The sequence below is a fragment of the Corvus hawaiiensis genome, chromosome 12, assembly GCF_020740725.1.
Source record: "Corvus hawaiiensis isolate bCorHaw1 chromosome 12, bCorHaw1.pri.cur, whole genome shotgun sequence".
In the NCBI taxonomy this organism is placed as follows: Eukaryota; Metazoa; Chordata; class Aves; order Passeriformes; family Corvidae; genus Corvus; species Corvus hawaiiensis.
The window spans coordinates 8,789,761-8,902,994 of record NC_063224.1 but is presented as its reverse complement, the minus strand read 5'-3'; the positions used below and the strand labels follow the sequence as shown (position 1 = coordinate 8,902,994).

General features: G+C 42.2%; 2 protein-coding genes across 6 annotated transcripts; both read right to left on the bottom strand.

Moving 5' to 3' along the window:
- Positions 1–212: 212 nt before the first annotated feature.
- PHAF1 (phagosome assembly factor 1) lies at positions 213–37,757 on the bottom strand. Of its 3 annotated transcripts, none has more exons than XR_007206315.1 (18): positions 37,684–37,757; positions 37,178–37,305; positions 32,309–32,391; positions 28,418–28,501; positions 23,732–23,775; positions 23,359–23,438; positions 18,760–18,854; positions 16,177–16,274; positions 14,464–14,576; positions 12,331–12,464; positions 11,634–11,717; positions 10,851–10,933; positions 10,039–10,082; positions 8,095–8,138; positions 6,683–6,741; positions 5,061–5,133; positions 4,147–4,612; positions 213–635 (listed from the first exon to the last, which is right to left on the bottom strand). XR_007206315.1 is itself a non-coding variant. In XM_048316455.1 (17 exons), the coding sequence occupies exons 2-17, from the start codon at positions 37,239–37,241 to the stop codon at positions 4,523–4,525; spliced, it is 1,272 nt and encodes a 423-aa protein (XP_048172412.1). In that variant the 5' UTR covers positions 37,242–37,305; positions 37,684–37,757; the 3' UTR covers positions 2,582–4,522. The 3 variants fall into 3 exon arrangements, 1 of the variants encoding a protein (XP_048172412.1); XR_007206314.1 differs by lacking the exon at positions 213–635 and adding an exon at positions 2,582–2,822; XM_048316455.1 differs by lacking the exon at positions 213–635 and having other exon boundaries at positions 2,582–4,612.
- Positions 37,758–48,212: 10,455 nt separating this feature from the next.
- Positions 48,213–87,840, bottom strand: CBFB (core-binding factor subunit beta). 3 transcript variants are annotated; one of them, XM_048316679.1, is made up of 6 exons: positions 87,719–87,840; positions 87,399–87,485; positions 82,850–82,966; positions 67,755–67,871; positions 62,989–63,115; positions 48,213–50,512 (listed from the first exon to the last, which is right to left on the bottom strand). In XM_048316679.1, exons 1-6 carry the CDS (start codon positions 87,794–87,796, stop codon positions 50,490–50,492), a joined length of 549 nt encoding a protein of 182 aa, XP_048172636.1. In that variant the 5' UTR covers positions 87,797–87,840; the 3' UTR covers positions 48,213–50,489. The 3 variants fall into 3 exon arrangements, with proteins under 3 accessions (XP_048172636.1, XP_048172635.1, XP_048172638.1); XM_048316678.1 differs by having other exon boundaries at positions 63,020–63,115; XM_048316681.1 differs by lacking the exon at positions 87,399–87,485 and having other exon boundaries at positions 63,020–63,115.
- Between the last annotated feature and the right edge of the window lie 25,394 nt (positions 87,841–113,234).

The following is a 113,234-nucleotide window of genomic DNA, read 5'->3' as shown; positions in this document are numbered from 1 at the left end:
AGAGAAAAGATTACATTAAACCATTATAGCTAGTCCAGAATAAAAGTCACTGTAATAATGGTATCTTACACGACAGTGAGTGACCTACTCTGCAAGCTCCAGCTTACCTTTCCTGCTGTTTCAAGTACTCGTTTTTTTGAGATCATGAGGAGAAATTATTTTACCTGCTGGAAAAATAAACATCCCCACAAACACCACAAGAGCTTGGGATGTAAGCTTTGGCAGATAAACATTTTAAGTGACTTTATTAGTTACAGCAAAAATTCACATAGACAAAAAACATGGTATTTAGGTTGCACCTGAGCCCTCCAAGCAACACATACACTCCCCACACTTTTCCCTGTGAACTGGTTTATATCCTGGCCTGTAACAAAGCCCTCTGCTTCACTGAGCCTATTTTAATGCTGAAGAGTTACATATCTCCATTAAGCTCCATCTTTCATTTCCCCCCATTTTGCTTCAGCCTTACCTTCTCTCTGAAACATCCTGGTCCACAGCTTACATGAAACAAACCACCCAGAATTAACTCCTCAGACACACACAGCGAGGTATTTCTTTGGCTACAGGGGCTGGGTCAGATTATGCCTGACAGTGTCAGGCAGAGAAGAGGGGGCTTTGCATTGGGGTCATCAAGGCTTAAAAAAAAAAAGGTTATTGGGCAAAAGTTGACATAGAACAATTGTAACTAGCATGGAATAATGTTTCCTGCATCACGACACCAAAAATTCTTCTGAACACAACCAGCTCATGTGAAATTGTCCCAAATAAGAGAACTTGGTCCTTGCCCAAATACTCTGGAGAAAGCAAGCAGAGAGGACTTTGACATAACATTTTTTTCAAAGTAAGAGCCACACTGACTCACACATGCAGATTTACTCTCAACACACATTTTGGGCACCAAACACAAAACCTAACAGAAGTTCTGGCTTAGCAGAGTAGTTCAGTGACTAACAGGTTCTAACAGCAGGTAGAAAGTCAGTGTGAAGGGGGCAACACCCTTGATTTCCCTCTGGAAAACAGCAGCTGGCCCTTAACCTCCAGCCAGCCCCAAAGCAACAATGAATCACCATCTTCTTGTAGCGCTGAAAGATTTTGTTTTAAACAGGTTGGATGTGAGCACTGGAATATGAATGATCATGATCACATGAATCAGTTCTCACACACCATGTGATTACTATTTCAGAAAAAAAACCTGTTTAGAATTAGAAATATGACAGTTCCTGGCAACAGAAGATTGCTTTTTCTTGACAGGAACTGCATTTTGGGGAACAGAGGGTTCTAGTATTACACAGCAGCACTGATCTACACAGCACTACCTGGAGCCCTCATAGGAGCCCAGGGACTGCTTGAAGGCCTGAAGAATACAGGAAGAAATGTCAGCTTCACCTCTATAAAGAAGGGAACAACCATAGTTTTATTAAGTGTAAACAAATGAAATACTGTGGACAATACTGCAACATTCAAGTTAAGCAGACACACACACAAACTCCTCTCTTCTTTACAAAGGAAAAAGGAACACATCAGAAGGGGATCATATGCACTACATGTTTTATTAAAAATGCAATTGTATTTCACTTTATATCAAAGTTTTATCACATGAAACCAAAATGATGGACCAACACACATGTTGCCAACATGCAGGATCTGTATCAAACCACACAGAACTATTACAAGGAACAGGGGCACCTGGCAAGATGGGAGCTGATGCAGCCCAAATCCCTCATTTCCTTTTGGAGGGGGAGGCATGCTACAGGGTTCATGCTACAGCAGCAGGCCTGACCTCACTCTTCTGAAGAAATTCAACTCAATACGCTCAAGAGCGGGATACTGGTGGCATCTACATAGCCACTATTCAAATCATCTTACCAAGGATTTATCTCCTCTTGCAGCTTATTTGGAGCTTTTATTAGAAAAGGATGAACTAAAATTAATTGAAGTTAGCATCAGGATTGGTTCAGAGACCATAAAATTCTGCAAGAGCACCCTGAGCCAAGCAGCAAGCAAGGTCAGTTTGCATTCCAGCCCTGAGGGATGCTGCAGGAGGAGGGCCAAGTGCCCTGCCTGCCTCACACAGCCAGTGCAGGAGAAACGCGAACGGAACCGAGGCCCATTCCTTATGCCCTGCATTAACCTTTGAGCTCCTTCAGGGCAGGGAAACTTCCAAAACTTTTCTGTGGAGTCCCTTGGGGCACACAAATGCACTACAAGAGTTGACATTTGCTGCTTTCACTGCAGGCATTTCCTCCCTTTTGCTGTGCAATATTCCCCTCTTTGAAGCTCGATCGATTTCCACGATCCCCAAGGGCCGACAGCAGCGTAACAATCCCCTCTTTCTGAACCCAGTGGAGAACCCACAGCGCATCGACCACAGCTCAGAGACTTTGCTTCTCCACTGCAGCACAAAACCTTACCAAACGCTCTAACCTATCTACCAAGTTATGTTAGCCACTGTTTCTTTGGAGAACATACTGAACTGGCTATAAAGTCCCTATACACTAGTCAGGTACTGCAAGTATGCCTGAAAACCAGGAAAATAAAAAGAACTAATTGATAAGAAAAAAAAAGGCAAGAATATCCGTGATTTTATTACAAAAACACCCAGTAACTGTATTTAACACAAAAACAGTAACTGAGAGTCTCTTTTTATTTTTCTTTCAGTGTACATGCTCATTATTATTCCATTTAATTTACAGAAGGGCTATGTAAAATGAAATTAAAATTAGAGAGGAAATAAAAAGGAAGATTGAGGCATAGAATTTTCTTAGCAAGCAACGATCACAGGAGACAGCACAGATTGAACAGGGATTCAACAGGAGTGACACCTAGGGATAAAGGTAAACAGTAACTTTTTCCTTATCCATTAGATTCTCCATGGGGCTTTTTCGTTTGTTTTAGCAAAACAGTTTAGAGTATCACAGTATACAGGAAGACTAAATGGCAAAGAACGTCTCACACACACACACATTTATCCCTGCTACTGGTCCAGGATCCAAAACTTCAGTTAACATTCTATTTCCTATCTCTCATTCATTGATAAACTATACAGGATTACACTGTACATGGAGTTAAAATTACAAAAATGTCATATTTACAAAAATCTGTACACACATAGTAAAACTCACAAAATTGTCATCTATGTATCACAAGTTGCGACACCAAAATATTAAAAATGGGATAAAATTATACATTTCTCTTGTCCATTTTTAAAAAGGGTTCATTATTTCAAAGACAGACCACCTATTTCTCCCAAATAAGACTGGTAAGAGAACTAGAAACCTAAAGTATCCTCCTGGGATAAAATGTCGCGAGCAGCATCTCCCAACTAGAAAGAAGCCTATATCCTGTCTGCTGGGGTGGGGTGTGCAGTTAGCGTATATGTACAGAAACGGTGAAACTACAACAAGGATGTCTTTGGCTAAACCTTTGGCATAAATTAAAATCATACATCAAAAGTTACAGAAAAGGTTATCTTGGTGATGGCGGAATTCCAGAATTTCTTTCTGAGATACCATTATATACAGCTTTTCTTTCTCTGAGGAAATAGAGTAGGAATCCAGGATTTTGGAATAGAGGCAAATGAGGCAACATTATCTCTTCGTTAAATTTTTCACTAGTATGAAAAATTGTATCAAATCTTTTCACTAAAACATAATTCAATCATAGAAATAACCCCTTCCAGAATTTTTCTTTTCTTTTAAAATTGCATATGAAAAAAATTAGTAAACCAGCCATGACAGAAAAAAAATTGTATCAGCATATCAAGTACATATTAGTGCAGGAAGGTGGACAAATCTGATCCACTGTATAAATAAGCTTTATGCGCAGTGTACATTAAATAACCACCACACCCCACTCACACCCAGTACACAGATGCTCCTCAGTGAAGATAAACGTTTATCAAGTAATTAAAGTGTATGTAGTGCAAATGTTACAACCAAGTATTATGCACATGCTACTTGCTTGGTTTAAAGTTACAAGATGTGGTGCCTGAAATCATGGACATATATACATCCTTGTCACACTTGGTACAATGTCCTAAGCCACAGAAATACCGAGGTGTTTATATCTATATATATATACACACACGTTTTCTTAAAATGTGACCACCACATCAATACAGTAACACAAACAGACTAAAATCAATACCTGCTTCCAGATGCTCCAAGGCTCAGAAAGTTTGTGCTTCTAATTCTTGCAGTCATTACGTGCCCCTCTTCCATTTCCCCCTTCTGCCAGCTGAGAAGGAGGGACAGTCTCTTCAGGTCTGTGCTGCATAGGATGAGGGCAACGGAGAGGAATAAACGACGGCACAGGCACCTAAGCTGCTTTCCTCCATCAACAGTTCCATGCCCCATGATGAAGGGTTGAGAGAATTTCCTCTCCACACCGCTCTTGGGTGGAAAGGCTTATTGAAAAAAAAAACCAAAATCATAACGTGCTTTCCATATTATAAGTGGCAGCAAATCAAGGCACGCTGTACTAATTCTGTAGCATTGAGATTAGCTGACTTTGCAGGGGATGCTCACTGGGGAAGGTCCGACGTTCTCAACTGGCTGCTGGGCCGTGTGGGGCCATACAGAGTAACAGAAGCTATGTGATTATTCTGCATCACCTGCAAAAGCACAGCAGGGAAACAGGAAATTAAAAGAAGTGGTACACTAAACAGAAACTCAGAAGTATTAAAAAGGTGAATACAGAAGTGATCTGCCTGAAGAAAGAAATCCCAACAACAAACAACAGCAACAAGCTCTTGGCTAGTTCCTAAAAATGGTCTCTTAGACTTCCATGACACAACACCAGCATGCTCCAACCAGCCACGTGCACGTATCTCCTGCTAGCATGAGTTCCAGGTGACAAACTTGAAGATTCAGCTTTAACATGCAAATGTACAGCCTCAGAGAAAAGGTTGCACAGTTGCCTCTTTCTGCCAACAGGCACTAAAATTATACCACTGCCAAGCACTGGCTTTTATTGCAATAGGAAGTAAGAAGCCACTCATAGTAATAGCAAACTCCTCATCTTCCCATGCTCAGACAAAAATAAAAGGTTTTTTTCCTAACCTCGAAGATCATTCGCTGCAGTCCAAAGCAAAAGGTTGACCCAAATGGGTTAGTGTTGTTTGGAGATGATGACCTGAACAGAAAAGAGGGGGAAAAAATTTTAAAATGGACAGGTGAGGATCAGGAACTTCTCAGGAAGGAATAAGTACTCAGTAACATAAGGTAAATTACAGCATCTTTATCATGGCTTTCATCAAAAGGAAGTACATCTACATTATGCAACACCATTGCTAGACTCTAAATGAGCCAGAGGAAACTCTGCTTGACGCCACAGAGCCATTAATAAAACTTGGGGATAAAGTAATCAAAAAGCCAGTAGTGACCTCTACAGGGAAACTCTCCTGCACTTAACTTGAACAGGAAGAACTCTAAAAACCCCAGATACACAGGAAGAGAGAAGCACCATGTTACTTATTACACATTATTTTTGGGAAAGATCCTTCCCTTTGTGTCTCAACCTCTACCTGATGTATTTACTATATATAGTCTATTATTTATATTTACTATGTACTGTCTATTAATCAACTGGATTTAGCATGTTAAGACGATTAACCTATAAGATGCCAAAATAGAATAATCCAAGTTTTATTAAACAGTGTTTTTCAAGATCTATGTATCACTTGTCTTCCAGTTATATCTGATATTTTTGGATTGTACATTGGCAACTTCTGTTGACTGCAATGAATTTTAGATTACAGCCAAAAAAATCCCCTAGTGAATATTTACCTTTTGTCCTTTCTTGTAAACTGGTCAATTTTTCATATTGCATGTCTGAGCCATTTGAGATGTGCTCAGTAAAGTGCTCTCTAGTTGAACTACTCTACAACACAGATGGAAAAAATAGAAGGGCTCTACGACATCACTATTCACCTTAGCTTTACTTCATTCACATGGCTTCTGCTCTAATCATCTCACTGGCATAACACAGGAGTAAAGGGGAACAAAGGGCACAATGATTAAGGAGGGAAAAAAGAAAAAAAAAAAATCAAAGTCAAAATCATGTGAAAGTCTGATAAAAATACATTAAATTTATCTGAAATTGCTGTAGTATGCACAGTACCCATCACTTACTCTTGTCCTGAGACAAAAATCATGGTTTCACATCATAAAATGATAACTCTGCAAACAGGTAATGCCCATTTAACCCAACATCCACCTCAATGCCTGCAGAAACACAGCAAATTTAAGGGCTATTCTATCTTCAGTCAGCCTAAAAGAACTATAGAACCATTTATGTTCATAAAAGACAAGCTCCTTCAGACAGACTGCTGTTACATATATTATCATATACATATATACTGTGTTGTATAATGGCATGTTATTGAAATGCATATAAAAAGTATAAAACCTCTAAACTATTTATTACTCATCAAGAAAGACTTTTTTAAGGCACTGTTCATTCTTCTCTGAGATCTTCTCTGGATTTTGCAGTTCAAGGAATTTTGGAAATGCTTTCACTCAGCTGCTCTCAGAGCTGCTATGCTATCTCATCTTGTTAGTGGCCAAAAAACCCTGAAACTTTAAGCAGCAAAGCATTACAAAAGTAACTAGTGCCATGAAGACTCTTCCTCATCCTGTTTTCAGCCCAATCCTTGCCAAGCAAAATAGAGAGAGATTTTTACCTGTGAAGTACCACTGGCTTCTCTACAGGATGCCCCAGTAGATCCTGAATACTGTCCCACTGTAAATACATCAACGAATTTGTGTTAAAATGAGGCATAAGAAAACTCTTTATCTAGGAAGAGTGTCAAGTACATTTGTTTGTGACAAACCTAATTGTCAAATAAACTTATGGTTCTGTTTACAAAAGTATTTTGTGACTGGAGCCATACTCAGTAATGGAACTATCCATTGCTAGGGCTAGTAAATTCTCTTAAGATATATTCTCACTTTTGTCTAAAAATAGTTTGGAAATAGAATTATTAATATAAAAATGTCTATGGGTCTTATGGATAAAACATAGCTGGAAAAGTCTTGTAGCATTTTAGGGGCACCTCAGAGACCAAAGCAGCTTTGGGAAACTTCAACAAAATATCCTCTTACATACCTTTAGAGAGAGGAATAATATCCCCATTGCTACCTCTCCCAAAAGTCTTTCCTTGATTTAAGCAACAAGATTGGAGAACAGGAAGGCTGCACTATCTAATGATTGGGAAGTGTCCAACAGTTTTCCTCACTAACCAGACTCCAAGAAGCTGCAGCTTCTTCACACACAAGACTGAAATAAGTCAAAGCACTGAAGGGAATAAATAATTCAAATCAAAAAGCATAGAATGGCAGCTTCCAGATTGCTGACTCCAATTTTTCTTCCCAGTATGGTAATCAAAATTCACCAAGGAAAGCCTTCATTTGGCACCCTAGGAGCCAAGAGAGCAGCACTGAGCTTGGCTGAATGTTGACTGCAGAGGCACTGATGAACACAGTTTTTGAGAAGTTTTTCAACTTAATGCAGCTGTGAAATATGCAGCAGCAACTTCCCAGTTGGGAAGTTTATTTAGGTGGCACAGCTGTAGAGTCTTCTGCTGTCATCAGGAGGTGTCACACTGGCAGTGACATTTTTGAAAGGCTGCTGCCTAAGGAACATCCCATTACTGGCACCCCTCAGAAGAAAGTGGAAGGGCACTGGGCTCTCTTGTTGAATAGTACATGTCTTCAAGAGCTGTGTTTAGTACAATAGCTCTGTAAGAATTTTGTTTAGGAACATGCCTCCAGCTAACATTTAGCCACCACTGCTGCTGTTTCCCCTTATCACTTATTTCACTATTTCTACCTGCAGCTGTGTTGAAATGCAAGCCATGTCACAATGCAGTAATTCAGTTTACTTTAAGTGTGCTATTACAATTGAATTCAATCTTTTAACACACCAAAATATTTAAACCATGAGATATATACAAACTTGTGGCCTTCTACTATTCCACTTTAAAACACCATGATACCACTGCTGTAATTTCTTTAAAGTATATTGTAAAGTTGGCATGAATCATTTAGGTGGTTAAAGAAAATTAGGAAAACACTCAGTTCTACACAGGCTTACCTTGCTGTATGTTGTACATGTTTCTGTCTGTGAATCAGCGCTATCTATGAAACAAAAACAGAAAAGCTTTTATAGCTTAAGCTTGAACAGTCCCCTACATAGTACTTTATTTTGGAATGTTAATTCAGATAGCAGGAGACACGGGAGCATTAGATCAGTTCATATACAAATTTACCAACATTCACTAGCAATCAAAACTGTCAGTAACACTGACTAAATGCCAGTTAAGGTGATAAAGCAAACCTCCCTATTTACAGCAAGTCCCAGCTTTAAGATTATAATGCTTAAGCTTTAATCTTAGATGGCACAACACCACTGTAAAAGAAACTCCACCTCTTTGCACTTGAGGAGGTAACATGATGTGCCACTCATTAAGTCCAAAACACCCCACTGCACTTGGAAAGAAAGCTGGCTAAAACTGACATCTGGAGACTCAGGAGCTGGCAGGTCTGAAATCAGTAAAACACTGCTCTTCCAAAACAAAGACGGCAGAGGGCTTGGGAATTGCAGCCTACCTATTAAATAACAAAAAGACAGCATTGCATTTACAATTACAGCCTTAAACAGAAGCTGTTTGCTGGTGGTTTCAAGTACCTTTATACATAAGTTACATACATATATTTGGGTACTCCTAAATACTGAAAGCACGTTCCCAAAGCAGTGGGAATGGACCTAGACACTGAACATGTCCAACACAGGTTTCAGTCAAGATAAAGACCACTTGCTTCTCTGTGTTTTCTCCTCTCTAAACATGCTCTCTTTGTACTGTGAGTTCAGTGTCTGCAACTTGAACTCTGGTTCTTAATTTATAATCTGAATTTGAACTACAAAAGAGAACTAATAAAACTGCATCAGGCACTGCCACCAGAGGGAAGAAGACAGGCTCTTCAAAACTGTTACAACATCTGTTCACAACTTTTTACATGTCCTGGACATAAGCTAGAGGCCAGAAAAGCTGGTTAAAAATGCCAAATAAACAAAAAAACAGACACATTAAGAATAAATTCATAATGCTACTTGAAGTAAACAAAATTAATCACAAATTAATGCTTTGAAGTAAAATAACCTAAGGGAAATAATCTTTCAAGTGAGAAATTTCATGCTCATTCTCTTGGCTGAAGTACAAATCAACTTTCATATAAGCCTGTATACACAAACATTATTTTTCCAGGTTTTTAATCCTCCATATGCTCAAACTGCTGCGACAGCCACAGGAGGATTGCACTTCACACAGCAAAGTGCTTGCAGTGAATACCAATCAGAATGAGGAAAACATCTCTGGTCAAAACCTAGCCAGCATCTGGCATTCCCAGTATAATCCAAATACCTTCCCAGAACACATGTATTCTTACTTTGAAGAAGTCTACTTCAATCACGGTGATCTTCAGACAGGGCTCCCCTACTTTGCTGAGATTAGTTACGTGCACAGAGCTGGGAACATCTTAGTACCTTGCCAAATCAGCACTACTAATTATAGATGTATTTTTTCAAGTAGAGATTTTCAGATGAACACAAACATACTTTTTCTGTAGCACATAGAGCCAATATATTCTGGATGTTTCTTTTCATTCCCAGATAAACCAGATTATATTAAATATCAGTGGACTGGACAGATGAGCTCAGACCAACACTATTTTACAAATTTTGAGCCTCCAGGTACAAGGTAACTGATTTTAGCAGAGCATTACGGGATGTTGTAGCCAAATATTTGTGTGATCCAAATAAGTAAAGAGTTAGTGTAAGTACAATCCGAGAACTGCTACCTTGCCCTGAAGTGTCCTTTCCACTTAAATAGAAACCTAACCCCAAAATTTCTTCTCTGTCTCAGTGACTGTCACTGTTAGCATCCTCTGATAATGAAGGACCATTATAGATGAGAATTGATCCCAGCTCCCCTTGGAGCATTCTGTGCCCCCTGAAGAAGGACAGCAGTGAAATGCTCACCTCTCTTAATGACGAGTGGAATCTTGAATTCACAGCGATGGTAACTAGAAAGTGCAAATCGTAAAGCTATTAGAAAACAGAGAAGCCAAGATAAACTGCACAGCCACAGACTTACAGCTCTTAATAATCCCTTTAATGAAAGTCACATGAATAATAAAATGAAAGTGAGAAATCTATGATAGCAGATTAAGTTCTCGCTTAGATTTCTACACCAAAAAAGGCAGCAGCCTGGGAATGTTCTAATATGATTTCCTAGAGGACGCAAGAAGTCCTTCAGCACAAATTACTCTCTTGTTACACAGAGTGTGTGGAGAAATAATTAGCTATTAAACAGCACTATAGATTTCTCTATCACTAACTGCTTTAATCAGACATCCAATCACTAACTCATACTCCTCCTCTAAAAACTTTACATTTAGAAAGTATTGAAAAAATGTTCAGAAGCATGAGATTTTTTAATCACCAACTGAAATCATGTTAGGAAAAAACCAGCAACATAGCTACCAGTAAAAGGACACTCTTGCTAATACAAAGTCTGCCTCTATCAAGAATTTGCACAACATACCTGGACCAAGAACTACCTTACCTCATTCACTGCTTTAAGACATACTTGCCAATATATATAAAGGCATTTAAAAGTAAAAAGAAAATACTACTAAAACAATGTTACTAATGACATCTGAAACCTCCACAGGTTACTAGATACACCAAAGAGACTTATGAAAAAATACTGGAATTCTCTAAAGGGAACATAAGATTTCCTTTTCAGTTGTTTCAGTGTACTCTTTAATAGATGAGTTCTGTACACTCACATGTTAAAGTTGTAATGACCAGGATAATTTGTATGCAGGACAAATTTCTTCACCTTGTGAGTGTTTGCATCAAAGAGAATATCCTGTTGAAGACAAAAAAGACAGATGAAGCAATATGGATAGAGGAAGGTGGCCTTTCCCAAACTAACCTGAGATTACTTAAAATAGCACCTGTATAGAGTGACATGTATTTATCTCACTGAAACTGAATTAAATTATGAAAAGTAGTATTTGAAAATAAGACTATTTGTAAATTCAAATAACACACATTTCCTCCAGCACACAATCACAACTGCAGCTTCATTTGCTAATGTTGGCAAGTTTTCCAAGGAGATCTTGTTTTTCTGCATATTATTTACAGAACGTAGACTAAAGCAAAACAGCTGCAAGGAGGAACATGAAGATTTAACAACACCCCACAGCTCAGCAAACTTTCACAACTGCTGCTATGGCACACCTGTCTCAGTTCTGTGGGACAGGGGAATGGACCTCAGGAACAAGAACTCGTTACCTATGTATCAGGCACAACAGAAAAACGAGAAAACCTAAGAGACTGCAGAAGTGCAAAGAGCCCTCCATCCACTGGTGGAGATAAAACACTGCTGATTGAATTTGTAAGTGTTAAAGGAAAGTCAGTGTAGCTTTTCATATCCAGAGATATGAAATGCAGAAATCAAGAGTTTTGAAGTCTCTCATTTCCCACAGCCTTTAGCCTTCTGAAAGAATTGCTGTGTAACTAAATCAGAAGTTTATATGAATTGTTTAGGGAAGCTTTCCACTCACCACTCCAAGTGTGAAATAATTGAAGAAGTAGTCATTGCACTTTGATGGGACCTGCTTATGGGGTGAGGGTGAATGGATTTTCATCTGCAAGAAACACACTTTTCAGATGCATTCAATAATGCTCAAAGATGAATGCTTTAATAACATCTCTACATCCAAACAAATTGCTATAATCTCATTTGAAGCCTCTGCTCAACTATGCAAGAACTGTGCTTCATGACAGGACCATCACCTGCTTGCAGCAGCACAGTGGCACATCAGCTTTTTCAGTTATTGTAATTAAAAGGTTTACTTACATTGTGCTGTGGAAAACCATTAGGAAAATGTCAAAGTATATACTGAGGTTATTTTATATAAACTAGAATTTAAAAAAAAATAGGCAGCACACACTTGCTAAGGCACATTTGGATACAGAAGTGTTCCCATTTGTAACAATTCTTAAACCAGTTAACATGATGCAATTTGATTTTTTTAAAAATAAATTTTAAACATATTTGCTTCAATTTAGATTTTAAAAAAGCTTCTTAAAACCTATTCTATAATGGTTCAGCATGGTCTGTTATTACCAAGCAATATGTCAAGCACTTGTAATTTGTGCTACTTGGCAGTTCAACTCCACTGACCTTGCCGAACACAAGCACTACGATGAGACTGAGGCACCACTGAACAAAGCCTGTGCCTGAAAGAATTCCCTCACCTTGTCTTCAGACTTGTAGAAGACTTTGTGTGGAGAGCCCAAGGTGCTGAGCACATCCTGGCAGGAATCACCGAAGTACACACAGCGCTCAAATACCCGCATCTTGGCATCAGCTAAAACACCTGGGCCACAGCCTGAGGAATGGAAAACAACTCTACAAGCATCCTTCCTGATCACAGAATACATCAGTAAATCAACACCAAAAGGTTAGCATTCCTCTATTTATCACAAACCAAACAGCTGCATTCCTCAGACAACAGTGCCAAACTAAATTTAACCATTTACTTTGCAACAGTGTAAATATTTGTTATCAGAGTGGGGCATGTGCTGACTGTTGCATGGTTCCCCACTTTAACCTCCAACTTCAGCCACACTACCTTCACTTCCTTGCCACTCACATGAACATGACTTGGTTCCCAGCCTATCTCAATTTGATCAGCTGGCTATTAGCAGTAAATGCCAGGAATTATTTCTATCCCTTGAATATTCTACTTTAGCAGCTAGAGATTTATCTCCAGCTAAAAACGTCAAGAGCATAAAGCAAAATCCCTCGTCCATATTAACTGTATCACAAAACAGACATTTACTCAAGATTCCCACAACTGACTAAATCAATAGCAACTATGTCCCTGTGCAAACAAGGTTAAAAACAGATCTTATTGAATAGCCATTACACAGATGAATTGCTGACATATGTTACCAGATGTTAGGAAATAGAAAGATGTTGCAGTTCGTGAGCCCATTTGCTTACAAGAATGCAGCATCTTACATTTACGAGAATGCAAGTACACATATGCAGCAGTTACTGCAGAACACAGGATGTGCCCTAATTACACATTTAGCTTTCCTCATTATGCATTATTTATGTAGCTAGTTACCCACTAAAATAAATCAGAAAAATCCAATTAGTAATCCTTGATTTCTTAAGCAACAGTAAGTTAATACATGGGCAGAGAAACTTGTGACAGAACAGGTATGTAATACATTCTACAAGAGTTTCTACAAACTTTGCAAGATAAGAACAGCACATATCCAGACTGCCTCTCTGCAAGTTTGTCTGAACATCAGTGATATTTTAGTAATTATTTTACTCATTGACAACATTTCCTTTAAGCTGCATGCATATACATTTTTAACAAAACTTGACACTATCTTAAAAGTGTCCAATTTCTCAAAATCATTTACATAATTATAATGCTATAGCTAACTCCTTCCCCAGTACAAGGGGATATATGTGCTCTGCACTAGACAGCTCTACCTTATCTTCCTCTGCAATGAGAAAAGCAAAGTAGCTTGAAAATATCTGCTCCAGTTTTATTCATAATTTTTTATTCTTCATCTATAATTTTCTCTTTTTCAACTTTTGCATATTGTGAATGTATTCCAAGTGTTTCATCAATATACATAGAGCTAGCAATCAGAACAGGTCAAAAGCTGAGCCTTCTAATGAAAATTGTTAAAAACATCTCAATACTTTTTCTTAAAAACATTGTCAAGTCTCAAGTTATGGTGACTGGACAAGACTCCTGCGCAGTTGTTATGTCTTTCCCCATCTCTGAAAGCACATACAAGGAGAAAGACTCATCAGCCTCTCTTCACTTCCACCACTGTCTCCTACAGTAAATGAAAACAGAACTGAATTGGAAGTGTAGTTTAAGGCCGCAGCATTAATGTAGTCACTTGTGGCATTTTTTAAAGCCTTCCAAATTTAATCACAAAAATATCAACATCATAAAGCTCCCTGGAATATCAGAAAATGCACATACACAAGGTTTCTAGGTTTGTCATGGGGGTTTTCTAGTGATGTACTGAGAACAGTGATCTGTTTTCTTCTACACATACACCTGGAGACAAATTCCATTTCTGCAAACAGATTCTAAGGACTTGGAACATGTAAAGACGGGGCTCCAGTTTTCAGTGATTTCTCCAGGGTCAGGAAAATGCAGCAGCAGGCAGATTCATCTTCACAAAGATTTAACTGGGTTTTGCTTCCAATAGTTCAAAATAAGGTAGTTAGAACACTTTGAGACCACCTATTATATCATCACAAATAACCTGTGCTCAGTTTATACAGGTTTATCCCTCCTCTCCTGAGGAGAACAACCAGTGCAATGTTCTGAGTGTCTCCAATACCTGCAGTGAGTAGGCGAAGCCGTAAACCTGAGGGTCCAGTTCCATCTCGCAGAACGTCGACGTTCTCGGTGTACACATTCCCGAGGAAACAGCTGAGAGGCATCAAGGGAGCCCTGAAACCAATCACACAAAATGTGCATAGGATTTGCTTCATCTTCAAATTTTCCTGTAACAAGCTGGTACCAGTTCACTGGAACAGAGCACATTAATTTTGACAAAGCTGCGTGTAACTGAGACTGCAGATTAAAAGCTGTATTATACAGAAGGATCAGAAAGCATGGGGGGAAAAAAAAGAGGAACAAAACAGCACTCAAATGCAAGATCTTTATTATTAATGAAGAAAACAGCAAGTTTCAAAGACTACAGGAATTAAGGAATTACAGAAACTGTACCTAGCCTTTGGATATCTCCTATGAGGAAATGTCAGCTCAGATTTCTCTTGGGGAAAATGGAAGTGGTGGAGTTTTTAAAGCTAACTAAATCCTTGAACTAGGCGTATCATCCAAATGCAGCAGAAGAACTTTCTCCATGATGCTCTCACTGCTCTTGAGAAGGTACTTCATAGCCCAGAACATGAAATCGGCTTGTGCCAGTACACCAAAGGCAACTGTGCTGCTTTACTGGGAAAGTTCTCAATTTAATTCAGCAACAATATTATTTTAGAAAACAGTAACAGCCCCAAGTAAGATAGCTTTAATGGAAAGGCCTGTGTATTAGCTTGTATATGCTCCCTAAAATTCACTGTTCTTACGTCAGTTCCTCCTCTGGGTGAATGACAAGCTTAAAGCTGGGCTTTGAGCTCTCTCTCACACACACAACAGAGCCCCATGCAACAATCAGTGCTTTCACTAAAGCTCACCATGTCACAGACGGGCACAGACAACAGCATTTTTCTCAAGTGCACTTATTTCTAATTAGGAGACAATGTCTGCATAAACAAGGCTCCCTCCCTTCTGAGCAGTAATCCAAGGATGTGTTTATCTCCCGCCCTTAAAACTCAACTGTCTCTGCAAAAAATACCACTTTATCAGTTTGGGTATTTCTAAGATTAGGTATCTCAGAATCTTGGAATGGTTTGGGTTGGAAGGGGCCTTAAAAATCACCTAATTCCAGCCCCTCTGCCATGGGCAGGGACTCCCTTCCACTAGGCCAGGCTGCTCAAAGCCCCATCCAGCCTGGCCTTTATGACAGTAAGCTCAGTCAGGTACCTGACATACATTGAATATATGGTAGATTATGCACATGGCATATTTTATTATTTTTGTTAGCAAGAGAGTTTAAGACCCTTGATAGGGCCCTGCCATGACATACATATTATCAATATGCTACAAACTTTGAGTGCCTCCACCAAGTTTGATTTGCTTAGGGAGAGGTCATTAGCACACAAACAAAATGTAGAGTAAGAATAGCCTAAACATATCTTATTAAATTCACAATATTTCCTACTTTAATTAATTCATTTTCAGGTCAATTGAACTTACCTACTACAGCTGAACCAAGCTGATTTTACAGCAACGTAAATCAAACCAACATTTGATTACAAGGTCTGAGGACAACACCCACAGAAATTTGACTGAGGTTGATATCTTAAGGCATTCCACACGTTACCAAATAAACAGAAGACCCAAACTGAACTAAAATAATATACAATTATATTTAGCAATGGCAAAACACTAAATAAATGATCAGAAGAGCACGAGCAGCTGCACGTACTTGGTATCCTGCAGGCTGTTTCCGTTGTAGATGTACATACGTTTCACAGTCGCGCCATGTGGAATTTGCAGAGAGGCCAGACCATGGGCAAAGTTAGGCTGTGGAAACACAAAATCATTCTTGTTATACAACACAGCAGACACTTCAGCTCAAGGTCAGAAATTGCTTTAGAGATGCATTTTATGCTTACCAATTCAAGTAAGTCTCCAGCCAAAGACAAAGGGGCAAAATAACAGAAAAATCTAACCTTCTAGGTGGTGTTTCTTTGTATTTCACCACTAATGGATTCCTGAGCTGGGGTGAAACACTCACTATGTTTATTCATCAAAAGATGCCATTAGTCTGACAATTAGCCACTGTGTGTACTGAGAATTCAAGTTTTTCCTTGGTTTGATCACCGGCAGCTAGAAATTTCCAAGTATTTGTGCTGATACACTGTATTTAAGGTCTAAGAAATCATCTGTCTTAAAGGAAAACTTCCCTTTTTTGTCTCCCACTGCAAGTATTTCAGCCTTTTAACATTTTTGCTGGTTTGCAAGATGCCCTTATCTGATGAACAGAAACTTGTTCATTAAATAGATTTTCCACTCTCCTTATCACCACATTCTTATACATACTGTTTTGACAGGGGTTTGAGTGCTCTCATCAAGTAGAAAGCAGGCTAAGGAAGTCAGACTGACTCTTACTGCACTAGAAGAAGGAATTTCTTTCCATTCTGAATGTGACAGGACATTCAAGACCAATAATATACTTTGCTGACATCATAAAGAAAAAAAACCTATCTTTGTCACAAGTAGTCAACAAAAACAAGATGCACAATATGCAAACTGTTACCTGGTCTACTTTAGCAGGACATCACATAAGGTAACACACACACATGAAAAATTCTTAGGAAAAAAACTAACCCAGAACAATGACTTTCACTGCTGTAGGTATTAAGAAGGGAACCTCCACTACTTAGTAAATCTAGAGATGTCCCGATTTCAATTCTCTTCCTGAATTTGCCTAGAACATTAATACCTTTTGCTTTTTACAGTAGTCAGACTTCAAATCACTGAAGTGAGAAAAGGTTTTCACATTCTCCTCACTTGCAGCTTGTTTCCAGCTATACAATAAACTCTAAACTTTTCTTCAGTTTTTCCATTTCCATAAGCAGAAGATTACACTGCTTTGCTAAGTAGCTTAGCATTCCTATACAATCTTCCCTGAACTTGACAGATTTCGACATACTCAAATTTGACTTCACTCTGCAATCTTTTCTAATGTTTGTCTCTCAAAATCTCCACAAATACTTGTCTTTCCTAGGGACTGTTTCATACTACTCTGTTTCCTAAACAATCCTACTGCTGCCTATTCCTGGGGAGACTTTGGCATTACACTCTGCAAACAATATTTTACTAATCTGACCAGAACACTGAATGAGACACTTAGAGAATGCAAAATTATTTTCTCCACTGTTCTAGCAGTTTTGTTTTAATATTTTGTACTTTCAGGTAGTCCTGCAAGGAGCAGGGAGTTGGACTCAATGATCCCTACAGGTCCCTTCCAACTTGAGATATTTTATGATCTTTTCAAATCTTTGGTGTAACAATTGACTTTCTCAGTAGCTTGGCCATTTCATTCATCAATGCCCTGGGAACTCCTGCATGAAAAGAAACTACTCTTTGTTGGGTCATTCTTTTTGTTTGGTTTACTAGGTTTCTATTCACCTTCCAATCTAAAACCCAACTGACCTTCCCCTACTGCTAAACAATAACTTCCCCTGGTTACCCCTGTGACATGTCAACCACAACCACTAAAGCACTAGGCTGTGACAAAGAACATGTGTCATCATGTTGGTTAATTTCTTCCCCTTTGTTTTGGCTCTTTATATGCTCCTTTATTTTAATACCATGCTTTTTAACTGATAAACCCAGATTATACAACTGAGAGCTTTTCCATCCTCACACAAAACAAGTTATACATACATTTTTGTTAGTACAGAAGAAAACTACACAGGACCTGATCTTGTTTCCATTTTAGACAGTGATTTACAAAGATTTCAGAGAATGCAGTAATGCATTTAATTATTCAGTAACTCATCCAAACATTTGGTGAATATGCAAACAGGCATTACAAAAAAACCTCACTCATTTGGCTTGCTAAAAGCACTCATACTGAAGGACACTTAAGATGAAAATGTATTTTATGAAGTCTATCCTACTTTAGTTGCATAATCACTTTGATGAGATTCAAAAACATCTGATAAAAGAACAGCCTCCCAGTAGATTGCTTAATATTTATGTATTTGCATAGAGAGCACTCATATTTTTAGAAAACTCCCTTCACCAACAGAATTGTTAGTCCCAGTTCATGATGCAAGCAAAACCCCTAAGCACATGCCTTTTGCCAACAGGAAGTAAATTTTTAACTTTGAGATGGTTACATAGCATTAATAAGAACACAACTGAGGGGTTCAATTCCTTCCAAATTACTGGTTCCTTTTGCTTGCAAAAGACAGCAAGACACAATTAGGTGATACTTTGCAAGTACCATAGAGGTACTTGCAAAAAGACCATCCATTAACTAAGAATGATTGCTCACCTCGTACTTCGGGGTTTCAGTCCAGGAGTCTAACTGAAAAGAAAATGACAGTCCTCTGAAATTGAGGTGAAAGAGTTGCTCAGCTGAGTTATACACTAAAAGGGAAAAGAAAGAAAAAACAGAGTTACCAAAATAATCTAAGAATTCTCCAGTTGATATCTAACAGCACCTTCATCACCTCAATGAATTTGTTACATCTGAGAATGCAGGAGGAACACAAATTACACAGGACAGTAACAGCTTTACTTTTAATTTGATGCAGTAAAAGCACAGCAATAAGAGAAACCATAAATTCATTACAGTTGCCTCTGCAAGCCTGCAGGCACTACCTTATCCCTAACAACACAATTATACAGTATGACACAATCAATTATACCTTAATATCTCTAAAGTAGTTTAAATAGCCACTACTAGTACAAAACAATTCTGTTCAGTGTTATGTAAAACATTGTACAGTATTAACCAGAAAGTCTTTGAGAGAGATGTGCACAGAATACTGATAATTTCCTCTTTCACACCACGGGGCAGCACAAAAAGGGAGTTCAAAGGAGAGCTCACCCCGCGACCTGCACTTCCACCTCTCCTCCCAAGAGGAGCTCCCATGCCCCAATCAGCTCCATGCATTCCCAGGTAACAGCACAAGGAGGAAATGCTTCAGACACACAGGTCCTGGGCCATTTACAATGCTAATTAAAAATAGCATCACCAGAAACAGCAGCCAACCAGTCAGCTCTGACAAAGAGCACTAATAAATTAGAGCACACACAGACTTCCAGCTGTCACCACATCACGAGATGTCCTGATTCATTGCAATCAATTGCACAACATCAACTACAAACAACAATAAATGTCGTCACAGCACTTACTCTAACAAGACATACTGTTTTCTGAGACTGTGGAAAGATTAAAAAACAATCCCGAAGACTGAGAACTTGGGAACTGTTTTGGGATTGATTTTACAAATTTCAACCTGTGCCCTGTAGCCACTGGGGGAACAGACTGTTCTCATAACACACAGGAGCTGACAGCTTGAAAACACCAGGGGCTAAAAACAATAAAGAAACTCTCTAACAAGAGAAGCTGCTTTCTTCCATTTTACCAAAGGAATACCAAAGGTTCAACATTCCCTTTTTTCTTAAAATGTTATATTTAAAATGACATAGCATAGAGAGAAAATGCATACAAAGAAATATTTTATTCTCTCCCTCCCACAGTGTCTTCCAAATATTCAACTTGAAAGACATATCACAAGGTATCTGGACAGTGCCAGGCCACCCAGGATAGAAAAATAATAGTTGAGCAATAAGCATTAAGCTTTCAAAAGTCATCGTTTGCCTTTTCTGCAGAATGTGCTGGCTAAGAGTCTTTTCCACGCTTGTCACTGAAAGGAAAACGTGTGGAGAGAGGGAAATGTTTTGATCGGCAGGAAAATTACACAAATCACTGTCATGTGATAAATTATGATACATCTTTTCCAAAGGCCACAGCCAGCTGAAGAATTATTTTTCCCCTAGTCATGCCAAGCGTGATATCTGATTATACAAATCGCATCAGTTCCCATCCCCTGCAATGTTTGTTGATGCTTAGGTTTAAAGGGCAAGGAATTTTTTTATTCTTGGGAAGTTCTCTCATGTCTCCCTCAAAACCATAGATCACAACCACATGACTGAACAAGTAAGGCTTTTTTTAATTATTACTTTTAACATTTTTTTACCGAACAGGTACCCTGCTAATTCCATTCAAAATTGCTGATAGAAGCAAAAAGACTGCTTCTTTGCTGCTGCACTCTGAGTGGGGGAAAGGGAGGAGGTTTGCCTTCCAGGAAGGCAGCAGAGTATGACCAGCTGGGAAATATTTCTCTAGAGCTGGAAGGACAAAGCCACCAACAGCAGCAAGGCTGCAAAATGGACACAGCTTTAGTAAAAGCAGAGGCAGATCCAAAAGTCAGTTCTTACGGGAATCAAGCACAAGACTTTTCTGGCACCTTAGGGGAGCGTGGGCCACTGCTGAAGTCGAGTTAGAGAGCTAGAGCACAGGAACCCCCTCCAGCTTTGCAAGGCCCCTGTGGTAGGAGGGAAGGAGGTCTTCTTCTTCTTCTACCGTATGACTTGAGTTGAACCCTACAGCCCTGATCCTTGCTGAACGGCACTTCGGCACAAAGCCACATCCATGAGGACTCAGGACAGGATGTGGTTTCAATAGAGCCACTGGCAAAAGCAAGCACTTCCCAGCAGGAGGTCAGGTCAGAGAATCATGGAAATGTGGGATAAAAATCTTGGCTTTGATGAAGCTGTTGACCTCCAAAGTGGTTGTATTTCAGTAAGCCCCATGACAAAGATACTGCAATGTTTCAAACTAATGTTAGCCAAAAAGTAATGAAGCTGGTTGATTTTTCTGATGACGCTTCTTTTTTAAAACCACTGATCTGGCAAAACCAAAAATGCTCACTGAAGGTCGGTTTCAACACAAAACTGTTGCTAACCTTTTGAAATTTATTTTGAAACTACCACTGTATCCTGTTGCAGGAAAGTTCTGCTGCAACCACCTTGGTTTTAAGTGAAAGACAACATTTTGAGTGAAATTCTAGTGGAGGTTAACAGATAAACAACAAAATACTTTTGAAGTGCTTGGGGGTTTGGAGGAATACTAGCACAGAGAAGTAAAGGGATGGTTATGTTCCCTTCATTCATGAAAACATTTGGTACTTTGGTCACATGAGGAAGAAGGTTTCTCCTCCCACCCCACCTCCAATTTTTGTGGAACATGAAAACACAATCACCATCACTCCCACATGCTGAAAACCATTCCGGTTTTTTGCCTTTTCTGTTTCAGAAAACACAAAGGAAAAAAAAAAGAGTTATCAAAAACTTGTGTTGCATAATACAGTTCAAACTGGTTGTGACAGGCAGCTTAATACAGAGCATTTACTTCTGCTAAGTAGGCTGTTAATGCAAGAAGTATTTTTCCAATGAGGAAACTTGAATAAGCAAATGCACTAGTGAAATGGTAATAGAGGCCAACATTTTAATAAATACATTTTCTTATCTACATGTCACTAGATGAAAAGATGTTATGAAAAACTATCACCAGATGAAGCAAGCATGCAAGTTTTCTTAATTGAATATGACAGGTGCACAAGATCTGCAAATTCAGCACAAGGACACATGGTGCCAAACTATGTTTTTAAGTGCTTGCATACTATTTTATGCAGTAATAAAACATGCTATCACTACCACAGGCAATGCTTATGGCTAGATATGTATTTTTAAAGCTCATAATATCACAATTTTGGAAGTGCTCCACCTCTAAATATTTGCAAATAAACTATCATCATGGAACAAATAAAAATTATAAGCCACCCAGGACATGGAAGCACTTTTACCCTTCTTAACTTCTACAGTCTCTTGTATATACCATTTCCATAATCAATTTAACCATACATTTCAGAGTTTCTGTCTAAGAGGAACTGTTAATGTCAGGACCAAAATTTAAAAAGGCTAATTCTGGTCCTTGGGGTATTACAGCTAGAAATGCTCCAAGCTTCATTTATCTCAATCTGATATTCATGTACTACTAGAGGCTTTTATGCAATGACACTGATCTACCCACATGGCCCTCCCCAGTTAATAAATCCTGTTCTGTAATGTGCAAGAGATTGTCTGCAGAGAGCGGAGACAAAGGCTGGGTATGCAATCACCATCCATCACAAAGAACACTCGCCTGTTTGGGATCAGCCTGACTACTGCAAATGGGCAGACTTAAGCTAAAAATAGAAAATGAGGCTCTGAAAATGATATCTTGACTATATGGAGTTAATGTTCTTCCTTGCTGTGCCAGTTTGTGGCTCCATTTCTTGAAAGTTCCCCGGCAGTTTAATTATAAATATCCTCTTCAAAGTTTCACCACTGGCTTATTTTCATAGCCTAACAACCCCCTGAAATACACTCTTCATTTTCACATATAAACAAGGAGCTTAAAGATAGTCTTTCTCCTGCTGCAGAGGTGGTGAACAGCCAAGTGGCTGTGCAAGAGTCAGCGTGGGTTCAGCCAGGTTAAACAAACTTATTCTGGTTCTGCTCATGCTGCACATAGACTGACTTCACACCTCCCCAGCTCAGATTTGATCCTGCCTAGCAGGGGTATAACCACGTTCACAGAGCATGGAGACTGAGCAAACAGCCCTGGGTGACTCTGCACAGAGATCAACTCAAATGTCTGTGCTCATGGGATACACAAGGCCTAAGGCTGCTTGAGAGCTGACCATGCTTAAGGATGTGTAACAACAACAGCATCAACAACAAAGCTCACAGTTTTCTGGTACTGGCAGTTCAAAACAGATCATTACTGACATCTGAATACACCACTCTGTGCCAGTGACTCTCTGCCTCACCATTCCACTTTTAAAAGAGAGTCACAATTGAACTGACAGTACATTTTACATGATCTCCCAGCTATAAGAATACGACCATTCTGGAACACAGCTTCACATCCTATGACAACAGAACTGCCTACACATTGCTCTAGGCAGACATACTGGAAAGGTTTCCTAGAAAGAAGTCTGTCAGGCTAGGTGTGCTTCTCAGAATTTTTTTGGCTTACCTCCTGGATGTGTTGCTCCAAATGACTGATCAATTTGTTCTATGGTTGGAGCAATTGCCTGAGAGTTAAAATGGACACCACTGAAAAAGAAAACAAAATTAATCTGCCTGAAGGAAACCAAACAGATGCTACAAACATTTACTAATGGCAATACCACATTTAAATTGTAAGAAGTCTCCAAGACTGAAGAGTAAACTGGTAATTTAACTGAGTGCTATGTTCAAGAAAGAATGATTATGCACATTACTTTATAACAGCTATTTTTGATTTTTAAAAAGAATAATTGAAAAAATGAATTCAGGATTTAAAAAAAAAGGAATAAAACCAGCCACTCTAACCAAGAGTAAATCATGGGAGGTCTTAAATCACTTACCAATATTTTAACTTCACCTTAGTCAAGTCATAAACTTCAATCACCTGAAACACAGGAAACAGAAACATTGCCATAGTTCAGACATTTGCAAATCATTAGAGGCAAATCCTTGTCAAACGGCAAGAGTAGCTAGTGCTGTTTCCTCCCCTTCTTATAGAACTCTGTCAAGATAAACCTCAGTGTCAAAGATCAAACTTCAAAAACTGACTCAGCAACTGCACATCTGAAATAAGGACTGAACAACTCTGGGTTCAGGAGAGAACCCCCATATCCCATGTACATCAGCACTGCCTGCAGGAAGAAATATTTTCACTGACACATCAGTATTTTGATTTCTACAAAGTTTACTCTTAAATTCAAAGAAAAGCAATAGCAAGGATTAGCTAATTAGGGAATCCTCTGATGAATGTCAAACAATGGGCCATTCCTTGGGTTGCTCCTATTACCCTGAAGAATGCCTGTGCAAGGCACCAAGTTCTAACACTGACTGCACTGCTGTAACTTCCCAGCTCTTCTAAAGTAAAAGATGAACACAGCAAGACTTAGTAATGGTATTCAATTTCAATTATACATAAGGTATCTTGCAACCTCGCCAAGCATTAGAGAGGACAATCAGAAGAGCAGGCCACAAAGAATCAGGGCAAGCCATCATACCCAGTTCTGATAGTTACTAAATCTTGTAGACCTTACTGAATATTCCAAGGAGCCTTCCTCTCTGCAGAAAATATTAGATACGGATCCTTTGTTCTGAATACATCACTGCAAACATGCATCTGTGACTGATGTCATATGATTTTTATGACTGTCACTGGATTTTGAGGCTACACTGGGCTTTAAGCAGATGATTTTTGGCAAGTAGCCATGGACAAATGCAAGCTTCTTCCACCCTACATACATGTTCCAGTGTCAGCAGAAAAAGAAAATACGTACAGCTCACAACCACTCTAAAGAAAAGGTAAAACACAATTTTGTTTTGTAAAATCCTCCAACAAATCATTGGCAAATTCAGACAGGACTCACTCTTCAGTGAGAGAATAAAGCAGAACTTCCCAGGGAGCTTGCTACCAAGTGTGGCTTTAAAGCCTAAAAATATCACCAGCTGAGAAGGAAGTCTTGGTTTTGGGAGATGCCCAGCAAATAACCCTAAATAAAACAACTTGCAATGTTTAAACCACTACCTCTATATATATATTTAGAAAAAAAAAGTCAACATTTAATTGCATTTCAGAATATAAGCAACAAGTAGGGCACAACAAACTAAAATTTGGCAGAACCAACATAAGAGAACAAATACATTTTTCTTCTTAATGAAATACACTTGGAATTATGCTTCTTGGAAAAACCTGGTTATCTAGTATTTTAAATCAAGTGCAGCTGACATGTCCAGATTTCCTTCATTGTTAAAGCCTATTAAAAAACAAAGGCTACTTTCATGAAAAGCTAGGACTGATTTTACTTTTTTTTTTAGTGATCTTGCACATCTTTTCCCTCCACAAAATTTTTTCTGAAAATAGAGAGGACCAGCCCCACCCCAGATCTTGTTTTGCAGCCACTACTGAAGTGCACTGGGCACCCTCCTGAAGTTCTACTGAACAAACTGCACAGCAGAAGACAAAAGGATGAGCTGAACAACCAGGAGCAGTGCACAAGGAATTGCAGTGGCACAAATGTGGTTCCCCCCAAGAGAAACACCCTGACAGCAGCCAACAGGCACCAGTTTGCCAACAGTCCTGTTCCCATGATTCAGATCAACTCAGGTCAACATTTCTTTTTACCAACATCAGAGGAATGAACAAGTGCAACTTAGCAAAAATTAATGGCAAAGGATCTCGTAAGTCATGAGAGTCATAATGAAGAATAGGCCAGAGCACTAGAAAAAAATTTATTTTCTAAATCACAGCAGCTACGCTGACAAAAGGATCAGTGTGATTCTATGTGCAGAGAACATAAACTGAGAAGACCAAGGACTGTTCAGTGATGGGTTTACTACACAGTCAGAAGACAGTTGCCCTAAATGAGGAACAGCTGATGTTTCCTAATATTCCCTGTTTTGATAATTACTACTAAGACTTATAAAAATGTTCATATGTGTATTACCAGCAATAACAGACCAATGCTGTGAAACCCAACTCTTTCTCCACCTCAGAGGGAGCACACATGAGAGACCTTGATGCTAAAATTCCTTCCAGAACCTGGTCCTGGATCTACCAATTCACATTAGCAACACCTCCTGCAATGCTTTGGCTACTGAAGGCAAGTCTTTCCCCCTTCTTCCTGAAAAAAGGGAGGAAACTTCTTAGGAATATTGCTGAGTTTATTCCTGCACCAGCTTCCTTAGAATTGTCAGGACTTTCCATCTTAGTAGCCTGTACTTCAATCTCTTTCACAGCCAAATTTACTAGCAAGTGTGTTTTAAAAAAACAACACACTAAGACAAGAAAGCCCGCCTGATTTTTCCAGTTTTGCGCTGCTGAGCAACACTGAAAACACAGAGTCACACCATCTTAAAAACAGGCATTACTTACTTTACAGCTACAGTATCCTTTAACAAGTCCTGTTGCTCACTTCTGAACTGATCCCATCGAATTTCTTCTAGAAAGCTTTCTGAACACTTTTACAAGTATAAGTTTTCATAGCACTGTATGCATTTACACAGCTTGACTATTCATATTTCAAACAAACAGAAGTGTCACTAGACCACTGAACCACAACATAACAGAAGAGATTGTTTTTCCTGTATTTTTTTATTTTTGAAACAAACCTAGAAACACACACCAGAAGAGTTTGGGGTTTCTATTTTTTCTTTTAAACTAGTTTTTAAACACATTATGGAGAAAGGTGAGAAAAGCTCTTGCTTAGTTCTTAGCACGCTGGGTGTGACAAAATCAGACCCTCAGAAACTGGAGGTGAAGAGACAAGGTATACACTACTTACAGCACCTCAAAAACACTGCAGGATTGCAACATTTCCCAAAGAAGTCAGTAAGGAAGCCATGTACTAGAAATGATTATGCCAGTTTTGAGTTCAGTCTCCTTCAGAATTACATACAGTTGGAAAGATTTCATACAGCTGACAAAGAATTTTCAAGATACTCTCTTAAAAATTGTAAATGCACATACACAGTCTGAATAAATAAATTCAAAAACATGTCAAAACCAAGAATACCATTATTACAGAATGACTTCATGAACAGAAACTACCATAAGGCAATTACAAACAGAAATCTGGGAAAAGAAGTCTTCAGTTGTCCCACAGCTGAGCTCAATTTGAACTGAAAATTTTCCTCAAAATGTGTATTTTTATAATTAATATTAAAAAATTTTAGAAAAATACAAGCATACCATGGTGTTACAGGCTATTCTTAGAGAAATAAGTACTTCCAACAACTAATCTGGGTTGCTATTCAACAATTTCATATGTATGAAGTACACAAAGAGCTTAAGTTTCAGCTGATAGCACATGCTACTCTCCTACGGTAATTTTGGGGATAAAGCAATGGCTGAACTCTGGAGACTGATATTTTTCTTCTGGTTTTATTTTAGATGTGAGTAAAGGGCAGAGGGCTCCACCTACCACTCTTCCAAACCCTGGAAGTATGGATGTGAGCACCATATTCCAGACTTAACTAAACGATAAGCATTCAATTTTTTTAGTATCACATTTAACTCCACACTTCCGCTCTCAAGTGTTATGCAACACAGCAGTTAGAGCAGTTCACTCTCACCCAATTAGCCAATCAACACCTAAACACTTCTGTCACAGTGAAATTTACACCCACCAGGTGAGAACCAGTGACAACTGTTCAGCACAGCTGGTCTGGCTGAAAGGATCACCCTGAATAACTAAGAAGTTACACACAGATATTTTAAAGGCTTCAGTTAAGAGGTTTTCAAAATTTTGTACTCATGTAGTCATACTTCTACAGTCCCACAGCTGCCCATTTTGTATGAATAAAAAATACCACTTCCATTACAAGATACCTTGCAAGGATAAATGCCACGGGAAGGTAGTGACCAGCCTGCCTTTTATTTTGCATCTTAACTACACTAAGCATCCTTGAGAGATGGAGATCAACTCCTGGTCACCTAAAAGCATAAAAGCAGAATTGAAGACATCAATTGCAGGAACCAAAACTCATCCAGAACAAACTGAAATCAGTGCAGGAGGCAGCTGCTCACAAGATGCATGGACGTGGCTTTCTGGGGGGAATCACACACTCACAGCCACAAAAGTACTCTGCAAAGCTAACTTAAATGAAAACTATGAATAGGAGGGAGTTCAACTCCATAAATAAAATGGCAGCCCACATAAAGGAACAACCTGGGCATAAAACAACACTGTCTGGTTTCCATTAATGATGATCTGATTTCAAATCCAAGGCCTAGCTCTAGTAAGGGCCTCGTGCAGCTCCTGTGCACCTTGAGACAAGATGGGCAAGCAAGACCACACTGCACCATCGCACTCCTGTGGCACTTGTACAGTCCCCAGAACAAAGGTAAGGTGTCTTACTTCCATAAACAAAGACTTAAATCCCACAGAAGAACTGCAGTTCAAAATCACAAGAGAGCACTTTATGTAAGACTAATTAAATGTCTAAATGGGCCACATACTTATGCTCTGTTAAGTGTCAATACATCCCAGGGTTTTGGTTTGCAATGTCTGTTTGCAAGAGGGATGTTTTATTACCTTAAGTCTCTGATTGAAAGCATCAAACAGCAGTTTGATTCCATCCTGAGTCAGGTTAAGGATGAGGTCATGGCTAAGAGGTGACTGTAAAACAAAAAAAAGCTGTTAGGCTTTTAATTTCAAGACTTCTTTGTAAAGCTAGGTAACACTGTAAAAGTATAAATTGGTTACTTTGGAAAAACAAAAGTGTCTCAGAAAACAATCATTTGTTCAATTAATAAGTATAACTAAAATATGTTTGGCCAAACCTCTCAACCCCTTCAGTTTCCTTATGAAAAAAAACAGAAGTGCCTGTGTAATATCTGTGCCCTGCAAGAACTCCTACAAGGGTACTTTGTCCATTACTGTAAGTGGGGGAAAGAACAAAAAAACAAAACCAAAAACCTCGAAACAATGTAACTCCCAATCCCATTAAAAACAAACAAACCAACCAGAAACCAACAAAACCCCACCCCGAAAATTAACACTCCCAGTTTAGCATCAGAGACATCATCTAGGGACAGCCTCTGTTGCATTCTTGGTGCACAAAAATACCAAGTCTCACATCAGAACCAGGCATGTGCTTGACAAAAAGATGGTTTTCCACTTCAAAACTCAAACTGTCACAGTCTTTTTCAGGCCTCAAAAGGAAGGCTTCAGACTCTTATGTTGTGAATTTAGGTTTCCTTAGTTACTGTGAATCATAACAACTAAAGGCTTAATTTGCAGTCTGCTGGAGTCAATAGGAGACATTCCACTGGCTTTCCTGGTGTCTGCATAGGCTCTGCGCCCTCTCAGTCTGCTGGGTCACTGGGGAAGCTGCTCTCTGCTCAACCAGTGCAATTCACACAGACACAGTCACTTGGCCCCAGTTCAGCTTTTTGATCATGTACCATCGAAAGCACATTTGCTTCAAAATGCTCTATCCCCCACAGCTGTCTCCTCAGAGGAGAAAAAAGGCTGAATGGCAGGCAGGCAGCAAGATTCATGGCCTAGAACTGCACCAGGCAGTTTCCTAGCAAAAGACAGAATAGGGATGGACAACTGGGGCAAAAAAAGGCTTCTGAAGTGGGCAGCCACACCATACAAGCCCTTTCATGAATTAAGCATAAGCCACCTTACTTTGCTCTACTGGGAGAAGCTCTGGGGTTTGACTGTCAGAAGTCCAATTCTCATCCTCAATTTTCTCACATCAGCACTGTCTTCTAGCCTTGACACTTTCTGAGCATTTTCACGTGCATGTCCCACCCCTTCCCAAACCATATACTGAAGTAATCAGATCCTAGACTTCACAACACTAGGTGAAAACAAGCCATGGGGCTTTCCATTCCCTGTGATGCAGATTTCCTGTTCCTCTGGATCACTGCAATAGCTTTTCCTGAAGCTGGTTCAGTTTGAGCTCATCTTTCCTGAACACCAGTGATCTAGTGGGTAAACTGTCTCCTAAATGAAACTTTCACAACATTTCACACAGTGGCATCAATACCTCACTCTTGCTGACAAATTTTATGGTTCTGTATAGAACTGAAGCAGCACTGCAACAGAACTATAAGCTTGAGATAAAAAGATCTAATGTTGATCCTGACAGTCTTTTTCTAATCCCTTATAAATCTCATTTAGAAAGGCTACAGATAGAGCAAAAAAAACTTGTAATCTTGCATTCAAACACACCAGCAGAGCTGTTCTGCTATGGGATATGCTCTGCATTTGGTTTCTAAACAAAGTTTTCATGAGGTTATTCCAAAATTAATGAGAGCATTACAAGTACTTTTGAGTGGGTGGAAAAAAACCCCCAAACATCTGAGGAAAAGCCTGATAATTAGTACAGCAAATAACTTCTGGTTTATGCTAGCTTATTTTCTAATACATGGAAAGATTCAAGGGCACAAATTTAGTTCATGTGACTTTTAATACACAAAATAGAACCTCAAGTATGAAAGATGATGCCAAGAAGCAACAGGAGAGTTCTTCCTGAAGGAAGCACCACAGATGTGCAGTTATATTGCTAATCTACATAAAGATGCAGGAAAAACTGTTATCACTGAACAATCCCATCAACCAAAATCCAGAGAAAGAAGCTTAGGAAAACAAAGGCAATTAGTATCCCACTTAAACTGACCAAAAAGGAGTTAAAATTCTTTTATTCACAGAAAAGATTCATCAAGCTTTTTTTGGCACAGTTTAGGCATCCCATTTATGTCAAGTTAAAGAGAGCACCGTGGGCAGATCTAATTGCATTTAATTGCCATATAAATTTTTGAAAGGAAATACTCACTGCTGGAGTTCCAGGATCAGAAATTCAGTGCTTTAGACGCAACAGCTTTAAATAACATTTGATCACTGTGCTCAAAGGCATTCTTTTACAAGGCAAAGAGGAAAAACATGAAGGCTGTTCAGGTACAGTTTAGCTAGATAGAAGTTGTGCATGGCAAAGTAAATTTTAAAGCTTTGAATCTTCTAAGAGCTGAGTTCTTTGTGCTCAGCTGCTAATGAAATGCATGGCACTCTGCATGAGGGTGAGGACAGAGCCAGACAGTCAAATGCAGGCCCTGAGCGGTGTGTGAAAAAGAATATCAGGCACTGAATTGCAATAATATACAGAAAAAAAATATAACCAGTAGAACTATTCCAGAAAGTTGAGAACTATTATTTTGTTACACTATGCAGATGCTAAAACATCTTTATATTTATTACATTTTGGGAAAACAAAAAACCCAAACCACTAAACCTGTCTTTGGCAGACAGAAGTTCAGTGTACACAGTCAAGAACAATGCAACTTCCCAAGAGGTGTAAGAAACCACCTCTGCTTGCTAGCACTGAACCATTAATCCTTCCATAATTCTACAATCTGACTGGAACAGGAATCTCATCATTTATCTAAACAACCCTAGAAATAATTCAAATGCACTGTGGTGCACTAAAAACCTCCAAAGAATACAAAAACAAGGAATATGTTCACTGCCAGACGGATGCTCCCATGCATTAATCACATGGAGCCAGATTTGCAATTCAGTCATCACAAAACCCATAAATCCACATAAAGTGAAACAAAAAAAAGGATAATTCATTTAATAACATGAAATATGTATCCAGCACTGAACACCAGAGTCAAGGTTGTTCTTAGCCATTCAGTATTCACTGCAAATGCACAAGGCCTGAATCCTTGTTTTGATACAAACTGACATTGTACAGACTATGCCTTTTTCCTGAAGGAGAGAGCTGTAATTTGCAACATATGAATATCATCCTCTTATTAACATGCATTGCACATAAAACATCTGGAAAGTCAAAATCCTCCTTCGTCCTACCTCCCCTTACATTTCCATCAGAATAACACATTTTACTTGATCTAGCAGAAGGGTTTTGCTTCTAGTCCCCTTCTTGATGGAAGTCAAACATCAGGAACATAACGCTGCTTTATGAAGAATTATTAAAACATCTACAGCTGGTTTAAATCACTGCATCTACTTTCTGCAGACAATATTGCAGATGCAGAGAAAAGGTATGGAAGGTTTTTCATGGGATTCATCACCACTGGACCAAACACAAAAGCAGAAAGTAATGAGTGATTCAGTTCTTTAAACTGCAGCAACACTTCAAAATTATGAAGTAAATAGACTAGAATTAAATTGTCCAGCTAATTACATAACATTTCACTTCTTAAAGGAAAAACTATGCCACTCCTCCACTGCATATACAAAACTGACAGCTGTTAAATCACTGCACTGCTGTGCTGAGGATTATTACATCTGACATGAAATTTATAAAAGCTACATCTCTGATGTGGTGGCAATAATTTGGTGTAATTCAATTTCAAATAGCCCTGCAACTCATACAATACGTACATTAGCACAAAGCATGTCTTAATTCACCATGAGGTGCACTTCCTGCCCAGCCAATGCACTACTCACCTGCTCACTGTAGAGAACCTGGACGTTTTTGATAATGCGACAGTGTTTCTGAAGAATTGCTACAGCCTGAGCCAACGGCATTCCTGGAAATAAAAACAGGTGCATTTCTTCAGTGCAGAGAGCAACTAACGGAGATTTTTAACAGCAAGGTTACACATGAGGTAACCAAACCACCATCAGCAAACACTGAGTTACAACAGAAAGGTATGTGGTCAACAAACAAGCCGACTTAACTCATGGTATCAGCACAGACCTGGTGTTTGGAAACAGAACAGTCATTGTTTGTCTACTAGTTGTTAGGCACAGATGAAAAAAGTATCTCTAGACACAAAATTAAACAGCAAAGTTCAGGCAGAAAAAGCAAAGAGCTTGCCAGAGCCTGGGCACAAAATTTTCTGCTTTTTGGGGTCTACAATCCAATAACTGATAACACAGCCCATATCAAACTCCACTAGAGCTGGCTAGAGCACTCCTCTACACATTCAATAGGCTCCTGAAATACTTTTTATGGCACACACTTTTATTAACCTTGATAAAGTACTGGGTATCCATACCAGACAGATACAAATAATAACATAGAGCAATGATTCTCCTTAGACCTAACAGGCCACATTAACTGCTGATATGGCTGTATTTATGTCAAGGAAGAAATTTTATCTTCTCAGTTTACAGACAAGATATACATACTAAAAAATTTGGTTCAATTGAGGCAACACACTTACAGCCATTCAGCCTCTCATACAATTTCAAGGGCTTTTTTTTTCTTTCCTCAATGTATATCTTATCTTTACAACTATAAATTTTTGAAAGCAGAATGGAACAGCTGATTCTGCAGAAAAAATAGCACCACACCATCCCATCATTTATCACACTAAAAACCTTCGTTGCCTTTCCAAGTGAAATGTGATCACATTCCTGGATTCAAAGCACGCATTTACAAAGCAGGGTTATGAGCTCATAATTGTGAAGTTTTATTTTCATACTAATTGCTGCAAGTCAATTTAGATCAGTTATCTGACACTTTATTTCCATTCCTTGCCCTGTCCTTTTCTATTTCTAGTTTTTAAATGTTAAGAAAGTTGCCTTGATTAGGGAAAATTTACCTCTACACTTTTAATACATTCAAAACTTTTACTTACTAGCTACACCTCTCAAACTCAGACAGTATGTCATGTTTCAAAGCACCTTTTAGACATTATCTACAGTATCAAAGTGAGAAAACTCTCTCCCTTTCCATTTATAACTATTTATAACATACACATCTAGCTCACCATGGGTACTGCTTTAAAGTAATACTACCATAACACTAAAAAAAAACCCCAAAACCATCATTCTCTTTGTCGTGTCCATATAGTGCAGCTTTGCTGAAATGATGAAATTAAGTTTTGGTGAAACAGATGTACAGATTAGAACTACAATGATTCAATTTGCAAATACCATATACAAGTGTCTGCAAAACTGGTTTTCACCTCATCCCACAATCTTGGGGACAATTTGGTTTGCAGCTAGAAATTATACATCAGTAGATGATATTAAGTCAAAAAGAAGAATTATTATTTTAATAACAGTAATGAAATTAAAATGCAGAGCCACATAATAAAGCAGCACTGTTTCCTATTATCTAGGAAGTAGCAGTTGCCTTGTAGTCCAGGCAGCTGAGTTTGAAGATGACAGTTATTATGTATTAATATTTTCAAAATGGAACAGAAACATAAATGGCAGCAAGGAGCTATGATCAAAGATGCTGCTGTAAAAATTCCACATTTCTTAACCTAGTAAAAGGTATGAATCCAGAAAAAGAAGTAAGGTTGACTGAAGAGTATAAAACCCATGTCGTCAGTCAGCATTCATAAAAGACTTGCAGAGCTAAGACCATGAGCTCATTTAAAAAATAAACCAGTGGCACAGGCTGAAGCCCAGCCAGCACCGCTGACAGGGTCCATACTGACGGTGCCAGCAGCCCGTGAGGATTCAGTAAAAAAGCACCCGGTTCAAGTAGTGCAGAAACACCGAGTTCAGGCTGTAGTTCGATGCAAACTGATGCAATCTCGAGCTGGTAAGTGTGCAAACAGATGGCTCATGTGACTCTCTTACTCACAGCTTTCTCAGGCTGCAAGCAAATGGACATGGACTGACTTGGTCCAGTTTTCAGCAACTGAGAATCAAGCAGATTTGGCCATGCAGCTGCTTAGCAAAGCTACAGTGAGCAACTCAAATTCTCCAAGAACAGTTTACAGGACCCAAAATGTGTTGAACAGCCAGTATCCTCCCTTTGCCTCCATTTGCAGAAAGTCAAAGGAGGAATAAAAAAATTGATTCTTTTTCTTCAGTCTTCTCACACACAACATCCCCTTTTTCCTCAACATTCGTCAGCCTTTGCAGTCAAAGAGGAAAACAAAGAATTCTTTTTCCTTTGCTCATCAGTCAGGGGGAATGGGGAAGCAAACATGGTTTCCAGCACATCAGACAGTCAACCAAACTGAGCCATGGCAGTAATGCCCACAAAGACCAGTGCTAGGGCTCTTCTATCACAGATCTTTCCCTTTTCTAAATGCTGGATTGATACAAGCGGCACAAGACAGTTAGTTCTCTCACATACACTGGTCAGGAACATCATGGCTTGAAGCATCAGCCTATGCTAAGACTGTGTGTCTTGAAGGGATGAGGGTAGAGCAGTGAATAAAGATTAAGAGAAAAATACAAGAAAAATCTAAGATGAATCATAACGCATTAAATAAAGATAAGTGAAACTCAGTAGGAAAAGAAAGTATAAAGTGCCAGAGAAATGCAAGTGTGCCTTAGAAATTATACATCTCAAGCACTAACAATACAGCTATAGGCACTACAGAACAAGTATTTAATTGTTCTCCTTTAAAACAGCAGGAATGTAGCCCAAGAGGTGCAGTGGCACAGGTATCTAAACTCAGTCTCGGTTAAATTTTTTTTGCTCTAGTCACACAGTGAGTCAACACTGGAGCCAGAAACAGAATCCAAAAAGTCATGTACAAAATTTTCCTGGCATTTCCCCTCAGTCATCTCCATTGTGGGCACAGTACTGGAAGCCAGAGTCAGCAGCAGTTCAGGAATACTGCCATTAGTTCTGCTAAGAGCAGAGCTAAACAAATAATGAGTAGAACACTGCTGGCAGCGAGAGTCCCATTTACACCAGCACTACCAGCCCCGCTGCCACGAACACAGCTGAACCAGCTTTGTCAGCAGGGACAATCTTCACACAACATCGCTGGTGCAGGACAAAGTTAAGTATCCTAATACCTAGTCAGCCTCTCTGCACCAGCAGGTCATGCTAATTATATATTAGACACATCACATGATGGCTATGTTTACTCCAAGAAATACAGCTGAGTTTCCTCCCTCTCACATCTATGCGTGTGTGTGCGTGCACATAGACAGAGACACTAAAATTTTAACCATGAGACTGCATTAACAGGCTTTCCTTGGGAAAAGGAAAAACATTTTCTCTTTCCTTTTTTTGTTTTGATAAGGAGAATGGAGGGAAGCCAGTTCTCTGTATTTATGAAGACTGTCAGGATATGCAGTTGGAGATTGATTTTCCCCAGGTAACACAGGCACTAAAGGATGGCAGAAGGTCACACAAAGCCGAGAGCACAGAACATTTAGGGTACAAGGATTTCACCAAGATTTCAAACGGTTGGACCTGAGGTGCTATAATTAGCCTCCAAAAGCCATTTAGCCTTGTCTGTAACCACCAAGTTGTACTTGACTGAAGTCACAGCAGCATAAACAGCCCTTTGTGTTTGATTGGTTTCATATTAATTACTCCACAGCACAGCACCACTCCTTTGGTCCAACCCTAGTTCAGGGCAACTGTGTAACAGTGTCTTCAAGAAACAGTCTGTCCCCTCTGTTCCCTTTAAGGAACAGTCTGTCTTGTCACAGGTGACAAGAGCAGCAGCCCAAGTGTAACTCAAGTTCAGGCAGACACAGCTGACACACAGTGCCTTGTTTACATTTGCCCAACTCCTATGACCATTAACTTTACACAGAGCTACAGCAATGATGGGATAGGGAGATAAAAGAGTCCAACACTTATATGTCACACAGCCACTCAGAAAAGCTGACACCTACGGTATTTTCTGAAAGTTTTAAGGACTACCAATATCTGCTTGAAAATACAGGTCACCCAAAGAATCCACACCATCTCATTTCAACTGCACATTTAAGTGTCCTGCTGGAGCACCAGCCAAATTTGCATCAGCTGGGGGAAAGTTCTCGCTCATCACAGTAAGCAGAGCAATAACTGGTGGGGAAGGACTACTCAGCAAGATGAAAAATACAAATGATTAGGGGGAAAAACACTTGTTATCTAACCCTGAGAAGGTATCTCCAAAGTTAACTTTCTCCACTATTTCACAGCCCAACAGCAACAAAAAGAACTTGTGAAACTCGATTCATGTTTATGAAGGGTTTGTACAGAAAAGCACAGCATTTATGGTAAGTATCAGTGCATAGCTGAAGCTGCCAATATCACCTGACACACATTCAGGTGACAATCACCACATTCATGCTTCCTCTTTTAGGAGTTATTTAAAAGAATGACTAGTCTTAGGTGGCAAGACAAAAGAAAGCAAACGAGCACATGAAAGCACACAAGCAGATAAAGCACAAGCTAGCACGCAAAAGCTAAAGATGAAACTATAAACTACAAAGGAATCCTTAAAGCTCGTACTTTAGTATTTTTAGCGACAGAGAAGGGTGAGCTTTGGCTCTCGCTCCCTTTCTCTCTCCAACTCCCCGAAAGCGCTGGGAGAATCCTTATGGACGCCGGATGCCGAGAGGACCCGCATCGCCCCACTCACGCACAGGGCCGGGGGGAAGGAACACACTTACCTAAGGTGAACTCCCATTGCTCGTTCCCCAGAGACCGCTCGGGCACCACCTCCAGATCTAGCATTGGCTCAGGTAGCGCGGAGGCCGCGGGCTCGCACGGCGGGTCACCGGGTCGCTGCGCCGGACCCCTGCGGGAGGGACGCGGAGGGAAGCGGGAGGGAAGCTCGCAGCCCGAGCCCGGCCCCGCCACCGCCCCCTGAGGGGACTCGCCGCCCCCAGCCCCCGGGGGCAGCGCCGGGTCACAGCGGGGCCCCCGCACCGGGCTGCGAAGGGGGAGGCGCGGGCTCCGCCGCTACAGCAACCAACCGGCCGCCCCTCCCCGCCCCGCGGCCCCGCCGCCCGCGCCCCCCGCCCGCTCGCCCCGCCCGGTCCCGGAGCGCGGGCGGCCGCGGCCTCGCCGGGGCAGGGGAGCGGCTGCGGCCCCGCCGCTCGTCCCGGCGGCCCCGGCCCGTCCTGAGGGGCCGGGGGGGCTCCGACCCCCCCCGCGCCGCTGGGCCGCGACTCACCTCACTTGCGGCTGCTGAAAAAGTGCTTTGCAGCTGTCGTCAGGCGCCACCGCGCGGGGGCGGGGCAAGGGCGGGGCCGGGGAGGTGCGCCCCGCCCCCCGGCCGCGGGCGAGGGGGGAAGGCGTCGGCTTGGCGAGGGGGAGATCGAGGGTTCGAGTTCCGCCCCGGCCTCGCCGCCAGATGAGCATCCGACCGAGGGCAGCAGCCCCGGTTACATCCGACACGAGTACCTCGGGATTCAGAACAAAATAACCAACCCAAACCACAGCCCAGGTGCATCCAGTTTGTCCAGTTGAAAGGCCAGAGTGCAGGAAAGAGGAGTTAAGGAGAAATTAGTCAGTGGCACGAGCAAAGTTACCGGAATGAACTCGGGAATGACTCAGTAAGGAAGAAAGGAGTAACGAGGTCATTGGCTTTGCAGTGTTGTCTGAGCAAACAGGGGCGCTGCCACCCCAGAGTTCTGACCCTAGGAAAGCCCACATTTCCCTTGGGACAGGGCTCGCCGCGCAGGAACCTGCTTTGGTCACACCCAAAGACCCCGGGTGCCAGAAACACCCACAGAGCTGGGGAGGAAACTGAGCCCTCCCAGTATGCCAGGATGTGCCACCACCTGGGACAACCCACATCAGACCAGCCTTCGTTTTTATGGTGGAAACTTGATCCAAGATGAAAGGCACCAGGTCAAGCATTGCCCAAATAAGCAGAGACCTAAAAGAGGAAAACTAAGGATATGGACCCATGCCATGCTCACACAAAGTGACACCTCCCTGGGGTAGGGCTGCACAAGTGATGGAAATTCAAGAGGGTGCAGACGGTGTGGAAGCAGCTGTAACTCCTTCTGCTGGCAGGTTGAGGCTCCAGGAGGGGCAGAGAGTGGGGGGGAGATGCATTTTTTCCATATTTATTTGAGAGTGGTAGCAGAAAAGTGTCTCCTTGGGTAATACCCATCTTCTGTCTCCTCTCCTCCACTGCATCCCTCCGGGTGGAGACCCCACACCCCATCCCTGTGCCCACCATGTCCCAGCAAGGTCTGCAGCAGGGCAACCCCATCACATGGAATGTCCCACAGCAGGACAGAAAACATCGGTAAAGTACAGATAGCCCAACACAGAAATTTAGGGGTTGAACATTTTTTAAAAAAATAGTCGAACGTAATTTCAGCTAGGTTTGCACTGCAGCTCCTTCCCACAGGCAGAGCAAGCCATCGCTGGCAGGGGGAATCAAAGCATTAAAAAGCATTAAATCCCAGTCACGTTTGGGAGCAGGACCTCGGCCAGGCTCTGCTCTGAACACCACACTTCTCAGCATCTCTCTTCAGGTCACAGAGCTGTCAAAGCAGGTGAGATTTTAATGTATATGGTGTGGAGCAAGCCCCAGGGAAATTAGTTTTCCCTTGAAGTCAGCTGCATGTTGCTCTATTTATTATTCATGCCTTGCTTGCTTTTGTTTTTTTAATCCAAGCATGGTGACATCTTAATATGCTGAAAAGCACAGAGGTGCTGCCAATGTTTCCCCTTCACTCCAGCCCTCTGACATATCTTTATTGGCTCAAAAACAGAAATTAGCCTTTCCTCTCTGGGGAGCAGGGGCTAATCCTTAGGAGCCACTTGGCTCTCTCCAGCTCACTATAGAGGTATGAAATATATATACTTGTATATATACAGTATTTATATATAAATTCATATACTTTTAAGCAGGTCCATGGCACATGCAGCCCTCAGGTTGAGGTCCTGGGTAGAAAACAGGTGGGTGCAGATCAACTGGGCTTTGCAGAAACCCTTCTCCACCTCATTTCTGTGTTTGGTGATGCCCTTGGAATGCTCAGTGCTGCACACTGGGGGATGCAACAGTCTGGGCTTTCATTAAAGAAGATTCAGCATCCTTTGTAAGAGAGTACCACAAGTACAAGCTGAATTCACCAAGGAGAATAAAGGCCAAGTACACTTGCAGAAAAAAAAATTATTTCTGAGTGTGCCTCTCCCCTGCCACCCATTTTCATGCATCAACCCAAATCCCACACTAAGTGGAGAAAGGCTGGGTGCTGCCAGGTCTGGGGGTTTGTTCTTTAAAACACTCACCAGTGCATTGACAAGGGGCTGTCACCTCATCCCCGAGCTTCAAATACAGCCCTGATGTTACCGGGACGGCAGAGCGCAGTTGCCATGGGCAGTAAAGGGCGGTGGCACCCTACAGGGCTGGGTGTTTTCTGGTCAACTGCAGTGACTGTCCAGGGTGAGGAGGGAAGTCCCAGGCAGGAGCACAGATGAACAATAAATCCCAGCTGGCTGAAAATCCCATCATCCCTCCCTGAAGGAGGACAAGTGCAAGCTGAAATGGAGCACCTCCTTGCACCCATGCCCACCACGGAGCTCAAGCCTCCTCCTTTCCTGGGCGCAGGAAATCTCCCCCCATGCACCTAGGGCATTCTGCCTGGATTTCCAGACCAGCTGGTTCCCTTTCAGACCACATTCCTCATTCTATCAGCCAAGACAAGTAAAGAAGAAACCAAATCCCAAGTCACAGAAGGCAGAACCCCCCCCAAGGCTGTGTTCATGGCTGCTGTCTGGCTGTACCACCGAAGGAGAGCAGCTCCAGGGTTGCTTTGAGCCTCTGGTTTCAGTAGCAGTGGGAGTGGGTGGTTTGCACAGGTGATCACCAGCTCCAGAGAGAAGCTAGAAACCCCCAGCCAGGGTCGGCCCCATCTCTGCTGGACACATCCCTCCTGCCTTGCTCCTGTCTCCTGGAGAACCTCTCCCAGCTGGAAATCCAGCTGCAAGCGGGGTTAGGTAATTATTTTTTTGCACAGCTGAGCCAGCAGTTAGAAAATTCCCATTATGAAAATTCCCAGTTATGAAAATTCCCAATTATGAAAATTTCCAGATCCCCCAACACGTCTTCTTCCCCAAACCCATCAAGCACCCGTGAGCTGCTCATGGACACAGGGATGTTTTCCCCCTTGGACACAGGGGCTGGGAGCAGCTGGTATCCACAGGGGTGCTGGGATGGAGGTTCTTTGTGTGTCCCCACCACAGAGCCAGACTGCCAAAGGTCCCAAGTGGGGACCAATGCGGGCAGCTGAAATCACACCCCCCAGAGTGACTGGAGGAGCCCCCTGAGCTCCCCAGTGACTCCAGGCAGGGTGGCACTTTTAAGGCAGATTGGGCAAAGCACCATCATTTTGGCAACTGCTCATGACAGCCAAAATTTAAATTTTGAAAGAATAAAATTACCCTTCTCACTCTCCAGATTATGGAGCACTTCTTGGAAAATTCAGCCCCAGGGCTCAGGAAGCAATGCACAGCTTTCTGAAAATCATAATCAATTTTTAAAGCCTGGCTCAGTTGTTAACCTTTCTGACTGAAAGAATGGCAGTGGGTGCATCCATCGGAGACAACCCAGCTTCCTCTACCAAAGCCTTACAATGCTATCACATTTTGGGGTGAGATCAGCAGCTGTGGGAGATTAATGGATTTTTACCGAAATTTTCTAAAATTTTTCTGATTTTTTTTTTTTTTACTTAATTTTTTTACAAATTCCGCGCATCTGCGGGGAGATGTTCGCTGAGAAGAGCTGGGCTTTTCAATCCAGTCGGTTAAAAGAAAGCGGAAAATTGCAAAAGTCACCAGGAGGGACCAAAACTCCCCGGGGCTCGCAGGCGTGGGATGCAGCCGTGCGCAGAGCGAAGGAGAGCTGCCCTCTCCCGATCGGATTCAAGAGCAGCACAGATCGGGTCTGTAAGGAAATCTGCCCTGTGGCTGCTCGTACAAATGGCTTGGAAGCAGACACCAGCCTTGGCAGCACTGATTCAGTCGGAGGAAAGCTATTTGCTATAAAGCTCTGAAGTTGCTCTGATTTTTTTGGAGGTGCGTTTCCTGCTGCGGGGCTCTGGGTTGGCACTTAGGAATGGATCCAAACAGCGTTGGTAGCTCCAGGAGGGAACCTTGCACTCTGAAAGGGGGGGTTATCCCACCTCTTCAGGGGTTTTTATCCCGCAACCAAGGGTTTCGGGTCCCACCGAGTTGGGCAGTGCCGCATCGGTGCCAGGCTGGGGGTCCCCGGGCGAGCAGGGTCTGGCAGTACCGAACCCGGAGCTTCCCAGGGGAGACCCCTGGCTGCGTTTTTCCCTGGCTCAGCACTTCTCCCCTCCTCGCCTGCGCTGAGCATGTCCTGCCCTGCCCTGCCCTGCCCTGCCCTGCCGGGATGGTTTTCAGTCGCCCTGAAACCCGCTGGAGCGGCGGCCAAGGCTAACACGGGCAGGATGTGCAGCATCAGCACCCCAGCGTGGTGCGAGGAGCTGCCTCGTGGGGCAGTGCCTTTTTCCACCGGCTGGCTGCCTGCACACACAGCCTCCAGCCTGTCCTGAGCCTTGTCCAGAGCTTCCCTGGGCTGGGGTTCACATGCTCCTGGGCAGCATCCTCCTCCCTGCTGGGTGTGCTGGACTGACGGCTGTGCAGCCCATCGAATGTAAAGATTTTGGAGGTGGTTCTGTGCTTGGCCAGGGGTAGGAAGGTGGTGTATGCTTGTTATGGGCTGTGGGGAGCAGGGCAAGGCTACAGCTCGTCCTCAGTCAGAACACGGTGGTCACCAGCATCACTTCTCACATCCCAGATTTGGGCTTCCGGCAGCTGCAAAAGCTCCCCTGCATTTTTTGCACCGTGCTTGGTATCTGGAGATGGGCAGAAACGGGAGGCTCCCAGCGCTCAGCGCGGATGCTGCTGAGATGGTCCCTAAACACTGAGCAGGCAGAGGCACAGCCGGCACAGCCCTGCCCCACCACACAGGGCATTTCACAGGGCTGGGGCGAGGGCAGGGGCTGAGGAGGAGGGCCGGATGGATGGGCATGGAGCATTCCCGGGACGGAAAGGGAGCAGCAGTAAAAGCTGGCCGTGGGAGGGGCTGCTCACCACAAGGCAGCAGCTCCCCTGCATCGCCCCAGGGCAGCGCTCCCCGCCCGGCGGCCGGCACGCTTTAAGCGCATTTCACAGAACTCCAGATATATTTTCAATTCTCTGATTCGTGCAGGGCTAGATCTAAACTGGCTTCGCCTTCATTAGAAACAGATGCGCTGGTTTCTCCTTCTGCCTCGGGGTGGTTTAGCCCGGGAGGCGCTGCCAGGCGTGGGCAGGGTGCGAAGCCCAGCTCGCCGCGGTGCCGGGCAGGGAGCCGGGATGCGGCAGGGCAGGGGCAGCGGCACAGGGGATGGTCACCCGCTCCTTCCCGGATCAGTCAGCACGGAGCCAGCGGCGTCAGCAGCTGGTGCGAGGGACCATCTGTCCTTCCAGGAGCCGCTGGCCACTGCATCCTGCCTTCGGCTGCTGCCCAGCCAGGCACTTGGGGTTTTTAATCGTGTGTTGAAAACTGGTGGGAAAATTCACCCTGGGGGGTGTGTGGGCACAGGGATTCTGTAAAAATAAAGTAATTTAAAACACAGGTTTTATTAAAAAAAAATAGATTTGGGGATTCTGCAGAATCCCCAAAACCCCTGTTGCAAGGGTTTGTGGACCCAGGAGTGCTGCACACATGGCAGGGCTTTCACCTGGGCTCAGTTTCACTTCCAGAGATGTTTCCAAAAGGGACATTTGAGTGTCACAGCTGATGATGAGGAAGGGCCATGGGGCATGGTATGAGAAGGAGGGAGAGGGGTCAGCCCCCTACACCAGCCTGCTCCAGCCCTGGTGCTTGGGGTTTCATCATTTAAAGGGAGATGAGCCAGAGCTGCTGGGGCCTTCTCAGAGCCCCTGAAGATCTCTGCTCATTTTGTCACTGACTTCTGGTGAATGAGCACCTTGGGGGTGACTTGAATCTTACTCATGGGCTGTGGTTAAAATCAGCAACAGAGATGCTCTTTGAGCCTCGCTCCCAATGCAGTGCCCTGTGGTCCTGCTGGCACATCCTGCCCCTGATGTAGAGATCTGGATGTTGAGAGGGTGTGAAGGAGCTGGTGATGGGGCACCTTGTTGGGGTTGGTGGTTTCAGAAAGTCACGCACGCCACGGGACCACCAGCACCAGGTCCCAGCAGTCATACACCAGACATGCTCTGCAGAGAAGAACTGAAAGCAGAACCAAAAAGAGGATCTGTCCTCTCATCTGTGTGGGAGCATTCACCAAGTGGCTCTGGGCTGGGGCTGTTGCTGCCCAGAAAGTGATTGGGGGTTCCTCAGCAGCAGCTCTGACCCGAGCAGAAGGCAATTACTGGGCAGCTTAGTGCAGCCTGTGCACGCAACTCTGCCTATCCCTCCCTTCCCTCCTTGCCCTGGCCCCCAGACCTCAAACACAGCCAGAACAAATGACCTGAAAGGTTCCCTGCCCATAGCAAGGGGGCTGGACTGAATGCTCTCTAAGATTCCTTCCAGCCCTGAGCATTTATGACTCTATGACCTGCAGCTGGATCACAGCAGGTTCTCATGCAGGGCTGACCATCCCCAGCTATCCTCCTACTCCTGGGCTGCTGCAGCTGTGGCCACAGGCTCCTGCTCCATGGACAGGCTACCCAGGCGTCTGCAGGCTGGTGACAAGTCACAGGCAGCAGCCAGAGGGTAGACTGGGGCAACTGGGGAAGGCCAGTGAGGAGCTGGATGGTGCTGGAAGGGGATTGCAGTGTCTCACCTCTAGAGCACTGCAGTGCTGCCCTGTGCAGGGGCCATCGGGGAGCAGGGGCTGGAGTGCTGTGAAGGACAGGACTGCTCAGCTCTTGGTGGGGTGGGAGGGGACCTGGTGCTTCCTCTGGGTAGCCGGCACATTGTTCTGGGAAGTGAGATACTTGGCAGCCTTCCTGGCTCTGAGGTGATGGCCAGTCTGGTGTTTCTGGGTAGAGCTGCCTCTTTACTAAGGATTGCCTTCTGATAAGAATTGTTCCCCCCACGGCTTTGTTTGCAATCCAGCAGCAAACCCACATTCCCTCCACCAACATCTCTGCTCTCCTCCAAGCTTAGAGCTCCCGGGGTTTCATCAGGAGGCCACTCTGCCCATGCAGCTCCATGCATTTAGAAACAGGGGTTGGAGAGAAACCCTTGCCATAGGAGAAGGCTGCAGAAGCAGTGAGGTGTCCATGTTTGAGGGCAGTTTCAACATGCAGATGGGCAGGATTTTAGAAGAGGCATCTCACGTACTGCAGAAGAGAAACCCACAGCTGTACATTGAACTCCACTGACCTCTCCTGCCCCACATCCTCCAAGAGCTGAGAACAGCACCAAGACTGAACAGAACACAACCCACAAGTTGTATTGTAAAGTTATAATGAACGAGTCAACCACAGAAGCCAGGAACAAGCCTGGGCAGTTCACTCAATTCTTCTGCCCACCGACTGCAACCGAAGGCCCAACCCCCTTGAGGAATGTGAGCAGCAAGTGCCTCTGAGCAGGGACGTTGTCCCTGGCTGGCACTGCTCACCCTGGGGTGAGCGCCTCTCACAGCTCAGAGCCACCTCCTGAAAAGCTTGCTTGTTTCTCTATTGATTAGAAGTCGCTGGGTTTTTGTAAGGTATGAATAACAAAAGCTGAAAGAGTTGGGCATGCATGTGGGAAAGGCTCAGAGCAACAGACTCTCTCAGCAAGCCAGTGGATAACAGCTGGAAAAGCCAGGAGCTTTCAGGTGTAAACTTTGTTCCACCTCTAGAAGGTCTTTTCTCTTTTCAAGTTAAACCCAACACCTGCTCCAGGGAAGAAAGAAGATTGAAAAGGGGGAAAGGTGGCAAAGCCACCAGTTCCTATGAAAAGCAGAGAATCATAGCCTGTGGAACAAGAGGAAGTGGAGCACCGGGAAAACCCATGTCCTCCAAGACCCCATCATCAAGTCAACAGGGTGAAAAACAGTGTTACACGTCAGAAGAGTTGTGGGAAGCAACAAAGACTTGGCAGAAATCTCACCAGCTGTGATAAACTGTGGACCAGGCTCAGTAAAGGCACAAAACTGAGCAAGAAGCATTCTGGTTTCCCACTCCTTTCCCCATCTTTCCTCAGCCATCCGCTGTGCCAGGTGACAGCACCAGAGAGGCAGCACTCAGCTCTTCTGTGCCACTTTTCCCCCCTCTCACTCCTGAGCTTTAAGAAATGAGCCCAAGGCAATTCTGAAAATTCACTTATCTCAACCTGTAATTGAGAAACCTATTTAATAGTTACTTAAACCCGGAGTAGCTCTGAGCATGCAGCAGTTGATGAATATGCATAGCCTAGGATTTGCATTTGGTGGCAGTGTGAAGACAGGATGTCAAGCAAATGAGCTATGAGAAATGTTGCCCATGCAAATGTTCACTCTGCTCTAACTTCTCACTGCAATTCCCATCCTTGAAGCCATTTCTGTCATTCTCTTATTTGCATTGGAAATGTAGTAACAAAATAATGCAACTTCATAGAAATTGGTCCTATTTCTGTGCAGACAGGATGGATTCCTTAATACATCTATGACAGAGGGGAGTCCTGAACTAACAGCAAACAAAGGAATATACACAAGTCCTGCCAAGATCATCCCAGGCCATGCAGTTCTAGAGTTCTCTGAAACCACATCTTCATCAAACTTCCCAGCCCTTACCTGAGCAAGGCTTGTTATTAGACAAACCATCATAGATCTGCAGGAACAGAAAAGCTGCTGTTTTCACTCACAGTTCATTTTCTCTGTTTTCTGCTTTCAGAAAGGGGACCATGAGCTCAGGACAGCTGCTGTCTCCCTCAAGAGAAACTAGGAAACCTGCTCATCCAGGTTTTGAGGACTTCAGTAAGGGGACTAAACGTTGAGAACCCCCACCTGCACTGCAATGCTGCATCCAGCTCTGGGGTCCCTAACAACCAAAGGACATGGACCTGCTGGAGCAAGTCCAGAGGAGACCACAAAGAAGCTCTGAGGGCTGGAGCACCTCTCCTATGTAGACAGGAGTTGTTCAGCCTGGAGAAGGCTCCAGGGAGACCTTGGAGCCCTCCCAGTAACCAAAGAGGCTGGAGAGGGACTTTGGACAGGGGCATGGACTGACAGGACAAGGGGAAATGCCTTCAAACTGGAGAGGAGAGCTTTAAATTAGGTATCAGGAAGAAATTCTTCCCTGTGAGGGTGGTGAGGCCCTGGCACAGGTTGCCCAGAGAAGCTGTGGATGCCCCACCCCTGGAAGCATTCAAGACCCAAGTTGGACGGGGCTCTGAGCAACCTGGTCTAGTGGGAGGTTGGAACCAGATGAGCTTTAAGCTCCCTTTCAACCCAAACCATTTCAGAATTCTGAGAAACAGTTAATGCTCTGTATTCTGTTGGCTTAAGAAGAGGTCATGTAAGAGCAGGAGGTTAAAAAACACAGCTGGAAGTGACCATACCTCACCTGCTGTGGTTGGGCTCCAGGTCACCGACATCCTTCTCAATTCCAATAAGCTCCAGTATTTCCAGTGGTCTTTCACTCCCACATCAAGGACAACCATCCCTAAGTCATGCTAGTTAAGGCACTGGATTGTAACACTTAAAATTCTTTTCTGCTGTATGTGCCTCATGCAGGGAGACCTACAGGTTCCCTTTGCTACTCACACACCTGAGAGGTAAATTCCTCTGTCCTTTAAAGCCTTCAGCCAAGAAAAGGCTGTACAAGTACTGTACTCATCCACCTGTGATGTACCTTGGGCAGAAAAGTGAACCCTTCCACAAGCTTGCAGGTAAATGGACAAATTACCTAATGGGTTTATGAACAGCTGTTTACAGACGCCTTTTAAAACTCTGCCTGGACAGCAGAGCCTGCAGCAGCTGACAGACACCATCTACCCTCAGAACAGAAGCAGAGCAACAGTTTGTCATTTATGTCTCTTTTAAAAACTACCTCCCTTCAAACTGAACACCTCCAGGAAAGCCACATGTCACAGCACTGCTGCTTTTCTTAGGTGCTCTCTGGTCTGTTCACAGATTGTAAAAGTCTAAAATAAGGTTACACGTTGTCCTTTTGCATGTAAACATTCCCAAAGCATGCTGCAGCTCTCCAGTTATGAAGCGAGCAGATCTCTGCCTGATTTCAGTACCTAACCACTGTCATTCAGTCAGTGTTAACTATTTGAAGTTATATCACCTAAAATTTTAGCAGCTTCAGAAGGTTTTAGGTGTAGTATATGACATTCATATTTTCCCCACAGAACTTTACCACATTTCCCCATTTCCTGAACTTACACATGCAATTCCCCTGGTTCCCCCCTCGCCCAAAGCAGCACAATTAACAAGGTTTGGCGGCTGCTCTCACAACGTGCCCACAAAGGCTCTGTAACCGCACACAGCTCATTGCTCAGGGCCCCTGGAGCAGATCCATGCTTTCAGAGTAAGCAGGGCATATCAGGTGTAAGAAACACCTGTTTTAGGTGTTTTAGGGCAGCAAAATCCATATTTTCCCCAGTGCAGACCCTTTTATTAAAGGCTCCTTCCAGACAGCGGCTGAACACAGCGAAGGAGAGGGGTCAGTTAGATAAGTGACCACTGGATGTCACCAGTGCTTTAGCCACGGACATCAAGGCAGCCTTGCATCTAAACAAAATATGTCAGCAGGGACTACCAAGGAATCAAATAAACTTACAGCACCTCGTTTTCACTACACAGAAGTTTATTATGAAAGTTAAACATACAACACAAAAAGTAGCAAAAGCAATCCTGTAGCTTAAGGCAACTCTTACAGGAGATGAATTCAAGAAAGATGATGCAACTTCAGTTTAAATAGAAATTATGAAAAATATCAAATTGCATCAATAACTTAAAATGCACTTTAAAAAGTCTGCACTAACCAGCAGAGGGTAAGGGCTGTGATCTTAATGCCAGCATTAAGATATGGAAAGCAGCAGAATGCTAAATGATGATAGGGAAAGTTCAGTATTTACACAGAGATAGCAACGTTAATATCTGATAGCGTCATTTCCCGTGTACTTATGGTTTAAAACTACTGTCTGAAACGTTAGGAAAACATTTTAAAATAAATCTTCAGGCTATTCCATCAAAAATACACAGATGGCAGAGAAGATCCAAGGCTAGGGATGCGTGCGGATGCATGCGTGTGTCCCTTAAATAACTCTTTGCAGAAACACTTTAGAAAAATTATTTCTTTGGGGGAAGAAGAGCAAGAAGAATATGTGGCCACAGAGTGAAAAAGATTATCTTTCAGGTGAATCACATTTAAATTGAAGTATCAAAATATTTCTATTTGATGACATTCTCACAGTTTACAGTTAATGATATTTTTAAGTGAATGTTAAATATTCATATTATTAACATACAAAGATTCTCCTTCACATTGACATCTGCTTACATTTTTGCAAGACCTCTTCTGCATCAATTGTTTTGCCATTAATGAGGAATGTATAATTGTCTTAATTATAGAATTTAATGAAGACTTAGCTGTTCTAACCATATAGAGTTTCTACCTTTCAAATAATTCTTAAAATACTGAATTCAGATCCCATATTTTAAAAAGGTATTTAAGTGACATTTTAATCAATCAGGCTGTACAGGAAGCACCACATTTTAACAAAGCCAAATGACATCACATTCCCAATCAATTTTCTTCAAATATTGGATGCAATGAAAACTTTGGAGCAAGTCCATTCACCATCACTCCAAATAAAACAAGATTAATTCATACATTAATTCATCCCAAATCTTACCCTGTTAGAAAATGCAATATATACTGCAACATAGTCTTAATTTGCATAAGATTTAATAGAAGGGGCCTATGTGCAGTACAAGACTCCTGCACACAAGCTCATCTCAGCTTTTCACCATTCAGCACAACTTTACAAAAAGCCCAAGATATAAAATATACTTAAAGCAGTTATCTTAAACATGATTTAATATATATCACCTTGGCAGCTGATCACTTTTGTTCCCAGTTTAAACACTGTTGAATCTGATTGTGGAGTTGCAGTATCCCTTTGAAGAACTAGTTAAAAAAAAATCCCTGAATAAAACAGAAGCCAGCCTGCGACTTCCTCTGAGTTTCAGTAAAGCACTATATACAGGGTATAACAGCCACCAAACTCACTTGGTACAGAATAAAATCTAAGACAGATAATAGGGCAGAATGCATTAATGCATGAAAATATACATTTTAAGATTTTTATCATTTAAAAAGTGGAACCAATGAATTGTTAGCAGTTAGAAGAATACTGCAACTGTAACATTTACAAACCCACAAAGTTTGAAAACTGATTCCAACAGCTCTGATTCACTGGGTTTAGCTTGGAAATAATGCAAAATAATGTCAGCAGTTTTAAGAAGGTCTTGCAAATTTAGAAAAAAGAAAACTGAAAGAAAGGTAAAAATGCATATCTAAAATAAAGCAGGAGCACAATAAGGACAGTCAAAATTCCAAAAGCCCATATTAAAAAAATTAAGCTTGGAATGCATTGGCTTCCAGCAGTTTACAAAAAAAAAAAAAAAAACCAAAACAAAAAACAAAACAAAGTTGTTCTAAATCTGTAATATCTTGACCTCTTTTTAAGTGACAATTTTTATTACGGTTGAGAAAAATGGTTTTATAGCTGCATAAGTTTCCATTTCACTAAAATAGTGCCAACAAAAATAAGTTTGCATAGAAAAACAAAATTTCAAATTGCCACTGGCTACATGCTTAAAATGGGAAATGCAGGTATTGTAACATAAACATAGTGCAAACCATGGCAGTTCGTGGTGACTTCGACTGCCCCAGGTCAGGAAACAGACCATAATATACCCAGTTATCACAGTTTCTGGTCTTTTATTCAATCCTTTGCCAAGTAGAAGCAATGCATGTGTGCAGACCCGTGGGATGCCTGCTGCCGCTGATTAACGTAGTTTGAGATCATCGCCGCTCCCCAGGTTAGATCCAGGACTAGGGTCTTGCTGTCTTCTTGCCTGCATTAACAAACACACACTGAGGATAAGCAACCAGGAAATTATCAGTTATTTCATTCAGTATGTTAACACGACTAAGACCATAACCAATTTAAGGCAGAAACTTCACAACTCAAGCAGTAAGCAAAGCATTAATTTTTAACATCAAAATCATTCTTTTGCCCTCGATTCGGTTCATTCCCCGTAGCAACTGAGCTCTCAGAGGAGGGCTGTGGGCCTGGCAGCCGAGCACTGCCCTGTCCCTGAGGGGCTCAGAGTCTGCTGTGCCTCCCCACCCAGCCTGGAGCTCCCAGCAGGGACTGTGCTCGTGCCCACACATGTGCACACTCACAGTGCCAGGTTCTAAACATGGCTTTAGCAATCAGCAGGGGACTCCCACAGTAGTTAGGTAACAATTTTGTGTCTTTTCTTCCAAAAATAATGTTCTTTCCTGTGAAATTCCTTTCTGTTAGCCTTTTCTGTCAATTTTAGGGAGAAAGGCTACAATACAAGATAGAGTACATCAGATAATTTCCAAATAATTTTATGAGGGAAAAATTTACTTTAGCTTCTAGAATCAAGAGACTTATAGTAACACATGAGCACAATTTAATCTATAGATGGGCACACATTTTAAGACCTCATAAAAGTGGGGGTTTTAACTACTTTCTTCTTTGGTGCACCTGCAAAGTTAACAAACTGAGAAAACTCTGTGACATATGATTGCATCCCTGTATTAAAAAAAAGTAATGTACGTTTTTCTTTAAATAAACGATTCTATTAAACAGTTTGAGCTAATGACATTGTAAAGAGGGAATTAAGTATGGTCAGTCACACCAAAAGACATGGCTATCTACTTTCTCTACCTGTACACAGGTACAGCACACACAAATGCTGCATGTAAGTACTTAAAAACATTGATTTCCTTAAAATTTTAAAGCCATACTTCAACTCTGAGAACATCTAATGCATGCTAGCTGGTTTTTAAGACATCTTAGTACCACGACTTTTATTTAAGGTTTACAGACTGAACAGCTGGCACCATGGCCCGTAACTGCCACATGACCCAAACAGTCTCAGGCCACATTCTCAGCTGGTGGAAGGTATCATGACACAGGCTTTATTCCATGTGGCTCCATCAGCTTCACCAGCCACAATAACCTGCCACATTCAGGGCTTTAAAAAAATGCAAAGCCAGTGACAACTTCCCTGCTCTGAAAGACATTTCCTATGTTGTTGAAAGACTGGGGAATAGCCTCAATGCAGGCATTGTGCCACTGAAATACCCTTCAAGCAATTACCGTGTTTGCACCATCACACTGAACAACACAAGTACTTCAACAGAACTGTGACTAACAGGGGCACAAGTGCTGCTCTTTGGTGTTCCCTGGGCTCTTCTGAGTCACATTTACTGACAGAGAGGAAGCTTTCCCACCAGCATAGCAGCTGCCCCAGCTCATGGTGTGCTGCTGCTGCTGTGCTCCCATTCCAAAGGGTGAGCAAGCAGAGCCTGCTGACTCTCAGACCCTCTGCCATGCACTACTGACACCACTTTTTCCAATTTAGACTTTTCTTTCTTTGTTCACTTCTTCCTCCCTCATCTACCATTCTTCTTGTCTGCCTAATTGTAGGCTCCCAGTGCACTAGGCTGGCTGCACCCAGAGAACTGCTGCTTCCTTCTCCTATTTAAAAGCCAATTTAAAGTTACATTTTCCTTTCATGTGCAACAGTCCCTTTCTGATGCACATGGAGTTCATTCAATAAATCCCTCTAGTAATCAGCATGTTTTCAGAGGAGACAAGTCCCTCCTGCACTCTCCTTAGTGGTCACATTGCCACTATTGCTTTGGAAACACCTCCACTAACTTAAATATCACAATTGCTACCTACTACGTTTATGTATTCAAGTGTTGGTTGCACTTTAGATAATTAGGAGTGAGCCAATCTTTTTGCTCTGTTTTATCTGCACTAGTTGTACTCTGAAGGAGCAATCTGCTTCTCTCTCCTGCTTGCAGAAGAAATCTGAAGGTGACAATCAACATCACTGCTGGTGCACAAACCCACAGATTTCTCAGTAATCGTTCTGAGGAATCACATTAAAGCAAACTGCTCCAATCACATACAGCACTGATGACTGTAAGTGTTTAAGGGCATATTCCTTTAGGCCCTTGAAACAACTTCTGCAAACTGTCCTCTTTGTAGAGATACAAAGTATTAAAAGATGGCATTTAATTAAGCTTTTTACATTATTTCCAAAAGCCAAATCATTCAGCTTTGACTATCGAAATCACTGAGGGAAAGCCCGCACTTCCTTTTTCCTTCAACAGAAATGTAAACTCTGCTGTAAAGATTTTTCTTAATATGAAATGGTTGTTCATCAAGTCTAAATAGATACTTTCAGGCTAATTTAAGAGTTGTACCAAGATTAACAAAACAGCACCAGTTCTACTTTGCATACCCTTCTATTGAACAGCCTCTAACGAGATTTTTTTCTGGTTTTCCTGCTGCCTCTTTCTTCTAAAAGGAAACAAAGACATGCACTGTCTTTATGAATTACCAAAATCTTACTTCTACCAATTTTGCACTCAATAAACATTTTTACACCTGACTAGAAAAGACCAGCAAGTTAATTGCTGCTATACTACTGCTCTAGAAACAACAGTGTTTCTTCTTCAGAAAACAAATCATATGCACAGCAATTTTATTGTCAAATTTCAGTGAAGGCTGCAAGATATGAGCATATGGTTGCATTTATGCTTTGCTTAAAGTGGCCTTTTCTTTCAAAGCATATGAAAGAATTTGCATGATTCGTGACCTCATTGCTACTTGTAGAGTTTGCAGAAGCCACTAGTGAACAACTACCAGATTTGCCCTTTCAAGTGATATGCAAAAGGCATGACAAATGACCCTCAAATGTACCAAAAGCAGTCATTACAATATCTTACAACAGTGTATGTGGATAAAGGTGTAATTTTGCAATTCAGTAAGTGGGGATTTACACAAGCAACTGCAAAATGTTGGAATGACAGCTCTGACTCAGGCACCCTCCTTTCCTTGTGCTACTACTGTGCAAAAAGACAAGCGTGTGAAGCAGGTTTGTTCTATCAGTCACAACCATCCCGCCAGGGCACAACGTGCACAGTATACAACAACTACAACTGTGCTTCACATGCTGAAAGAAAAATACAAAGAATAAAAGATGCTTGGTAAAGACTAGAAAAATCACCTCGTATGAAGACAGGAAGCACACTGTGGAGCAAACAAGCATTGGGTGCTATTTTTCTCCACTGACAATTGGCAAAATACAACTTCCATAAGAAATGCCACGAGAGCCTTAACACTCTCTTGTAGGAAGAGTGTGACTATCAGTAGGGTATTATCTGCTAGTTCTTCTCAGTCTATTACAGGAAGCTGAAACTTCCCTTTTATAGATGTAAACCAGACTTCTGGAAAACCAATTTCCAGACTTCTCTCAATTGGGGGTTCTATACTCCCCAGCATAGCTAATCAATCCTCTAAATTGCAGTTTTTGCTGTAATTTTTGAAATGCATACCTTTTGCTGCCATGCAAAAGCACCGACATTACTCTCAGTGAATAATGGGCTCAGCTTCTCAAGGATTAAGGAGACTTGCTTCAATTAAGAAAGATGCATCTATCTTTGCCATTGGTAAATGGAATACACTGCTATGAGTCATGCTTAATAAGCCATGAGAAAACAGCAGTTATTCATCTTTTCTCTGTGTATTTCATTTTTTCAGTCAAACGTTGATTTCAAGTTTGAAGGAGCATTACTTCACATGTTCTTCATCTGTTATTTAGTGAAAGGATAACAAATACTTGCTTGTGAAAAACTTGTAATCAGTACACAGATCCCACCAGAACTGCAATTTTCCTAAAAATGAATGCATTTTAACCAACATTGCCAGTATTCCTCCAAGTATCCCGGAACAGAAGAGTTAACACAATGGACACATCAGGAATTTCAACACTGAAAAACACCTTGCACTCAGCTTTCAGCACATGAAGCCATGCAAATCTTCTGCAATACAGAAGGAATTATAACTGGCCACAAGCCATTGAAAACCTCTAACCCTGGAGAGGGTGTGATGACCAACTGAAAGAATTGCAGGAACATATTTGGAAAAAAAAACATTTCAAAGCCTCCTATCACATGCTACTCGAGATTTATTCATGCTGAACTCATAATGCTGGTACCATGGGGATAATGACACATTGACAAAAAAGAGAAGAGTTACTAACAAAAACATTTTGACTTGAGAGTAAACAAACACAGTAAGTGTGCCCTGCAGGACCTCTTACACCTATGCTCTCTTCAACACTCTAATGTCTGAGCTTTTCCCAAGCCTAAACACAGGCTAACTGGTATGGACTGAAAGTCCTATCAAGAGTATGACGCAGTAATAACTGTATTACATTATTTTTCTTTTCAATAAACTTGAAATCATTAAATCAGTAACTTTGATCATTAACTTTTCTGAACAAGAACCACACTGGAGCCTTTAACATCTGTTACTGGGGCACAAAGGAAAAACAAATCAGCAATAAGGAAGGTGGCATGTAAGCAGTTCTTCCAGCAGCCAAGATAGTCAGAACCCCTCCTCCTCCTCCAGCTACTCAATCCTGCCTCATGCTGCAGCCTATTGTGCTTCCAACTGTGCCAACAAAACTCCTTAAACTGACTTTGAGAGAGCATCTCTACCTACCCCCTTCCTGTGCATGTTCTGAGGCCTCAGGCATACCTAAGGAAACCAATTCCTCTTACCACATGAGCTCATCGGGAAAAAGATAATGCAGTTCCACCATGTGGTTTACATGATAGCTCTGAGAAAGCAGAACTGAGAAAGTTGGAAGCAAATTTAGTAAGTATGGACAGGGCTGCCATGAAGATGGCCCTTCCTTTCAATGAATCATTTAAAAAAGCAGCAGGGAAAATTTGGACCTCTGAATACCAGGCAGTGAAATGACAAGTATAACCATATCCACTGCATATACAGCTTGGGACAATGGTGAAGAGGAGGGAAGGAAGAGGGAGCTAAGTTGAAGAAGGGCTGTCACAAAAGGAATAGCCAAAATAAAGTCTCTTCATGGACAACTCCACTGCAATTCTTTAATTGGATTCTGGCAGCTCTATCCTGTTGAAACAGACAGAGCAGATGCATTATGTGCCTTGGCATCTGCCATCTATAATTTACTAAGTAAGTGAAAAATCAGGCTGTGCTATGAAAAACTAAACAGTGAACATTTGGATTCTCTTAGGACGGTCAACCTCCTGAAAAGGGATAAAAAACCCCCAACAAAACAAAACAACCAACCAAACCTGAGAATACTTTGCAGATACTTTTCTAAAAAGTATACAACCGCAGGATAAAAACCACCCAAATGAAAAAACCCTGAAGCAAAGAGAGCAATACTCAGAAAAATGACTAGTTACAATCAAGCACACCTTCCCTTAGTCCTGTTATCTGAGGCAGACCCACAGCAAGAAAAGCAATGAACTGAAAACTCTTTAAGTTGCTGATTAATAACAGCCTCTCCCATACACATTTGAACATGGTTCAAAATGCTGGCCCTGCTTCCTGTCACCTTATTCAATAGAAGGGCAGGAGAAACTCAGCCTTCTCAGAATTAGAATCAGGAAAACTGGGGCCCTACAGCATAATGAGAATGTCAGCTTATATATAATAGAACTTCTTTGGTCACAGCTTGATGAAGCAGCCCATGTGCTTTCTGGTCTCTGGGGGCCTTGCACAGAGACTCTCAATCTTCACTTCCCAGAATGTCAGCCACAGCAGCACCACTACATACTGCATCTATGAGCCACTGGCAGACAGAGGGGATATGATCTTTACCACATTCCTAGCAGGCATAGCTATCAGCATTAGACTTCATGGCCTGGATCCAGTCTCTGGAGTTGCTTTGTTTGCTGCCCATAACATCCATTTTGCTATCAGCTCTCCTTTTCACTGAACCTGGGAAGAAGTAGCCTTGATCTTTCTTAATTATAATGTCAAGCAGCACTTAAATTATGCAAATAATGGAAAACAGTCTCTCAAACTTGGCAAGAGATCTGGCTGCTAGACTGAAGTAACTGTAGCACTATTAATGCCATGAATTCTATACCCAATGCTCTTTTTTATTCCTACTTCCATTCTGATTGTCTTTCAAGCTCACTGAAAGTCAAAATAAAAAATTTTCCTGACAAAGGCCATTGATAAGAGTGACTTAGCACCTGCCTCCATCAGGACTTCAATTTCAAACTCCTATCTACTTCCTAGAAACCGTGTTCTACAGAAAATACACATGAATCGTGTCACCTGCAGAGCCTGCTCTCCCATGGGCTGCAAGAGAGCTCCAGAGCATGACCAGGCCAAGCAGCACATCTGCTTCCTAACCCCCATGCACCCCCTCACCTGAAATCTTTGCAATGGTTGCATCTTTGTTTAAAAGCAATTATGAAGGTAATGATTCTGCTGCCCCAAACTGGTAACTGGATCAAGGTCACCGCAAGCCAAGGAAGGAAAAAGCACAGCAAAAATAGGTAGCTCTGAAGAGCTTTGAGTAGACACTGAAATTTTTACTTTCATATTAAAACTTATTTTCCAAGGGAAAAAAAGCTTGAAGTGCTCCTTTTTAGAAAGTATTGTTTGAAGGCTGGTCTAAAGGTTATAAATTTATAATTAATATTGATTGCCTCCAGACAGTATTCCTCTGTTGCTCAGCCCCTTTCTAACCTTCATTGACTGAAAGAAGACGCTTATATTACAGTATTCCCTGATTTGCAAGATTGATCTTCTCCATCCTACAGTCAGCATTGATTCTGTACAGCACACATTTTTTTTCTGATCTATGCATTCCGTAGCACTTTTGCACAACCACCAACTATTTAAGTTCTTGTGAAGCAAACCAGTCATAACTTAACTGGCCTACTCGTACTGCAGAAGCTTTTGAGGCAATACACTCCCACTCTAATGCCTCTAAGTTATGTTGTATCCATCCTGCACCTAAACAAATTATTTATGGTCATACACAAGCATATATCAAGACTACGCTACCCACTGCACATGAAAAATTAACGGCGTGGGTTTCTTTCATATCCAAAAAGCTGTGTTAAAGGTTATACAATTTTTCTATCATTGTCAGTTTGGAGAGTACATACAATAAGCACTAATTAAATTAATTTCAGATTAATAAGAAAAAAACCACTTAAAATCAGAGTCTGATGAGAAAAAAAAAATTTTAAAAACCCAAGCCAAAATTAAAAACAAAAAAGCTCCCAAACACTTATTGTAATACTATACTTTCTTCTGAAGCCAGTTATACTTGAGAAAATATAATTAGTTAGACCATTTATTTATACTAGGAGTTTCATCTTAGAAAAAATTAAGAAAAGGAGAATAATTTCACTGTCTAGAACCTTGGGAAGAACATGAAAGTCAGTCTTACTACTTTATTTTCTTTCAACTGTAAACTGTTTACATTTGTGTAACAAAATCCTGTTTGTTTTTTAAGAGTTCCCAACTTCAGCACAATTAAATGAAACGTATCTTGCCCCTTTTAACTGGTAATTCCCAACAAACAACGAGAATATGTAAAAACCTAGGGCAGGACACAGTATTTAAAATGTAGGCAAATTTTGACTCCAGCACTTTTTAAAAGGTGGGGTTGGCGGGGGTTTTTGGTGCTTTGTATTGAGAGGGATTGCTTCTGGAAGAAACAAAAGTTCCAAAACAGGGGTTTTTTTTCAGCAAAATGAAGGTTTTTAAAATGGGAATTTCATGCAGTTTCCCAAAATGGCTCTGCTTAGCCATTAATGTAATTTATATTTAGCACAAGACCACAAACAGACAGATTGCTAGACTAGACTGTTTCAGGGAGAGCAAACCACTCTGTCTCTTTACTCATAGTGTTGCTAAAATAAAGAGCATGGCAGTAACATAGGAAATGAACACAAAGTAGAAAAACATGACATTTCAAAAATACTGGTTGAAGAAATTACATTGGAAGACTGAGAACAGATCCAAGCCATCCCCAAGTAAAGCCATTGGGACATCCTTAGCCAAGCTCCAGAGGAACACAGCCGGACAAACTGTGCACTGAAACAGATCACTGCAAGCCTGAAATTACAGTTCATCTGTACAAAACAAACCTTCACAAAATACCCCCACCTGCACACAGCAACACACCAGAGGGCCTCTTCTCTTTACCCAGCCCTTGAAAATCCACCAGTTTGTACCATCTGCTCCAGCAAAGAGCTGGCAGGAGGCACCTGCTTGCGGCTTTTCCACACTGAACACGGGCCATTACTTCCAGTAGGTGCTAATTTCACCAACTAGGGGCTGTTTAAATCTCTCCAAGCCGTTCTGGACAGTGTAACACATTTTTGCATCATGCTACTATGCCAGAAGACTGAAAAACAAGCAAAAGTTTTTACTGGAAATCCACGTCTAGGCAGCAACTTCACAGTCATTTCTGCAGAATGCTTCTTATCCTGACACTGAACTCTGGTCATTCATAGTGAAACCACACCAGAGACACTCGTACTGGCTCTCTCAACCACGACACAAGGAGATAAAGATAGTGAAAATTAAACATCTGCCTCACCAAAACCCCTTTAGTCTCCTCACTCTTCTAGTTTGGCAAAGGGGAACGAATAAATACTTCAAGTTCATACACCTCATTTTTTTTTTAATAATAATCTTTCACTGGGGATAAGGTCTTTCTTCATGTGTATTATAAAACATTCGCTGTCTCAGCATTCCAACATTTTCGTAAAAGCCATGGAATACATTATTAATTTTGAAGGCACTATGAACACTCACTGACTTCAAAAGCATCTTTGAAACAAAAGAATCCTGGACAGTGGGGCTGGATTTGCGGTATCTGATGTAACCGAGCTACACAAGTTGATATAAAAACTCAAAAGCATCTTGTATTCAAAACAAACTATGTTAAAAATGTAACAGAATTCAGTTCAACTCAGAGGTGCTTAAAAACTTCAATGAAAATTCCTAAATCCACTCACACCCTATTTACATCAGAGGAGTGAGTGCTGTAATTGCACAAAAACACAATCATCTTTGAAAATTCAAGCACAACCTTCCTCAGATGCCCTCAGATGCAAAGAATATGTTCATTAAAATAAAGATTTGGTGTACTAAAGTAGAATTGAAGGGATTCTATATGATGAAAATGATGGCAAACAAACCTGACAACACCCTGAAGGGGGGTTTTTGCTCTTTTTTTGTTGATTTTTTTAACTGCTATGGGGTTTTTTAGGATACTTAAAAATGAAAATTAGTAAAGTGATAATTTCTAAATTGTTACTGCACTCTCCATTTTTTTCCCCTTGCAAGGTGTCACCATTCTAAAATCCAACTGCCACACACAAGCCACTTTAACATGTTGTTTTCAACAACTTATCACTGATCACTCCTATGTGAGGAGTTTTAAGTCTACAGACTTTATTTTAAGTCTATAGAAAAACTTAGAATAGGGAATCTTTTTTACCCAGAATGCTATATAAATAAAGAATTGAATCTGATCATTTTCATATGCTGCCAGGCTTTGGATGGATAAATATTTCCAAAGAGCTGGCGCCTCTGTTTTGGGTAGGAGTGGGTGGAATATTGCAGGATTCCCCTTCCCTCCCCCACTGAAGCAGAATCTGGTCCCTATTAAAGGCATTTCAGCTGTAATTCTACTGTCAGAAAAATCCTGATTTTCTACAGTGTTGCAATTCTCAAAACCATCATTAACACTGATGAGATCCTGTTCCACATCTGCCAATTCTGAGTTTTACTGTCCGTGCCAAGCATGGCAGAAAAGAAAAATCTAAAGCTCTAGTAATGATGAAAGCTGTATAGAAATCATATTAAAAAGACCATGAGGAAATATCTTAATTTGTGTGTAGCATAACATACATAATTCACTCAGCACGCTTAGAACTGGCCTTTTCTATAAAAAAGCGTTCAAGTACCATCTCTGTAGTGAAACCAAAGATGCTGTTGGCCCTATTGAAATTACAGAAACAGAACACAAGGCAGCCTGGATTAAGGTTTCTGCAGCTGTCAGCAATGCAATCATCAGAAGGGTGCCACTGACAAACTGTATTTCCAAGCTGACTGAGCATGTCAGCATCGGAAAATTCAATACAGGCCACAAATACAACAAACATGGGAATGCACTTTTATGCATCACTTTCTATTGAGAACTTGCTACAATGATCACAAATACCAAGGGCTCACTGATTAAAGTTCATTTGATTCTGCCCAAATGCTGCATTAGATTGAAAGTAAGGGTGACAATGAATGATTTGGAAACCTGATTCCTCGTTAGGAATGCATTGTAAGTCTATTTCTGCTCTCTTCCATCTCATCCCAAAAGATCCTAATTTTTGTGCAGTCCTAAGATCAAGACTACAAAAGCTTGTCTGTAAACATTCTAGATATATGTTCAGGACATCTTATCCCAAACACAGGAATGAAAACTGAAATGTAAAAACCAATTATAGACCTACAAGTACTGGAGGAAAAAATCTCTTGGTTAGACATATTAAACATACACAGTAAAATAAATAGGAAAGTATGCAAAACAATGTATTGCAATTATTAAAGATTTGTATTTGTCATCACAAATTGAAATAACTTTTGATAATACTTTTTATTCTGCTTAAACATATTTCAAGTCAGTAATTTTTCCTTTTCTTCCTTTCTGTGGGTGATCTACACCAGTGCTTTAGACCTGGGACAACAACTATTGTTGTTTCAAGAGAAAATGGGTACTAGCGGCTAATAAGGACATCACTTAACAGCAACTGCCTTCTGCCTTATTAAAAGCAAGAGTCTTTTCAGAAGTTATTGAATCCAGCTCCTGCAGACAGCCAAGGATGTTGTTTTTTGTGTCTCAGTGTCATGAGTTTTGATGTCTGTCACAAAGCTCCAGATGCTCAATATTACCTCAATCTCACTGTTAATTGAAAGAGTGTTTTTGCACAGTCTAGCTGCAAGTAAGTGTGTTCTACACTTGGTGGAAAAATTAAGTCTCTTAGAGCACCAAAAGTTATTTCAGGAAGCCTCATTCTTTTTTAACCTTCAGCATGCACACAGCTTCTCTGTAATGAGAGGAGTGGGGATGACAGGCACAGTGTAAGGAGAATAAAACAAGAAAAGTTTTAAGTACATTGAAGTCAAACACATAAGGCTGTACCTAAAGTCCTACTGTCTTGTTAAAACTAAAGAAGGCTGGCACATGTCTTCATTAACAGCTTAAAGCTAATTCTACCTTCCTTCTGAACTGAATTTACAAGTAGATTCTAGCTATGCTGTGACAGAATTATTCAGGTAATCTAGCTGTTGCTCCAAGAATACAGTGGTAGCAAGGCCTCCAAGGCAAGGATTTTACCTTTGTTACAGCTGACATCTGACCTGGCTGCAGCAGCGTTTGCAAGGAGACATACTCCAGCCACTTCAAAGTGAGAGATATTATCCTCTGTGCCTATCTGCTCCCTCTCATTCCCATGCTCAGTGTCTTCCAATTGTCGTTGGAAGAGAAGAAAGTCTGTCTGATCATCCCAATTACCAGAAAGCATGCCAAAAGAAAAGTAGCTTAGCAATAACAATAATCAAATTTTCTAAAAACCGTAGAACCAGCAGACTGATCATATTTGATTATACTTAAGTCAGGCTGTACTGCTGAAGCAGGAAGTAAGAAACAGCATTAGTAAGGGAAAGAAATTCAAAGCATTTCTGTGTTCTCTCTATTCTCTCCTGACCTGCAGCCTGCCTTAACTTGCCAACTCCCCTTATGTATTATTACTCGTCCTCTTACAGCTCTTGCCTTTCTGACATCTCAGAGCAGATGGTTTCCATTCCCTTTCCTGGCTCTTCTTTTCTCAATCCCAGTAATTTCTGCTTTCATCAAGAAAGAACAAGATTCAAGACTGTGGGGCCCTGAAGAAGCAAAGAACAAGACGGGGAAACTAAACCAGTGAAAAGAAGGAGTGAGACTTCCCACCTGTAAGAAAAAGGTGAGAAGACAATAAAACTAGCCTGTACAAGAAAGCAGACTGTGGCATCTGATTAAATTGGCTGGTAATTTTTCCCTCAATACAGGATAACAAGCTCCAAAATTGTGCCCCTGCAGCTCCCAAAGCCTTTCCTGTGTTCATGAGAAATGCACGAGGCAAAAGATTCCTCTCTGCTATTAAAGTATCATTTCAGAGAGAAATGGTAACTCTGTGAATAAATATGTCTTTACAGCTTAAGAACTTGCAGAAAAGACCATCTACAGAAAGGAAGAAAATACAGGATCAGAGAATTCTTATCAAAACTTTAAAAACTTGAAATCTGTTTTACAAGAGTAAAAAACAATGCATTTTGCAATTTTTATATAACAGCACTGAACAAACAGAAAATACACAATATTGTACAAACAGACAAATAAACAGAAACAATCTGAAGTTTTGGGAAAGTACTAACCAGTTACTGACAGCAGCTGTGAAACCCTCACCTCCATTTCCTCCCGATGAGACCTGTCTCTATCCTCGAATTCACGAGTTCTTCGTCGAGCCTCTTCAAAGGCTTGTTGTGCCAATGCATCCTCCTGCTACCAAAGCAGATGACACAGAGTGACACAAAAGGTGACCCTCATTTCCACCAAATCACATTTCTTTTGAATATTAAGTATCCCTTGGCAGCAAAGTCAAGTATGTCCTGCAGAACCTGCTAGAACACAGACGAGTTCCAGCAAATGTCAATACAGGTTAATGAAATATTACTCACCTTCACTACAGCAGTAGAGATAACCAAAGCTGGAATGCAGCTACTACTAAAATACATTTTCAAAGGAGAGCTGCTGTTCCAAAGTTTAAATGCTGCTTTTTTTTTTAAGGCTAGGAATTCTCAGAAGTTATATGTAAAAGGGAATATATTTTATTCTCCTTACGAAAGTCATTTTGAAGACAGTATTCACAGGTATAGCTAGACAGAGCCCACTAGCATCACTATACAAACAATGATAATTTAATTCTCTGGCATTTAAAATAAAGCATTATCAAAGTTACAAACCAAATAAATCCTTCATTTTATTAAAAGCTGCTGCAGGTGCATCAGTATGAACATTCTTAATACTTGTGTATCATTTATATTATTTAAATTTAGATGCCTAGGAAGATGCAAAGCAGAAATTATTCCTCCACCAATTTGCACACATTCCCATACAATGGAGCAGAAACCTGCAGGTTTTCAACAGCCCTTTTGCTTATTTGCAACAATGGCTTATGCACAGGAACAGACTTAATAAACTAACACTCAAAAAAAAACCACCTTCAAACCATATTTTCTACTAGAAAATGTTTTAAATTAAGTGTCTTTTAACACATTTTCTGTTCCCTGTCAGAATTTTAAAATTTTCAGAATGGAAGAGTCATGTCTGAAGAGGTTGCACAATCCAGGAAGGGATCAACTATATTGGTTCTCCCTCCTTCTAGCTCTTCAACTATAACTACTACTAACTCTGCTTACAATTCCCACATACATGCAAATGTTATTTTAAAGCTGATGATTTTTAAAAAGCTGACCTTGACTGTTAGAGGACATAAACACATAGAGAGAACAACTAAGTTTTAATATACCTGGGGACTAAGTGCATAAATTTTTCAATTTAAGATAAAGTATCCCCAGCCTGAGAAAATGTTAAATTGCCTTTTTTGCCGAGGGCACAATCGTGGGCCCTGGAGCTGCTCTGTGAAATGATGTGAAGGGGCTCCCTCGTGGCCCAAGGCAGGGAAATACAAACAGCTGCCAATCCCACACTCTGCCTTTTGCCATCGCTTTCTGGGGACGTGTATGCAATGTTTAAAGCTGCCAACAAGATAATATTTTACCACCATCTATTATTTTTAAGAGCAGAATTCGGCCCTTTACAGCCATTTTAATGTTCATACAAGGCATAGAAGCCAGGATCAGAGAGCAGAAAGTAAGTTTGTTCTTAATAATGCAGAAGGTTAAAGAGAAAACAGATAAGCTTGTTTCCCAGATGACTCCAGAAAAGCTGCCTTAGTTCTAGTTTACAAAAGATATGTATGTCTTTATTACCTTTTTTTAAGAAACAAGCTTAAATAGAAGCAGATTCTTTTTTATCAAAGGTTTTTGCATTTTACCATCATTTAGAGTGGTCATGAAATAAAAGGTTGACATACAGCCTCAGACAGAATATTTTAAAGGAATGGTCATAACCAAAAGAAACTAAATTAGAAATTTATGGGAAAAAAAATCAGTGAAAACAGAACAAAAACAAACTTCCCAGTCCAGAAAATAAATTCAAAAAAAACTTTTTAAAAGAGAAGCTTACAAACACCCACACTTATACATGAATCCTCACAGCAGCCCAGTAGGAAAAGACTTGGTGAGATAGCAAAATGCCCTACTATGGAAGGGGTGCAAAAGTACTGAAGACAGAAACAGCCTCTTAAGGACACTCAAATATCAAATCCAAGGAAATTTCAGCCCCAAAGGGGGAAGATATTTAAGCACGTATGTACAGCTTTGTGTGTGCTGGTCCATCAAAGTCGGAGCAAGCAGTGGAATCAAGGCTTTCAGTAACAAAAAGACTGCTTAGTAGCAAGACATGGATAGGCTGTGGATTAAGTAGAAAAACCACTAGCTTAACAGGTACAATTAAAATACTTCAATGTTAGCACATGTGCATTCTCTACCTAAAATATTTGGTTACCTGGTGAAGGGTAGTATATTTTCCAAAGTATGACAGCAAAGAAAAATTTTATCTGATCCCAGCATTAGTACAAATTGGTAAGAGACAGGAAAATGCAAGAGCACTATATTTGCATAAGACAAGCTTCCAAAAGTGAGGGGGGTGTGAAGAGCGGCTGGAGCTCTTACAAAGGACAGTGGGTACACAGGCAATACCGTCTGAGGCACTTAAGCCCCCTCTGACATCAGTGTTATTTTAGGATCAAAGTCAGCAGTTCGGTCAACTGCCACTACCAACATTACAACAGCTTTAAACAAGGAAGCAGAGTGACAGATACAGGAAAAAGGAAACTGATGAGTGTAAAAGATTGCCTGAATGTTTACAATACTAACACATATAAGGGTGCAGCTACTCCTGTGTCTGTACCATTCCTTATGACACTGGGTACCCTTAAGTACTACTACTGTAGCAAATAGAATGACCAATGATGACCTCACAGTCGCCAAGAATCATAAACTATAAACAAGTTATACACCTGTAACTGAGTGCAAACATCTCTGTAGATCCACACAGTGCTATACCTCCAGCTCAGCACCTTGTACTCACAACTCAGGAAAGCACTGACACCTGAGAGCATACACACATCCCCTCACACACAAAAAGGGTAAATCACAACTTCAGTGCACAAACATTTTCTGAAGACAACAGAAGGGAATTGTTAAGTGTTGTTGAGACAGCATACACACATTGGGAAACTAAAATAATCCAAGCACTTGCAAAAACATTTATTGGGAAATTAAGAAGAGAAAAATCAAACCCACAGGTCATCTGACCCCTCTCCTTTTTGGAAGGGTACCCATTTTCTTCAGACACTCTCCAGTTTTGGAGAGAGTGACACTGTCTCCTCTTGAAGGCATGTTCCCATCAGCCTGCTCTCAGTTCAGAAGTCCTGTGACTTAGCATTATGTATCAAACTTAATAACTACAGATAAAGAACCTTGGAATTTATCTTGCACATTCCTCAGGGCTCTACACTTGTCCTGGCCGTGTAAGGCAGTACAGCCTGAAGGCCTCCTAATCCATGGAGTCCACAGCAGTGACTCTGCTGCAGCTGGAACTGAGCTTGTTCAAGTCACTGACACAGTTTTGCAAGTAGCGAATGCACAGCAAAGAGCGGATTTCAAGTAAAAGCTTCGGTCTGTGGCTTTTCTCATGGATTGACAAAGGGTGGCAGGACTTTTCTCTCTTTCTAGGCACCATGATCGAAGTGTGCAGGGCTGTGACTGCTTCAAAGACACTTTGACACAAAGTGTTTCTACTTAATCAAGAACACAGTCACATTAACATCACCTCATTATGTGCAAATTAGTTTCTTAAGTTAGGGAGAGGCAAAGCACAACAGAGTGTGTTCTTGGTACTTTGGAGGAATCAAAGGGTTTCTATTTGTTACATAGTGACCAATGGTGGCTGCAGAAGGACTAAAAGGGAAACTCCAAGGAAGTGAGGGCTCAGAATGAGGCAAACAGTGGAAATAGAAAGTGCCTCCTTCTTTATATCAGTTCCAGTGCACAACTGCCAGGAGCAAACCCTCACAGGGCAAAGGGAATGTCAAGGTACTTTGGTAAAACAGTTTGTGTGAATGTTAAGTTTTTGCAAAAATCACCCAAATGTATGACACACACAGGGTATAACAAAGACAATCACCACTGTCACACAAACCAGTTCAACTATTCACTACAGAAATGAACTGCTGAGTTTGTCACAAAATATAGATTGTAAGTCATAACTCTGGTAACTGATGTTACTACATCCAATTTACTCTCCAGTACAGAGGCAGGTGATCTGCACAGAAGCTCAAACAAACCAGGTGCAGCAGCTTTTAATATTAATTAAGTGGATTTGTTACCAAACTACATCTCAAAAGCAAAGACATATCTCAAGTCTGACTAAATTAAAGAACCCTACAGCTGTGCAAGTGAACCTTTTCTCTGTGATATCCACTTTGAAAGGCATTTCCTTTGTGTTGACTTTGCTCTTGTCCAAAGACTCAGGGGCTGGACAGTAATTTTGCTGGTAGGAAGTAGGTAGATAGGAAGTGAGTTCTTGAAAGCTGCCATACCTTAACAGAGCAGAGTCCATCAGTGCCAAAGGACAAATAAAAAACTCTATTCATTCTCACTCATATGTAATAAAACAAAAAGCTACCAAAAACCCCTCAACCACCCTAAAATAAACAGCTAAAATAGACTTTCCAGTTCTATTGCTACAAGTTACAGGCATAGTTTTTTAAATGCTTTATTATTCTGTAGCATAGTAACAGTGCAAAATCACTCAAAGTTGTAAATTACAAATGATTCCTGCCCCTATATTTTGACCTAATGTAGCTAAACTAGTGTTTAGCTACAAACACGTTTCTGAACTTCTGTACTGTGAGTTTTATTTGGAGTTTATACTCAAAATGAAGGCAAAAACTGTGCTTCCCTCCAGAAGAACAAACATGTATGGCACAGTAGCCAAGGGCAGACTGTCTTACCTGTGCTCTCTCTTCATCAAATTCCAGGCAGCCCATACCATCCAGTCTCTGTAGATCTATCCAGCCTTTCCAGATTACACAGACACCATTGAGAATCATAGGTGCCTTCAAGTACACCTGGAATAAAAGCAAAACACATGCTATGAATTTGCAAGCTCTTACACATGTGCCTGCACAATGAAAATACTGATCCAGGAAGTTTCTATATGTATTCTTAGAAGAACATCCAAACCAGCTGGTAACATAAGACTCCATTTAACAGCTTCTACTGCTTCCTTTCCAAGAATTCATTTTAATCAAGTGAGTGCTTTAACTTTTGCCTACTGTACTGGATGGAATAAATTTAAGCTGTGTTCTCATTTTATAAACTGGCGTGCACCAGGATTTAGTTAGAATTCTTACTGCTTGCAGTTAAACTAGGGGTCTTTCTAGTCAGCTTACCTTTGTATCACAAAGGAAGTGGCATGCTGCCAGACAGGGAGGATCTTACAGCACATTTCAATTAGTTAAATGAGCACACACCTTCCTACTCCTGAGAAACACTATATTTTATCCCAATAAATGAGCGACTTCAACAAAGAGCAAGCACTGGTTTCAGTCCTCCTCATATTTACCAACTACTCAGAGTTCAGTAAAATACACCACATACACATTGTGCTAAAAATAAGGAAGTCTTCCTGTGTCAATTCTAGCATGTGTGAAAGGCTTTTAAAAAGAAGCAACATCAGCTGATGAAACCCAAGTACAGTACCAATGTGCACCGTGCCTTGTGCTGCAGCACAGAATAATGCATGATCCTAAGGCCCTACATCTAGATAACAGTAGACAATACAGTGATGTCACAAGGGAACCTAAAAAAAAGCAAATACAGCCCTAAATGAGTTTGGCATGTTAAACTTAATGACATCAGGCTTAAATAAAATAAAGAGTCACAGCAAAATTACCTGAATTGTACAGAAAAGAAAAAAAAAATTAAAAAATAAAATCAACCTTCAGTAGTTATTTCAGCCTACTTGGCAATTCAAAACCTCTCATGGAACAGGAGTTTGTCCATGTTGAATCACTAGAGAGGCAAACCTGCACCCACTTCAGAGTGAAGGACTGCTTAGACATTCGAACTCCATTTGAGTTTTTTCAGCCTTCAGGAGCAGCTCAGGCTCAGCTAGGTAGGGGAACTTTCACACAGTGCCTCCTCTAACAGCTCTAAATTAATCCTCTGGCAAATCCTCATCAAAGCGTAATTGATGTTTAGCACTATAACGCATTTCAAAGCGCCCCCACAGTGCCTACTTGCTCAGTTCCACACTTACCAACTAAGGCCACTCAAGCAAAAAAAGAAAGGGATCAAGAAGCAGGCGGCACAGAGGAAGGCAAGCCCCCCTTATGCAAAGGCTGTGATGGCAGAATTAAGCACTCAACAACATGAAAGGCAACCCATGGGTGGAAGAAAAGGAACAAATAACATGAATCAAAGTGACAAACAATGTAATGTTATTTGCCAAAGAAAACAAACATTTGATCTCCAAGCCTGATTTTTACAACTTATTACACTTCGGTATGAAGTGATGTACTCTAGACCTTTTAATTAGTACAGCATGCAGCAGCTCAATAATGAGGCAATAAATGTTAGTTTGAGCTATCTTCTTCCCACCAGCACTTCTACTGCAGGGTCTCTGCTAAGAGCACAGCCAGGTTTTCTGTGCCTGCACTCACAGATCATCTGTGAGAGTCATCACACCTCGGCCTTGCGTGGGGACAGCACACCGTGGGGACAGCACACCAGGCACATCTACTGGCCAACAGCCTCTGTGAGCAGAGATGTCAGAACCAGCATGAGTAAGATGTGGACTACCAGGAAACCACCTCCCACAGCCCTCATTTCAAGATTAAACATTTCAAACACATGAAATACATTGCAGCCCTTCAGCACAGTCTCCACTCGTTCGTCTCACAAGAAACAAATGAAGGATGCAGCATCAATTTAATAAATGTGTTTAATTAGTTTAGAAGTGAAGGACAGATAAGAGAGGCTACTGAAACTGTCATTCTCTTCTAAGGAAAATGAAGAATATTCAAGAGGGGAAATAAAAAGGCAGTATAAGCTAACCATGGGTCTGTAAAGACAAAACAGCCTGTACTCTAATGCTGGTTATGTTTCACAGGAGCAAACAAGCACTTTGCTGATCTTCATTTAGAGTTTACCTTTCACTCAACTTCCTTGATCCTTCTGGCCCACAACAGCAGCCTGGGACATAGGCCTTCCCACAGATGACAAAACCAGCTTTCCAAGTTGTCCAGGAATACTTTTTGTTTGTTTGTTTGATAAGGAATATTATTTTGCCACTAACTCATTTCAGTGGCCATTCAACTGCCTTGGTCACTGCAGCTGCCAGTGCACTACACACAAACTTCCTCCCTCAGTGCAAACAGCAGGTAGCTCAGATGTAGCTGCTGAGGGCTCAATACTTCAAATGCCTTAAGCATCACCTGGAAGCCTGAGCAGTGCTGCAAATTCTATGAAAGTCTTCAGAAGTCAAAGGGAAACAAGTTGACAGAGCTGATGTGATTCCTGATTCCTACAATCTGCCCTGAGCACACCAGCCAACAGCTGAGCTGCTGACACAGCAGCTTGGGAACCCCTGGCACGCAGCCTGACCTTTCAGATAAAGTAGTCTGCCCTTGCTCCTGAATCAGAGCCCTGGAAGCCTTACACCACCAGATTCAGGAGGTCTTCAAAACTCTGATAAACAAACATTTTTTACTTCTGAAAGCATGAATTCCTTTTCAAGATATTCAGAATTTTGAAATTACCACATAATCATTCAAACGTAGTAATCATTCATCCTGAAACCCCACGAGCTTATGCAAGAACTTTTCTCTCACTAAAACACAATAATGCACACTGATACTTTTAAATTTGTTTTAGAGAAAGGAATTTAAACTCCTTTTCCCCCCTCTCCTCTTTCAGGAAAATGGAAACCACCTAAGATTATAGCCAAAAACGTTTAACCACACATTTCCTTCTTTTCAGATAAAGCCATGTTGGTTCCCTTTCAACTTCTGAACTTAACAGAATTATTAATAAATTACTGCTCTGTCTGTGAACACATGATTATGGCACCTCAAAATCCAGCAAAGTGGTCTTCTAAAAATTTCTGAATTGTCTGCTCTGAAAATTGCCTCAAGACAGTCATGGTAGGAGACCAAGGGCAAAAGCTGCATTATTTCTAAAAAGACCCAAAATTCCCCCCTCCCTAATATTATAGAAGTAGATAAAAGCATGTCTTTGTTAGAACAACTCTTTCAAGGTTTTATTGCTAATCCCAGATTACCTGCATTTAAATAAATTTATAAATCCTCCACACACCTCTGGGTGGTTTTCATAATAATGTCTGGCAGTCAGTGCTGTAAAATTCAAGAGACAGGTGAAAAACGCTACAGAACAGAAGGAAGGAGGAAAGGTTGGAAGTCAGGCAATTACCAAATTCATATTCAGTGGACAAATTCAATGCTACATAAAGAAACACCATTATAGGACACACAAGAGGAACAGCTAAATTATACAGCAGCCTCTTTTCAGAATAAAGTCCATCCTGTAAACCAAGGGAAGTATGGATTTTCTGCCACTGACAGTGGACAATTGTGTAAATAAGTTAAAAATTTTTGTACACATGTTGAAGGATGAGAATAAGTTCTCTCCCATTTTGCACCTTCATTTTCCACATACTGGCACAGCCAAAGCTTTGTTAGACTACGAGACTTAGGTAAACAGTCACATATTGAAATATGGAATTTTTACTAGTTTTATAGCAGTTGAATTTTTGTTCAGGTGGCTATTACAGAATTGATTTAATCTCAAATGACATCTTCAATCTCAAACTCCTACTACAGACCAAAGTAGCATTAGAATTTTTAAATGACAAACAGACATGTTACTTTAATATTGGAAACAGGCTTTTCATATTAGAACAAATATTCTGCTTGCTGACTGAACAACCAGCAAGAGTAAACACTCTATCTGCTGGCAGATTATCTGGACAGAGGACAAACAGCACAATAAATACACACAAACTTGAAGGTGCTGCATGAATAGGCTTAGTTGGGCTCTTAAGTTGTTGAGCTGTGTTTGTGCCTCCCCGCTGGCTTGTTCTCAAAGACCTCTGTGCCACACCTTCAACATATACTATATCTCACCTTTCCTTTTGTACTCTTTCAACTAATCTGTTATTTCTTTTCATCTGCATTTAAATGAGCAACCCTCTCCCCCAACTCCAACTCACTGGGAGTTATCTCTCGTTAAGAATAGGCAGGGACATGGCTCCTGTAACACCACTCATTCATATTTTAAAATCCAAACTATTTAAATAGAGGACAATTCTCAATAACTTTTTTAAAAGCTACTTTATTTTAGCACAAGACAAAAACCCTCAGTTTCACATCCTATTTTAGTCATCTAGTAAACCCTTATCTCACAACAGCAGGATATTTAACTGATCTGCTGGAGGTATGCTATCTGTGTGCTCCATCCACACATCCTGCAGTTACAGAAAATGCTCCTTCTCCCTACAGCAACCAAGCCATTTCCTCCCCCAGAGATTGCACACTGTTCTCACCACCCACCAACTAATGAATCAGCAGGCTCACAACAGCCAGAGCCAGGGAGATCAACTTCACCCCCCAGGAAACACCAGTCCCCAGTGAAGTGGTGCAGTCCCCTCCCTTCTGTTTTCATTTTCCCAGCACACTGGAGCAAAATGCATTCTTTCAGAAGAGGCTCAGTTCTGACTCACCCTCTGCCTCATCACGCACACATCTGCCCATTCATAACCACTCACACGGGCGGCCCCGCGGCCCCTCTCGGCTGAGCCACATCTGTCCATCCATCCCACTTCTGATCCCACCTTCCCCTGAATCATACCCCACTTTTAAGTATTTAAACAGCAGTCTCCCTGGTGATTTCATATGTGAAACACTGACCACTAAGAAAGAAACAGCTTTGAACACTTACTCCAAGAAAGAAAGGTGTTAAATCGGGTAAGGCTAACCTCATCATTTCAGCTTCTCTTAACAGTATCTGTATACACTAGCAAGTAAAAGGAAACAACCTGTACAAAATGTTCAAATGAGAAATTATGTATTCAACTGTTTCCTTTAACAGCAACAGCATATGATTATATATACAGTTTCAAAAATAAAATGCTGCAGTCTTGCCATAGAGATGCGGCACAACTGCTCTGAAATGTAAGTTTGCATCAGTCCCATCCCTGTGTTCTCCCCAAAATACCAAGACACTTTCATATCACAGAGAGGGGTCTCCAGCCTGCGTTTCAGAGAGGGGGGCAAAGCACGAGAGAGGAAGCAAGAAATGCAAAAAAAGAAAAAGAAAGAAAAAAGCTTTTCTAAAACTTTGCAACAGAACTTATACACTAAAACCCTCAATTATTTGGTGAACAAAACAGAATAGTAACTTCATTGGTGTAACAACAACTGAAGTCACAGCAAAAGCTGGTAACTTCAGGCAAGGTTTCACACTACACTTTCAGATATTGACAAGCGACCAAGTCATGAACAGAGTTTACAGCATTTATCTGACTTTATAAGTTTAATTCCCATACACTAACCTTGTAACACAATTTAAACTGGAATGAAACATAAATAGAAACAACTGAAAAGAATCCCATTTAGGAAGCGACTGAGTGAAAAAAGACCTTTCAGTTCTTTTAATTTGGATCAATCCTTCTGTCTTGTGCCTCAAAACATATTATTCTTTCTTAGAATGCACAAAGAAAATGTCTTCTATTCTAAAAGCTACGTCTTGGAATTTCTTCCATAATATGAGAATGAGGTTTTGTTAAAATTCAAACCTTATACTCTTCTGCAAAAATGTACAGGAATTGATACTTTCTGACCAAACAAGAATCTTTCCTAAACACTTGTACATAGATGACCCAGTTGTGGCTTTCAAGATGAATACAGCTTCTAGTTTCTCAAGGGTGGCACCTATGGCACAGCTGTACCACACCACCACCAACAGGTCCTTGCTGGTTCCTGAGCAGGTGGCAAGGTGGGACTCCTGGGACAGCTCTGGCCAGGGCAGGAGCACTGCCCAGGGACACCCCGTTGGGCCCAGCACTACTGTTTCTCTGCCTGGGACCTGTTCCTTCAGCCCTGCTTCCTTCTGATCACACAGAGACATTTCACTTGCAACTGAGGAAAGAATGCACTCCAATTCACAACTAGAAAAACACCTCCGAACATACCACACCTCTCTATGATATGAATTTTCAACTTCATAGCAAAACCTGACGGTCTGATATAACGTACTTTGGTCAATTTTAAAGTATGCTTATATAAGTCACCAGGTTTTATTACAAATATCAGTAAAGATTGAGATGAAATATAACGCATTTTTACAGTTCTATGTAACAAAAATACCCATGTACAGACTCACTTCAAAAATATCTTTCTAAGTAATATCAGAGCTGTGACAAAACCTCTCTCAACATGCTTTGTGTACTACTGAAATACTACAGTGATGGGGTCTGGTTTCTAAAACATCAAAAAAAGAATAGCTGAAGAATTTTCCTTACCTTACTGGAGAGCCAGACTTTAAAATTCCCTTGTAGAAAACCTGGTGTTTTTTCGGTTGGTTGCATTTGTTAGCTTTTTTCTGCATAGTTAGCTCAACTATGTAATTATGACTCCTTTTCGAAAGCAGATCGATGTTTCATTAAATTATGCAGGTTGCTATTTCACTTAACTGAAAACAAAGTCTATAACTAAGAACAGATACGAAGCAGTAAGGATGTCAGAACAAATGTGATTAAAATCTGTGGAGCATTTTATTCCTGGATTAAGATCACTGGTCAGTACTTATGCTTAGAAGCTCACATAGAAAAATACTAAAATGCTACTGCACAGAAATTATACTCATCATCTAATAACCAAGTCTCCAGATACAGTTCATCATTCCAAAATACTGCAATTTCTCGACTAAGCAGAAAACACGAACCAGACTTGACCAAAACCACCAAAAAAACCCCAATACAAAGCAAAAAGTACACAGCTTCTAGTTTTCACATTGTCACTACAGAAGGGACTAATGCCTCCCAAAGGGAAATGCATCTCATGCTCAGGCTCTATTCCTCTGCCTTCAAAAGACAGAACCAACCACAGAGCTGGAACTGAAAATCAACATAAATGCAAGGGGCATAACAAGAAAAATCTGAAAGGCAAATATATGCTGGGGTTTTCCCCTGTGAAACTTTACAGGGTCTTTTATCAGCCTATCTTTACTGCTAGATTCTACATGAGTAAGATGGCTGGATTTTGAATCTACTCTCCCTTTTAATGGAGAAGGCATGCATTTTAAAAGGACCCAGTTGCAATAATTAAAAAGAATAGCTTTTGCAGTAAAATATTGCCAGGAGATCACTGCTTGTTTTGTGGCTCCAAGTACACATGCATGCTTCTGCTCACGAGCCCAGTAACTAACAGACACACACAGTTTTCTGCCACATTGACAGAATATTTTCCAGGCAGAAACTTCAAAACTGGTTGTGAAATTTGGTTTTTTTCAAGCTTTTAGAAAATCACACAGCAAAAATGAGTTACAACCAGCAACTGCAACAGAAGATTAGAAAGAGAGGTTTATCTCAAACACATCACTTGCACACCATGCTACCTGGGTGCAAATAAACAGCCTACTAATCTTCTACTTTTGGACTGAAACTTTGAAACATATAATGTAAATATACTCAACTATATAAAATAGAAGTTACCTGATTTTGACAATATGGGGAAGAAACTAATAAAAACATCCAGGAATTGACCCAAGCAAGAGAGGAGCAAGAAAAGCTGCTGCTTCTACCCTTTGGCTTTCATTGCCTTCTTGAGCACTCCAAGAGCCTCACCCTTCCCCTTAAGCAGGATTCAAGTCTGGAAAAACTGTTCAAACATTTACTCAAGAAGTAGTGCTGCATCAAGGCTTAAAATAATGCTAGTAATTTTTTTGTCTTTTGTATACTATAACAACTATTCAGCTTTCATCATTCAATAAAATTTCATAGTGTCATAATTACTCTGTAGAAAACGATCAGCTTCTGCAGAAAACATCCTTAGCAATGACTGGAAATCTTCTTTAACAGAGTAACATCAAACTTGCAATTTTGCAAGCTAATGAGCTCATTTCATTACTTGTGCTTTGGACAAGCTTGAAGAACCATTTCAGTAACTTTCAGAAAAATGACAGTTTCTTGAAGCAAATGTTTCGTCATCTTATTGAACTTTTCTGATTTTTAATATGAATTATTAAGCGATTTTCACAAAGAAGCAGACATTCTCAACAATGATGCTCTTACTTTTCTCATTCATTTATAAGAAGAGGAGAGAAGCATAATATTAGCAACTTTGCTTAGTAAGTGGAGACTGATATGCAAACAAGAGGATTCAACAACCCAAATGCCTGGACTTCTTCCAGCATCTATGCTGCAGAGATCTCAAGTACTGCTTTCATCCACACAGCACTCATCTGTTCTTATATATAGCTGCTTCTCAAATGCAAAATTTAGCTCACTAACTCCAATTTTGTTCCTCTTCTGGGAAACTTTAGGATGATGACATGGGTATATTTGAAATCTTGTCTATACAACTCTAACGAGTGCATTTAAGCCACTGGAAAGAGTTCAAGGCAGTATGACTGAATAACTGCTTTTAGAATACATAATAAAAGCTAAGCAGAAGCAGTTTTACTGACAGCAGACCTTAAGTACTTCCACAGCTGTGCTGCAATACTGCTCCCAAGCATTGTTTCAAAATGGTATCGTCACTGCCTGCACTGTAATGCTCAGACAAGGCTGTGGGCAGTCACAGAAGTATTTGGAGGATGGGGGGGGGGAAAGGATTCCAGGGGAAAGGCTGTGGATACTCATCACATGAGAGGTGCCTGGGGTGACTCACGCTGCAGTGGCGGAGGGCACCCGATGATAAATCACTCTGCAGGAACAACTGTCCAAACCCAGCCAGTGGCTGCCTGCCAGGACAACGTGTCCAGTCTATGTCCTCTAAAGATTTCTCTTCCCAAAATCCAAGTTCCTAACTGTTCATGGTGTATAAACTGTATACACATAGAGGCATCTCCTAATTGTCAGGTAAAGCGAATAAGCGCAGGTACACGATGACTGTGGCTTCAGATGGAATTTGGATTAAAAAGCTCTCCTCTATGCAACACCAGAGCATAAGGAAGAACACTTCCAAGTATCTAGGCAAAAAAAAAGGGAAAAGGTTTCATTCTCCTCTAAAGCAAAAATGGATTTAGGAGCATGAACAAAGGATGTTGCTGGGAAGAAAAAAAAATAATAGAAAGAAAAAGAAACTGAGAAGTCTCTGCCAGCTAAAGGCCTCTCAAGCACAAACACAATAACAAATTCTGTAATCACAAGCATCTATAGAAAACTAGTATTTTACTCAAACCATATAGATGATCCTGGATGAAAACTGATCAAGGGGGATCATCAAGAAAAGTGGATTCTTCTCATCGACCAAGCCTTTACAGGACTCCCACCAAGCAACTCCAAGAAAAAAAAAAAAATATATATCAAGCTGTTTAGCCAGGCTAGGTACAAACCGGATACATCACCAAACCCATTTGTCTGCTGTGAGAATAACCACACACTGACCTCCTTGTTTAAAGCTCACGGACGAGCCTGAGAAAGATCAAAAGGAACAACAGTGATGTGGGTTTCATCAGGACAACACCACTTCCCTTGGCTGAAGCAGGCAAAAGTACCTCGAACGCCCTGAGCACACAGACAGTCCAGCAGCTGATGTCCCTTCACTGACCACCTGCTGCTTCTCACAGAAGAATCTCTCCCAGCTACCACAAGGTTTTGGGGTTTGGGGTCATCATGCAGGCATGAGCAGGAGGATAACAATTGTTTAAGGTTGCTCAGGAAAAGCACCAGCTCTGAGGACAGGCACGAGTCAGATCTTCCCTGCTCTGCATTCCTGAAGCAAGCTGAAACTAAGCCAGAGGAGGAATTGTGTATCATTCTGCTAGCACAAAGGCAGAGAACAACAGGCAAACATGACAAAAATCTGACCCCAAAATAATGTTTTCCTAACCCACCAGTACATAAAGGGACTGGTCAAGGACTTTACAGAGCCATGCAACGAACCTCTCCTCGACCTTGGATCTGGAAACAAGACTCTGAAGAAGGCATTTATGAGTAGCACAGCTCACTGGAAACAAAATATCCTCACATATAAAAGAGGATGAACAAAGAATTCCAAGATACTCCTTAGAGGTTAAAGTTGACAGCTTTTTAACTAAGTTCCATCTTACGTGTCCATATGCTTCCACCACACACAGACAGCTCTGTGAACTTTTGTCAGGTGGTGCCCAGCTCTTCAGGGTTGCAGCACCGTCTCATGAAATGCTTTAAACGGAGACCTTCATAATAATTTGAAGAAGCATTATATTACTACAGACAAATAGAATGATGAAATCTCAATAATTGGGAAGACCACAAGCATCTTAGGGCTGTTATAGTTCACCCTATGTGGTGGCACACCACAGTATGATCTTTAATTAATATATTGTGGCTCTAGCATGCTTTTTGCCTTTTTTTTCCCCCTAAATCCCTAACATCATGCATCCTTTCCCACTGATCTGGTAAAAAATCAAATCCTTTTGTCCAGTGACTCAATGGATTTCAGGGAACACATACAAGTAACTGCTAACTGTGAGAATATTTTCAACTATGACAATGCAAAAACCCCAAATACTACTAGACTGAAAATACAGGAACTTAAGGAGTATGGTTATTACTACTGCAGAGTAAAATAAGGCTGAAACTGTAAATTGGTTTCCCAGGCACCATTACCTTTTTTCAGAAAGTAAGTATACCTAAAGAAAGGAAAATGAAAGCTGCTACTTCAACCTTGTCTGGAAGACAAAGTAATGTTACATCTAATTTCTTCAGGAAATGTTGGCGACCAAAGAAATTAAAGTAAAACTTCTGATTCAATACAGATTAGCACAGAAATTAAGGTATTTCTCATAAATTAAGCCTTCCCCTTCCAAGCAAATTCTACTAGGTACATTGTGATCCTGTGTTTGACTGGAAATTGCATTTGCTCAGAAAATGGAGCAGCCAATACACCATCCCAATAATCTATGAAATTTAATGGCTAAAGTCAGAAAACAGAAAGTTAATTTGCAGCAAAGTCTTATCTATCAAACAAAAAAAAAAATCAAAACAGGACACAAGTGGAAAGCAGGTTCTATTGGCTGCCATTTGAATAGGTGCTGTATTTTAATAAAAACTATTTCTCATTACAGTTCTGTTTCTGCTGCAACACCTGCAGCACAACAGAGATTTGCCTTTTTTTTTAATACTCATCCAAGCAGTTAACACCAACTTAGAGCAAAATAAAATCTGGTTATGACAAAAAACTGTGCAAGTAGAAACTCAGCATCTTTAGGAAGAAAACTGACAATCGTTAGTTATGGCTAGAACAAAGTTAATGCTTAATGAATAGAAATCCTAGCTACATCACATGTGGCACAGCAGGCACTCTGAATCAATTTAAATCATGCCTGATGTGTTTTCCTCCAAAGCTGCAGAGTTCATAGGGTATTAGAGTGAAATAAGCCTGTGTGGAAGACTCTGGTTTATGAGCAGCTGCCACCAAAGAGCAGACAGGAAATAAAGCTGCATTAGAATGAGATGGAGAATAGTATTATAAAGGGGAGGGGAAGTAAAACAACTTCACAGACTTCATCAGTGACTGGTATTTAAACAGTAAAAAATAATATCTCCGAACTAATGTTCTTTCAAGTAAGAAAGAACGGAGCTATAGAAACATCTTGAATAACAAATGAAAACTGGGGACATTATCTTACTCCAAGAAGTATACAAAATGAATCATGCAAAGAAAGTTGACCACACAGTTCTTAACAAAACAAAGGGACTTTGAAAAAGATTAGATTTTAAGGAGCACTGAAGTCCATACACAGCTCAGCCTTAAGTTCGTATGTCATCAGCACAAAACTGAAATAAAAATTAAAGAACTTCATTAACCACAATAAAACTAGCCTAAGTCATTAATGATACCAGAAAACCAAGGTGAAAATAAAGCTGTCCATTTAATTGCAAGGTTTAATTATCCAATATTTCAGACAATACATTAACCTACTACACTCCCTACCTTTCAATTTCTTAACATCTATTCATTTATTCTTTACCAAAAAACAAATTAAAAAAACCCTGGACATTAGCTGACAACAGAGGATCAGAAAGCCCCAGTATGGTTCAGCTCCCCAGAAACAGGACATGCGCTGCACCTGACACACCCCACACACACCCACAATCACAATGAAATACAATGTTCTATCATTTTTATGATCTAGGGACCTATTTTTAGTGCTGCTTTTTCTTTTGCTATGACAAACCTGAAAAATTGCTCAAATACACAATTAAATTTGCTGCAGGTCAAAGACAGCACAGAATGTTAAAGCTATCTAAAAAAAAAAAAAAGTTAAACTTGAGTTTAAAATGAGTAGAAACATTAAGTGTACACTGAGCCATCCAATTCTTGGATTAATGAAGACAGGGTATCCACCAGAGGCCTACCCACCCATTGTGAATATCAGATGCATCAAATTAAAAGGCAAATTAAGCGTATTAAAAAAAACCCCTCAGTTAAGAAATACCAGATTGAAAAACCTCAAGCCTATGAAGTATGTATTTTCAGAATCCCAACTTTCACAAGAGTGTTGCGCTTTCTGAAATTCAATCATTTAAGCAGCAATTCTAGCAGATGCTGCATTGGTAGCTTTGTCAATCTGTGTACAAAACTGCTTTAGCACAATAGTGACATACTTCAAATCTGGATAAACTATTTTGGGCCATCATTTGTTTAGCCAAACACCAAAGCAGAATTCCAGAATAAAAAGATTCTAATGCTGGTAAGTTTATCTACATTCTAGATCTCAAACTAATGCCTAAGATAATTATTAACTGACAGCTCCCCCCATAGCCTTTTTTTATTCATATAATTAAAAACATGCCTTGCTGGCATAAATCCAGTGATGAACAAACACACATTATGCACTGCTTCAAGAATCAAAGCTCATAAAACAATGATGCACAGAGCTACAAAAGTCACATGGCTTTAAGAGACTGCTGAAGCCTATGAAAGAAATTCTTAATTCAACCAAATGACAAAAATCTAGAGAGAACAAAATCTCAGACAATTCATATGAAACTCTTAACTGTTTCCGTTGATAAGGTAAAACACTCTCCCACTCTGCTCACTCCTCTGCTCCAATCATGGGAGTGGCTTACTTTCAGAGAAGTTTAATTCTGCACAGAGCAAGCCTGCATTCATGTGTGATTTACACTAGTAAGGGCTGATTACAACAGTGAATTTGTGATTTGTCCATACCAGAACATAACATTACTCCCATTTATCAGTTTGTCCACCTCTAGCCTCATTCAGAGGAATTTTTCTAAACATTTCAGTGAAGCAGTCTAGAATTTACTGTAAACACACATAAAAGAAGGAGTGGCATTCATTAATGAGGCTCATGTTCTATTTTAATACACAGCATACCTACCATGCTCTTACATGATTAAGACAACACAAGAAAATGGATGAAGTAGTTCAGTACTTTAAGAATTCATTCAGAGAAAACAAAGTTAAAAAAAAATCATAGGAGTAAATAAAATTAGTTTTGAACTGGCAAGAAAGAGAGACTTCAGTCTTCTTACACATTACAAGAAAAATTCCTCATTCAATTGTGAGCCAGAATCAATATTTTTCAGTAAGAGCCAGATTCAATTCAGTTTCCTTAGCAAAGCAGTCAGTACCCAGACAGCCAACTTCACTTCTCCCCCAATTTGTCAAACTTCTGCAAGCCTCACAGGACTAAATGGAAAACAATTTTTTCCAAAAAAACTCATTAACTTGAATTCCACATACCATAACTGCCCTCAGGAATTTATTTTCTTCCAATCAAGTTTTCCCACTATAGGAAATATTTATCTTCCACCTAGCAGCATTTAAAAGACCCAATATGCCATTAAACCTGAATATGCTTCAAGTATTTCCTTCTGCTTGGTAGGTTTGGTAGCATTAGCTGTTTCTTGTTACAAGGGTAGGTTAAAAAATTTAGGCAAAAGGAAGGATTTTGTAGCCCATTAAAAGTTTTTAAAAATAAAAAATATCACACAAAAATTAGTCCAAAAGAGAAAAACTATGAGGGCTTAAGTGCTGGTCTAAACCCACTGAATTCTGCAGAAAGTCTCCTATTGAATTCAGTGATTTTTGGATCAGTCCCAAAGCACCTACAGTAGCATACATAGGAGACAGCATCTATATTTTAAAGGTATGTTTTTCCTGTGAAACAAAACCAGCTGTAAGTGATTTCAGTAACTTTATTTTGATGAGATTAAGCAAGGTTTCTGACTTTAAATCTAATACAGCTTCACAGTAACCATCACTGTCACTAGGGAATTCGAGCTTTCAATATCAGTCTATGGGACAACCACCTCAGAAAAAAGAGATTCAGAAATCCATTCTGAAAGTGATGCTGCTTCTGTGTTATAGCTGATGGTGAAACTGAGAAAAAGCGTCATTCCACTTAGAGCACACTGACTGCTTGCTGTACCAACTGGCAGCCAAAGACACAATGAAATAACCTGTTGAAAGTGCAAATTTTCATTAGCCTACCACAATTCATAGGCCAAAGTCTAATTTCTGAACCACTTTAGAAGTACCTACACAACACCAAATTTAGACTGCTCCCCAAAACTTATTCTGCATGACAGCAGAAATAGTTATGTTTTTCAAAATAATACAAAGCCACCACTACTGTCCATGTTTCCCAATTCTTCCATTTGCCTAAACATTAGCATGCTTTAAAACAAAGCAATATTTTACCTTACCAGCTTTCACTTGTACACACGTCACTACCTACCTGCATGGAGATGTGAAATATTAGAAATCTCACATCATACATGTAATCCATACTAGTAAGATCATAAGCACAACATAAAAATTTCTTTCAGTTTCAACAATTTCCTCCTTACCTTGCCTCCTTCTCTTTCAAAGTCGACATATTCCCGGGTCGGTGTCTGTCGCTGCTCCCCCTGCCAGCTGGCCGGAAAAAACTGGAGAGACAGATTGGTTCCTGTGGCCACAAAAGCCTTTTAGAAAAATCAATACAAACAGGATCAGGGAGCAAGACATTACATAAATTATGCAGGCAGTCATTTATTTTTACATCAGTTTATGTCTTAAGCCAGGCAGCATAGAGAATACTTAAAGTCAAAAACATGCACTCATCATTTTTCTTAAGTATTAAGTTACAAACATCTGATTCCATTTTGACAACATTTGCCATTGGCTGCTTCAGATATAAAATACAACATGGAATCAATACTTCTTTCAAATCAGTTTTGCTGACATTAGAATCTGTCCTTTCAGTTCTGTCTGGATACCCTGCACCAACTTAGTACCTGCAACATTAAAAACTGCCCATGCTTTTTAAACAGGCTGCATATCTCTACAAGAAGCACTGCTGAAGGAAAATTAACTCCTTAGACCCGTTACTAAGGACAACTTTTTTCAGAAGAAAAGGACTTGTTTCCTTTAACAATCTACTTACAGCCAGATAGACACCTAACTGAAACGTAAACATTCCTATTTTATCATCTGCTGGCATGCAGCATCAATACAGAGTTCAATCAAGCTTCACAGGACAAAGTCCTCACGCCACACTAAGACACCAGTGATACCCAGATCAGCAGATGCTGTGTCAGTGAGAAAAGGCAAGTGCAGGAATTCTTCTCAGCTGCAGCCCTTTGTAAAACTATTAAAGGTACTGGTTTAAACCCATTAGAAAAAGCACACATTGCTTTCAAGCAAACAATTTCCTACAATTTCAAATGAAAATGGGATTCAGTTTTCTTTATAAAAACTCTCTGTTTGCATATCTTAACTCCAAGCCACGATGAGCAATTCCTAGCCATGAAATAAAAAATAACATTTTTGCAAGCAGAAGTCAGATTCACAGTATTTATACTCTTCTCTGGTACAGGTGAGCATGTTGTCCTGTAAGCATGAGAATATTCATACAGACTCACAGCATATCACTCTTCTCAAAATCCCAGAGTTAAACAAAATTTGTTACAATCAAATGACTGTATTTATTACCATGATCACTTAGATTTAAGCGGCCATTAATCCAGAATATAGCTTTTCTTAAAAGCTATACAACTATTACAGTTTAAAAGTTGGAATTTCCTGACAAGCAGATTTCTTTAAAGCAACCCAGAATTCAGCCACTTTATGGTAGAACTGTACTGCTACCTGTGACACAATAGCTACATGTTATTTAAGATAGCTCTAGTCATGGACTGCAACACTGTCACAGGATTAATACCCCCCATTTTGAAAGTAGATGTGCTTTGTCTTGACTCTTCCCCCTCCACCAAGGGAGGCCAATGCTCTGCGAACAGGCTTGTTTCCAGGCTATCCTTAAAAACAGATTTTAAAATGTTTGCTGTTGTTGTTTTTGTTTGCATGTTTTATCTCCTGTAAGCACATTCTCAATGTCATTAAAATTAACAAATCAGTCCTAGTAATGCCAGAAGAATCCTGTACTGGTGCATTAATATTTGTTTGCCTTACAAGACAGAAAGACAATCATTTCAATTGCTGTAACAGAAGTTGCATCAGGAATACACTTGCACAAATAGAAGGCATCAAATCTGTCAGAGCTGCAGACCATCACTATCAGCCTGACTACCTTATATTATCCCTTTGCTTTTCTAAGGGATGCTATTTACATATCAACAAAAAAACTACACCTATCTCCAAATATTTGTGACTCTGAGTCTTCACCACTTAGTCTGTTCAATAACTGTTTTCCTACCTCCAAGCATCTTTAGTAAATATGCGTTTCATACTCCTTAATTTATACATTTAAAATATCCAGGAGTGAGATCTTTGAGAGTAAACCAGGTGACCACTGAAGCCCTATGGACCAGTCCAGTTCTGGTACTGGGTCAAAAGGACTGTACTTGCTTTGTGGGAAACCCAGCAAGACAGCGAAGTGTCCATGCTTCCCTGTTTCCACCCCCAATGTGTGCTAGAAGGCCATGAAAAACAGGGGGAAAATATCAGAGAAAAGAAGAAGATAAAAGTACACAAATTCCACACCCTCATGGAGTCAGGCAGGCACCACTTAAACCATAAGCTATTTAAAAAGCTATGTAGATATTTGTTCTCTGGATTTTGAAGTCTATTCCCTCCCTTTGAACAGACAAAACCATCCAGGTTAAAGTACCCATATGCTTCTCAAATCAAGTCATAGGTCAATATGAAAAACTTGAGAACAGTCCTGCTAATAACCACACAAGACTACATGAAAGCCATCAATTTTCGTCAATTAACAAACAAATTAAATTTAAAAAAATAATTTAAAAAGAAATAACACCACTGGTATGGTTTTAAACTTGAAAGTAAGAAAACTCTAGTTTTGTCTGCAGAGCCTTTTAAAGCCCAGTCTGAAAAGCTATCAGACATTTATGTCTTGAATTTTATGAAAAGCTTATCAGGTAGTACAAGGGCAACCTGACCCACACACAGACAACATAAACACAAGTACCTTCCAAAGCCATCCAAACATGTAAGGTTATTTAAGTTATCAAAGCATTACCAGTAAACGTGAAATCTTATTTAATACACTTCCCAGTTACTTCTCAGTAATATTGGCAATTATTTCCTTTATTCAATCAAGAGCTGTTTGACATACGTAACCAACAACCTACTGCTGGTTCTACATTAAACCCCTGAGCTGTTCTCTGGGGGTTTTTGTCTGCTTCAAAATATGTAAGGTCATTTGCAAAGGCTCCCTTTGGAGATAAAAGAATAAATCCTTGATGTCTGGAAAAACATTCAAGACTAAAAAAAAAGTAAAATTACTAGCTCTTTTTAACATCAGTCATTACACACACTACATTTCTAAATAAACCTGACTACTCATGCCCTGTTCACAAAACAAAACCAGATGTTTCAGATGAAGAAATATAGAGCCTGTTTTATAATTAAGTAGAGTGAAAATATGTAGAACAGTCATCACTGGTTGCTTCCAAGGGATGAAGTTCTGGCAAAAAAAAGGCAGCAGCAGGCTCAGAAATACAAAGGTGAAACTACAGCAATTTCCCATTTATATAAATGACTGCATAGGCTACATTAGAAAGCTAGTTTATAAGCTACATGGCGCTCTTTTTCTTTTTACGGGAGGGATTCAGGTATATTATGCACTTTCACCTGTGCAGGAACTTCCAATGCTGGCAAACTATGTCTTCCTTACCTACCCATTGTTTCCCTGGTGATTTCTTAAAGGAAGCAAACATGCACAATGAAAAATGAAGGTAAAATAAATAGTAAAATTAAGAACCTGTCTACAGGGGGCCTCTCACAAATAATATTACAGGTTCTAAGACAAGAGATAACAAGCAGGGATAAGATTCAGCTAAAATAAAGTTATTCAGTAAAAGGTAACCATGTTCTTGAGTGAGTATCCTTTTACTGACAAGTGCAAATGAACAAGATCAGTTACAGTAACTGGTATTCAACTACTTTTGGATAGTGCATAAGAGTAATTTCATTGTGCATAAGAATAATTTCATTGTGACCTGACTAGCAGTATGTACACCACGTGAAATTAAAGAATGCTCATAAACCAAACTTGGTGGAAGTGGGATTTATTTTCTATTTTACCTTCTCTTTCACTATATACTGTTAAAGAAAAAGAGGTTACTTCTGCATTTTAATAGTACAGCGTTACAAACTTAACAATGCTATGAGATACTGATCCTATAGAAGCAACCTGGAGCAGAAATCAAACCAGGAAATAACGAGTCAGTTCTTGACTACTCCGAGCCATACTTCATCTCACTTCTTATTTCAGAGGGCGACAGTAGTCTGTAACTAACCTTAATGAATGAGAAAAACGGAGCTGAAGTTGCAAGTTTCAAAGCCTTATTTTAAAAGCATTTGATTTAGTTCACAAATACATCAAACAGCTCACTCAGGACTTTAAGCTAGCGCCTTCTGAACAATGCTACTCATTTCTCAAAGCTACTGTTTCCGGAAAGAAAAAAAAAAAAAGAAAAAAAGCTGAATATTGAAATAAGAAGCTTGTAGCTGTAGCACGTGCCCAGGGAAGGAGTGCAGCCCGTTCACACTGCTGGGGGGATTTTCCTTCCTTCCCTGTCACTCCGGCGCTCCAGACAACCACTCTCCCCGCTCAGGAGCGAACCGACACCTTCGAGCGAAAAAGCGCTGTTCCTAAGGCGGACAGAAATGTTGCCTGTGCACTAAACCCTCCTTTCCCTCGGCGTTTGAAAGGCAGCCGATGTCATTCAGCTCCGTAGGGAAAACTCTCCTTCACGGCACGGCCCCGACCGGCCCCACGCACCGTCCCGGCACGGCCGGCCCCAAGCCTTTGGGCTTGGGCACCGCGCAGCGCTCGCTGCCCCGACGGCGTCCCTCAAACTTTTATTTCACGAGCCAAGAGCGGCCGGGCCCGGTCCCAGCGGGCCCCGAGGGGAGCGCGGCGCCACTTACGATCTCGGAGCGGCCGTCGCGGCAGGCGTTCTGGAAGCGGGCCTGCCTCTCCTCGTGCGGCCGGTCCCTGAAGCCGGTGTATTTAATCTGCGGGGAACAGGGCGCGCAATCAGGAGGGGCCAATCCCGGCGATAAGGGGGCAGCGGAGTGCACTGACTGCGCTTCCCTGCGCCGCCGGCTCGGCTCCCGCCGCGGCTGAGGGGAGGCGCGGGGCTGCCCCGGCTCCTCCGCGGCCCGCGGAAACTTTCCTTACGACGGGCGGAGGGAGGGAGGGAGAGAGAGAGAGAGAAGGGGGAGCCCCACCGCCACCGCCGCCTCACCTCACACTCGCGGCTCAGCTTCCTGAAGAACTCCTCGTTCTCGAACTTGCTCCGCTGGTCGGGGACAACCCGCGGCATGGTGGTGGGGCCGCCGCCGCCGGCTGCCCTCCTTCCTTCCCTCCCTCCCGCCCGCCCCGCGCTGTCCCAGCCCCAGCGCTCGCCTCGCCCTTTGTTAGCCCCCGCCGGCGGCGCCCCCCCTTCCCTCCTCCCGTCCCTCCTCCTCCCGCGGCGCAGGCAGAGCAGCCGCAGCCGCCGCCGGAGCTCGATGCTGCCGCTGCCGCCGCCGCCCGCTCCCGCCCCCAGCCCGCTCCCTCCCCTCCGACTTCCTCCCGGCTCGTAAACTCGGCCCGAACAGCCGCGCCATTCACAACTCCGCCGGCGCTGCCGCGCATGCGCCCCGCGAGGCGGGAAGCGGGCGAGGGGTGACTCAGAGCCCCCATCTGCGTCCCTCGGCCGGGCGGTGTTTCGCTCGCAGCGGGGCCGCTCCCGTTCGTTCCCCCCGTCACCGCGGCGCTTTCCGCCTCCCCGCTGCGAGGGGAGCAGCCCCAGCACTGCGGCGGGCGGGGAGCGGCCGCCCCCCGCGGCCCGGTGGCGATGGGGAGCGCTCCCCTCAGAGCGGGGACCCCGCACCTGCTCCGCCGGCCCGTTCGCGTGGCGAGCAGGCGGTGGCCGCGCCGTGTCCTCCCGCCTCGAGGTTGGCGGCGAGGTTGGGGCAGATAGGAAGGGACAGCGCTGGCCTCGCACCTCCTCGTCTGGCTCCCTCCCCCAGGTCACGGTGAAGGCTGGAGGAGCCCAAGGGTGGTCCCAGAGCCCCGCCGCTGACAGGAGCCCGCCCGCTGTCTGGCTGCCGCCCCGAACGCGGTGCATCCATCAGTCAGTCCCTCCGCCTGCCCAGCAGCAGCGGCCCAGCCACATTGACCGAGGCGGGGGCCTGTTCCCGAGGGGAGCAGGAGCACCCATCACCACCTCAGGATGTGGCTTACTGTCTTTGAAGTCGTGGTGTCAGTCTAGAACAAAACCAAAACCCAGCACTTCGCTGCACCAGTGCTTGAAAAGTTCACTTTCATGCTAGAAACACAGTAGCCTGAACTCTTGATTCTTCATGAACAAGCATTTTGCAGGAGCTACTTCAATCAAAGAGCACTGCAGGACATACATCACCTGGCCCTAAATCTGTTTTTTCATAGATACCTTGGTTATATCTCAATACCTCGTTACAGTCTACAACTTCATCATGAGGGAAGTGGAGGGGCAATATAATGGGACAGGACCCAAGGAAATGGCCTGAAGTTGTGCCAGGGGAGGTTTAGGTTGGATGTCAACAAAAATTTCTTCACCCAGAGGGTGGTTGGGCATTGGAACAGGCTCCCCTGGGAAGTGGTCACAGCAGTAAAGCTGACAGAGTTCAAGCAGCACTTGGACAATGTCCTCAGGCACGTGGTGTGACTCTCGGGGATGTCCTATGCAGGTGTGAGAGTTGGAGTCTATATTCCTTGTGGGTCACTTCCAATTCAGTATTCTGGGATTTTTTTTCCTACAACCACTCACCCAGGTTTTTAGCAGCTCTGGAGCATCATAAGGATGGAAGCATGAGCCAAAACCAGCCAGGTGTTAGAGTACCTGTTGCTAATATTGAAATATTAGAGCATATTCAATTTTTTTAATAAAGAAATGAGGTTTTCTAATCTCTCAGTATTGCAATCTTAACTTTACACATACTCATGCAAATTGAAGCCAGCAATGCTAAAGTTAGCCAGAATACTTGATTTGAATCAAGTATGAGCAAAATAATAAAAAAATGAGCAAAGTAACTGTAACCCTTAACTAATTGTATACAGACTTCATAGAAAAAAACTTCAGACTTTTTTTCTAAATGTAGAAAATATACTATGAGAAACTTAATATATTTCTGATCAAAAGGAAAACTAAAGATAACTGTTTAAGCTGTATCTTCTGATTTTTGGTATGTTACTGTAATGCAGACAAATAGATAAATTCGGAAGTTAAAAGCATTAAAAGAACTGTTTTAAAAGGCTTTTTTCAACCTGAAAAGAAAATACACTGAGATTGAAAACATAAAATATTATGTATTGTCTTGATTCATTTAGATTAATATCCACCCTTAAGTGAAATCTTCGTGAATGTCAGCCACATTTAAAAGGTCCCAAAATAAAACATTAAAAAAAAAAATCCATATCACTATTCATCTTACAGCAAGATCAATACCGGGAGCGTAGGCCTGCAGGAGAACTGCCAAGTTCATAAGGTAGAAATCTGCTCTCTTGACCTCCAATAATCTTTCACTACTTGCTGCTACCTCACCCAGTTCCACCTCCTCATCCCCGAAACTAACTGTGCCTCCTTCCAAACAACAGTTTGCAAAAAAAAAATTACCAAGGTCAAAAGCGAGATGAGTGGTTGTAAACCCCTAAAATAAGAAACAGGAGATGTAATCACCTAGCAAGTTTGGTGTTTTGACCTTGGCATGTATTTTTCTTTGGAAGAAGACTTTGGAAACAACATTGACTTCGACTGCTTTCCCCCATGCAGCTCTTTGTTTAACATTTGTCATCCTGCACTTTCCATCTTTCCAAAGTTTTTCTCTTAAATAAAGTGAGTCAATATTATCAGAAAGTCTGTAAGAGATCAGACACTGCCCGTGCTTTTTGCCTCAGTTAGTTGATGCAGAAACAGGATAGCTGGAAGGGATGAGATGGAGCATGTAGTAGTACAGGATCATATTATTCCTCTGAATTTATCCTGTTTCTCTACACTAAGCTAGCTGACACACACACACACACACAAAAAAGATCTGTTCTGCTGAAGAATACCTTCTTAGCAAACGCAACCAATTATTTCATAGTCATATAAAGAAAACAATTATTTTAGACATGTTTTGTCATCAAGAAAAGCTATAAAATTGCACCAGCCCTTCCTTTCTCTACCTCTCTCAGCCCCCAGCATTTAACAAGACAATTAAGGTCCTAAAGACAGTGAAGTTCCTATTTTTTTGTTCCTAACTAGATGTAGGAGAGGCACACAAACTAATAATGACTTTGCAGCACGAAAGGCTAGAGCATAATTTGTGCAGTTATTTACCCTGTTTGGCCAGAGTCACTGGCCACCAGCCAGACAGTCAACATAGATCAGAGGCTGCTTCGCAGGTGGTAGCTGGGGGACATGAGAGGGAAAACTGAGGTTATTGTGTGAGAGATGGGATACAATCTCATGGGAATTCTGCAGCTCACCAAATCTTTTTTGCTTTTAGCACAACACACCAAAACAAGCTAGAAGCTTTTTCCTTGTGCATAACCAAATGCAACTACTTCCCAAAGGCGTCTTGGTGATATCTCTGCAAACCGTTTCACCGTGGTTCAGGCTGCTTAGATATTAGTAGGCTTAGCTCAGTGTGTAAGTCTCTGGTCTGTTGATTCACAAGAACTTAGGCAGTTCATCAGTCCTCCAGGTGAGTCACCTTCAGAAAACAGAAGTGGTCAAGCTTGTAGGCATGCTGCTTTCTGAGTGAATTCTCAGAACACATCCCTTTCCAAAATAAGATCTAACATGTTTACAGTGCATTGATAATTGAGACAGAGCACCACTGAAGGATTTACAGATGGAATGTTTTTGAGAAAGGGAGCTTTCTTCAAGTTCCAAGCCCTGGTATGTACTGTTCTTTCTATAACCCTCCTTTACCACGTCTTTAAAACCTCTGGTTTCCCCTAGGTAGCAGCATTTGATGAACAACTGCATGGCACCGGTGTTATATTGTTCTCCAGACTTCGCACATGTGAGACACTAATAAGGCAGACTCCTGTGTATCCATTGATCTATGGCAGCTGCAGTATCATCAAACACCAGCTTTATGTATGTACAAGCTACTCTGTGATTATAGATCCATTAATAAACTGTTTGCAAGATGCAATTATGCACATTAGGTGTGAAATGCAATCCACTTACGCAAGGTCTGTGCTTATGGGTACTACAAAATTCGGGGGGAGGGGGAGAAATTGAGCAGATTGCCTTCTTTCCCCCAGAATAATTTTCATTTCCCTGCTACTACAACTGATCCTTCCAGCCCACATGTCTTCATGCGAGTCACCCCACCAGTGGGGGGTATTGCTGATCAGTTCATGGACCCACAGCCACATGCAGAAACCATCCTGAAATGCTGTAGCTCACCCCCAAAGCAGCCTTTCATGTCTAGCCTGCATACATCAGCATAAAGATCTATCTTATCTGAGGACTCCCAAAATAACCCAGATGAGGGATATGGGCAATGCAAAGGACCATGAGCTATCATTCCATTCATGTCTGTGGAAGCACTTTATGCAGAGATGCATGAGGGGACTCCAAAGGTAACAACGTGCAGCTTTCAGGACTTGGCCAAGTCCAAAGTTGATAGCTAAACATCTTACCTAGCACACAGAGATAAGAGCCATACCACAACAGTAAAACAAAACAATCCAATTTTGCATTATGAGTGGGAAGTTGCCTACCACTTAAAAAACACCAAGCATGGCAGGTATGAGGGAGGAAGCAGCACCTCATGTCTCTTCTCTCTAAACCAGGCTGCAAGACAGATGCATCCTTCATTCCAGATTCCAAAGCTGGAACTTTTTTCCTAAAAGAAGATGCCTAAATAACTCAAAGCATTTAGAGTACTCAGCCAGGAGATAGGAGACCCTTCCCTCACTGAAGCTGTTGAAGCCCAAGTTCCCAGCCTCCACAGTGAGCGTCCCAGTCACAATTACTCTCACACTGAAGAGGCTGTATCCACACCTCTGCTTCAGCATGGGTTACTACCATAGTGCAACAAAATACCTAATATCTTCATGGGCAGGCCTACATGAAAGGCCAGTAAATACAGCCATCCTTTCCTGGCTGTGTGATTTGGACACTCTGGGCTGTTTCTGGTTGTAAGCCCTGGCAGTTTAACAGTGTGCTTCACAAAGGAATAGCCTTTCTTTCAATAACATACATGTTATGTATGTATGCAGCTTCTCCCCCAAAAGCATGGCCTGTACAGCCTGGAACATCCACCTGAATACATCCTTCTGACACTTGAGTGCCAGCAACTAATCATAAAAAGGTCACGAATATGCAAATATGAAAGTACAGCATGGTATCAGGTTCAGGAGTCTGGTGTAGCAAAGGTGGCCTCTGATCAACGGGCTTGATACACAACATCTTAATGAATTGAAAATCTGTTCAAATTTTTTCCATTAACCAGGGGAATACAGATGGTTTTTTTCTAGTAAAAACAATATGAAATGAAACTTGAGAGCATCAGAACAAATTATTCCTCCAAATGATGCAATGGAGCCGGAGCTACACAATTGTTAGACAACCAAAACAGATTATCCCAGAAGGCTACTTGACTTTCATACTGGTTATTTGGGACAGTGATGATGATTGCAGTAAGTATAAATTTCTATGATTCTGTGCTATTGAGACATGTTTTGGCAATGGAAGTATGCAGTTTTTACATTAAACCCACTTTTTTTCTTGTGTTACCAATCTCAGCACAAACTGTTAAAAGAAATATTACCTGAATTCAGAGTCTCCCTTGCCTGGCAAGCAGAAGCCTTGCCTTTGGCCTTCTAAGTGATGATTTTGGGCATATGGCTTCACCTCTAATGCCTTAATTCACCCACCTATCAAGTCACTGGAGATCTCCAGAAGATCTTGAGATATCTATGCAAAGAGCCAGGCACTGTCATTATCCCAGATGTTGAGCAATGAGGAGAAGGTTTAACTGAGCACAAAATGTGACTCACACAAGCCTAAATACATAAAAGGAAGTGTTTAAAAACTGTCTTTGTGAAAATAGCTCTGAAGATGCTGTTATCAGTACACAAACAGTGCTAATGGCGCTCAATTGTATGTTGTTCAGACATAGCTTTTTCTGTGTTATCTACTGTGCTGCTATCAGCCACACTGTCTCCTTACATTGCATTTTATAATCCATTAAAAACTTAAAATCCTAGAATAGCTTGGGTTGAAAGGGACCTTTAAAGGCTATCTAGTCTAATCCCCCTCTAACAAGCAGGGATATCTTCAACTAGATGGGGCTGCTCAGAGTCCTAGCAAGCCTGACTTTGAATGTTTCTGGGAATGAGGCATCCACCACCTCTCTGGGCAACTTGTGCCAGTGCCTCACCACCGTCACTGTAAAAAATTTCTTCCTTATATCTAATCTAAATCGACCTTCTCTTTGTTCAAAACCATTACCTCTTGTCCTATTGCAACAGGCCCTGGTAAAACATTTGTTCCCATCTTTCTTATAAGCCCCCTTTAAGTACTGCAAAGCTGCAATAACGTTTCCCTGGAGACTTTTCTTCTTCAGGCTGAACACTCCTAATTCTCTCAGCTTGTCTTCATAGGAGAGATGCTGCAGCCTCTGATCATCTTCACAGTCTTCTCTGAACCGACCCCAACAGGTTGATGTCCTCCCTGTTCCAGGATCCCCTGAGCTGAATGTAGCACTCCAGATGGACTCTCAGCAAAACAGAGTAAAGGGACAGAGTCACCTCCCTTGAACATTTTCCAAAAGCATATGCAGGATTTTGGGGGGTGGCATGCGATGTTATAGATGCCTTTCATGAATTTTAAAACCATTAAGCACAATCACACATAAAAGGGCCAGACAAGATCTGCAGTCCTGGAGCTGTTCTGAAAGTGCCTGCAGATTTTCAGATCTCAAGGGCTTCCAGACATGAGAATGGACAGTGCAGACAGTTTCAGTTCCTCAGGCCAAGCACAAGCCAGCTGTAGTATTCAGGCAGATCAGAGTGGATGTGAACCTGCCCACCCAGGATATCTGAAGTTTCCTTCCAAATGAAAGAATCAGGGTGACAGTGGTCACAATCAGAGACCCTGTGTAAAAGATAGTCAAAATACAAGCTTCTCTAGTAGCCTCCACCACTTGAATCGACCTGATAAGCTAAATGCAACATCATCACTCTGGATTAATATTTTTTTCCGGTCTTCAGGGGGTCTTGGGTTCTGTTTTTGTTTTGGGTTTTTCCCCATCCTGTTAGCATACACAGCACTGTAAGATATTGGTTGACACAAGCTAAGTTGGTGGCTGATGTGAGAGAGGAGCTTGTATCCTGCCTCAGTGTCTGTTCCTGCCTGAGCAGCTCAGGGTATGTTAGGATTCAAAGCATGGAAGCAAAGCCCTTGTAGGGATAGCTGTTCTTGGGTTTAATTTGAGATCATGGGGAAGAAAGCTAAACAGTGACTCAAAGCTCTGTTCTTCTTTCACATGTGAATGTTTATTACTGAGCAAGCTGTCTTACAGTCTGTTATACTTTTGGTTATACTTAGTAAAACAGTTAGAGGTGATTCAGTCTTGGTACAGATAATGTCCAAGTGATTTTTCAGATTCTAAAGAGATTATCATTTTAAGCTTAGAGATGTAACTCTTTCCTCTCAGCGATCCAGTGGTGGAAAGAAATTGCATTTGTGAAGTTTTTTTACCTTCTCTTTCTAAGAAGTTTTCCTGAAGATACTATAAGTTAGTCTCCTGCCATTTAGTCATCTTGGTCACTCATATTTATCCACATGCCCAACTTTAAATTTGCCTCATAAAAGGCAGCAAAATGTTGACTTTTAAACCATCAGATAATTCTAAGAGTCTTGTACTTACTTCAAGAATTAATTTCATTCTCAAGGTGAACATTTCAGAACTGAGCTGAGTTCTGCTGGTTTGTTACAGAGTAACCACATCAAAACCTTACATTTCCATAAACTTAACACTCTAGGCTGCCACGTCTCATGGTAACAAATGGATTGTTGGCTGGTTTATTGAGCTTTCAGAGAATTCACTGGTCCACTTAGGAGAACCAGAGACTGGAGGCAAAGTCATGAAACATGTTATCTAATTAAACATTCAAGGCTGGAAAGAGCTGCCACCATTTACAGATGGATCACCAAGGGGTGAAATCTCTTGCTGAGGCTGATACTGGAAATTAACAATATTTAAATTTATGTCTCAAACAAAGTCCGCAAGGAAACATTCCTCTTTATCAGCACATTCCATCACGGGCAGGTTTGGAGTGCTTTGGCACAGGGGGTGACGACCGCTGCTTTCATTACGGAGCTCGTAAAGTTCAAAAAAATACCTGGCTGATGCTTTGGGGTGCTACCGAATTGTGCCAGCCTCATGTCAGCTCCAAGAAAGCAAAGCAAAGCCCAGTTCTTGGGTGTGTGCTGCTGAAGGAGCTGCCTTTTCACCTTCTTTTCATACAGAGCTGTTACTGTTTTTGTTCGCATTGATCTTATCCTTGGAGAATTTGGAATGGATTTCAAAAAGGCAGGGTGTTGATAGTAATTTTGTTTTCATGCTTCTCCTCTGTTGCTACAGCTATTTGTTTTTACTGACTGGGAATTAGGACGGCCCCAGTCCTCCACCTTGATCCAAACCGGGCGTGCCCTGGGTCAGAACAAATCCTCATAGACTTTGCCTTGACTTCATAAGGGCACAAGAATTTCACCATGCATATTTGATTGCACGTTCCAGGTTGAAGGGTATATTTACAACAGCCCCTCTGCCTTCTTTATGTCCCAAGACAGATTTCTCAGCACACTCTACCACAGGATTTTCCTATTAGATGTGGATTTTCCCTCTCTTCAAGTGTTTAGCGTTGTAATTTGCTGCAGTTTTGTGCCTTTCCCCCTCTGCCCAGACCTATGCTTACCAGGAGGAAGATCAGCAAGACATCTATGAGCCAACACTACAGCAGAAGCAAAAGAAGCAAGGCACGAGAGTGGCAGACATTGCTCTTCACCCCTCAGTCACCTTTGTGGTCTCTGTTAGCAGCTGCAGCCTTTGTAGATGTCCAGTTAAGCTTGAGACTGACCCAGAGAACAAGGAGAAACAAAGGTCACTTCCAGTTTCACCAGAAAGAAATTCCAGTGGCTACTCCAACCCCATAATCCAGCCATGATTAATGTGTATTGAAGGCAGATCTGGTTTCATCAGAGATCCTTGATTTTAAACAGCCTTAACTGTTTGGGGGAAGGAAAAAAAAAATAAAAAACCCAAACAAAACCACCCTGGAAAGCTGAAAGAGGAAAAATACATCTTAAATACAAAGTTGGATCTTGTCACAGGAACGTTAACAAATGACAATGTTCTCCACAAACGCGGTGTGCTCTGTAGAGCATTGAAACAAAGGTATGCTGGCTTCTTTGGGATTTGCACCTCCATTCTCCCGTTCCACTCATACCACATAATTTATAGGCTTTTGAAGGAATTTCTGAAACCTGCTTTCCCTCCCATGCTCAAATTTGCTTGAGTTTGACCTGCAGACTCGACAATTTGTGGTGTAAGAGAATAGAAAAGAGGGAAAAAATGTGCACAGGTGTAGTGAGCTCCCACACCTTACTTTACTACAAGTTCCATGTCCAAATGAGTTTGTGCTGTGGAAGAAAAGTCCTTTCAGGACAAGAAGAGTAACTCCTGAACCTCTTACAAGGAACATCTCAGTATGAACTGAGATTTCCAGGCTAACCAACCTGTGTCCACCATGGGGAACTGTCATTTTGGGGGGGTTACCACCTGACTTGATCTTCAAGTCACAGCCCCCCTCCCGGCTTTCAGATCAGAGCGCTCAAGGTTTCCAAATATAGTCCCCACTCTAGTTCTCCTGTTCAGCCATAATGCAGCAGTATCGTTCCCTAACCTTGTTCTCAGAAACAGCTGAGATTTTTGGCTGCATTTTAAAACAAAAAGACAGAGATGAGAAAAAAAAGCAGGGGGTGGAAAAGAGCTTGAGGGAAATGCCTGGCATGGAAAGGCTCTAGCCTAAATAGCTGAGCTTTGGCAAAGTCGTAAGTAGTCAGACTGCTTCTTAGAGTGAAAACCACACGACACACTTGATGGGTACAAACCCACTCATAAAAACCCAGACACCTCTCATATCTACAAAAACCTGTGCTCCACAGCAGATAGGGTGAGCAGTAATGAATGGGTTCAAATCACAGCAGCAAGATCAAGATTAGGTAACAGGAGAACATTTAACTGTAAAGATAACTTGAGTCCTGGGATAGGTTTCCCAGGAGAACTGAACTTCCATCACAGGAGGTTGTCAGAAGCAGATGGAATGCAATCATCCCTGATATAGCAAAGAGCAGCTAAAAAGTGAACTGGGTGACACATCAAGACTCTATTTACTCTATACACAATCGTCTACGCATGCTAGTAATGAACAGTAATTCTCTTCCCTTAGTGAAAAGATTTTATACCTGTTGAAGTGGTCTGATTTTTACATCTGTGTTTTAACAGAGACAATATCTCTATCCCAGTCTGAGGGAGAGGTGAAGCAGAAGCCCATGGAGGCTGTGTGACCTCTCCATGCTCATAGTAAACTAGTTTGGGTAGGGCCAGTGACCAGTATTTAGAGTTCTGCATTCATCACTTCTCAAGCCAAATTGTTCTTCTCCCTGGGAATTTCTTAAAAGTTCACATGCATATTTTTGTGGCCACTTAGTGATGGAGTTCCTTTTTTGACTGCTTCTTCTTCTGCTCGGGGGTTTGTTTGAGCCCAGTACCCTAGGATCTCCTTAGAGCTACCTCATCCTCTCTTCTTTTCTCCAGTCAGGGGTTTTCCACTCTGCTGTCAGATCCAAGGTTGCTTATGTCCCTTTTATCTAACAATCTGCTGTGCTTCATCTTTCTGAGGAAAAGATCCTGAATGGCAGCTTTTCCTCCCCATTTTCATCATCTACTTTTCAACTCTATCACTTCACTTCCAACCTGGCAGGTCTTCCCTGTATGTCCAACCACTTCATCAAATGGTGACTCCTGTTTATTTGATGTTTCTGTTCTTTCTTGTTCAAGGCTTCGTTTTAATTGTAGGAAGTCAAAGAGGCATCCTTCGGGAGTCAAAGGAAGCCACTTGAGAGTGTCAGAAGATTCAATAGAGAACATCCCACCACTGCCCAGCCGATGTCTGGTGGGCAGCTCATGACCCTGGCAACAGCTCGTTTCATCACCACTTCTCTTTTGCTCTTAGCAGCAGCTTCCTTGATGTTATTGTGTAATTACAAATTTATGAGTATCAATTTTGAGTGTCACAGATCTTCTGGGATCCAGAGGTTTTTTTGTTTTGCACTCTGCAGACTGATTTCACAGTGTTGGATCCTGGCCCCCATCACATCCCATTCCGTTTGTCAACAAACTCATTTTCCACCATGGCATCTTAATGGTTCTTATCTGCTCTTGTAAGGAGTCTACTGCCATTGCAGAACTTTGCCCTTTACTATGTCCTTATCTGGCAGGCACCTGAAGCAACATTCATTTCCAAAGATGAAAACCTGGTGCGCTCTTCATGCTACTGTTTTAGGGTCAAGACAGGGTATGTTTGGCCGCATGCCTTAGGCTTCTGTCTCCAAGAAATGCCAAGTACAGATTCAAGGGATTCACACCTTAGGCTTCACCAGTAACAATCTGGATGAGAGTGTGCTGGAGACAACCTGCAGTGGCACTCAGGGATTACCTTCCTGAGAGAGCTGGCTGCAGGCAGCATAGTCCTTCATCACCTCCGAGGTAAAGCCTGCAGGTTGTTATGATGGAGAAACCAAGCCTAACTAACTGTTACGTTGCAGCTCCTTCAGTTAATAAGTTGTCAGAGCAGGCCTGTTCTCTCCGGGCACCACTCATCTGAGCGGGGATTAGACAATGACTGAGAAAATTGTTCTTAACAGAAGATACAAATTCAAGCACTTTAGCTTTCATGTAAGAGTGCCAATAAAGCATTTCAGAGCAGAGCACTAAGGTCCAGCTTTCCCGCTTCAAGGTCTGTCACCCATCCCGTTGTGCATCTTGGTTGCTAAAGGCTGAATTTCAGTGGGTTTTCTCCCCGGGCTGGAGTTTTATCTCCCACAGAAGAAACCATAGACACCTGAAAGTGTCTCTAGGAAGCAAATTCCCCCTGACAACCACAAAGCTGGGAAAAGCCTCCACTTTCTGTCCACTAAAAATTCACCCTAATCATTTTTAATTCAAGTAGTTGCAGTCCCTGAATTCCTTTGGCACATGCTGAAATTAAAGCTGGTTGAGTCATTCTGGTCTTTAGGTAACTAGAGCTCAACGTCAAAGCCACACACCACTGCCGTCCCCACCCAGGCACAGGAGTACAGAGAGTCCTAGCTGTGCTCTCAGTGGGCCTGTTTCCCAGCATTTATCACTAACACTGCATTTAGGAATAGTGTGATTGTCAGCAAACATCTAACAAAAGCCCAGGAGCACCACGCAGTGATTGAACTCACTGCCTGGGAGCTTCTTGCTCCCACGGCTCCTATCTGCACACCAGCTTTCCCTCTGCTTTATGTGAAGGGCGTGCAAAATGCTTTGAAAGTCAGGTCTGCACGTTTTCCTCTGAAGCTGCCTGTAATTCACCTTTTTTTTTGTTTACGTAAGCAAAACTGAGTACCTCGGGTAACTAGCTGCAGTCCCAAGCACGGAGTCAGGCTGTTAAAAACATGCTGATGCCCTTGGTTTGGAAGTACCATCCTCCTCCACTTTGTTTCTCAAACACTGGTATTTAATGACAAACAAGAACTTTTCTCCGAGGAAAGCGACATTGCCACAACATAGAAGTGAGAAAACAGGATCACGAGCTGCTAAGTGCAAGATGCTACGTTTGAAACAGAGTCAAAGCAGAGGTGTGCATGAATATGGACATGAAGATGGGTCTCTCCATCTCAATCCCTCTGCACTGCCTTTGAACTGAAGAGGAAGTGCTCGTGGCAATGCAGGATGTAAAGCTGATTATGCTTTGCTCTGTAAGAAAACACATGTATCCAGGGAGGACATGACTGCTGAAAGATTAAAAGGAGCCTAAAATCCAGCACTGTCTTTATCAGCAGTTGCACTGAGTACTTGCTTTTTTTCATCCTGCTTTCTCTTCAAAGACTTCAGAAAACACTTTTATGAACTACCTGAACTAAATGAACACCCCAAATCCTGAGAGCAGACGTAGAGAAACTGAGGTGTAGTTTATTTTCCAGCTCAGCTGCATAAAATGAGCTAGAGCAAAGCAGCAACTGCAGTTCAAAGACCTCAAGTCACGGTCTCCATCTGCAGTAGCAGCTAGTTATAGTCTCACCAACTATTCACTTACTGGTTTGTGAAAGCTGCCCAGCATTGAACTCTCCCTTGCCTTATCCTCTCCCTAGTTCCCCAAGTGTTTCAGAAACTCTTGGACCCTTGCAGAGGCAATGTTCACATTCTTACTTTCCTGCTTTTTCCATTAATCTGCTCAGAAACTCTTTGAATTGTTTCTTTATCTTTTTGATTTCCTAATTTCCATTTTGAGCACGTGAAGCTTTTGCTATGACAAGCGTTCCCCAGAAGAGCTCTTGTTTCTCTGCTGATGAACCTGTAACTTAAATATAGTGCCAAGCACCTGTGAGATGCACGTGTTCTAAGAGACAATTACAGTTCCTTGGGGTACTAAACCAGCAGCAGTTATTAAAAGTCATCTGGGCCAGAGAAGCAGCTCCAGCTGCTGATGAGCTGGGAGGCGAGGAAAGGACCACTTCTCCATTTCTGGCACGCTTGGTGCAGGCAAGGCACACACACCTGGCACAGAGCTCAGAGGTGCTTCAATTGCAGTGGAACATAAGCTTCAGCCTAGTTTTTCTTCCAAAGCTTCATTACTCTTGTGGGATTTTCTTGCAAGATGTATTGTCCTAACCCCAAGGGGTTGGCTTGTCAGGCACAGCTTTATCCCGACCTGTAAAGGCAGAAATACGAGATCAAGAGCAGCTGCTTTCTTTACATTGCCAATATGTTTCCAATGACTTGTGCTCTCGCCGTGCTCATGGGTACGGCCCCAGCTCAGGAAGACATTTATTCAGCACATGCCTAAAAGCCATTGACCTGAATGAGCTTCAGGCTTGTGCCTCAGATTTGTTCTGAATCAAGGCCTGATAGACGGGATATTTTCTTCTGCTCATTTAAACATTGAAACCCAAGACTGCAATACAGTATATTGAAATGTCCCTCTGCCACTGTTCCATCAGCTCATGAATCTTGTGGAAAGGCCATCAGTTACAGGTTGCTGCAACTGTGGTAAAAACTGAACCTTGCATTTATCTTTTCACAGTGTACATTAATGACTAAGATGTATGATGTTTTCTTGCTATCAGATTTAGAAAAATTTGGAAGCTTGTGGCATATGATGGATTCCTTGAAATGTTTTCCTTGGATTGAATATCAGGTTGCATTTTGATTACGAGAAAAATATAGCAGGGAAAGGCAGGCAGTGATGAATTAACAATTTCCTATTGCTTTCTCAGACTTACTATTCATTTTAGGTGGAACAAATTTGTGTCAATTGAAAATTCCATAGAAGCATTGACTTTTTTGGAATTTAAAGATACAGTAAACATTCAAAGAGTCTTAATCATGAAGAGTATGGTTTTGATTAACTCTTGGATTTTTAAAAAAGAACCAATTCTTTTCCAAGCTGTGGCAATTTCCAAACAGCTTTCTCTTTATACCAACAGTTTAGGTAAAGGCACATTGTTTCTAGAAGAAAAAACAGCACTCTTTACATTTCTGCCATACAGCACTAACACCAAACCAGTCTCATCTGTCATATCCAGCTGCCATTTGCCTTTGGGTATTTCTAATTAAAATATAATAATGAAACCAACTATGGACCCCACCCACACCAAAGAGGGGAAGCTTAAGACAAATCCAAAATTACCCACTGGAGCCAGCACTTGCTTCCCTGATAGCCCTTAGCCTTTTTGAGAAAGTTTTGGAAAATGCAGCTCGCAATAAAATTCTCCATCACTCTAAGGGAAAAACAGTTGGTCTATATTTAGGTCAAAAAATTAAACAGTAATAAACCCAGTGAATTCTAAGCAAGGCTGACAGTTGTGCTCAGAGCAACACAATCACAGAGTAAGGTCACGCCAGTGGTCTGCCTTTGCAGCTGCTGTCATGAAGATGTCCCCGAGCAGGCTGGTGCCCACAACTGTATTTCCAGCACCAGAAAGGCACAAGGAACAGCCCCAGTGCTGCTGACAGTGTATTGCTCTCAGAGGCACTGATCCAGCTGCAGCCATGCCTTCAGGGGCATGGATGGGGTGATTTACAGCCTGAGCTGGTTTAGGGGCTGGCTGATGGAGACCATCTCCTGCAGAGCGGGGAGCAGAGAGAAGGGAGCTGCAACCTCCCACAGGGGCAGAAAAATGCTCGCTCTGATGATGCTCCAGTCTGGACTTCATGTCTTAGGGGTCTTTCCCAACCTAAGGGATTCTATGTATCTGTGTTCCCAAGCCCATACAGTGAGACATCTAAACACCACCCACCACACCTGTACAGCAACATCCACACATGCCAGAAAACTCTGGAAACTTGGAGCAACTCTCCTACATGGTCTAAAACCTACTGGTGCCTCCCAGGCGTCCTGAAGTCATTTGAAGTTGGAAGTAATGCTATTTCAAAGGGCTCCCCATATACTATCAGAAAACAGATATGCAAGAACACATAGATTTAAATGAGGAAAGGGGCCGTGGATCTTTTAGATTTAAATGAAGAATTGTACCATGTGTGATAATTACAGCCTTTGCAGGCAACAAATGCTTCAGTCAAGTTCGCGCTCCTTTAATTAAGAGAGCTGTATCTCCTTCCACAGTTACATACCCTCATCTAAATAATGAACTTCCAAAGCACATGACCTGATAAATACTGCCTCTGGATTACACATTCAATATCTTCAATAAACAAGGCTATACTTGCAACTACTAACTAGTTATGAATAGCAGTTTAAAATAACAAAGCAGCCATTCAAATGCAAAGTTAAAACGGCATTTCAAGTGCTAAAATTGTTTGAAATTGTCACTAATGGGAGCCATTCTGCTCCAGTCAGCAGCCTGTTGTCACAGAGCCGGACACCCCAGAGACTCCTACCTCTCCATCATACTGAGCTCAACTCGGCCCTTGGGTTCAAGCTAATTGGAGCAGGCGATGGACGGCCAGAGCACGACCTCCTCGGCTTTGTTTAGGGAGGAAGCTCTTCTCATTAGATAGCTGGATGGGTCTGCACATTGCTGGGAGACAAATATACGGACTTTCACTCGTAGGTCAGCAGTTCAGATCTGATGGGGATGAGTAATGACAAGCTAATTGATCTCAGATGGCCGTTTGGTGGTATCTGCAAAATGAATTTGGTGATCTGAGTTCACATCTCAGGGGACGAGCATCCATGTCGTAGAAAACCGGCACTGCAGAACTCCTCTGCAAGGGCAAGGGCTGGAAGGAGATATGAAAAACACCTTTTTTCTTATTCTTAGAGGGAGTCCCTTGGCAGCACGGCTGCAGCACACTGACAGCTGGAGTCGAGGAGGTGGCTCTTTCTGAGAAACTCCGCAGCAGCTCTGAAGAGCTGGGCTGTGTTTCCTCAGCCGGCTCCTCTGCTCCCAGCGGAGGAGCCAAAGGTTTGCTAACAGCCCCTCTGTGTGCTGGGGAACTTGATGCCCATGCCTAATTGGAGAAATGCTGACGATGTTCTCTTCTAATCAGAAACTACCATTTGCATTCTGGCTTTCTAATAATATATCCCCTGTCCTTCCAGAAAACGAGTTAAAACATGACCCTTTGCAATTCATCTTCTGGCTAAAATTAGTGATTTTTAGCGGCAATGCATTTCTTAAATTGTGTCCAGTGGGGCAGAAAGAGCCTGAAAAACTCTTTCTCTCAGGAGGGTCATTTATTCTGACAGCAATGCTAAAGCATTTATCTTTCTGTCACAGCTCTGGCCCTCAGAAGAATTTCTAGATACAGTATTGCTTTTTTTATTTCTTTTGTTTAAACATTATTAATTGCCTCCCCAGCCCTCTTCACTGAAAACAATTGTCTAGGGTCAGACTTGAGGGCTGTTGTTTCCATTCCTGCTATGCACAAAGGACGGCTCCATCACAGAGCCTTGCTGGAGGAGCTGCAAACGGACTGATCCTGCTCTCCCACTGCTTCATCCTGGACTCGCTGTTTTAATACCGAAGTTGCTCAGCAGGTTTGCTCCCGATTTGCAGGGGCAGGCAAACCTCAGCCTCTCCAACAGCATCGACCTAAGGCAAGAGGGGTGCTTCTCGAAAGGGCTCCAGAGTGTCGGCACATCCCCGTCTCGTAGCTGGACTCCTTGGAGGCAGCGGCTTCAGCAGGTAAATGGGGAGGATGTGTCTGACCCAGCGGGCATGGCCAGCCCCACAGGAGTTTCTGTTTGGCTTGTCCCCATGGGAAGCTGCCTTGGAAAACTGGTAAATACTCCAAGGAGGAAGTCTGCGCGGGTCGGTGGAGAGGTGAAGCACCGGCTTTGTTCTGCGTCCCAGACACAGCGCGTGGCCTCGGGCGAGCCCCGTGGCTCCCACCCAGCCGTGCAGGCAAGTGTGGGCAGCGGCTCTGCCCAAACACAGCCCTGGGGGCCAGGAAGGTCTGACCGGGCAGGCACAGGGATGGAGACACCCAGCACTGCTGCACCCGCAGCAGGATGAGACGGCACCGGCTGCCCTTCTCCCTCCTTTGCACCCTGAAACGTGAAGGATAGCGACCAGTTTGTTAGTGATGGGAAAATACACAGGGGGGCTTAGAGGGAAAGCACTGGAGGAGCACAAAGTGCTGTATTTGCATGTATAATGACCATGTTTGTTGCTCCCTCCTCTACTCCCCCTCACCTTTCCCTCCCTTCTTCTCCTGCCATAAATTAGGGAACAGGCAGGAGGTGCGCCGGTGCTCACCTGCTGGTAATTTGGTTGAGGCAGGGTGTAGCCGTGGCATGCAAATCCTCTTTGCTTCCTCTTCTGCCTCGAATGGGGCACCTTGGCATGCAGCACTGCTGGCGAGGCCGACAGTGGGGAGTTGCATGCCCAGTGCCCAGGCCACCACAATTCCTCATGGCTGACCCCAGGCGAGGCAAAGCTGGCCAGGGATGATCCTCCAGTGGCATGGAACCAATGTACCATTGCATCCTCCCCCATGGCAAGTGCAGTGGGGCTTCCCAACCGCTCTGCCCTTCTTGGAGGGTGCTGGCAGGATCTCACCATTCACAGAATGCTTTAAATTAGGACGAGGACCTGATTGGGGCACAGCATGGAGCACTGAGGCCATTTCTCCTGGCACTTCCCAAGCCTCCTCACCTGCTTTTGGGGCGCACAGGGATGAATGGGAGAACAGCCTCCCACTCAAGTCATGGGCAGTCCAGTTGACAGCCCACTTTCCCCAGGCAATCAGGAGTGCCATGGTCCCTCTGTGCATGCTTAATCCTGTGCCAGCTTTGGGTGGGATTTACACAAGTAACAGCTTACTCCAAGTTAGAAAACCTTATGCTTTTTAGGAGGGTGCCAGCACAGCTGTCAGCAGGGTAAGGACTGGGCAGCAAAGTCTGGGCATCAGCACCAGCCCTGCAGATCTCATTGCAGTGGCTGCATATGGATGGGACTGGAACCCTTTTGAGGGATGCAGTGGACTACAAGGCCTGGGCAGAAGAGACCCAAGCTCCTGATGGGCAGCAGGCATGAAAAGTGATGCAGGGAACCATAATCACTCTCTAGATCTCTCTAGATCCACTAGATCCTTACCCTCCTGCTGCTGTGGTGGTGGCTGTATTCAAATCAAGGTTTGATGTCAAAAATAGCCGTGGCTAATACCTCTTGGTCCTCCTCCATCCTTTCAGCCCATCTGTTTCATCCAGCAGTGACCACATCCCTCCCTATGCCCTGTGGGCAGGGGTCTAAACGAAGACCCTACCCTGCAGTGCTGCATCCTCCTCCCAGGTCATGTCAGCTATATGCAGTTGGTGCCTTTCTCTTTCCAGCATGCAAAGGGCAAGTTGGATTAACTCTCAAGCAGCCTGGCAAGGAAATATTCCATTTGTTTGCCCTCAGCCATCCCAAACAAGCCCTCCTGTAGCAGTGGCTGCTCGCTACCCCTGTCCCAAATCATCAGCTGCAGTGAGCAGCAGCACACCCATCTGCAGGGTGTAGGATGTTTGGTAGGAAAGAGCACATAGGTGTGTGCTCTTTACTCTCCTGCCTCACTGTGGAACACCCAGCCTTCCTGCAAGGCCACGCTCTCTCATCTCAGCACCTCTGCTGAGCTCATGGCGCGGTGGCAGCACATGACTTGCCACATGAAGAGGGTGAAGCACGCCTGGTCCTCCTCCACGGCAGGAGGGGAATGTGAAGAGGTGTTTGATAAGCCATGGGGTTTTGTGACTCTCAAAGCCCCCACGAATCTCAGCTGAGAATCTGCCAGCACATTTGCTTTGGTGTTGGGTTCAGGACCTAAAGCTTTGACACCATCCTTTTCATGAAGTATCTTGTATCCCTTCACCAAAGCTGCTCCCTCAAAGCTCATGGTTCAGCACCAGGTCACACCAGCATGGGAAGAGCTGCCCTCTGGATTAAAAGCCTTTTTACACACACGAGCACATGCACTTACATTTGTGCTTTCAGACCCTGCTCACCCTGCAATCAAACAGCACATTTCTAAAACTCCACAGGGTAAAGGTGCTTTTGATTCCTATTACCGCAGGCCTGGTTCCTAGGGTATATCACCGTGTCCCGCAGCCATAGGGAGGAGGAGGAGAGAAGATCCAGCCAGCAGGAATTGTGCAGCAAGATTGATTTATTTAATTATTTTACAAACTCTTTTATAGACTTTTTTCTTCATAGTCTAATTGGACAACGGACCAGCCACCCCTTGGTGGTGATCGGCTAAAATCCTAAAACATTCATTATCAAAATATTTTCTACTATACCATAAACAAGACTTTTCAAGGTTGCAGGTGGCTTGGTTGTTTGCATTCCCTGCTACCTCTTCTGCGTGAGAGAAAAGTCTCTCACGGACTTACAAAATAGCAAGAAAATCCTTGCTAGCAGCATTTTTGTATCTACAGGTTCCTAATGAAGTCTCTACACAGAGACCCCCAGAGACTCCTTAGACCACTCTGTGTTTACTTCCAGACTTCTGGAATAGGACAATCCTCCCTCCAGGATCCATAAGTGAGTTCTGCAGTTGATGAGAACCCAGCTCCCCCTTCCCACAGGGACCCTGTGCCCAAGCCCACCACACAGCTGGGTGGAAAGGCAGGGCCCCTGAGGGGACATCCCTGGGGCTGCACATTCCTCAGGAATGAATTCTAGAGTTCATTTTCCCTTTGAGTAAAGGAAGTTCTGGGTTTGGTACAAGGGAAGTAGGTGCCCATGTGAACAGGGTTAGCTTCATGTTGGAAAGAAAGCCATTGGCTGGAAAACACCTATAGTACAAGAACCAGTTTTAATATTTTCTATGCTGCACATTTTTTTCATAGTAAGGCTGGGGATACATTTTTCATGCATTGTAGAGAGGCAGATTTTGAGAGTTGATGTTTGGAGACATTGAAATCTTAATGATTCTCTAGTGAAGGTGGGGAACTCTGTGCAATAAGAGCTTGAGCCCACTGAAGGGAGAGAGAGCAAGGCTGTCCTTGCACCTCCCAGGAGGTTCAGAACTGGTGCTCAATGGAGCTAATTGGGCAGCTCACACTCGTTTTGGACAATGAGCAGCAACTCTCTGATAGCTCGTGGGCTGGGTCTGGGCTGTCAAATGTTACAGAGGACCCACTGTTAGTCTGGTGCCCTGTTTCCCCCAAGAGATATAGGGTACAGGGGAGGGAGGAAAAGACTGTATGGGTCTGCGATGTTTTCTGACCACTTTTCCTGCCTGGCCAAATGAAAAGAGATCATTTCTAAACGATAACATGTGGCAAATGATCCCGACTACAGATGGGAAGAGCCCAGCACAATTTTGCACAGGACATAAGCCTTCTCCAGGTGTTTCCCAGCACTGGAAATATCACCTTCAGATCAAAAAAGTAACCTTGCAGCTGAACACAACAGCTGATTTATGTCATGGAAAAGCTAGAGCTGCTCATCAAAAACAAACTTAAAAATAACATTGTGGTTGATGTTCTCACAGATCATAAATATGCCCACTCACTCCACAGTTGGGGGGGATTTTTCCTTGGAGGGGAGGGGGGAAGCAGAGCAAACCAGGATTGTGAGCTCTTTATTTGTGTTAAATGAAAGGAAGAAAAACCCACCCAGCAGCTCTGCATCTGGAACTGCCTGGGCTTCATTACTGGAGGAGGAATCAACTCTGCCCTTTGCTCCAGCATCCTCCTGCCAGGCTTCCAGTGCTGCCTGCCTTTGCAGGCTCTCAGCCAGCCCCGCAGCCTCTCACTTGCACATTATTCACCCAAGCTCTCCCAGAGCAGGCAAACCATGCTGGCTGTGCCTGTGCACCACAGCATGCCCTGGTTTCTGGCTGGGTTTTACCCTCAGATAAAAATCGATTGCTGTTTTATATCAGAAATCCCCATGGCTGCAGCTCTCCACCTTCCCACAGGCAAAATAAATCACTCTTTAACCCTCCCCACACATGCACAGATGTTTCACACAACAAGGACTAAGCCAGGGAGGAGGCAAGCTGTGTTTGGCCACCAGCACGTGTGGCCACGGGGCCCTGGCTCCTAAACCCCTTGGCACTTCGGCTGCTAACACACAGCAACACCCTGACCTTGGTGGGCAGCTGATTGCAGCGGCTTCTAGTTTAAAGTAGAACAGGAACTGCCTTGTTCAGTGCTGGAGAGGAACAAATTAAGGTAAGAACTCCTGCTTATCATGTCAGGACATTACGTGCTCACAAGCATACAGCAACAGAGGTCCCTGGGGGAATCCGAGGGTGCACGTACCAGCTTTGCCAGCCTGGTAGAGGATCTCAGAAGAAACATAAAAATCCACGTGTGTGACTTGGAAGAAGAGACTCACTTGCATCACAGCCCAGACCAGCTATGTCTTGTGAAACCGAGCCATGATTAAAACAACAGACGTGTTTTGGTTATTTTTTTTAAATTTTTTTTAACATGCTTTAGATCTCTCATTGAGGAAAGCTGGGAGATGACTCACCCGTGGCTTCCAGACCTAGGGAAAAAAAAGGAAAAAAAAGAGAAAACAACCCTGAAAAAAAAACCCCAAACCGTTTTCTAACCAAATGTTTGAATGCATTTGTTTTCAGCGTGCCCGTGGGCAGGCTGCGAGACCAGCCCTGCAAAGCCTGCCCGCCGCCTCACGCAGCTCAGCTCAAATTTTGAGTAATCCCCACAGGCTGTTTGATGTGGTTGAGCCTGGCAAGAACCGGGGTCGATACAGGTGAACGGCTGCACTCTCGCTTTCTTCACCATCTATACAAACTTGCCACCATCTGATGAGCAAGACCTGGGCGTCCTGCTGCCACACACTGGAGTAACATGGCCCTCCCCACCACAAGCCTCAGGCAAGTCAGGGTCTGCCCTGGGAAGTCTCCATAGAGGAGATGTAGCTCTTGATGCTGTTTACTGGGAGCTCCTTTGGCAAATACATGAGTAAACCTGTCTAATTGTTGGTTGCAAAGTTCCCCAAGCATCATTTAAACTTAGCCCATACGGACCCCGGGCTCCACCTCTGCCTGGGCATGTTGGGCATGTCCCTGCCTGCTCCCGTCTTCCCTGTGCAGGGGGGGACACACAGGGCACTCCCAGAACAGAGCGGCCAGAGATGGGCTGCGTGAGAATTAACATGGAAAGAGAGAGGAGAAAAAAGCTTGGATACTTCAAAAGCCTCTGAAACTCTGAGCATCTCATACCAGCAGTCGAATAGAAGGTTGTAGGAATTACCTCCAGTAATAGGTTGGTCTTGGCTTTGACATCGCATTTAGCCCCAAGCTCTGTATTAAGCAGGCCAAAGCCCACAGAAGCTCTCTTAATGGATTATTGCTTAATAAAGCAACCCAATATATTTTCTCTATAGATTTTGGCATTCTCAGCATCAGCCCACACTCCTGGAGAGTGCTGGGGGTTTGAGGTGAGCCCTTCTATGAGCAGCTGAGGAGGCCAGTCCTGCAGTCACACCCCCACTTCCCCACAGTGGAAGTTGGGTTTTTTGGTGTCTAAGTGGGTTGTATAAGAAAAGGAGGGTGGAAAGGAGAGGAGATCGAAGCTCTGAGGGATGGAAGTGGACTCTGCATCTCACAACAAGAACAGTGTTTGATCCATCACCAGAAAGCAACTTTGGAAAAGGAAGGCAAGGGCCTTCCTTCATACTCAAAGACTGGGGGTAAAAATCAATGTATAAAACCCTCCAAACTACCTGGAGGGTTTTGCAGAGGGAGGAGATGCTGTGCAGGGCCAGGAATTGGAGAAGAGCAGCAACCCCAGCAGGCTAGCACACAGGGGGAACGATTGGCAAGCAAGTGGGATGCTTCACCAGTTGAACACTTCTTGAGCTGTAACCATCCTTCTTTTCCAGACAAGAAAAAATACCTCAGAAGCTCTTCCCCGCCTCCAAGCCTGTGCCTTTGCTTGCTGGATCTATATCAGAAGACTGTAGTACTCACCCAGGGGTTTTTATTTAGCGTCCCTGCCTTTGTGCCAGCAGACCTTGCATGGCAGGTTCAGTCACTTTCCATGGGGCCTTAAGAATTCAATTTTGCTTTTAAATTTGCTGCCTCTAGGCAAGATGTAGCAAGTTTTTATGTGCATGGTGCCTCTTTGTCTGCGTAGTGGTCTCATTCCTAATGAGGAGAAGGAAAACAAAAATTCTATCTCTCTAAAGGATGCTATTGTGTGAAATTAAGTAAACAGGGGAGCTGGGGCGGGATTCGCCCAGACCCACACGCTGTGAGCGGCAGGGCTGGCCAGAGCGGAGCCTGGGTTTCAGTTCCCCTTTTCCAGCAGCATCGCTTGCCAGGCCCAGCTTTCATAAGAGTTTATTTTCAGAGTTACTCCCTCAGAGCAGAGAGGAGCAGGAACACTCCAGCCCCGCATCCCACTCCCAGCACCATGCACCTTCCCTGCGGGGAGGTTTTGGCTTGAGCTCCCCTACTCATTTCTCTCTTTACTGCTGCCAGAGACCCAGCCAGCGATAAACAGCAGCGGGTGCCTTTTAATTAACATCCTCATTTCAAGGCAACATATTATTTTCATTAAAATCAATAAATAGTCTCTGCTTGGACCTTTTCGTATGCCTTATATTGAAAGCAAATCAAACCCTACCCCTGGCATCTGGATCCCATACTTCCTCCACAGGATGCTTTGCTGCAGAGGCTGCACCTGAGCAGGCTCAAGTCATGGGATGGGGATTTCCCAGTAGGAAAGGCAGCAGCAGGTCAGATGTTTTGGGGGGTGCTTCTCCTTGCATGAGGAAGTTATTATTTCATATACCACAGAGGACAGAGCTAAGGGAGCATTGGACTGCAACATCCCTGGCAGTGTCCCATCCTGGACCGCATCCCTTCTTGCCTCAGGTGGACCTTTGTGCCCTGGGGCAGCTCTGGACTCATCTGCATGACAGCAAGTGACCCTTTCCTTCTAAAACTGAGTGCTGTGAAATTAGGCAGGCTGACCCGAGCTAGCCAGGCCTAAACCTGCAGTACTTTGCTATCTGGGCTGAAGAAGCAGTTTAAGTGAAAAATCACCCCACAAAAAGCAGGGATGAGGGCACTGTGTTGGTGAGAGGTGGGTCCCGGCGTGCCAGGCTGGACATGGGGGACTGCACGTGGTGCAGGGCTGCATGGGAGCAGGGCAGTGCACAAGGGCACAGGGGTGTGCAGGTATGGATGGCAGCTCTCCCTTGCAAAGCAGGAAAAAGGCTGAGCAGCCTCTCTGTCCCAGAGCAGCCAGCCAGCACAGCTCATCTCTCCAATGTGCTCCCAGTATGTTCCCAGCACCATGTCCCCAGTGCAATCTTGGCACACCCGCCAGGGCACAAAGCGGCCTGCTTTCACTGGCCATTCTTCAATCCCTTTTCCCCCACACTAAAGTCTACTTCCACACACAAAGCCTCAGTTTGTCCTTGAAGCTCCCTGAAGAAGCACTGCTGTCCTTTCCTACAGGCAAGGGGCCAAAGCACCACGCAGAGAGATTTCCCCCACTGAGATGGGCACCACACTGGGAGGTTTCCCGCTACCACACAGCAAACAGACTGCCCCAGGCAGTCTGAACCCTATCACTCCCATCTCCTCTCCAGGTCACCCTGACCCCCAAGCTCATCCTTGCCTGCTCCTGTGTGCCGGAGAGAGATGCCTTTGCTGCAGTGGCTTTGGCAACGTCTTTTATCTCGACGACTTTTCCAGGAGAGCTGGTGAATGAGATGTTTGTCTCCTTGTTCTTCACAGTTTATCCAGCCAGGTTTATTCTCAGGGAGTGGCTGGGGTTTGTGCCGCCCCAGCCCAGAAGCTAGCTTGAAGGGATCCAGTTCCCAGGGACAAAATAAATCCATTAGTTGAACATGATCCCTGTGCAATGCAGCACCCTTGGACTCCACCCAGGACAGAATTTTCCTCCAGTTTGAGGCTTTATTGCAAATCTGTGACAAAGTCTGGATTTGTCAGATTATTAATATTAATTTTGACTCCAGTATCAAACATAACCCAAACACAGAACCCACCCCAAGCTGATCTACCAGGCAATCTCCAAGC

Coding starts and splice junctions, on each gene's coding strand:
- PHAF1 (XM_048316455.1), bottom strand. CDS start 37,241: ATGCTAGATCTGGAGGTGGTGCCCGAGCGGTCTCTGGGGAACGAGCAA. Junction 23,776..28,417: donor CTTTCAATCAGAGACTTAAG/GTAATAAAACAT, acceptor CCTGTGTTTCAG/GTGATTGAAGTTTATGACTT. Junction 8,139..10,038: donor TCCACTCGTCATTAAGAGAG/GTGAGCATTTCA, acceptor TTTGTTTCATAG/ATAGCGCTGATTCACAGACA.
- CBFB (XM_048316678.1), bottom strand. CDS start 87,796: ATGCCGCGGGTTGTCCCCGACCAGCGGAGCAAGTTCGAGAACGAGGAG. Junction 82,967..87,398: donor GCGACGGCCGCTCCGAGATC/GTAAGTGGCGCC, acceptor TTTTTCTAAAAG/GCTTTTGTGGCCACAGGAAC. Junction 63,116..67,754: donor TTGATGAAGAGAGAGCACAG/GTAAGACAGTCT, acceptor CTGCTTTGGTAG/CAGGAGGATGCATTGGCACA.